This window comes from Prosopis cineraria, unplaced genomic scaffold (assembly GCF_029017545.1).
Source record: "Prosopis cineraria cultivar Desert tree isolate PC_DT_omini unplaced genomic scaffold, ASM2901754v1 PC15, whole genome shotgun sequence".
In the NCBI taxonomy this organism is placed as follows: Eukaryota; Viridiplantae; Streptophyta; class Magnoliopsida; order Fabales; family Fabaceae; genus Prosopis; species Prosopis cineraria.
The window spans coordinates 1,473,699-1,596,609 of record NW_026555346.1 but is presented as its reverse complement, the minus strand read 5'-3'; the positions used below and the strand labels follow the sequence as shown (position 1 = coordinate 1,596,609).

The 122,911-nt window shown below is 34.4% G+C and overlaps 13 protein-coding genes and 1 pseudogene across 25 annotated transcripts; 4 read left to right on the top strand and 10 right to left on the bottom strand.

Annotated features, from left to right (window-relative positions):
• The first annotated feature begins 4,607 nt into the window (after positions 1-4,607).
• LOC129294759 (probable RNA-binding protein ARP1) lies at positions 4,608-6,442 on the top strand. Of its 5 annotated transcripts, none has more exons than XM_054933242.1 (6): positions 4,608-5,260; positions 5,348-5,474; positions 5,574-5,688; positions 5,765-5,804; positions 5,972-6,173; positions 6,242-6,442. In XM_054933242.1, the coding sequence occupies exons 1-6, from the start codon at positions 5,078-5,080 to the stop codon at positions 6,280-6,282; spliced, it is 708 nt and encodes a 235-aa protein (XP_054789217.1). In that variant the 5' UTR covers positions 4,608-5,077; the 3' UTR covers positions 6,283-6,442. The 5 variants fall into 5 exon arrangements, with proteins under 5 accessions (XP_054789217.1, XP_054789216.1, XP_054789214.1 ...); XM_054933241.1 differs by having other exon boundaries at positions 5,568-5,688; XM_054933239.1 differs by having other exon boundaries at positions 4,608-5,474.
• Positions 6,443-8,994: 2,552 nt separating this feature from the next.
• On the bottom strand, positions 8,995-14,938 carry LOC129294396 (polyadenylate-binding protein-interacting protein 12-like). Of its 3 annotated transcripts, none has more exons than XR_008589380.1 (12): positions 14,616-14,938; positions 13,895-14,500; positions 13,558-13,668; positions 13,396-13,440; positions 13,238-13,310; positions 13,049-13,161; positions 12,845-12,904; positions 12,681-12,728; positions 11,512-12,579; positions 11,231-11,380; positions 9,763-9,824; positions 8,995-9,465 (listed from the first exon to the last, which is right to left on the bottom strand). XR_008589380.1 is itself a non-coding variant. In XM_054932733.1 (11 exons), exons 2-11 carry the CDS (start codon positions 14,447-14,449, stop codon positions 9,408-9,410), a joined length of 1,194 nt encoding a protein of 397 aa, XP_054788708.1. In that variant the 5' UTR covers positions 14,450-14,500; positions 14,616-14,938; the 3' UTR covers positions 8,995-9,407. The 3 variants fall into 3 exon arrangements, 1 of the variants encoding a protein (XP_054788708.1); XR_008589381.1 differs by having other exon boundaries at positions 12,511-12,579; XM_054932733.1 differs by lacking the exon at positions 11,231-11,380 and having other exon boundaries at positions 12,511-12,579.
• A 17,728-nt stretch (positions 14,939-32,666) lies between these two features.
• Positions 32,667-36,432, bottom strand: LOC129294181 (uncharacterized). The gene is made up of 5 exons (XM_054932368.1): positions 36,295-36,432; positions 35,418-35,498; positions 34,532-34,578; positions 33,691-34,407; positions 32,667-33,187 (listed from the first exon to the last, which is right to left on the bottom strand). The coding sequence occupies exons 3-5, from the start codon at positions 34,543-34,545 to the stop codon at positions 32,899-32,901; spliced, it is 1,020 nt and encodes a 339-aa protein (XP_054788343.1). The 5' UTR covers positions 34,546-34,578; positions 35,418-35,498; positions 36,295-36,432; the 3' UTR covers positions 32,667-32,898.
• A 2,750-nt stretch (positions 36,433-39,182) lies between these two features.
• Positions 39,183-43,268, bottom strand: LOC129294685 (uncharacterized). 2 transcript variants are annotated; one of them, XM_054933142.1, is made up of 7 exons: positions 43,130-43,268; positions 41,930-42,215; positions 41,250-41,412; positions 40,891-41,067; positions 40,712-40,795; positions 40,108-40,189; positions 39,183-39,941 (listed from the first exon to the last, which is right to left on the bottom strand). In XM_054933142.1, the coding sequence occupies exons 2-7, from the start codon at positions 42,211-42,213 to the stop codon at positions 39,496-39,498; spliced, it is 1,236 nt and encodes a 411-aa protein (XP_054789117.1). In that variant the 5' UTR covers positions 42,214-42,215; positions 43,130-43,268; the 3' UTR covers positions 39,183-39,495. The 2 variants fall into 2 exon arrangements, with proteins under 2 accessions (XP_054789117.1, XP_054789116.1); XM_054933141.1 differs by lacking the exon at positions 43,130-43,268 and having other exon boundaries at positions 41,930-43,079.
• Positions 43,269-50,098: 6,830 nt separating this feature from the next.
• Positions 50,099-52,595, bottom strand: LOC129294468 (ribosome-binding factor PSRP1, chloroplastic-like). Of its 3 annotated transcripts, XM_054932868.1 has the most exons (6): positions 51,963-52,595; positions 51,673-51,819; positions 51,245-51,502; positions 51,029-51,137; positions 50,791-50,930; positions 50,099-50,699 (listed from the first exon to the last, which is right to left on the bottom strand). In XM_054932868.1, exons 1-5 carry the CDS (start codon positions 52,578-52,580, stop codon positions 50,800-50,802), a joined length of 1,263 nt encoding a protein of 420 aa, XP_054788843.1. In that variant the 5' UTR covers positions 52,581-52,595; the 3' UTR covers positions 50,099-50,699; positions 50,791-50,799. The 3 variants fall into 3 exon arrangements, with proteins under 3 accessions (XP_054788843.1, XP_054788842.1, XP_054788844.1); XM_054932867.1 differs by having other exon boundaries at positions 50,099-50,930; XM_054932869.1 differs by lacking the exon at positions 51,673-51,819 and having other exon boundaries at positions 50,099-50,930.
• Positions 52,596-58,747: 6,152 nt separating this feature from the next.
• Positions 58,748-59,737, top strand: LOC129294730 (NDR1/HIN1-like protein 26). The gene has a single exon (XM_054933203.1). It carries the CDS (start codon positions 58,937-58,939, stop codon positions 59,576-59,578), a length of 642 nt encoding a protein of 213 aa, XP_054789178.1. The 5' UTR covers positions 58,748-58,936; the 3' UTR covers positions 59,579-59,737.
• A 2,668-nt stretch (positions 59,738-62,405) lies between these two features.
• LOC129294220 (uncharacterized) lies at positions 62,406-65,152 on the bottom strand. 2 transcript variants are annotated; one of them, XM_054932419.1, is made up of 2 exons: positions 64,017-65,152; positions 62,406-62,901 (listed from the first exon to the last, which is right to left on the bottom strand). In XM_054932419.1, the coding sequence occupies exon 1, from the start codon at positions 64,949-64,951 to the stop codon at positions 64,049-64,051; it is 903 nt and encodes a 300-aa protein (XP_054788394.1). In that variant the 5' UTR covers positions 64,952-65,152; the 3' UTR covers positions 62,406-62,901; positions 64,017-64,048. The 2 variants fall into 2 exon arrangements, with proteins under 2 accessions (XP_054788394.1, XP_054788393.1); XM_054932418.1 differs by lacking the exon at positions 62,406-62,901 and adding an exon at positions 63,680-63,925 and having other exon boundaries at positions 64,017-65,151.
• A 2,148-nt stretch (positions 65,153-67,300) lies between these two features.
• LOC129294495 (protein TRANSPARENT TESTA GLABRA 1) lies at positions 67,301-70,674 on the bottom strand. Of its 3 annotated transcripts, none has more exons than XM_054932925.1 (2): positions 69,414-70,674; positions 67,301-67,626 (listed from the first exon to the last, which is right to left on the bottom strand). In XM_054932925.1, exon 1 carries the CDS (start codon positions 70,444-70,446, stop codon positions 69,415-69,417), a length of 1,032 nt encoding a protein of 343 aa, XP_054788900.1. In that variant the 5' UTR covers positions 70,447-70,674; the 3' UTR covers positions 67,301-67,626; position 69,414. The 3 variants fall into 3 exon arrangements, with proteins under 3 accessions (XP_054788900.1, XP_054788899.1, XP_054788898.1); XM_054932924.1 differs by having other exon boundaries at positions 67,301-67,603; XM_054932923.1 differs by having other exon boundaries at positions 67,301-67,606; positions 69,414-70,673.
• Positions 70,675-82,010: 11,336 nt separating this feature from the next.
• Positions 82,011-85,827, top strand: LOC129294076 (protein DOWNY MILDEW RESISTANCE 6-like). Its single transcript, XM_054932187.1, has 4 exons — positions 82,011-82,296; positions 82,395-82,642; positions 84,855-85,179; positions 85,260-85,827. The coding sequence occupies exons 1-4, from the start codon at positions 82,099-82,101 to the stop codon at positions 85,503-85,505; spliced, it is 1,017 nt and encodes a 338-aa protein (XP_054788162.1). The 5' UTR covers positions 82,011-82,098; the 3' UTR covers positions 85,506-85,827.
• Positions 85,828-91,513: 5,686 nt separating this feature from the next.
• Positions 91,514-93,382, top strand: LOC129294731 (nascent polypeptide-associated complex subunit alpha-like protein 2; annotated as a pseudogene).
• Positions 93,383-95,926: 2,544 nt separating this feature from the next.
• On the bottom strand, positions 95,927-100,867 carry LOC129294688 (uncharacterized). Its single transcript, XM_054933149.1, has 7 exons — positions 100,829-100,867; positions 100,336-100,643; positions 100,086-100,211; positions 98,247-99,145; positions 97,124-97,273; positions 96,811-96,982; positions 95,927-96,678 (listed from the first exon to the last, which is right to left on the bottom strand). The coding sequence occupies exons 2-7, from the start codon at positions 100,628-100,630 to the stop codon at positions 96,050-96,052; spliced, it is 2,271 nt and encodes a 756-aa protein (XP_054789124.1). The 5' UTR covers positions 100,631-100,643; positions 100,829-100,867; the 3' UTR covers positions 95,927-96,049.
• Positions 100,868-106,935: 6,068 nt separating this feature from the next.
• LOC129294104 (heavy metal-associated isoprenylated plant protein 28) lies at positions 106,936-108,347 on the bottom strand. The gene is made up of 2 exons (XM_054932236.1): positions 107,786-108,347; positions 106,936-107,391 (listed from the first exon to the last, which is right to left on the bottom strand). The coding sequence occupies exons 1-2, from the start codon at positions 107,910-107,912 to the stop codon at positions 107,105-107,107; spliced, it is 414 nt and encodes a 137-aa protein (XP_054788211.1). The 5' UTR covers positions 107,913-108,347; the 3' UTR covers positions 106,936-107,104.
• Positions 108,348-110,686: 2,339 nt separating this feature from the next.
• LOC129294717 (heavy metal-associated isoprenylated plant protein 9-like) lies at positions 110,687-112,955 on the bottom strand. Its single transcript, XM_054933181.1, has 5 exons — positions 112,681-112,955; positions 112,362-112,548; positions 112,089-112,261; positions 111,886-111,976; positions 110,687-111,364 (listed from the first exon to the last, which is right to left on the bottom strand). The coding sequence occupies exons 1-5, from the start codon at positions 112,699-112,701 to the stop codon at positions 110,862-110,864; spliced, it is 975 nt and encodes a 324-aa protein (XP_054789156.1). The 5' UTR covers positions 112,702-112,955; the 3' UTR covers positions 110,687-110,861.
• A 5,885-nt stretch (positions 112,956-118,840) lies between these two features.
• Positions 118,841-121,926, bottom strand: LOC129294359 (IAA-amino acid hydrolase ILR1-like 5). Its single transcript, XM_054932660.1, has 5 exons — positions 121,513-121,926; positions 121,305-121,430; positions 120,390-120,704; positions 120,188-120,316; positions 118,841-119,464 (listed from the first exon to the last, which is right to left on the bottom strand). The coding sequence occupies exons 1-5, from the start codon at positions 121,864-121,866 to the stop codon at positions 119,084-119,086; spliced, it is 1,305 nt and encodes a 434-aa protein (XP_054788635.1). The 5' UTR covers positions 121,867-121,926; the 3' UTR covers positions 118,841-119,083.
• Positions 121,927-122,911: the final 985 nt, after the last annotated feature.

The window sequence follows — 122,911 nt, the reverse complement described above, 5'->3', positions numbered from 1 at the left end:
TCAAATCGAAGCATCTAATAACCTATTGTTAATTTCACTCGACGAACATTATGAGACTCACAACATTTAAATCTCTTTAATTTTATTGTTTTTATTCTTGTCTCAGCTCAAGAAAAAAAGCTCAAAGAATTATTATCTGAAGACATTTACAGTGGTGATGTCGATGAAGTGGAAATTTCATTTTACTATGTATGAGAAAAGCTTGATTCTAGTTTAATTTAGCCATAAATTATTTTTCTACTTTGTTGGCATCATCCTCGTAAATGTCTTCAAATAAAAACTTTTTGAACATCTTCTTCTCAAACTTAGATATAGGACAAAGACAAGAAGATTTAAGAGATTGCGTGTTGTGGGTCTCATAAGTTTTAAAATAAAGAGTATTTGGTTAAAATTAATAGAAAAGTGTTGTATGATCTTTTTTTTTTAATAATAGAAGCTACCCCAGTGCTTGTCGAAAAATAGTCTGTGGCTAAAATTGCATCTTTACATGCACTGAGGTGGAGTGTCACATGTCATTTTTGAGCCCCACAAAACATCTGTCAAGTGAAATTAACAGTGGGCTATTAAATGCTTTGTTTTTTAAAGTTTAGGATTTATTTCACACCGTCTGATAATATAAGCTATCCAATACTCTTGAAAAAATAGTTAGTGGCCAAATTAATATTTTTACCCTTGATAAGTTAAACTATTCTTTCACTTTTTATCTTACTATGTTTTTCAAGATAGTGATCCAAACAAGTTTTTTCCCCTAAAAATTGTCCTAAAGAACCTACTATTTTATAGAATTGTTTCAAGAACATAAAAAAAAAAACATAATCAAACAAACATTTGGTCTTGTTGGGCATATCTTACTGCATGGTTCCTCTCTCTATCTCCTCACTTTTATTTAGGACCTGTTTGGTTTAAGGAAAGAGTTTTAATGTTACCTTATTTAGTTTCAAAGAAGAGGAGAAAAAAGGTAATTATATATAGACAGTTTTATCCTCGTACTATTAAAATTATTTTTCTAATATAATATAGCACTAAATATTTTTTTACATGTAATTATAAATATATAGAGTAATTATCATTATTAAATATATTATTAAAAATATATCATTACTAAATTTATTTAAAAAGATAAAAAGTAACAATTAAAAGAAAAGATATATTAGTTATTGTGCAACAAGCCATACGCTTCCCTCCCAATCCCTTCAATTTGAGGACCCAGCTTCTCTTCATTTTTTTCTTTCTCCACTTCCTCTCCATTTTCCATCTCAATCGTTAGATTCATTTTTGAACGGTTGAGATTTGATGTTTCATAAAATTATTATTATATTCATTTTTTATAAAATTTTATATTTTAATAATAATTTTATGAAACATCAAATCTCAACCGTTCAAAAATAAATCTGACGGTTGAGATGAAAAGTGGAGAGAAAGTGAAGAGAATAAAAAATGAAAAGAAGCCAAGCCCTCAATTTGGAGGGATCCTCTCCTCCTCGACACTTTTCCAAACCAAATAATGGGAGGGTAGAACCCCTCCACTCCACCCAAACATTGCTTTAATCAATTTCATAATTCCATTTGATTAGTCTTATCCTTCTCGTTCTTCCCTCTCTGCTCTCAGCCGTGTCTTCATTTCTTTTAAGCAAACTCAATCTCAATTAACAAAATAATTTCCTAACTAAACTCAATAGTTCCTTTTTTTTTTTTTGCCCTTTGTACAATAAGCACAATAATATCAGGTAAAGAACAAGAGAAGCCCACGTTTCTCAGGTCCGAAAATAATGGGCCGGGCCCTGAAACTTACGTTATTAAATTTGTAAGGGCTTCAAGCAGGGACAGCCAAGGTCGGATTGCCCGATTGCTCGAAGTCGCAGTGAAGAATTGAAATGTTGTGGCCCAAATGAGAAGATAACGATAGGTTTTTTTTTTTTTTACAAAAAAAAGTACATAAACTCTTAAAAATAATGCACAAGTGTACATGCCAACTTTCGACTTTGCAAACAAGGAGAGGATATCTTGCCAGTTGCCACAGTTACTTCTTCTGGGGATCGAATGTTCATGTGCTTCAGTTTTCGACCAAAACTCACGTCTCAGACCTAGTGTACTGTTTTTTATGCATCTTTTTTAAAAAAATTAAAAAGGATATATAGAAGATAAAAATGCGTATAATATGCTCCTTGACAACAACATAAATTATATAAAAAATAAAAAACGTGAGATCTATTTCCATTCCCTTGTCTTCTTCCCACGTCCCTTCTCGTTTCAACTCTACCTCCCAACTCTTCACCAGCAAAACGAATCTGCACCCACAAATGCACTACATACATTATATTACTAATTAATATCTCTTCCCTTTTTCTTTTGTGCATAACAAAGTTCAATCCCTTCCAAAATGGGTTCATGTAAAATTGAAAACCACGAGTTAACTATTTATTGGAAGAAAAATATTAAAACAATAACAGCACTCAACCATTAAATTAATTTAAGAAAGCAAATCTCTTCGAATGTAAGTTTTCATGGATTTAGTGGAAACAGAAACATAGTTTTAGATTTCATGCGAGCTGAGGCAGAAGCCGACACATACCTCGCTGGGATGGGGAAGGTGTAAAACAATAAAGGCCAACGGACATTGATTTTGAGTGGAGGAATGTGGCTGGCAGTAATCCGTGACAATCATTTTCAAACTGGAAAAGGATCATAATTCGTTTTCACTGTTATTAAAATCAGACCAGACCAGCCAGTTCAACCGGTAACCAGTCCCCAGTCTGATTCGGTTATCACCAAAAATCAAAAATTTCAAAAACCGGTCGAAAATAGGCAGAATCAACCAAAAACCGGCCAAAACTGGGTAAGAATCGGTTGAACCGGTTATGTTATTTTTTTATTTTTTGTATTTTAAATTCATATTTTTAAATTATAATTTATACATATTTATACTTAATAAGCATTATGAAATAAAAAAATACAAAAAATATTTATGAATTATGCATGTGTGTATATATTTTAAAATTATAAATTATGAATTATGAAATACTTATATATATTTTGGATGAAAATTATGTAATATTAATGGATGTTATATTTTTTGTTGTATATTATTTTGTTTGAAATTTAGACATTCATTTTTGTTACTATATGTGATTATTCCTTTATATTTTAAATATATTAATTTATTTATGACCGGTTGAACCACGATTCAAACCGCAGTTCGACCATTGAATCGTGAATCATTACCTCGACCAGTTTAATGACCAGTCCGGTTCTCATAACATTGTTCATTTCTCCTATTTTGATTACAAGGTTACGGCAAAGCTATGCAAAGGAACTATATTTTAGTCATATCTAAAATTATGAGGTTGGTATAGTCAATCAAGGGAACATAAAAAATGATAACTTCAAAAGTGTTGTGTGTCGATCGGTGGGTTAAGAGATCCACACATCTACTAGCTTCTCTGTAAATGTGATCAGAAATAACAATCCAGTCTCTCATAGTGAGTTCCTTGATCTTTATGATAATATCAGATAATGGGTGACTTCTAAAGTATGTGCTGTTAATGATTGATAGAACTTCTATCAAATCCATGTGGATATTGACTTTGTCTAATTTCATATTCCAACAGATGTTGAGATCTTCAAGGATTCCCATAAGTTCAACTGAAGTGTTAGATTGATATCCAAGGAATTTAGAAAATTATTTGATCCAATTTCCTTTGTCACATATAATAATGTCTCCACAAGTTACAACTCTATTAATGTTAACTAAGCTGTTAGTATAGAGTCTAACCCAATCATGCTTCAGTGGGCTTCATTTGACTTAACTACTAGTATCACTTCTAATCAAGTAGAGGGTTTTGGACAGGAGCTTTAAGTCATTATTAATTTGTTGGATGTTGGAAAAGACAATGTCACTATCCGTAGTATCATCTTCAGAATATAACTTCTTACATTTATTTTTCTAAATATTTCAGCAAACTTGAGCAAAAAGTCTCTGTCACAACGTTCTTTTTATTTTTAAGTTATTTTGAATACCCACCTCAGATAAGAGTTTTGGGTACTTAGAATTCAATGAGAATAAGGATCAACACAAATAGATTAACACCTAAATAGATTCAAACCATGCCGAATCCCATGCCCCTCAATCTATTTGTCTCCACATCTATTTTATTCACTTGGATCACCTACACTTTTCATTGTACATAGCTAATGTTTTATTAAAGACAATTATATTCATATTCAAAGTCAAATCATGGGCCAACACTAAATGTATATGTATCAAAATTCAAAGTTTAGTTCATAACATTATCAAAAATTAGTGTCTCTCGCTGGACTTGATTTCTTGGCTGGTGTTTCTACACCACTAAGATGTCTTGTTGCTTCTTCAAGAATCAAACACCCAACAAAACTTGGGCGTAATTTCTCTGCGTGGTCCCGACGTTTCAAATGGCGTGAAGGCATTATTCCACACGTTGTTATAATTATAATATATCTGGTACTATGATAGTAATATAGTAAGCGAGTAAATATTTGATCAAATCAGTGATGGAGAAGGCGAGAGACGCCGCGAAGTTGAATCTAACGAGGCACGTATCTTCGGACCAGTGAGAGTTTGGGAAGTTTTGATATGGGCATATGGGCGAACTCCTAGAAGGAAATAATGATCAAAATTATCTACATATAATATTCATAAATTGTTACTCCGGTTGTCTTTTTGCCTGCCTGTAAAGTTGCCCTCTCTGCAACACGGGATGCGTAAATTCACTGCTTCTACACTTTCATTCTCGTGTTTCTCTTTCCCCTAACTTCCCAAACCTTTTATCACTGTCCATCCAAGTTTCTCGTCAAGGGAATTTTAGTTGTAGAATCCGAGGAAACGTCAGAAACAGTACAACATTTTTTCTGGGGTTGATTGGATGAATTGTTTCCTTCACCATACTTACAACCAACCAAACGGCTCCTTATGATTCCGTCTTCTGCCTCCTTCCACGATGCTTTCTTGATTTTATTTTGTTTCTAGGCTTATGTCGCAGTGATTTTAGTGGTTCAGGGCCGTGTGAATTGAATTGGTACGTCTCAGCAGAGCCAAAGTAATATGGCGAGTCCAAACAGAGCCAGACAAGTTGGTGACACGACCTATACCAAGATCTTCGTTGGGGGATTGGCTTGGGAGACCAAAAGAGACGCTCTGAAACACTATTTTGGGCAGTTCGGAGAGATATTAGAGGCTGTTGTTATAAACGACAGAAGCAGTGGAAAATCAAAAGGCTATGGCTTTGTAATCTGGCTCTTCTACCCTTTCTTGGCATATTGTCCAAGTCTTCTCTCCCTTGCTTCATTCACGCTCTTTTATTGTTTGTTTCAGGTGACATTCAAGAGCCCAGATTCTGCAACGAGAGCTTGTCAGAATCCCTATCCTACGATTGATGGGAGGAGAGCTAATTGTAATCTTGCAGCTCATGGTGCCCAAAGATTCAATCCATATGCAACAGGTTTGTTGCTTTGCTCTAATCCTAAAATTTCCTGATAATCCTATTGCCACACATTGTTTACATGCAAACATTCTTTACTCTAAAAAATTGCAGTTGCAGGAAGGGAGAAATTTAGTACAACTTATTGGCCTACTGTTTCAGTTCCATTTCAAGGAATCTCCTCTTATTACAATCAGCACATACCCCAGCATGCAATTCCTTATCCTCCGTTCAGGTAAACAATCGAGACTTTTTATTGTTTATCCACAAATCTGTTAGATTCTTATGAGCTTTCTCTTTTAATTATTCAGGTATCCAGGATACCCACCCACACAAGAAATTTACGCGATGGTTAGTTTGCTAACAAAGTAGCTGCTTCATACAAGTTTTGAATACCCAAATCTAAGGGGGCCCGTGCTTCATAGTTGCATTGCAACTAGTCAAATTTGCACAAACGCATCAAGAAAAGGAAACAAGTACAGTGTAGGTTTTGATTTGGATTATGTTGTTCTGTACAGAACTATTATAATCACTATGGAGGACAGCAGATTCCAATTCGTTGGCCTTCAGCGCATTACCAGCCGTTTTATGGCGTCGAACAGTTCGTTCCACCAACTTGTTTGAAAAAGGGGCAATACCCTGATCCTCCATCTCAGGAACTGTTCACAGCCGCGGGCTTATCACAGCCTATCTCAGCTTCTCCTTCAATACCCACCACAGGTTCGCCATCTAACTAATGCTAGAAGTACAAACACATCATCTTCTTCTTGCTCTCTCAATTGAAACAGGATTGGTCCCAGGAACGGGAGGAGCAGAAATCTTGTGCTGAAGCTCCGGAGGAGATCACGGCAATGGGGCTGAAAAGTTGGTGTTTTGAACAAGGTAGTATGGACGGCCCAGATTTTTCTTGTTAGTTCACCTGGGATATTCTTGAGCTTTGACTCAATTCACAATCTCAATTGTTTTAAAATAAAAATCATTATTTATAATTTTAGAATATCATTAAAACAAATCAAGCTAAGAAAATAATACTTGAAGTTTTTGGAATATTATTCTTAGCTTTTAACATATGAACCCTGCTAAAATATTTACAACAAAAATTGGAAGAATAAAAAAGTTCTAAGGACGGTAATGAAATATGTGTAGAAAATTTATAAGAATAAAAAATTTGCATAGAGCTTGAGAGAAAAAAAAAACATTGATTATAATTCATGAATATTGTGACTTCTTGTAAGTTTTATATAATATATTAACATTGATTACTAAGGAACATGAAAATAAAAGTCAGCTTTTGTTTAGAAAATATTAGTTCATAAAATATTTGGGTAAAAACAAAAGTTATATTAATATTTAAATTAATGCACAACACCTTGAATGCAAACGTTTTTAAAACTCCTTATAGAAATCTGGGCATGCTCCACGGACTATGTTATGTTATCTATAGCGTATAGATGAAGCACTTTTTATCCATGTATCAAACAAATTCACTACGGCTTAAAGCAACAAGACAATTTGTTTTGTGTTGTTTGATTCTTGCCTCCTTGGGAGCTTTTGTCTTGTGTGTTGGATATTTTTCAGTTAAACGAAGAATTTGATATTTGTTAGAAAAGGGGAAAGGAAAAAAGAAAATTCTGGTAAGTGATAGAAAACAAAAATAGAATGTGGTACTTGGTTATTATTAAGTGTGTGTTGGTTTTCAAATTATTAAAAGTTCATTTGATGAAAGTTTATTTAGTAAAAATCAGTTTAATAAAAGTCAGTTATTGTAACGAAATTTGTGTTTGAATATATTTTTTTAAAAATTAATTTAATAAATTAAAAATTGTTTGAATTAATGATGATTTATGCTTTTGAAATGCACTTTTGAATGTATAATGATAAAAAAGGATATTAATTTATGATAATTTATAATTTTTGTTATACAAATATAATATATAAAAAATGTAAAAAAATTTTAAAATAACATAAAATTTAATATGTTAAATAATAAGAATAAAAAATGTAAAGTTTAATGTTAAAAAAATAATAATAAATAATTTAATAGTCATTACTATTGAATGGCATACCCTATAAATAGGATTAAAAATATTTTTTTTTCTTTTCATATACAAAAGGTTTACAAAATTGCCTCCTTATATAATTTATTTGGCCTTGTGGCTATTACACTAAATTTAAATTTTAATAAAACAGAGCAAGCAATAAGTACAATAAGAGAATAAAGGCAAGCATAGTAAATTCAAAAACTCAACAATAGAAAGTCAGTTTGAAAAACTTCAAAAAGTTAAATTCTCAAATCCATTTTCAATAGTATTCTCAATGTACATTTAAAAAGTTAGTTTGCTCAATTATAAAATTCTCAAAGAACATCCTACATCTAAAAAATACAAAAATACATTCTAAAAGCTAAAAGTTATGTATCCAAATGAGTCTTAAGTTATATCACAAATTTACACTTACACAGTGAACTTCTCGACCCAAAAAAACTCACTCAACTTTAGCGATATTTTAAAAAAAACTTATTTAATATTTTTAAAAAGAAAAGAAAACTAAATAGGATAAAGTCATGTCTTTCAAAACCAAGCCTTTATTTATTACTCTATTTTTTATTGTTAAAAAAATTATCTTTTTGACATAAAATTAACCTTTTCAATAAAGCTTATTGCATATTTTTAAAATTACTCCTCATAATTTATATTAATAAAAAATAATTAATATATGTTTATATTAATTAATAAATGATATTTTAGTTCAATTTTTTTATTTTTAAATATAATTATTATAATTAACTAATTTTTTTAAATTATATAATATAATTATAGATATATATATATATATATAAATGAAAGGATTTTATAACTAATTATTAAAGCCGACAGCCGCCTTTGATCACTGCACTCCGTTGCATCTCTAACCAAAAGTGCAAAACGTTGGAAGTTCGAACAGGCAAGAAAGAGAGAAACCAATTATTAAAGCCTTTCCTTCTTTCTTTCTTTCTTTCTTTTTTTTTTTTTATATAATTATTAAAGCCTTTCTCGTGAAAAAGACATCGGAAGCCAGTAGTATGGGCCCGGCCCATTTCCTCGATCTATCTATAACAGCAGCCCTTTTTTTTTTTTTTAAGGAAACTGACTATCATGGAGTTAGATTTGTTAAAAAAAAAAAATCAAGAAGAAGAAGAAGAACCAACTGAAAGTCAGATTTGACCCAACTGGGCCCTAATATATTAAAAGTGGCAGAACCATGCACGATTCCCAGCTTATCTACACTGAATTTGTTGAACCCCATTTGGCGTCATACTGGAAGGGCAGGCCGGGAAAAAAAAAAGGCATGATTAATTATTCCAATAACAAAATGTGTTCCTAAGCCTCCCCCCCCCCCTTTGTGTTCAATGTTCCAGCGCCTCATTAACATTCATATTCAACTCAAGGTTAAGTACAAGGGAATGGGTATGCTGGAAAAGAAACGGCAGAACAAGATGCGGCGGCGGCAAGTGGTGGGCATGCAAAGATGACAAACAACAGAGAGAAAGGTTTCCTAGAAGTCATCAAGCAGTTTGTCTTGCAATGGTATTAGTGAGATTTCAGGGTTCAAAGATTCCAGAACAGCTAATAACATGAGAAACAATGAAGACTTTCTAACATGTTCTCTCCTAGGAAATTCCAGATATTAAGAGAAATCCAACCATGGAATCCTCTCGTCACAAGACGAATCCATCAAATTTAGCATCATAAGTTAAGCCATCAAAGATCCTCGAAGTGCCATCCCAGATTCAACTCTACAAGCTAAACAAGAAATCCATAACCCTTGGGGGAAACGGAGACCATACACCAAGACTCAAGGACAAAAGTATAGACTAACGGCCACAGATACCTTAGACAATATCTGTTTCTATCTATGTATGTAAGTAAACATATCTCCAAAATGCAACCAACGCAAGAAACATGGAAGCAAGACTCAGTGCATCGGCCCACGTGGTGCACGAGACCGGACAGGTGTCTTTGACGGACTTACCCTGCACAAAACATAAAAATGCTTGAAGAAAGATCAACAGAGATGCTGGAATCTTTGTCATTAACAAAAGGGAAAAACCACGTTCTGGTTTTTACCCCCATCAACTATAGCTCAATCAGAATATCAGTACATGAATTTTAAAAGGTAATGCAAGTATGAAACACCTCCCCTCACCCCCCCCCCCCCAAAAAAAAACAACTAGAAGTATGAAACTACTTTCATAGGTCTAATGCATGCCTCCCCCACTCCATCCAGCAAGAACATGAGAATTGAGAGAAAAAAAATCTATCGGCCTAACCTGATAGGCAGCGAACCCAAAATCACACCACTACAGTTCAGAGCTGCAATTGCACTTTCAGCCTGAAAGGTTGAACACGTGAAATCTTGAGACGGCCAGACAAATTAAGTACAAATGACAAACAAACAGTAATCCAAAAATAATGACAGGCTGAGAACCAAAACCAAAAGGCTTCATTTTTAAAAACATATTCAACAAACCATCTTAATCCTTCCACCACTCCAACATTTCATTAACGGAAATTCCAGGACTCAATCAACAGATGCACTTGTGTCAACATTTCATATGAGGAAACAGAATATAAAACCACTGCCAATACAAAAAAATCCAGAAACCCAAAAAAAAAAAAAACATTGAACAAAATAAAGAAAATTCAGCCCTACCTGTTTGGTATGTGGTCTTGATTTTCATGGGATTGGGAATGGAACTGGATATGGGATTGGGAGAGGGAATAAGTTTTAAAATTATGTTTGGTATCACATAGAGTTTAAAAAAAAAAAAAAGACTCAATTTAACCCAAAAAAAAAAGTAGCCAAAAGACAACATTGCCCTCCTCATCATCATCCTCTCGTGCTGCTACTTGAACCCAGATTCTTCATCATCATCATTCTTGTCGCTAACTAAAAGTGGGAATAATTTTGATGAACCCAGATACAATTGCTACTTGAACTTTTGCATAACCAAATCTGGCTTCCAGATTCATCCTCCTCAAGTACCTCTGCCATCATCGAGCTCGCCACATCTAGACCAAGGAGGGAGAGGGGTCACTGTAGAGCTCACCAGATCCGAACTTGCATAACCAAATCTGAAAAAATCCAGGGAAGTTGACGAGCTCACCATATCTGATCTTCCAGGGACGCCAACGACGAGCAAGGATGTGGAGTAGAGAGCATATGCCATTCACACTTCACTCAGACAGGGAGTTAGGGACGCTGATCCTTTAAGGAGTGACGGTGACGTGAGGATAACTGATGGTGAAAAGGGCAATTTGGTCTTAAATTATCTAGCCTTGGGACTGATTTTCCAATACTAGGGGGTGGTAGTATTGGGTAATCTCATGTAAATGGGATTGGGATTGGGAATAAATTTCCCATTACCTCCTACCAAACATGAAAAGTTAATACTAGCCAATCCCTGTCCCATTTCCACCTCACCAGTCCTGTGTACCAAACAGGGCATTGAGTCAAGTGCCTCTAGACAAATGCGAAGGGCTCCTAAAATATTTAGATTAAATTTCTATTTCGTCCCTTTCCCACTCCCAAAGCCTCGTGCCTCCTTTGTAACCAAAAATGAGAAGAAAAAGAGATGGAAGTAGAACAACATAAAAGTTTAACAAAGAAAGAAAAATTGGGCTAGCTACAAACTAGAACAGTTTGCAAGCATCTAGGTCAGTGCTAGCCCTGCTCTGCTGTATAAAACTCACTACAGCTCATTAAGTTATATGGGTGCACGTAAGAAAAGGCCCAACCTATGCAGCTGAACCAAGAATCATCACCATCCGATTCCTTTACACCAAAATGTTCCTCACCAATGGAACCTAAGAACCACTATTTCCTTCCATGACCCAAAGTAAACTTCAACCTCAAAATATTGCAAAAGGATAAGATTTTCCTGGCAACTGCATTAACAAAGCATCATACTGAAACACATTTCAAGCTAACAGAAGCAAGTAATTAAGCATAAACAACTGTATGACTCTTAAGAATTGGCGGATAATCATCAACCACCCTGTGTCACTTAGGACCTTACCCGCAGAATATTAATGTGACATTCATCCTTTCCTTCCTCCCTTAAGTTGCCCTAGTTACAGGCAACCTTACTGCACTAGTTATGTCTTCTATAACTCGTGGACTTGATTATTTTCAAAGGAGAGGCCAGCTAAAATTAGATCCACGTTACCATACAATAAACCAGATGAGAAACTAATTGAAAATAGAGATAATTGTTACCACCATATGTTTACATATTAGTTCCACTGCGACTAACAAACAATATTCCCTGTCCATAAAGCTTCACAATAAGTATAATTTAGAACCAATTAAACATGACTACATTGGGCTATGACACCCCTTATGCAAAAATTATCAAACATCTACAACGGTTGTCAAAAATAAAGTATCAACATTTGTGATACTACTGAACTACGTATGCATATATAGAGCCATGGCAGAAGAGGTCTGATGTGCTTGAATAATTCTGTATGATACATAAAACAGAGAGGGATTGGAAAGGTTGGAGAGAAGAACAGGAAGACTAGAGAAGTTGAGAAAAGAGACAGGAGAAATCAGAGGCAGAGAGGAACTGAGGGAATTAGAGAGAAAACAGAGGAATTGATGAACACAGATTCTGAATAATACTGTTCTGATCATTAAAAAGAAGATTACAAGTCTGGGTATTTATATATTACTACACTCACACTCCCCCAACGGCTAGATCCAAATATTTAAATCTAAAACGCAACTGACTAACAGAATTATTGTCATAATTACAAAACTATAACAAGGCCCTATAATCCAAATAATACACTATCACGTTTTATCTGTTTTTCTTGTTGATTCTTCTTCTTTAAAAAGGTAAGTATTGTTGCCTGCCACGGGGAGGATGGAAATGACATCAATCATACGAGCAACCACAGTAAGAAATTGAAAGCCTGTGGTAGCATCAAAATAACAATGTGGTAGACGGGTATACATATCATAGTACACCAAGCTGATTCAGGTGAAATGGTCCAAAAAAGTGGGCAGTTACCATGGTGAACTCAACAAATGCAATTCGAGTTGAGTGATGGTAATCTCCAAGAAGCCTCAAGCGCTGAACCTAGATAAATTCACCAAAATAATGGGAGGGAAATCTCATAAGATGCTTAAATTCAGCTTATAACTATCAGTATAAATTTGTTAACATTAGAAGCTACAAACCTCTCCACAAAGACATTCAAAGAAGAGTTTAACATCTGCCTGGGTAACCTGCAATGTTGACAAGAAAGAAGGTTTAAAATTTGAGCCACACGCTTGTTGGGAAACCAGAAGTGGACACAACTGAGTAGAGAAATATTCTCAAATAAAGTATACTTCAACGCTACCTTCTTGTCAATATTTGTGCAATAAATTGTTCTTGAGCACATCTCCCTTTCATCTTCAGACTGCAAAACATAACACCATTATAGAGCCAAGTCAGAGAAATGAGACATTTTAGCTCCATCTGATCAGTTAACCTCTTATTAATCTGAGCTTTAACTCCCAGATGAAGAAAACATGGAACAGGAGCAGCCAAAGCAAATCATTACCCGGGGCAAAAATGAGGGGTTAACTGGTGCGATGGCAGTTTTTGAAGGCAGCACTCTCACTGGGTAATATCCAAGCATAGTGCCAGACAGGTTAAGAGCAGCCCTCGCACCTTCTGCAGGCATATCACTATTAATAGAGAGAAAGGTACATTTTTATACTTTATAACAGAAATAAGTTGTTGAACTTGCCTTCATCTGTAAACTCAATGAAGGCAAAACGAAGTACAGAATTAGGATCTCCGCATACTCGGCAATCAACAACCTTGGGCCCAGAAAAAGGAGTGGTTTCAATAACGTGGTCCAGCATTATCAAGAGGAAAAAACAATGGAAGCAGGACCGTTTCTACCTGTCCACAGTTAAGAAAGAGAGCTGCCAGCTGCTCTTCAGTGACCTAGATGCCAACAGAAAACACAGTCTTTAAATGAAGCACAATAATTAAGAAAAACAAAACAAGAAACACTCGAGCCAGCTGAAATGAGAGAATTTACAAACTAGATATAAATTATACCTGTTGATCAATGTCAGACACGTAAACAGTCTTCTTAATCATCTCTTCTCTCTTCTCCACATCCATTTTATTATTAGCTCTTCGCTTCCCTTGATTATATCCATTCTTCCTCTGCAATTCATTGTCATAATAAGCAGAAGAAGATAGTCATATGCTGAGAACACGGTATTAGTTAAAACTAAGACCATACTACGAACTTACAGCAGCTCTTGGTAAATTGAGAGAATTATACCGACTGTAAATACAGAGGGGAAGCTAAAAAATGGATATAAAAATAAAATTTGCTCTCAATAGAAAGAAGAAATGTAACTTCGACCTTCGGAATATTTAATATTACCCTTCTGTTAGCATGTCCATTAGCATTGCCATAGTTAGTGAGGGCTAGAAAGTTGTTAGGGTAGCTAAACCCAGCTCCACCTAAGAATCCGTGATTATTGGTGAGCGATGGTGGTACGAATTCCTCGGCCATGGGATTCAACTTCGACAACAACTCTTCCAAATCCCTCATATCACGCTTGAAACTCTCACCACCATCTTCACCGTTCCTTACGCCGTTAGACATTTGCTGTATTCCGTATCCGCTATTATTTAGCACCATCTGCTGGTTCTGAACCCCATTTGCCTCGAACCCATTTCGCATCTGAGTGATTTGAGACCTGTAGTTGCCGTTAGGGCCCGACGGAGCTCTATCCTGATGGCCGAACACATCATTCAGGTTCTGATCGCCGTTAACAGGTTGAACATCTGTTTCTAAACCATTTACAATAGCCCCAGTCCTGGGTTTCGGTTTCTGCAGCTCATTTGTCACAGTTGAGTCCGATGATACTACACTGTTATCTAAATTCTGACTGGATGAGCCGATTATGGCTCCGGCATTCTCAGCCACCGCCATAATAACTACCAAACGGAAAAGAGCTGATCTTTTTGGTTTCTTAAAAATCCTCTGAATTTCATCGTATATAAAATTGATCAGGAGATAAGCGTCGAGAGATAGCAATAGCAGGGGAAATGAAAAACAGGAACAACCTAAGAGCCGTATTTGAACAAAGAAGGCATACCTGGCTTTGTATGACAAAATCCCATTAACACAAGATCAAACCGATCTCGAAGATCGTCTTGTTCCAGTAGTTTAAGAGCGCAGAAAGAAACGATTATTATGGATAAATAGTTGCAGAAATTATGAAGACACCGGTGAATATTAGAGAGCAAGCTTTGTCTCACTAATTTTACTGAAGAAGATAAAGATTATGGTATAAACCAGAAAGAGGCCTGGAGAGAGAGATAAACGGAAAAGGGCCCTCTTCGGATCGTCCGTTTTGGCAGCAGTGCCTTTTTGGACCTTCCTGAGAACGTCCCGAGCTGATGATGATGCACGTAGTAAGAAAAATGTGAATACCCTTTCACCTAAATATCAATAGTTTATTATTTATTGATTATTAATAATGCATTCCCCATGATGGATGAATGCCCACCATTTGCACATGTCATGATGCCTTAAATACATCATCCACGAGAAAAGTAATGCACGGTAAAAAGCTACTATTTAACCCAAGATTATAATCTTGGATTCAATTCAAGAATCGCATTCGCATGCTTTTTTTAAAATTTGAAAAAACATATAAAAAAAATTGTTATCGGTGCTTCGGTGCAGAAAAAGAAACGGGATAGTGCCACCTCTTGTATATTTAATCATATATTTAATAGTAGGGGAAAAATGTTAAAACTTGTATATTTAATCATATATAATTAATATATCTTTGCCTAATCAAATTAAAATAAGTAAATTTTAAAGAGCTACAAATATTAATAGAGTTTATTATAAAATAAATGATTACAAGAAATGAACATATCTTGATTTATTTATCTTGAACATACAAAGTTAACTATGTAATTCTCTTCTATAAATATATATATATATGGGATAATCTATATGCTGTGTAAAGTCCATCACAACGGTACTATTCATCTAGAGTTGGATGAATACTAAATTTTTCTTTTTTTTTTAAATTTAAACTGTATATATTAATAGTTCAAGTGAGACCCACAATAAAAATTAAAAAATAGGTGTGAGATCCATAAGTAAAAATACTTATAGACAATTAATTGTGGGAAATTTATTATGCTTGTATTTTGTATATGTATAAAATAGTTAATTATATAACACATACAAATCTAAATAATAAATTATAAAATATAATATTTTGTTATTTAAATCAATCAACTTATTACTGTTTGCTTTTATATATGAGCAAATTTTAATAAATTTATACATTTTAAAAAAAATTGTTAATCCCAATAATTATGTCTAAATTAAAAAGTTTGAATTAAGATGCACTTATGATTAACATTTTATTTTTTTTCCTAATTTAATGATACTATAATTTAATAAAGAATAATTAGAAAAGATGTCATAAATGCTTTTTGAAAATTATTGTTTTGCTTGTAAAAGAAAAACAACAAGCCATGTGAAAATTTTACTTATATCTAACAAGGGAAAACATATAGTAAAATTTATCAATGAATTATGATAGAACTATAATAATTTTATGAGATACATCGGGTTTAGATTTAATAATTAAACAAATCTTATCACTCAATAAGTGTCACATATGACACAATAACAATTATTTGATTTGATAAGATTATTATTAGATATTTCGTCATCAAATGCTAAAGATACAACCAAATTTTAAATCTTTAAAAAGGACAATAAATGTGAAGATTGAAGAGCCTTTCTATCATGAGAGTTATTTTAAATTTTATAAAAAAATATACCTTGATAATTTTCAAGTATTAATATTATTCAATAATATAATTGATATACTCATTGAATAAGTAGATTTAAGTTATTTAGTGAATTTAAATTTCAGATAAATCACTATAATTTTACAGTGATCCAACTATTTAAAAAATAAAATTTTATTTTAAAATATTGAAGTGTAGCATTGAATATTACAGATAATTATAATCAATCATAATTTTAAAATTATGTTTTAATCTATCTACTTTCTTATTATAAATGTCGGACTTGTAATAAAAATATAAATGTAGAATTTATAGTAAAATTTTAAATTTAATTTTCACAAATGATAAAAACTCAATTCTACAATTTAAAATTTGAAATAAATTACCCAATGGTTACTTTAAATAATGGATATTTAAATCACCATTTAAAAAAAAAAGTATTGAAACTATCAAGAAAAACATTTGACATGAGCTTAAAAAAAGAAACACTGGTTCTATGTGCAAGGAAATGATATAACTCATTTTTGAAATTAATGCCACACAATTAGCATATTATCTAGGTACATGTAAACCACTTATATATAAAAATAATCAAATCAATCAACCTAACATGAGACCATTTCAATCTGATATACGTTAACCTATCAACATTTTAATTCACCATCTTCTAAAATGATGCTATATGGTACATGAAATGCTCAAAATTCTTATTAATATCATTTTGCATAAACCTTCATTCAATCTAATCCAAAACATAAGAAAATTCAGCACCATGATGAATTAGAAAACCCAAGCAAACGTAGTGAATTTTACAAAGATAATTAAAAATTTAAGATACATAAACTTGAACTTCATCATAACCATAAGTGCAAATGCATGTGTGAAAACACAGAACCAAGGAACCAAAAAAATAAGCACAATTGTCTAATGAAAATGAAAAATACAATTGTGGGTAATAAAGGCAGGAGAGTTTTATGTGCAACAAATTTATAATACCTTTGGCTAAATAAAATTGGAATGAGTTATCTTTTGAATGAGAAATATAAATCATCAAGAAAAATAAATTTGAAGCAAGCTTAATTAATAAAATAAGAAACATTAGTCTTGTGTAAAAAAATTGATATATCTCATCTTTTTAATTGATAGTGCACAATTTGTAACACACCAAAATTTTTTTTTAAATAATTTAACTCAACCATAGTTGGGTTACAGCCACCCAACACATTTTTATATCAATAATTTTAATATAAAATATTTTATAATTGACTTCAACTCACACACTATAACATTTCAGATAAATTTTTACCTCCCACATGCCATTAGGCTAAATCACACTTGTCCATCCTTATACTCCCAACAAGTAAACTAAATCACATTTGTCCATCCTTATACTCCCAGCGAGTAAAATAAGCAATTTAATAAATTTTCAACACAAGCCAGTTATTTGGCCTTATAATCATGCCATTTTAACCAATTCAAAGTAAACCAAATATTAAAATTACAGTCATCCAAATTGTACCAAAAATAGAAATAGTTTGAAAGGCATGATTACATTTATATATTCATATAATTGACAATAAACAAAAAGCCTTAATATTGGCAATATAACACATTATAAATCATAAATTAAATACCCAAAAGAGACAGTGGATCTATACCACTAAGCCTCTGGGACTCCTCCACGTGTCACTCGTGGCTCTTCTCCTGAAAATTATTAATCACATAATGAGACTCAAAAGTCCCAGTAACCAAAGCCAATTTATGATAGTGTATACAAATAGTTAAGTGTGTGTTTACTAAGTGAGAATTAAAAATAATATAATTCCAACAAATATAAAAAATATTACAATATACACAAACAACCATCCTTATATCCCTCCATTAATCTCGAGCCGTAGCCCTCACTCGGTGCTAAATTACCCGACCAAAGGTAGATTAGCCCGAGCCCTTACAAGCCACCTATTGAGCTCCAATAGGGGCGTACCACGTGGCACATAAATACAATAACAATAGCAAGTCTCCCAACACCTCCCACAATAATCAAACAAATTCATAATAATATTGCACAATATACAATATAAAAAAATTCATAATTTTCTCAATAATCACCCAATTAACATGAAGTAACACTAATCATAAATTAAAAGCATGGTTACCTCGTGGCTTTTCAATAAATTATTCCTTAAAATTTCTCTCTCACCACAATCTTCACCAGTAATACAATCTACAAATAACATATTATTTATAAATATTAGTTTCAATTTTGGAAACTAATAAAATAATTCTAATAATAGATAAAAATATAACATAATTCCTAATCTCAATCTTAATACAAATCTAGAGTCAATACTATTAAGTAAAATTTTTAACTCCTCTTTTAATTATCAATAAACATTAATAATCTAAAAATCAACTTCTAAACTAATTTCTATTATCAAAATTTTCTTTTTATTTCATAAATTCGTACCTAAAATACCTAAAAATTAAAAATTGAGTCTCTAGCTTAGAATCATAATCCTATAACCATAATAATTCATTTCTCATCCCAAATAATAATCTAAACCTTAATAAATCAACATATATTTTCAGATCTAGTTTAGAATTTGATCCATAAGCCACAGATTCAAAGATCATCAATAAATTTATACTCTAGAACATTTATTATACTACTGACAACCTCAAAAATCATATTTATTCAACATAAATTCATCCCTCTTCCAGATCTTAAATTTTCTACCACTACAAGCTCAGAAACCAAAGAAGAAGGATGATTAAGAAAAATTTTTAGAACACTTACTTAGTTTTGAAAAGCTTAAAATCACACCCTAAATATCCTATTAAAAACTCTTACCTTAAAAATTTAGATATTTCGCACCGACGACTCGCTTCTCTCCGCCTCAGCTCGCGCGCAGGAAAAGAATTGAAGAAATGAAAGGAAACAGGTGAGTTTTATAAAATTCAGTGGGTCCCACATCTTTTTGTTTATATTATTTCTTCTTTCCTCTCTCTCCCCTTTTTTTTTATTATTTTATGTAATCATGCCGCCGCGCCGAAAGCGATTTGTTCTTCTTCTTCTTTCCCTTTTTTTTTAATACGTTTCCCCTTTTTTTTATTATAATAATAATTTAATAATATTTATTTATTTATTTTTTAATTATTTTTTTTAAATTTTTTTTAGAATTATATCCTAAGTTAGATTTAATAATCATCTCTTACTAATTTTCTTACCTCTAAATATTATTTTTTAAAATTTCTACTAACCCAAATTAACTATTAAAATTTAAATTGGGATGTTACACAATTAATATAATATTGAAGTACACAACATGTAAACTACTTATATATAAAAATAACTAAATTATTGAATCTAACTAATTTCATATGTATAATATAATTCATCACTATAAATATAATAAATATAGCATCCTAAAAATACCATATCCTATGCTGCACGGAAAAAAAGTGTAGTTTTATCCTATATAGGCTTAGGCTAGATAATATGAAGGTTGGACATAAATTCATCGCACACTAAATATTTATACAAAAAAATAACCTAACAGCAATATATTAAAAAAATAAATGTACATGAAAATTTACGCATCCACGAAAAATGATTGCAGTCGAGCAAGAAAGAATATACCTTATCTATTTCTATATATAAAGATATGTTTAAGTAAATTACATAAATTAATAAAATTAGTTATTTAATTAAAAGTACATTTTAATTTTATTTTTAATTATTTTAAATAAAAATAAAAAATTTAAAATAAATTAACGAGAGTACTTATATTTTTTTTTTCAATTTAATAAAAGTATGATTGTCCATTCATTAAAAATATACTAACAACCTCTTATATTCAAGAATAAAAAAATATTTTAAAAAACCTTGTATATATAAGGATGGAGGGAATAATCTTAAGTACGCCAACAATCATGTATGTATCCAGCTAGAGGCATTCAAGTCATTTAATTATTCGGGAAAAGAAAATACACATAATAATAACAATAGTAGTATCGTGTGATGAAATTATAGGTAAATCATTCATAGTTATTGCACAGATAATATTTTTAATCATTAATTTTAGCTCGTCAAAGCTAGATTTTTGGTTACAATGAATGCTCATGAGGAATTTGATACACTTAACATTGATGATTTAAAACTAGCCTGAATTGAATAGTCAAAATGTCAACTAGTTAAGTCAACAACTCAATCAAGCCAAAAAAATTATTTGAAGAGTTGGGCCGGATTAGATTGAGAATCGAGATCAAGCTGGGAACTAGACCTAATTGGATAGTTAAAAAATGACTATTTTTCTTTTTTATAAAAAAAGGCCCATTTTTTAATCATTTGACGTTATGTTTAGCATGTGGCTTGTTAAATCATGATGAATTTAAAATATTTAGTTTTATTTTAAAATTAAGTAATAATTTTATATTTATTTCTTATATTTATATTATTACATAGATAATTTTTTATTTAATTATTACGTTACAGGTTTGACCACTGGTCTAATGGAACCATGAATCATTGTCCTTTTTGATTCAATATCTGATCTAGTTCTAAAAACATTACTTAAGAGCCAAGTAAAATAAGTAACTAAAAATGCTGTGTTTGTAAGGGCAGATAAGGGTTGGCAAAAAAAAAAATACAAATGCAATGAGTATTTTAACTCATTTTGTTCTGTTTAAGAATCACTTTTAATATGTTTCATCAAAATCAAGAAAAAAATTAAATCTCGTTGACCCTATTTTAAAATTCAATAAATTTTTACCCCTACCATTTTATAAGGGTAAGGAAAATTATTTAAAACATTTTTTAGCATCTAACGAAAGCAAAAAAAGTAAAGATCAACATATAAAATAATAAAATGAACTATAAATAGATTGTGAAAGATACTTTGTCTACCAGAGGGGAATGGTTGGTGTGATTTGAAGGATCTAAAAGCTATGAATGACTCTTTATTGTGCAAGGTTGGTTGACAAATGATTTTTAAACTAGAGAAACTTGTATCTAAAGTTTTGAAGGCAAGGTATGAAAGGAAGGATATTTTGAAAGAGAGATTCACTATAAAAGATAAGGACTTTGTATTGGGTAGGAAGTTAATAATGGAAGGGAAGTGCATTTTTGGGATGACAAGTGGCTAAAGGATGAAAGACAACTTTGTGATAAGGCTATCTTTAATATTACAAGTAATATGCGACAAAATATAGTTGATGACTATGTGGGTGAGGATAGTGCGTGGAAGCTTGTTGAATTAAGAGATAGGCTTTCAACAGAAGTAATTTAGAAGATTAAGGCATGTATGCTGCCTTGTCTAGATGATAATGAAGATGAAATAAAATGGATAAGGTCCCCAAAAGGGAAATTTTTAGTATTTGATGCATATAAGATAATTAAAGGTTTTGATGGATTGAGGGAAGGTCGATTATGGAAGGAAATATGAGAGTTAAAGGGACATACAGGAATCCAAGTTTTTCTTTAGTTGGCAACAAGTGAGAGTTTACCTACTTTAGTAACAAGAAGCATGTGTCTGTGAACTTCTCTGCTGTGTTTAAGGTGTATGGATGCTGATGAAACTGTTTTGCACATGTTGAGAGACTGCAAGTTTGCAAAAGATGTGTGGTATTGTTTGTTGCAGGGAAAGAGATGGGATGATTTCTTTCACCTATCACTTTAAAAATGCATGCTGCAGAATTTAATGTATAAGAAAGGGGTGTGGTCAAGGTGGAATGTGGCATATGCTATAAGGATATGGTTTTTATGGTATTGGAGGATTTGTTATTTGTTTAAACCTGATTTTATGTGACCAAATAATCCTAAATATGCTATAAGGAAATACGTGTGGAAATACGCGATGTTTTTTTTAATGAGCAAGGCCATGAATGAAGGAATATTTGCATTGCTGTGAGTTGGGTTAGACTTGATATGGGTGGATAAAGTTGAACATAGATGGTGCAGTTAAGGGGATGGTGCAGTTAAATTAATGTATTGGACTACCACATTAATGATTTTAGAAATGATTAGTCCATGAGAGCATTTAATATTCAAAAATTGATATTTATGAGGTAATTGGGAGAGATTTATGTACATTAATGATGTTTTAAGGTGTTATTAATGATAAGATGCATTAATAAAATTTTATGAGCCTATTGGATATGAATAGGTAATGACTAAGAGTTGATAAAAATAGAGTGTGTGGAGTTATATGTTGATAAAGCGTTAGGAGTTAGATAATGATGAAATTCTTATGGTATAGATGTAGAGAGGTTTATTTTTTGCACCATTCGAGCCTTTGAGAAGTTGGTATAGTGAGGGACAAACCTTTAACCTCTCAAAGGTTTGAGGTAATCAGGAGAAACATAACTTTTATGGTTGAATATTAATTATTTGTGAAATATGATTAGTAATTTAAATGTACGATGTATGCTGGCAATGTTTGGCTTGTGAAATGATTTTTGAAAAGAAAAGATTCACTATACCATTTACTTGTGATTTAAAAATTTACTAGTAGCATGTTGTTACAAAAGTGGAGATTTATATATATATATATATATATATATATGTTAAACGTGTGGAATCATTTAAAATGAGTATGTGAGATTGGTTGTCATAAATTTATTGTCGAAATGCATATTATATGATAAATGTGCATAGCATGATCATTGTTAGAAGTTTGCCTAGAGAGAGGAGTAGATTGATTGAAATCCATATGGTATTGGTAGCGATTGTTGAAATTGGGAACCGACCGTTAGAATCGGAAGGTAGCCCTTGTCCTATAGTTGATTCGAGACTGTCCCACTTGTTCTATGAGGGACTCGAATCTAACTAGCCTTCACCGGTTCATGAGGAGGTTAGATTAAAGGTACGACACCTTATGGTTGTTAGCATTGGGAGAAATTAGATTATATAAGTGAGTGAGTTCATCCTGACCCGATAACTCCTCACAAGTGAAAGGTTGGATTAGTCCGTAAAGGATGAAGTCACGTGATAGCTACCGATTTTATGTCGGAGGTAACAGGAGGATATAAAGTTGGCATATAATCATGCATATAAGTCTAGTCACATGGTTGTTAGTTTTGTGGTTCAGCATGTGTTGAGGACATATGGTTGTAATTTTTACAACCCTGTATTATGTTTTTTCTAAATAATTTGATAAAGTGCTTTACGGCAAGTCGGGTCACATTATTGTTAGTTTTGTAAACTGTGACCGAGTGTGTTATATGCTAATTATGCTTATTTGCCTAATTGCATCTATTTATAATTATTATGCAACTGTATGAGTTAAGTGAAACTTGGTTATTGAGTGGTTGTATTCACCCCTCAATTCTTAATATTTTTAGGATCTAACTTATCGGATCTGAGTCAGAAAAAACATATAAGGGCCTAAGATTTGTGGAGTAATTCTCTATATGCCTTACTTTTTATTACTTTCATGTGTATTTATTAATGTAATTGCCAACTAAAATTAATTGACATGATTTATGTACTACTTGTATGATTTTGTATATAACTAGTGTATTTTGTACCCTGAGTTAGTGAGTTTTGGTTGTAACCCTATAGATAGGGTCAAAATACTTGTGCAAGTAGAGATATATATATTTTGAGAAGTTTGAAATGAAATTGTTAATTTTATACAATATTTCCTCCCCCTTTATGTTTTGTGAAAATCAGGGTTGAGTGGTGGTTTTATGAGATAAGTGTTTTTGATTGTATGTGGTACGTTGCATGAGTCTGCAAGAGTCCATTGAGTGTGTTCAAATGGTTGGTGTAAGTTATTGACACGTGTGGCTGATCTGGGACACGTTATTTGTGAGATTTTATGAAAAAGTGATTAAAATAGATTTTAGTATCTAATTTTTTTTATAAAAAATGAGTTTGAGTATGAAACTAGTGAGCTAGAGCTAAGAGAAAGCTTTATGTAAACACCGAAACCACCTCAATCAAATATCAGACGGAGATTTGGCACACATCAAAAGTTTACCTCGTGTACTGTCAAATTTTGTGCAATGCGTTGCGACGCAGGGTACAGAGAAGACATGCCGCGGCGCACGTTACACTTTCTGCATAAAATTTATTTTTGAGTTTTAAAACTCATAAATTTGGGTCTCAATTGATTTTCAAGCTTTCATTTTGCTTTCAAAACTCTGATTTAGATTTATTAAATCATGTTTGAGATTCGAATTGTTGAAATTGGAATTCTTTTGAAAGAATTTTGAGAATTTCTTTTATAACACATTACAATTTGATAATCCTTTTGTGGGTTAAACCTTAAATTGCCATGATTTAGAGTCAATTGCAGTTTAACCTCTAAGAGGTTACATTCTGCGACCACAAGGGACAAAAGTTAAGAGGTTTTTCATGAAATTTAGGATGTTGCAACGGTGATTAGGCTAAGTGGTGGGGCTTACTGATAGGCATGTCTCTATTACAACATTTTGAAGGAAGGAATTTTATTATTGAGACTGACTTGATTATTATGGAAAGAGGAATAAGGGAGTTTCTTTAAATTAGGGAAAGTACTAACAGACTTGGGAGATTGGCAGTAAATTTGATAACTGGAAGAAGTTTGAGTGTCATATGTTTAGAGAGGGGAATGTGTGTGCAAACTGGTTAGCAAAATGGAGTTTCCTTCAAACCAGGAATGTCTAAATGCTGAAGGATCCACCTAAGGGTCTTATTAGCTGGTTGCATAAGGATTCACTAGGTGATGCTAAGCTTAGAGTTTTAGCTATTTGATTTTGTTTTGTATGGACTTTGCCTCTTTTTTTCATAAAAAAAAAATATCGTATAAATAAAATCAGAATTAATATTCTCTCCATCATACAAACAGGACTTGAGAAATATATTATTATTTGATATCTAATACGTGATACTTAGAATTCAAATATTTTCAAGTCTAAATTAAGTGAGAGAAAGCCTTCCAGCAAGAAGGTTTAACTAATTAGTAATTAATTAACGTGATGATAAGGGGGGAATAAAGCAAGCTGAATATGCAAAGTAGTCGCCAAATGCCAAAGGTTACTGTACATAAAAGTAGAGCATGATATCAAATTTCAGAGGCCAACTTATTTAATGTGGAAAATCATGTCACCGATTATATAGACGGCGTTGTGCATTTTTATTAATGTAAAAAAATTAATTCTTCAACCCCTTTAATTTTAATTTAATTTTTAAATTTTAACTTATTGTAATTTAATTCTTATAATCTTAATTTGACTATAACTCAATTTTTAAACTTCAATTTAGTGCAATTCAGTTCTTATAATTTTAACCATTTAAATATAAATCTTTATATTCTTAAAGAAATATAAAATTTTAAATTATTTTAAAACTTACGATTTATTAAATTTTATTTCAAATTACTAAAACTTTTAATGTCTATAATTTCCCTAAATATTACAAACATTTGGATTTAAAAATGATTTTCTGTAAAAAAAGATGTTTGGCAAATTGAAAAATCAAACGACTCAAACGAGGGAAAGGAAAAAAATGAAATAAAATATTGACCAACATCATTTTTATTACGTAGGAGCCTTCACGTACTGTTAATTGCATTATAACTCAAGTATTAGCATTGGTTAATCATATAATTATAGTTACAACAAGTTAAAATTTAAATATTAAGGTATAATTGAGTTACAATTACAGAATAAAATGATAATTTATTTAATAAAAAAAATGCTGGGAGGGAATACATGGGTCAGCTTCTCACTGTGTTTTTTCCTCTACTGTAAATTCAAACTGAGGTTTGAATTTACATTTTTACAAATTATCAAATTTAATTTAACAGTTTGGATTTGCAATACAAAATCCAACTCGGGAATACATCCCCGCTGTTACCAAATGCCTTTTTTTTTTTTTTTTTAAAAAATACTGCATAAAATAAGTTGCTGAATATATGCCATGGAATATATTGATATGACAACCACAGCAACTTTTTTATTTTTTCGTTTGCTTTCTTAAATCCATCAGCGTCGTTGGACAAAAGAATCGTAACCTCTGAGCGTTAAATTCAGTGCTCTGCTAATAAATTAATAAAAAAAATTGTTACTTGCTAAGAGATCGAGGCAAGAACGGGGAAACGGAAAGTGGCAGAGAATTGATGACCAACGAAATGGAGATACGACTTATAATGTTGGCAATTTATTAATATGATGAAAAATGCAAATTTTATATATTTGTTTTTCACTTGAAAAAGATTTGTACATCTTTTATCTACACTTTTTAAAAAAAGTTAGCACTCAAATATAATACATTTTAATAAAAATATTTTTTAATATTATTCATTTTATATATCTTTTTTATTTAGTATTTTTTATTAATAGAGTATTAAATAAATAATATTTTTAAAAGTTTATATTTTTATTTTTAAAAAATTATAAAATATATTTAATAAATTTTATTAATATATATAATTTTATTTAAAAATGTTTTATAATTTAAAAGGTAGGAAGTACAATATTTTATGGTTGCCCGTTATGACTTTACGATGGTGATGGAATGAAATGGTTTTCCGTTCAGGGAGTAAATGGAGGGGGAATGGCCCAGGAAGGATAGCGGAGGCGAGCGCGAGGGTGAGCATCGTGCACGGATCTACTCCTGCCACGTGTCAGCGACGTTTGTCGTCATCCGCACACAATCGTCAAATATCAGAGCCAAAATTCATTAATCACGAATTCGGTGCTCAACCTCAACCTCAACCTGCCTGCCAATAAAATATTATTATAAATGCTCGCTTCCTAACAGATCCACGTGTCACCCTGTTGCATCGGGTAACGCGATGCTTCCGTCGTTAAACGGCATCGTACGACAGGCCAGCAGGACTGACTTGGTGCGAGCACTGAGTGGATAGCCCAAAATTAATTTGGATAAACATGAAGCCGCCTCCCTGCCCCCTTTCCAAGAACATCAATAAACTAATTTTAAAATAATTTAATATTCAATAAAATTTTGACAGATCAAATACTTATTAAAATTAAAATTAAAATTTTACTTATTTATTTGTTAAAAGTTCTTATTAGATATTATTTCATTTCAAAAAGTTTTTTATTAACATTCTCTTCTTCTTATTAGATATTATTTCATTCATTTCAAAAGTTGTTTATTAATATTCTCTTCTTCTTCTTTTATTTTGTTCAGGCAACAACGAATGTGGCCCATCCCATGGAATGCACAGTCAAACAAACAGTGCAGGAACTCTCGAATGTTGATCTAGCTTCATCCTTGCAGGCCATAATTGACATTTTGAATGAATCGCTCTTCTATTTTAATAAGTAATTTTTTACCGTCCTATTTTAATGAATAATTTAATCTTAGAAAATGTATCTACATTAATTTAATTTAAATTACTTATCGTTGTTCGTTTCCAATTTCCAAGTCATGGTCGCAGTTTAAACAAGCCATTTATGATGAAACGTACTGCGCTTGTCAAGAGGATTAGGAGAGGCTTACCAAACAGTTTATGCGACTTTTTTGGGGCAAATAGTTTACGTGAATTGTTTATATTTTGTAAATATGATTTAAAAATAATTTGGCAGAGTACGTTTTCAATAATCAATTATTACCATTATGGTGGATGTCACCATAATTATTTTTGAATCAATGATCATTTTTTTTTTAAACTATTCACTTATGGACACCTAATATTCTAGACTAGATGGTCATTTTTTCACCTTAAATGTCAAAAATGGTCATGTTTGACTCTATCATTAACTTTAATTAATTTTGACTGTTAAATGTTAACGTAGGCCAAGCCAATAGATTTTTTACACCACCTATCATGTCACCTCGCACGCTAAATTAATTTCTTTTATTAAAAACTAAACTTCATTTTTTCTTCACGTGTCTGCAAATGCTACATATTTTATTAAAATTGAACTAAAAAAGCCCAATGGTGAACATCAACGAGGGACGTACGTTGAGCATAGAGCGGGCAATTGCCCCCACTAAAAAAACAAAATTTTACATTTGATTTTTAGTTAAAATTATATTTGCTCTCCTTTAGAGTTATAATTAGCCCATTTTAAAAATCAATTACCCCAAACTCACTTTAAAATTATTAAGTATGCATACTTAAAATATTCTTTATTCTTATATTTATTATTAAAATAAATTTATGATTCAAATGAAAATAATATATATATTTAAACTTTTCATATAATTTATTTATGGATTACTTTAATTAATATTTATAATAACTATCAATATATTTAGCTTAAATATTGCTCCCTCTGATAAATTTTTTCGAGTTCGTCACTGACATCATCAAATCCAAATGCCAACCCAGAAATGCAAAAATCTCAATGAACATAGAAACATCGAATATAGAAGCATGACAGCCATATTAAGATCAAGATCAATCAGAAATTAGAAGCACCGAGATCAAGCAAAAAATCATTGGCATTTTGAAACCCAGAAATCAAACCAAAAACCTGTTTAATCAAAAATCAAAAAGGAACTATCAAACTAGAAATGAAAATTACAAGCCAATATCAAACCAGAAATTAGAAACCCAAAAATCAATCCTAGAATTAGAACAATTTTTTTTTTCCATCGCCAGAAATCAAAAAATAAAAAGGATTGAAAGAGGAAGAAGAAGAGAAAATCAGACTCTATACGCCATAGATTCTAATTTTGGGAGAAGACGGCCGATTGAAACTATTATTGAAATCAAATTAGATGTCTTTAAATCGACTGTCTTCTCCCCATGCATTACTTCAAAAATGCTTCTATCATGCCAAGCAAATCCCTCCCACATGACAGATCGAAGGAGGAGATGGTGAAGCAGAAGCTTCACATGTCGGATGGAGTTAAAAACGATTGGGTTACCGTCGAATCTACACACAGGTGCTAGACCCAGTTTCTCTTTCTCTGTTAGTGAACGATGGGTTTTAGGGAATTGTAATATGCTAGGATACTCTATTCGTAGGACAAGTTATCTTTCTCAAACCTGTTACCTCTAGCATGAACAATTGCTCTCTTTCGTTTGTGCTCTCAGACCTAATGCCCTACGATGCTGAAAGGGATGGCCAAGAAGAGAGAGGACAAGAGAAGATATACCATTGAAGGAAGCATCAAAGATTTGATGCTAGAGGATTTGCAGAAGGGGTGAGGATGGAGAGGATTTGTTCTGTGGTACCAAGGATTTGCTTGTTGAAGGGAGGATCACTCTTCCTGAAAGAATATCTGATGATATGATATGAGATGGAAGGTGGAGTGCTAGGTGTAATGTTTTGGCCAAAAAAAATAAAAAATAAATAAATAACGGTCAAAATTAACCGAGGTTGACAGTGGGGATAAAAATGACCCGGTTTTACACTATATGGGAAAAAAAGACCAATATTGAATATAAGAATATTAGGCGTCCTTAAGCGAATATTTTAAAAATAAAAATGAGCATTAACCCATTATTTTAATCATTTTTGAGCAAAGGATCTGATATGGAATAAAGGAAGGCACACGAGGAGGTAGTCGCGTGACATGTATTGGTTTTTTAGCATGGTAATCCTCTTTATGTACTACATGCGTCTTGTGTCATATTATCACGATCTTAAAAGTTTAATGCTGGACTTGTGACTTTTGAAGCATCAATTTCAGGGTTTAGTCTTTTCCAGCGGCTTGGATTTTATCATTGAAAGCTACTATGCCATGAATGCCATTAGACAATGACTAAGGATAGGTGTTTGTTGTCAAAGTGCGGCCCCCTTTGGCAAATATATTATGTTTTGATGATGTTTGGTTTTAAGTATCTGGAAATTTGAAGATTGTGTGTTGGGACGTGGAAGCTACCAGGCCATCAAGGACGTTGACTTTGGTTTTAAAAAAACTCTACTTTTATCTTATATAACTGACCATTATTTTTTCTGTCAAACATTAATATTAATTGCATATTTTATCAAAAAATTATTGCCTCCTTATACTCTGTATAATTTGTCATTATTTTTCTATCAAGTATTAATGTTAATTATATATTCTCTTTAAAAAATATATTACTACTGCTGAGAGAATTTTTTCACAATTAAAATTACTTAAATCTTATCTAAAATCAACTATACTATAAAATAGATTAAATAGATTAGTTATATTATCTATTAAAAATTAAACATTAGAATTACTTGATTAAAAAATTTTAATATATGATCTTGTTAATAATTTTTTTAAAAGTGATATAAAGATATATAAATGACAATATATTAGAGTTTTTAAATAATTTCGTCTTAAATCTCAAAAACTTCTTCATACTGTCTTCATTGTGTGGGAGCTTCATGATATGATTTGTCAAAATGACAGATTGTTTGTTGGTCAAATAATGGCATAAGGTTAACGAGGAATATTTAAAAGCCAGTTAATTTTGAAATTGCGTATGTTCTTTTCCAATTTTGCCGTCTCTCGGCAAAAATTTGTTGGCTTTTTTTCGGTGCAGCAATCGAGAAAAGATTCTCTCTTCTTCCTTTCCATCCTTTTCCGCTCCTCTTCCCACTTTCTAATCATTAGATTAAAATTTTAGATAATTTAAATTTGATATCCTTCAAAATATTTTATTTTATTTTACTTTTATTATATTTTTAATTTGTTCTTATTAAGTTTTAGTAGTTTAAATTTATTATCTATATTTTTTATAATTTAATATTTTAATAATAATTCTATTGGAGATCAAATTTAAATCATTTAAATATTGATCTAATGGTTAGAAAAGGAAAAGAATGGAAGAAGATGGGAAGGAAGGGGAGAAAATCTATGCCCATCAGGAGATGTAGATGTATGTGAACTTGAATGTCATGTTTTCTTAGCCTCATGTATGGACAGAATGATAGTTGGATTCTAAAAAAATAAATTAATAATACTTAATTCTTTGACAATTTTTTTTATAAAATAAATTATAAATATCAATTTAAATATTTATAAAAAAACTTTTTGTTATAATCTAAGAGTTACATTTAATATTAAAATATTTATTTACAATTGTAAATCCTAAATGTATAATAATCAGAATTGATATTTTTAACTTATTTTTTTAAAAAATTGTAGATTCAATTGTTATTAATTCAATGTCTTAAGAATTAACTGTCATTCTCTCCTCATACATGTTATTGAAAATCTTTTATATGTTGATAAACTTATGTAACACCACCTATTTAATTAAAAAAGATTTCTCTGGCCTACAAGATGAGTAAAAAGTAATTAAAATTCATTTTAACCACGTGCTTTTAATTCATGGAAATTAGTAAGACAATATGCTTCGAATCAACACAACGATTTTTTTTTATAGATAATATGTATATTTATCTTTTATCCAATAAATTAGAAGGCTAGGTTGGGGGTGGGGGGGTTGAGGTGGCTGGCTCTGTTCTTTCTACTCCCCCACCCCTCAATTTTGACAGTTGAATGTGGCCCTATAATGATTTTTTTTTTTTTGATTGTTGAACGAACATCTAAAGCAGCGCATAGCGCATAGGCCAATTAGATAATAGCTTACACGAAATATTTGTTAGCACTCCCTTGGATCTCATTTATAGAGCATGTTTTAGAAGGTTAATTTAATTTTATTTATAAATCATGATGTGCATTTTTAAGTGACATTTAAAAAATATTTTTAAGATTATTCTTCATAAAAGAAAATATAATATAATATTACTTTTTAAATTTATTATATGAAGTCATATTTAAAATTTTAAACACTTTTAAATTTTTTTATATTTTTTATGTTGGTAGTAATGGTATCAGTAAAAATGACTTACAAAGAATAATATTTATGACCACCATGATTGGAGAAAAGTCAAGGGAGGGGGCCGCAAGCCCAAACACCTAAAGCTTTGACAAAGAATGTTAGAGATTGACCGCCCCAACCCAATGCCTTCCACTAGCCGGTCAATTCAATCTAACTCATCAACATTATATATTTTGGCTTCCCCTTCCGCTTTTACCTCTGCACCACTTACTTGTACCGTTTCAAATCACGAGGCGTCTGAAATGGGGGATTTCTTTCATTCACAATTCCATGACATTCTGCAAATTCTACCACGTCCAAGTTTTTTTACTTGTTCTCTCACCCTACAGGTTTTCCCCGTGGCTCGGGGATTTTCAAATTATTTGTACACGCAGCTCAGGACATTGACTCACCCAACATAATTATCAGGTAATATTAACTCATAAAATGAAGACCAAAGGAATTAATCAATATTATTTCACTATACAGTTATCCACCAGGACCGATCAATTGACGGGAATTTCGGAACAATACAGAAAAGACCCAACGATATCTTATTATATACACCTTAAGCAAAGCCTGTGCAACATATGCATCCTATGGAAATGTTGCACCCCTTCATTTTCTTCATTCCCCCTTGCCAAAGTCAAAGTTGTGTGTGTGTGTGTGTGGGTTGTGAGATTGTGTATATTGGTAGTGCACAGTTCAATTCATCTTCAAAGCGCCAAGACGAGAGCAAGCATGATGGATGATAGCCACTAAAATACAACAAATTATATAGCCAATGCTGTTAATCATTGCGACACATTAGTCAGCGAAAGTAGAAAGTCAGGCTGTTGTCTCTGTAAAAGTATCCCACAAAAGGGACACAAGGGTTTTGCGGACACTGCTAGGGTAGAGGAGTTGGTGGAAGATTTAAAATTAAAGGATATGCAGACTTTCTAAAGAGTGCATCTGGCGCCAGTCTAAAACCTGACCTTCGGCAACAAATACAAAGCCATAGTGGAGCAACTGGGCAAACCTGCATACTGGTGCCACATCTCAATAACCTGTGACGCTGACCTTTGCCACCACTGTAATCCTCGCCTGAGCAAAAACCAACTTCAGGAGATTCATATGGAACAGATGCTGAGCAAAAACTGCAACGCTCCGCTGCCAAATGTTCATTGGACAGAAGCCTGTTAACAGACACAAAACTATAATTGGCATATTTAAAGTTTTAAAAATTTCTTCTTCAAAGAAAAACACCATCTGATTTTTACAAACTTAATAACAAGTTCGCAGCTAGAATTCACCATTGATCTGCCAATTAAAGTTCATGCATGAAAACCACCTTAAAATATGTTTGCGCTTCATTGATTCCAGAACTAGTTGGCTCGTCATGAATAGGGGAAGACAGAAATGCAGAATTCTGCAGGGTCAGTGGCCAAAAAGTCTCCCAAATAGAAAGAAAAGAAACTTCTGAAGCTCACCATGGATAAACAAGAAAAAATTGAGGTAATAATCCACTACATATGCTCACATTCTAAGGATCATTTTCCATCAATTTAAAGCTTTCAATAAAGTATAGTTTTCGTTAAGTTATTAGTCAAACTGAAGTCCAACAAGTCCACGAGTATAAACAAAGCATTCTAAGGATCTGTAATGTTTAAAACATAATGTTGGAACTAGCAATCTGCACCTTTTCTCATTTGTAACTTCTGATACAAGGACTTCCAATTGGTCACGCGCATTATCCTGATGTAATTCCGCCCATCGTTTCGTCAGTGCCATTCCAAAAAGATACCAATGGACGGGGTGGGAAGAAGTTGCTTCTGCATAGGACAGGTTGGTTAGGAAAGCAGAAAAACTAAAACCCACTAACCTTTCTCGGAGCTCCATTTCACTGCTAGGAAGAATCTCCACCCACTTAGTTATTTGCTTTTCCTTGGAAAAAGCTGGCCCTCCTGAGTTTAGAAGTTTGTTGTCTATTCTATTTATTTGATCAGCATCCAATTCTGCTAACATCACACGCCTACAGACTATGTTGAGCAGGTGAAGCGGGCGAGAAGAGATATCTGATAATTCTGAAGAGGCCTTTGACAAAACCTTTTCAGCAGGAAGGTCCATACGAGATCCCAGAAAGGACATTGAGAGCCACTTAATAAGTATCTGTTCTACATATATTGAATCGTTTCCCTTGAAAGCCAATAATGCTGCAATTATATCCCAAAGAAGCAGGGGCTTATCAAGGCAATGATATTGCCCAAGGAAGCAAATGATTTTGGATCCCCAGTTAGTTAATTCTTTCTTTGGCAAATTGAAATACTCTTCAGCCCCATATGAAAAGGGTAATCTCGACAGAACATCCACTTGCCGTCCACCAATCCGAAAGTATTCAATAGCTGCCCTCAAAATCCTGCCCATATTCAGAAGAAAATGTTAAATTTTATCAATAATATATTTTCACCAAGATTCTACTTAAATTTAGAAAAAGATAAGGCAAGACCCAAAAAACTTAAACCAGGAAAATATGACTTCACCTTGCTTCATGCATTCGGCTCAGTTTCTCAATATCAAAGCAACGAACCTGCAATGATCAAGCAAAATTAGTCAGCGAATCTTTGCATAATATGGCTATTGTGGGTAAGGTCAATTTTGAGAAAACAATGGATGTATACAAGTAACTAGTATAGCATGCATGATGTCATACTGTATAATTTACTCATAGAGCTTCGGGCAGTTGATGAACTGTTTGGGATCCAATCAAGAGGAGACAACACAGAATTCAAAGGATAGGAACATAAAATTTTTAGGCCTTAATGTAGCCTTGACGAGTTTTGAGCATTTGCAATGATAGAGGTAGCCAAAAGAAAGAGAGATGTGTGATGGTGTTCAAGGAAAGGCAAGGTCACTTATCAACTCATAGCTGATGCAAGTAAGCTACATAAACAAACGCAAAGGAAAACAACTTATTTATAGTTTGACATGCCAACTACGTAGCACAGACTTGGTCCGCTTGGATATGGACGCATTGGAAACTTTAAAACAAATGAACCAGCATTAGCTTTTATTCTAAGCATCTAACACTCTTATTCCTAATCAACTAGAAAACAACATTAAACTATATCATTCAGAGCATTCATATACCGCAAAAAAATATCGGGAGAAAAATTTAATTATCTCACCAAGACGGAGTTTATAGTCCTTCCTTCATCCTATTTTTAGGGCTATTTATGTCCAAGTAACTAAAAAAAATTACACCAGGACATAAATGTATGCATGTCGGTCAAGTGGAGAGAAAGTGTTATGGGGTGGCATGGGCGACCAAGATGCCTGAAAATTGGCGGTCCATGTTTTATATCACAGTTAAAATGAACGTACTAGATGCCAAAACCGTCATTTTATGAACAGGGGAAAAATTTATACCTCCTTCAATAGAGAAAATAGAGTGTGATTTGATTCTGATGATTTCAGTAACTTGCCATTGTAGCCCTGCAACCCTTCATACTGCCAAGCATGGGGTAAATGAAATGAGTGGAGAAACAACGTAAAATTGGATACAACTGCGCAAACTGACACAAATGCTAGAACGTCATGGAAGTTTTCAGACCAAAGCATCTTGACTTCTTAGCTAAGCTTTACCATCAGGAGTAAATGTAAAATTATATGGGTGGTACTAGAATTAACTTGTTGGGGGCAAAACAACTGTGATTAGTCAACAACACACGGTACTTTAGAAAGTCAATATTTTCAGTGATAGAACAAATTTAGTAATGTTTGCAGTACCAGGGTTATTAGCTGGATTTGGGTTTTGAGACAGTGGATTGCTATTAAGAGGCTTAAGCTGTTATGTAGAGGCCTAATAATGGTTTTAATATGTCAAGCCTGCTGATACAACGGGCTTTTCTGGCTTGAATCATTGACCAAAAACAAGCCTACTTGAACCATGAACTAAGAGGTTAATTCAATTAGGAGAACGAGGGCGGTGAGGATTGAACCCTTGATCACTTAGACAAGAACAAGAAAATGAAGATTTATAATCACAAGTTCCAAGGTAGGTTGTTAATAATTTCAGCAAACCTAGCAGTGATGATTAACTGAAAACAATGAGGAAAATGGATGTATTTTGTACAGATAGATTTATTTCAATAGCATTAAAAGCATTTCAATTTTCCTTAAGATGATGCAGTTAAAGCACAATCAACTAATCACAGTATGTGACTCCAGGAGTTCGTTTGTTTCTCACCAAGATCAGGTAACAAAGAACATAAATACGACATTTTACTGAGCATTGCTGACACACCTCCCATCAGAGCCTCCAATAGCGGATAAAACTTGAGGATTTGAAAAATCAGAAGCAAATAACACCCAACTTATTGAAGGAACCCGTGCATTATGTGCCTCTAAAAATCCAACGAACTTCACAGCAGTTTGAGTGATGCTTTCCTGTATAGTATAGCAATCTGGTGTGCAAAATCTCCAGAAAGAAATTTTACCACTCTTCCTCCAACAGCAAGTAGACTAACAGATGCATCAGTACTAGGAACTGGATGGAATTCAGATGTTTCATTCAGCAATGGAGACCAAGAAACAACTATTGCAAATAGCATTGTGCTACGAGAAGCATATTGATCAGCATCAATCAGTGGCAAAATGTGGTTCTCAGATATTTTTTCAAGGACCTCTCATTAGATTCAGACATGGATTCCATCTGATGTGATGCAGTTATCTGGATGTCTGACCCAGTAATTTCAGACAACTGAAATCAAGGAACCACAAACATGAGTGTTTCTGATGGAGCTTGACCATGAATTATAATAATTTAATGTAGTGAGGATGAAAGAACAATTATTTTCAAGCATATTTTGCACTTTATGTCATCCAGCAGAGGAGGAGTGATGAAATTTGGTCATCGTTCATACAACAGCAAAACACAAAGATTCATTCTAAACATAACTTTGGGTCCTTGGACTTTACTCGAGTTTTGTTATAGATCTTTACACTTTTTTTTGGGTATTCTAAGTCTCTATAATACCGCTCATGGAAGGATTTAGAACACTTAAAAATAAAAGTATAGGAACTTAGAATAAAAAAAAGTGTAAGAATTTATAACAAAACTTAAGCAAAGTGCAGGATCTAAAGTTATATTTTTTCTAATTTTTTATTAAAAAAGTCCCATGCAGCATTCAATCTCTGTCCTTCGATATCATTACAGGGGCTAGAACAAGAGTTTCCATCGTTACAAATTGTTGGCAAGAACAATTGATTCCCAGAATCAGTGGAGGAATAATTGCTGCCACAGAAATATTAAAATAGAGTTAAAAGTTAATTTTTGGATAATATGTTGCATAGCATAATAAACTAGACACTTTTTACTATGTATTATGTGAAGTTTGAGAAATAAGCACACTATTCGCGACTTTTAAATAATGTGATTTACTACAGTTTTTACTGTACATATATTAATAATATATTAATTATAATGCATTAATTCCATATGCTTTTCTTTTCTTACATTCCTTCCTTGAAACAGTGTCTACCATGTCACCAGCTGATTTTTGCTTCACGACCTGCATCTAACTGAGGATGTCACAAAGTTGATAAAGAAATAGATTATAATCATGTCAGCTAAGACTCCCCAAGAAACCAGTACAGCGCTTATTAATTTTTAGTAAGTTGATAAATATCACCCAGCAACTAAACTTTTTTTAGTACGTATTTGGATTGAAAAATCTGCAAGTGAGATTAGAATCAGTTGAGGTTAGAATATGAATAAAAATATATTTTTAATTATTTTAAGAAGTTATTTTGAGTAGCTTCTAAAAATAACTTAATATGATAGATGAGAAAAAATATTTAAAAAAAAACAGGATACACGAAAGTATCATAAAATTTTAATATAATATAATACTAAATCATTTTTTATAAAACAAAAATTAAAAAATATATCATAAAATCTAAAACTAACTAACTAATAATCACTTTTTATTATTTTAACTAAACATAAAATAATCTCTATATTTTATAAAATCTCTAAATTATTTAAAAATTATTTATTTTTTAATCTTAATGCCTATAGTTTCCTGGTAATTGGAATTTAATGACTAATGTAATATAGCGATAATAGTTGCTCGGTGATATTTTGCTTTCCCCTGACTGTTATATCATCGGGCAAATAAAAGTCTTTTAGTACATGTTTGAATTAAAAAATCCGCAATTAAAATTAGAATCCACAGAGATTAAGAAGAAAGTATGTAACTTAAATGGAATTTATATTTGAATATCTTTTTTTAGAAGTTGGTTGGATAAATTAAAATTTATTTAAATGACTTAACTTAAAAGTTAGTTGAGATGTATAACAGCAAAAATGAACATGAGTTTTCTTACTAATTTGATATTTTTACAAAAATATTAATCTTTAAAGTACAACTTTTTTAAAAAAATATTACAAAAATAAAATACATTGATAAATTATGAATATTAAATTACAATTTAAGTTAAGAAATGAGTTATTTGTTCATAATTTATAGGCATATATATATTGATACTAATAAAGTTAATTATTATTATTTCTAACTTTTTTCAATATTTTTAAGTGTTTTGTTTTGTTTTTATCAACTTCAATCTTTTTGGCAGAAGACCAAAAAGCCAAAAATAAAAAGAAAAAGAAAAAGAAAAATTAAACAGATATACTAAAAAATACAGGAGTAAGAAGGTTTCATCGAAAACTCATTGTCCTGAACGTTGCTCTCAAAACTCACCTTCCTGCCTTCAATTGAAGCGTGCGTTTATTCCTCAATGCTCTTCTAAAGACTTTTTTTATCCAAACAAAATTGTTAACATCCTAATAAACTTTGGGAGTTGAGATTTGGGCACCCAAACCTCAATTGGAATGATTATGCAAATATAGCCTTAATCTTCGACTATTGGAGTTCACATGTGAACTCATTGCTGCTGTTTGGTGCATGCAGAGTTGCCAAAGCAACAAATGATGCTGTTCGGTGCTTGCAGAGTTGCCAAAGCAACAAATGATTCCGTAACATGACAGCCAAATCATTTGCGACCCCATCGGCCCCTTCCACATGGGTTTGGACTGCTATGAGTAGAAACCATCCTATATACCAATATTCTCCACCAGTTCCACGGTACAATGCAAAAGTAGTGAAAATATCAACGAGACACGAAAACCCCTTAACAAAGTGAACATTACGGATTTGTTGCATTATTGCAGATTTATAAAAGTAAAACTATGGTATTGCAGAAGAAAATAATAAAAAAAATCGACTCTCATGTTGCTACCTACTACCGAGTATATACACCATATGTTGCCTTCATATCCTGGACCAATAAGTTTTTCACGGTCCAACTAGAAAAACAAGAGGTTCCATAATAGTTTTGACCCAATATAGAACCTCTCAATTTTCTAAGAATACCCTGATCAAGGGATAACTAGAGAGACTATCATTCGTCTCCAGAAACAGGATTCCAGAGACTAATTCTAGTGCTAGACTTTCGTTCTCCTTCCTAGATTACCAAATCTTCTTGCCACGCCAAATATAAGTGTCTTAGTCACCAGTCCCTTATCAAGACTACAAGCAAGGGCAATAGCTCCACCGATTATGAGCATCCTTGGTATGTTCATGCCTTGAGGTTTCTCCGACGCCGTCAAACTCTGGGTTTCAAATTGTTCATCTGAGGCTCCTAAGGATTGCAGGTATGATGGACTAATCTTAGTGTTGATCCGTGCCATAAAGGCTGACCGAGAAATTGGCTCCCCAGCAACTCTTGCTTGTTGGTAGGCACGCAAGCCGGGTTCAATCTTCTGGACTAATGTCCACATCCCTTTGCGTACTCCAAGCTTTGCAATTTCCCATGGGATGCCCATCTCTTCGTGATGGAAAAGCATAACTTCACAGGCAGTCAACTGGCCCTGGGCTCTTTGGGATTCCACTGTCAAGAAAAACATCATTAGCCCTGACTTGTCTGCCACAGTGAGACTACTGCCGGTTCCACGGCCAGAGATGGGAACACTGTTTTTATGATTTAACATGCAACTTCACATTCAAATTCAAAAGTTATCCTTGATTGACTAATTGACTACAAAGAAAGTATATACCTGCGCGAATGCACCAGCTTGAGTAATAGACATCAACACGTCTTGGTTTATCTCGTTTTGGGATAGAGGGACAATCTACTCCCTTAATCAATGGAAATAAATAAAGTGGTCAGTTACTCAACTTAGCATTTCTTCGATGAAATTAAAAAGAAATTAGGGAGCGATATAGAGCTCAAGAAGGTGCATAGAATCATGATTCTGCAACTTAAAGGAATCTTAATCATTGATGAATAATTAAAAAATATCTTAGAATTAGCTAGTTGGACACCAAAAGGGAAGATGCTGATTCCTTGCTGATATACTCATTTGTCCCAATTGTTGCCAGACCACCCAAATGTAAGAGCAAGACAATTTCTAAACCAACTCCAAAAGTTTTACTTAATCTTCAGTAATCTCTTATCGTCTACTCTATATCTAGCAATAATTTGCCCCAGGAAAATCAAAATGAACAATTTCAGCACAAAAGATGATATTTAAGTGCAGCATCAGTCAAAGCAGCCATCTTTTTTTGTAGCATGAAACACTTCAAAGTATTTTGTTAGTTCTAAATCTAACCTCAGCCAATACAACATACACGTTTACAGAGTAAACCTGTTTCTCATACCTTTGTCACACAATAGTATGATCTTCCTGATTCCCACACTCGTCGAGCAATTATGTATTCTCTGTCTTTACAGAAAAACGGAAACTGTGGCACAAAGAATTGAAAAGCATGAATATATGGAACCAATCTATAAAAGAATTAAACATAAGAAGAACAAAACGACAGTAAGAGTTAGTCACCTTCCGTATCCACTGAACTTTTGTGGTTCCTGTAGTGGGGCATTCTTCTAAGGTAGTTGCATTCGCAAGCATGTCATCCCACCTGGGACGAAACTCATCATCCAAGAAGAAGTCCCTCACTACCTCCGGGGTGGCATCTTCAAAGATAGTTCTGCTTCGATATTGAGGAGGGCCTTCCTACAAATGATCAAGACCAACCAAAGAATAAACTAGGTTAATTACAGAAAAATTGAAGGTTTTGCGGAAAATAAAGACCAATTTTATTGGGCAATCGCTTATTAATATCAGAAGACAATGGTCTGGTGTTGCTTTGGAAAAAGAAAATTTTCAAATCAACCCAATAAACCAGGAGATGTTACCTTGGGATCTCTTCGCCAGGCTTGGTAACTCATGTTAGGTGTGGAACGATCCATCATCTGTATCCAAGGAGGGCCTCCATCTTTTACCTCTACAAGCTGCCACAGATGCTGTAAATCCTCCAATATGATAGTATTAGATGCATCTTCATTGATGGTGGACGCACTGCAAAGCACAACAAAGTCAGCTATCTGCCCTTCACGAAGCCATTTAGAAACAAAGTGACACATAAAACACAAAAAGGCATAAGGTGTAACAGCTCGCACTGACAATATGCTGGATAGCATAAATGTTATGGTAACCCTTAAAGCCTAAAGAAATTAGCCATGACATTGTGCAAAACAGTCATTCATTTCATGCCAAAAGCTGAATCTTTGAAGTTCAAACAGATGACATCATCTGGATTTTGGTTTTTACTCGATCTTTCTTTCCAGGAAGATGATTGCTAGAACGACCACCACGGGGAGAGTTTATCAAGTGTGACCAAGGACTCAAAAAAAAAAAACAGAGTTTACTTTCAGCTATTATATTTGAAAGTGGGTTCAATATCATAATTCCAACCGAGCTAAAAATAAAAATGAGAAGCAGAAGAAAATGACAAAAATGCATCAACGAACTAAGTTGTAGTAACTTCATATTAATGACAAGAATAATCGATAAAAAAACACTAAGACACAGGTACCTGCTGCAGGTATCATATTCTGGAGGCGGCGAAGAGAATGGCAATTTACTCAAGCCTTTATCGACGACCATAGATTGTGGATTTGACGGCTGCAATTCAGAACCATTGAGAGACGAAAATACTTGCTTGGAGGGCGGCGGCGACAGGGAGCACCATTCCAAGGATTTGGCCAGAGAACAGCTTAATTCTTCTCTCCCCAGACTAGCCCATTTCGGTTTCCAAACCCATCCGACCACAACACCAGCCAAAAATGCGACCCAAATAGGACCCAGAAACAGAATCATCCCTGTACATACTCCCGATATTTTGGGGTTTTCCAAGATATCGTAAAAAGATAGAACCAAAAACATAACAACGGGAAAAGAGAATATTGAAAATCAAGCAGACGAAAAGGAATTTTAAAGAAGAAAGGAATACAAGAAAAACCAAAACCAAGCCCGCCCCTTCAACGAAAATTCACTCCCGTGATTTAATAATTCGGCGCAAATCGAGGAGGGGGGTTGAAGGGGTTTGCGATAAGGTACCTCAAGAGATTTCAAGGAAGGAAAGAAGCAGACAAATTTGGTGAAAAATCAGAGAGATAAGGGTATTGATGATTAAGACACAAGGGGTAGAGATAAGGGATGAGGAGGGGAATGAAACCAGGCTGGCTTCGTTATTATCTCTCTCACAATGACGCAGTGGTGTAGCGAAGCATCTCCATGAGCAATAGACGGTGGTTGTTGTAGCAATTGGATGGGTGACAAGTGCAAATTGCAGAGCCTCTGAGGAACCAATGTTTTTTTTTTTTTTAAATTCTTAGAGCATGAAGATGAACCAATGAAAGGGAAGAGGAATCGGAAGGTTGATAAAAAGATTGGCGGAGAAGCGAGTTAGAGATGCGTTGTGGTCTTGTGGAGATTGAAAGCGACGACAAGGGGGTAGACATGTGTCAATTGACGGTTCTGGATCGTTTCCGGGAAAGCGAATAGAGCCGAACAAAAGAATAGTGGGCAGAGCACCTAGGTTTCGTTGGGGTTCGCTCAGGCCTTGTGTTTCACGTTGTATTAAATATTCTGGGCTCACTTTCATTGCATTTGGTTTTGGTTTAGATTTATTCATGATTTTCCTCTAGTGGGAAACAAAACATTGTGCAAGCAACAAGGTATGTGGTCACTCTCAAACCACAAAAAAATGTTTCTATCGTCCTCACCACCATACCTGTTTGAGGCACCCTGCCAAATCCAACGGGCTCCGGCACCACTGCCGACCAGTTTTGCTTGGGCTTTCCAGTCAATTAGTATTCGGCTTGGCTACCGAACGCAACTTTGTGATGATACTCTCTACCTGAACTACCGAACTCCGAGAGATTATCGGTGTAGTTTAAGGGGAAGATTGATTTATATTAATTTGAGTCCTCAAGAGTGGTCGGTGTATGAGAAAACTTAACGTTTTAAATGAGAGGAGAAATATATATATATATATATATATATTAATTTGAGCAAGATAAGTCAGAAATTTAATATTAAGAAATAAGAAGTCATACACAACATTTTTACTCATTCCAAGTTTTACTTTCCATCGAATGCTAATGCTTCTCGTCCTCATTTTTTCACGGAAAAGATAATTTTTGCATAATATTAATACTATTAATATCAATATAAAATATAAAAAATATGGACAGCTGGAATATTTATCAACCATAAACAAGGCCAAGGCCGTTGGCCCAAAAAAAAAATCTTAAACAGTGCCACTTCTTTAAAGACTTCCACATTAGACTCGGTCTAATTTTAAATTAAAAAGGATAGGGCTTGGCCTTGTTTTGGATTTTAAAGTTTCGATTATTTTGTGAATGTTTATTATATTTTAATTTTTATTACCTTTAAATTATGGGGATAATTTACTTTTATTTTTTTGGGCAATATAACCTATAATCAATAAATGTTTTTTCAATAATTTAGTACTTAATTTGTTGAGTTCAGAGATTGAAAGAATTGAATTATATCGATACAAAAAAAAACAGATTTTTTCCAAAGTCAAAACATAAAAGAACTGAATTGTTCCAAGTTTCATAAACTAAATTGATAATTAAAAAAAATTACATTTTTATTTTTGTAATGTTTTATTTCCTTTTTCACTCGCTATTTGGGTGTAACATGATTCAATACGTTACGCAGAAGTTGATGTGTGGCAAGCAAGCATCCAAATAGAATGGGAATGATACGCACACGGAAGCGAAGAATGAGCGTATGAAAGGAGGAATCGGAGAGAAGGAAGAAGCAGTAAGAGTCAAGAATTGCACACTTAAAACGCGGCATTCAGCGGACTGCAAATTTGGAAATTGACGTGTTCTTTGTTGAACTGAAGAATCTACTTTAGACAGTTTAATTGTATGGTTAAACGGCTGACGGCTGGAATTCCCGCAGCAAGAATAACCCTTACTTGCATGTGCTGCGAGTGACAGCGGTGGATTTTCTCATATATTGACAACACAATTGGAGTTCAAACCCTGATATTTATTTACATGCACCAAACTCAGTTAAAGACGTTTATTTTTTTTATTTTTTATTTTATGGTCAGTGCCTTAGTTTAAACTAGTCATATTGTTGTTGCGTGGTCAAAACAATACAAGTCTTGTTATTGTTCATGGTTTATGATAATGCTATTTGTTAGACTATTTTTATATTCTGAATTGATAATCATACTTACAGGACTATTAAAATGAATATCAATGTATAATAATAAAATTTACGAAAAGGTATGTGACTTGTGATATACATATGAACGAAGAAGTGGGTGGAAGGCAGGTTCAATTTAATATGTACACTTGGATGAGAGGAGTTTAGAAGAGAGGTTTAAATAAGAATATGACGAGGGCTAAAATGCTGCTGATAAATGATAAGAATGGAGTTGGTGATTCGAGTCAAGCTTAACAAGTTAGCTAAAACTCGTTTAAAAATGTTAAGGTTGAGCTTAGTAATATAAGTTTTTTTAAAAGCGTAAGATACTTTAAATTTAATTTAAATAAACTCAATAACTGAATTTTTTTGAACTCTAAATATATAGAGTTGATAATTTTAATTAAATTTGATGAGGCCAGCCCAAATCAAGAAAAAAAAATGAGAGTTGGCCTTGATCATATAATTTTTTTAAAAATAATAGAGTATTTTAAATTTAATTTAAATTAAATTTAATTTAAATAAGGTTAGTCTCCTTAAAGTATTAGGTCTAGGTGACATATTATGTACTTGGACACAAGGGGACGCGTGAAAGGAGCGGGGTCCAAGAAAAAGAAAGCGATCGCTGCAAGACGCCGGAATTGATATGGGTGGAATGTGGAGGGTGTGAAGCATGTGGTGAGTGATTCATATCTCACTGTTAGGTGGTATTCTCACATTTCTACTTTCAACTTTATACACAGTATTGACGGTGTAGGGAGAAAGTCATAGTGCCTATTTGGATATGTGATGGAATTGATTATCTAAACGGAAATCATATTTTGATAAAAATTATTCAAATACTTCGTCAAACGCGGTTTTCAAAATTGATTAATAGATATGATACATCATTGTGTGCCTCCCTCTTTCCCCCATGCCAGATTGGAGAAACAGTGAAAAACTGGTGACGCTGGAGCTTCCCTTTTACCTACCCATGGCACGGCTTCATATTCTTACCATGGATTGCATCTATCTATATTTGTCCTTGAAACCTTTGGAACAATAATATGAATGCGTGCATGTATATATACATATACGCAGATGCTTCGTTCAAACGGTATCTATTTGATGCAAATTAGTTAAAATTTTACTCTTGTCATTATTAGTCCATTATTCACAGTCTTTACGGCATCTCTCGACAAGTGGCCTAAAGCATTAATTTCTTTTTCCTCTTAAATGCTCTTTGTTTCAATGCTTTTAAGTTATATTTATTAGTTTTTATGCAAAAATAGTAATAGTTATACTATTTTAACCATCCTCACGAGAAAGCTTCTTTGCATAGTGGGATCACATCTAACAAGCGCCCAATAGGAGATTTTTTGCCCATTTTATTCTAAGGAACGAGGAAAACAACTAGTGCTGTGAAGGTATTACTCAATACTCTCTTAATTAAAAAATATAATATATTTTTAATTAAATTTTACTTTTAATAAAATAATTACTTATCTTCAAGTTAATTTTATTTTTCTATATTTATCTTTATTTAATAAAGTGTTTTATCCTAAAATAATTATAAAATAATTTATTTAATAAAGATATTAAAAAAAAGACAACGGTTATATTTTAAAAAATAAAAAATATTTTATATTTTGTAACCTTTGATCCTTAAAAATTATTTTTACATTTTTTAATTAAAAGAGTGTAAATGTAGTCTCTCTCTCTCTCTCTTTTTAAAGGTCGCTTGTCCATTCGCAACAGAGTACAACCACTTGTGGCAGATGATGGGTGACATGGTATTGGAACTCGGACTGAACCGTTCGGTTCAACCCGAAAATTGGTGACCCGATCCCTTGTTTGGTCTGGGTTTACTCCTAAACTGGTGAGAGGATGAATCAATGTAACCCGATCAACCCGGGTTTAACCCAGTATAACCCGAATAACTTAGTGGGTTGACTGGGTTAACTAGGTTATTATTTTTTCAGACAAAACTCTTAAAACGACGTCATTTTGGGGGATTTTTTTTATTTTTGATTTTTTAGAGTACTAAGTTCAGAAATAAGACAAAAAAAGTGAAACTGAAGTCAAAAAATGAAAAATCAAAGGCAGAACATGCTAAGTCCAATCCAGATTTCTAGACAGCATTCAATTCGGCCTTTCATCTGTGTCTCTCCTTTCTTGCCCTAACTTAATCGGCATCTCTTCTATAACTTAGCCTCTGTCTCTTCTCCAGGCTTCAGCTCTATCTCCATCTCTACTGTCTCAGTCTCTTCTCTAGCTTAGTCTTTGACTCTCTATTTTTTCTCCAGCTCTATCTCCGTCTCTGCTATCTCCATATCTTCTCCAACTTAGTCTTTGACTCTCCGTCTCTTCTCCAGCTCAATCTCCGTCTCTTCTCTAGCTCTGTCTCCATCTCTTCTCTAGATTTTTGAGATTAAAGGGTTATAATTGTAAGGATAGATATTTAAAGTATTGTATTTTATTATTGTTAAATTTTTGAGTGGTTAAATTTGGTTGAATATTTTTATAATTAATATTTTTTTATTTAAATTATATTATTTTAATCATCATCGGTTTGTCACCAGTTTAACCCTTAATTTAACCCTGATTGAACCATTAACCCGTGACCTAATATTATAATCGATTTAATGACCGATCTGATTTTATGTATCTTGACTGAGTCAGAGAGCATGATTGATGAGAGCCTCCTTGATCCCTGAAAGAAGGACAATCGCTATAGACCGGGCTCTCTTATTCTGGTTTCGCGACTAAATAGCGCGTTCATCCTCGTTGATCCTAAAAACTCGAGTTGGTTTGTTACCAGCTGAGTGGATTGATGTCGCGTAACGCTTCGAGTGCCGAGCACTGCTAGTCCGTGATTGGTTCTCTTTTGTCGTGGGCCGGTTAATTTACATGCGCTGACCTTTGACTGAATGGAAAAAGCCATCACGTGGTTTCTGTGATTAATAATAATAATAATAATAATAATAATAATAATAATAATAAATTAATTAATAAATGTTACAAAATGATTTAAGGTAGCTAGCTGCGGCTGATGAAAGAAGCCGAAAGACAATTTCCGTGGGCGGGAGAGAATGGAGGGAATGAAGCTGAATTTTCCGGCGGCAATTAACGAGGGAGCATTATCTCACAACAGTGACAGCAGTTATCGATGACTCTTGTATCAGACACAGAGGCGCGTACATGACGATGATGCTAATTACTCATAAAGGGGTTTGCCTCTCTAAACACAACATCTCAATTCGCAATTAGCATTGCTGCTCCTAACTCAGTTTAATAATGGATAATAGCGTCATTCATTGCTTACATATCATCCCCTAAACTTCACCATCATACTCCAACTTCCGACAATTTTGAACCAAACATCCAACCTCAAATACTTACTCCCTAAATTTTGTGATATATATTTTTTTAAGTTACTGCACACACAATAAATATATAAAAGTACATTAGATTTTATTTTATTTATCTCTCATTTAATGTTTAATAACATATCTAAAAGTGCTGCTTTAAGAATAAAACTAAAAATTATTGTTAAATATTGTTTTAGAATTCTGAAAGAAAAACATTTCTTTACAAATATAATTAAAACTGACAAATACCACTGACCCAAAAAAACCAATTGCTTATTATTCATTCTGTTAAAAAATATAAAATATTTTTATAAGGGTGTATGTTAAAAAATATAAAATATTTTTGATGTTTCAATGTGTAACCATCGTGTTTTTCTTTTTAAAAGTATCTCTAATAGAAAAATTATTTTATATTTATTTAGAGTGAAAAATTTTATTAAATAAAAATAAATATAAAAAGATTATATTAATTTAAAGATAAAATTATTTTTTAATAGAGGCAGTAATATATTCTTTTCTTCTGATCCTATATATAAATTACTTTCGTGAAGTAATTGATAATTTTTTATGAGTCAATTTATATTAAAAAATGCATCATTAATTATTTTCTTTCAATTTTATCCTTTTATAATTTTTAATGAACAAGAAATTATAAAAGGGGTCCATTTCAAGAGGATGTAACGGATAAGGGTAAATTAAAAAAAATATTTCTAGGTAATACTAATAATTTAACTATTTGTCATTAATTTTGACGAAATAGATAAAAGTAAACTAGATGGAATATCGGCCGGTGCCAAATGCCAACTGTTCATTATTAGAAGTGGCGCAACCGCACAATGAGTGATCCAAGAGAGAGTCATTAAAAGACTTGGACACTGCAACAAATTATTCTATCACACTATTGTTTATTATTAAAGGGTAAAGAAGCATTTTTACTGTTGAAGTGATCTTCCAACAAATCTCAACACACAAAAGTATTGGCTAAAATGACTTTATTCTTAAAGTAATTACCGTTAAATTTCTTAGTTGTCAATATTAAATTTTCAACTAATATTTTTTAATGGTTAATGTTAAGAATTTAATGGTGTGAGAAAAAAATACTTTATTTTAACTATTTTAAGAGTAAAAAGTATTACGACCAATACTTTAATGTGTGCTGGACATTCCTAATATTTCAAATGTAAAAATGCACATTTATTTATTATTAGAATTAAAATAATGCTACCAAAAACCAATGACTTTAATGTTTCATGATATGACTCAAGTAAATCACATCTACCTCAAATGAAAAAGTTTTAAATTTTCAAACTTGAGGACCCTTGTGAATGTCGGCGTCAAGGTGCCTCCAGATTGAATTCATCAAAGAAAACCTGTTTTGGAAAAAGGAGAGTAAAAATGGCACAATTGCATCGTATTGTGTTTTTCGTGATCGCAAAGAACAGACAAAAGAAAAACCTTAAAAAGAAAAATTGAATAGAAAATCTCCTCAAATCCTTAGATAAGTCAATGCTACAGTTTGTTTGATAGAAATAGTGCTCATATAATAACAGCAAGAATGATAATGCATATCTGGTGCCCTGTTCATGGATCAAACACCATGGTCTAAGCAAGTATCGCCGGGGCAATGCAATGTGTTTTACATTCTTCCGTTGACTCCTTTTATCCCTCTGGCCCACTCCAGCTTTACAATGGCTGATTTAGATTTAGAAGATGACCCATACTACCAACGTTGCAGTGTTGCTCTGGTCCAATATCTAGGATAAAAGGCCCAAGAGATTGTGCAAGTTGTTCTTAGAAAGGTTTGCATGTTCAACTATTCACTCAAGTGTTTTTGTTGCGCTCTGATATACAATGCCATTTTGGTTATTATTACTGATGTTTTCCATAACAGAAATGTCAGCTCAATTTCATTCAACATTATTAACTAGCTGCTGCTAACATGGATAACAGTACCCATTACAACATTTTGGTGAAAATGCTTTCACGGTGAATTAGCACATCAAGCATATAGGCACAATTTTAATAACAATTTCTACAACTTGAACCACGGGATGTTGAATAAAAATTTGATGCTCGTTTCTCTTCTGCTTGCATATGGGGGAACAGAATACCCAGCAAGACGAGAAAAGTCTGCTAAGACACACAAGATGATCCAAGGCAAGTGCACTGGCAAGCTGCTAGTGGAGTTGTGTTTTATTTTACAAACAAAATAAAAGGGGCACATTCAGAGTTCTAGTTACTCTCTCGTGCAAACTGAGGGGCACATTCAGGAATAACAGAATCAAACAAAATAAAAGGGGCAGCAGCATTTTGTGCACTCTTAGCTATGAGATCTACGCAAATCAAGTGCTCCCTATATGCATGTTTAAGGGAAACTTCCATGGAGCCAGTCAGGAGGCACTTGATATCATGGACTATCTCCCAAAGAGGGTGGTCAGAATGACGATTGTGTAGTGTTTTACGATCCTTTTCTTTCGCTTTGATAATTCATAATACATTTGCTCAAACCCCAATTATCTTGGCATACCTGCCGGAAAACTATACTTTACGTGTTAATTAACTCATCAACTTTTATTATGTACTTTCTAATGTCTAACGAAGGGGAAGTGAACCCAATATTCTGCAGAATGCTTATAGCAGTGTCAAGTTCAATTCTCAACGTTACGGGATGAGAGATGGTGCCTCTATCATTTTGCAACACCAAGCTATTGAAGATCACACCATATATTTGGGAACTTGGTTTACCCTCGACAAAACTGAAACCTGAATCAAAGTTGGCTTTGCTCAGATCAGAGGCATAGCTGGTATCCGCAAATCATGTACAAGCTCTACAGTCGTTTCAAAAAGTTCTCACAAGTGCAATTCATTCTGAGAGGGAGGGTTCTCTGGCTGTTTCAACTACCATAGATTCCAGTTTCTCCGCCTTGCCGTCTGCTTTGGGGATGATGAGTCCATAACCTCCTTCTTTCCTTCTGTACACTATATTTATCTCCCCTGAAGCAGTTAGAACATCAAATTACTGATCATTGATACATGGGAACTTGCAAGCAATGAGGAGGGAAAATAAAATGAGCTTCACTGTAATTGCTCACCAGTGTCTTCATTTCGGAAGCCATAGAAGTCATGATCAACATTTTCCAGCTGCTCAATTGCTTCGCTCACAGTCAACGGCGGCATGTCAAAGTATTTTGTACGGACAACCTGCAAAAACCGTCCACGTTAAACAGTCGTCACTTATCTACCAAGGGGGGGGGGGAATCCAGATTATGAATGCATGGAAGTATTCCCTCTTCGCAGCCAGAACCAACCTCATCAATGAATTCTTCCTCCTGTCGGGGAGGCGTGTCTGTCTCTGCCTCTGTGTCATCGAGGGGCAAAGGAGTTACAGGCTCCCTGACTTTCAACCTGTTGAAGCCCTTCATGTGGCGACCATGATCTGACTCCTTTTCTTTTATCTTCCTCAGCTTTCTCTGAATGATTGAGGATACCAAATCTATACTCCCGTACATAGTCTCTGCTTCTTCCTCTGCCCGCACCACTCCATGCCGCTTCGTGAACAAAGTTACCTAATCAGGTGCAAAACCCTAATTTTGAATGATATATGAGGAAACAATTTCGAACCAATAAGATTGCATTTCTCAATTGCTTAGTTCTTGGATATTATCCCAGCACAATTGATAAATTGCAAGCTAAAATCTCTAATATCCGAGATTAGAGTGCCAGGAGCAAGTATAACCTCACATCTTGTGGTGAGGGGTCCTTTCCCAAATTCTCCTCCTCCTCGGATGGATAACCTTACATCCACCTCCCTCACCAAGTGACAATGGTTCTGAACCGCCTTCCCGACTTTCTCCTCCACGTGCTGCTTTACCGAATCCGCCAACTGTACACAATCCCACATTACTTTCCCCCAAGAACTATAACAGATCTATTTGTTCCCAAATGTCAAAACATCCAATGCCATATGTTTGATGAGTCTGGAAAATTCGAAGAAAAGGGATCGTAAAGAAGAGGGGACATATATACCTCAACATTTTTTGCCTGCGTGATCAATTTCACGGAAGAGAGGGGTCCATCCCAGGACATACGAACAAGGAGCCGACCTGCATGGTTTCTTCTGGTTCTGGGCGCAACAGCAGTGCATCTGAGTATCTGAGATGGACTGAAGAAAGCTAAGGACTTGCTGGATTGCCTCAGAAAATGAGTAGATGAAGAGGGAAGACAGAGAGTGGAGGAAGAAGCAGGAGTAGAAGAGGAGGGCGAGGGTGGCGGGAGATAAGAGGCGTGAAAGGCGAAAGAGAGCGAACTCGCCATTGAGGTAAACGTGAAGGAAGAAGAGAACGGCGAGAGGCAGAGGATAACGAAAGAAAGCGAGGGCGAGATTGTTTTGGATGATGAAGATGCGTCCAGTGGGACAGTGCCAGAGTGACGTGGCCATGCTTCCTCAGACTTCATCCAACACAAAACTCTGTGTGGTCCTTTTTTAACATTTTCACTTGTGACATCGGTTCCTTCGTGAACCTTTTCGGGTCCTGGTGCGCCGCATAGATATACAGTGCCAGATATTTCCAAAATATCTGCATGATAGGCAGATATCAAGCACTGCATCACCATCTCCTGCGTGCCTGCTCCCAGCTGTCCCATTTATTATATTTCACCAGAAAAGTAAAAATGATTTCATCCTGCACGTTTCTACCCCTTTGAATCATTGCAGATATTTGATAAAGGGAGGGGTAAATGAGAGCAATAGCCATCAAGTAATTCATATTTTTGTTTGGAGCAGAGGAAGGAAATCATACTTAAGACCTCCATTCCCATTTTAGATGTTTTAATTCCAGAATCTGTGACGTTCTTGCCAACCAAATTTGTTGCTTTCCCCGAGCAAGGAAAATAACTAAATAAATCGTAGGTGAACCAGATAAAATGCCTCTTCCTTGCACGCACAGGCACGTGCTTTTGATGGTTCCTTTTACCTGGCGCTCAGCTACATATTTTTTATGAGATTGATAACATGCTTGTATAGTTGTATTGTATTATTGAGCGCCTGTGGTAATTTTATCCAGTTCTCTCCTGTCTCGTGCAAATTAAAAGTCAGCCTTAATTTCATCAAAACTGGAGGGGCAAGGAAAGAGTCAAAGTTTTGTTGGTGGAGTAAATCTTCATGCGATCCATCGCCTAACATCATCCTGAATCACAAGCGTGGGATTCTGGCTATAACAGAACTCTTGCAACATCCTACAGTCTTGTTTGTCGCTCACTTTACACTTGTCTGATTGTTCTTTTTTCTGCCGAATGATTGAAGCCTTTGAAAATATCCTGCCATTTATTTTTCGCAAATGCGATTCCACCTCAAAGATGACGCATTACTTAATACGCCGCGAGTATTTCAGTCCAGACACAAAAATCATGTAATCCGAATGAAAGTGTCTTGGTGGTCATGGAGGTAGCTTAAAATTCAGCAGATGGATAGCCGCAAGCCTGCCAATACAGTTTGAGAAGTCCCTGGGGAAATTGGCTTATGCTGTGAATGACGTGGAAGAAGATTCGTGTGTGACCAAATTGTGGCTGGCTTTTGGGTGGAAGAGCAAGAGGTTTTGCCATATGGCACCACTCGTCCCATGCATGTAGTTGGGATACGCACAGGATCCAAATCCGGAAAAGAGAGGGAATGGAATTAGGATGATTAAGGAAGAGGGCATTTCAAATCGTGATTCCTTAATATCAAAGTAATCGTCAGAAGAGATTAAGGCCTAATATTAAACTAAACCAACTACCCAACATGAACACAACAGGGATGGATTATCCTGGCGCATGCGGTTCTAAATTTAAGTAAGGAACTTGTTTTTATATCATTCCAATTTTATATTTATCTTCTTCGTGTAATGTTTTTCCTTACATTATTCTTATTAATTGCATAGTTTTCTTCAATTCTTTTTGTCTCCCGCATCCCATGCCCTTCTTAAGACTTAAGGGAAGGGTATTTTGAGAAATTAAAAGTGAAACAAACTTTTATATAACAATAACAATAATGACGATGACAAATAACTAATTTAACCAAATTTCTTAATTTTTATTAAACTAGTAAACTAAATCTGCATTCAATATTGTTGAGAGAAATATTATATATATATATATATATATATATCTCACTTGTAATCAGTTTTTTTCCCTTGAATTTTTCAACTTCGCTCTCTATCGTTGTGGTGGGGGAACAGGAGACACAATAGACACGAGCCAATGAAGAGCGTGGACGGAGAGTAATGAATAGTAGCACATCAATCACAGAGTCTTCTGGATGTATTTTAATTTCCTGCTCCCCAAACTAACAAGATCAAACCATGTTGTCATAAAAAAGAAGCGATAAATCAATTTGAAGTTGTGTAGAGTTAACTAAATGGGTTAGCGTAAACTAAAGTGGAAGGTAAGAGTAACACTTAACTGTGGATTTAAGCCAAGGTTAGGAGAATCCTAAATATCATTGATGATTTGGATTTAGGAACAAAATAACATGATCACAAACATCAAGAAATCCCCGCCCAGACAGGGAACGAATGGAACGATGAAGAGTGCACCTCTCCTTTTCTTGTCAATGAATCTTGCGTTCCTCGTGCTCAATGCTCAGCACGCAATGATGTCAGGGACATTATCGTCATTTTGATGCCGAGGCATAACGGCACAACATAAACTCCTAATTTGCCGACCTGCCCAATGGTTGAGCGAGTAGAGCAAGAGTCCCTTCGGAGGCGAGTGACAGCATGGAACTCGAAACACTTTGCAGATGGCGTTTGACAGCTCTCAAAACCACAAACGTGACATCCTAAAGTAACAAAGCCACGTGTCGAAAAGTTCTCCGCAAGATTGATTGGAAAAGTCGAAAAACATCCTGGGAGGTGGGATATTAATCTCATTAATGTGCTCCCTCCTCCAGCCTCCATTCCCATATGTAAAGTGTGTTCTTGGAGGTAAAAGACTGGAAGTACCTGTAATATCCATCGCGTTTTGTTAAGCTATGAAATTTTGATAGCAGTCTTGTGATTTAAATTAAGATTATATGACAACTTTTTCATAAAAATAAAGATGAGTGAGAATATAATTAAAATACTTGATAGTTTTTAGATAAATAAATTTAAGAAATTTTTTTTACTTAATCTACTAAAAATGCTCGAATGTTTCATGACAAAAACCAGCAGCATTGTCTAGTAAACACCAAAATTTATTGTTGATGAATACAATCCATCATATCTGTTTTTTTTTAATTTGTTAAAACTCAAATGCATTATTGTTAATTTTAAAAAAATTATTGTTAAAACCTGAATAGCTCGTTATTTATACATTCGTTCTATTAGACTTGTGCTTTCAATAATTAATAACAAGTATACATTCAAGTTTTAATAGCAACTTATTCAAAATGAATAACAATTCATTCGTGTTTTAACAAATTAAAAAAATTAACAGAATGAATTTAATTATACAAATGTATATTTTTTATAAATAAGTATTTATTTAAATTTTAACAATAATGCATTTGTGATTAACAATAATACATTCACATTTTTACAAATAAAATATATGAAAGTTTAAAACTTTTAATTAAACTGGCTTGAACATTAAACTTTTTAGGTGGTTAAGCACCAAGTAATTTTTATTTATTATTTTAAACTTTATACAATCTAGTGGCCAGCACCAGTGATAGTGAGAGTGACTTTTTATTATTATTTTAAATTTTAGGGACAATTAAATCAATTGACGTAAAAAATAATCTTCAGCTAAGGATTGAAGGATGAAATTTCAATTTTTTACTGTTCTTGATTAATATAAATTAGGTACGACGGACCTTGAGTGATGTTTTCCTTTTATTCAATGCCATTATTTCTTTTTCATGGTTGACAGTTTCTCAAGCAACCTTTAGGAAAGAGTGCATTCGCAAGTGTTTCAAAATGATCACTCTCCCACCACCACATATTTGCCAGAAGGAGGAAAAGAAAAGTGAAAAATGAAGGTAAAGTAAGGAATATTTGACTTTTCCGGGTTAGCTGCACACAGTATGCCGCAGCAAATCAGGATGTTTCCAACTTGGCGATGAGGATGATAAATTGTGCGTTTCTAATTTATAGAGTGAAGAGAAGCAAATATGCGAGCATTAAAAGCAACTCCTTCTCAAAGTCATCACGACATCCAGGGTCCGTTTCGAGTTGTATCAGAGGGTTCAAAGAAAGGGTTTTGAGATGAATTATAGGCAAAGGCAGATAATTATATTGGACAAATGCAAGAAGCCACCATTTCGGAAGTAATTATTTTCCCCGAAAACATGTATGCAGTGTGCACTTCCTAGCTGCCACTTTTTAAGCTTGTTTACATATTTAGTGATACAATTATCTATTTGCCTACCTTCTCATCAGTTTTACCAAATGATTGCACGTTGCAGAGATCCTTGTCCCAGTACCCAGTAATTCAACGAACCGACATATTCAATCCAAGCTTCAAAGATAAATTGTATTTCTTAGGAAAACAAAGCAAAATATCTGCTCTTTTTATTGATCATGAAGAAATTGGGAGTCCTCATGGTCCCAAAGTAAAGAAATAAGCACTAAAGAACTGGCAAGAAAGAAAGTTGAGAAACCACTAAGCAAATGGGGTCATCAACTCTCTCTTGATTGATACGCCCCGACAATAACTGGAAGGGGAAAAAAGGAAGCTTCGAAAGCGACACCATTAACTTTAAATTTCAGATGTCTCTGCATGCCTTTTAAACCCCTTAGCAGTTGGGTGCTCCCCATATTGCCAAATTACCATGCATTGATTCAACCACTAAGAAATAGTTCTCTCACTGTTTATTCATTTGCATGATGTAAATTACATGATCAGATAAACAATTGAATTGCTAATTGACTAATTATCTCATACGTCAAAAACTGAGGTGGGGCCCTCAAATAATAGTAAAAAAAAAAGAAAAACAATCACTCAAGTAAGTCCCTCAAAAATTAATCAGAAGTTCACAAGTCTCGATATTTATGAATGAAAACTTCACTGAGATTTTTTTTTTTTTTTCCTTTTGGCTAACACGCTAAGAGGTTAACAATTACAGTAGACACATGGAAGAAGGAGATCTAACTATAAGCCACTTGCGCATTGACAAAGGCTATATGGCAAAAGTTGCTCTATCTATTTCACGGCTCTTCAAGCCATTGTCACTTTTCCTTCTAATCTCCTGTTATAACTTGAAAGGAAGGAGGCCACAAACTTGGGAAAATGGAAGGCAAAACTAACCAATCAAAATCCAATCATGTATACAAGTTCAAGGCGTGCCTGATACACTCACGTCCAATATACATAGCTGCACACATTTATAATTAGATCCCCCCAAAAATATAATGTTCACATGTTTAATATTTTATTTTTTAAAAAAATTACAGTCATCTTTTAAATATTTAAATCCTATTGAAAATGTGGAGAAATGTTAAGGGGGCAAAACAAAATTGCATAAGCTCCAGTAAAAGATACGAAAAATATATTAAAATAACTACTAAAAATAAAAATTAATTATGTACATTTAAAAAACAACTTATTTTTTACATTGTTGAAATACTCAATTATATAACTATATAAAAAAATACATTTTCTTTCAAATTTAATTTGAAAAAAGAGCATTATGTGGGACCCACGTGTACCCCTTCTGCGATGACAGCTGGTAATCATCACCAGCGACACGCATATCATGCGGCTAATTGACTGCATCCTTGCCCAGTACAATCATTGTCCCTTCATTTCTCTAAAACTCTGGTGTGTCTGAATAAAGTAATTCTGACGAACAGAGCTCCCTCCATAGTTTAACAAATCGGAGGAGCAAAATTTGTTCATCTTCCAGTGCTACTAATAACAGCTCTACTGAGTCTCTATGCGAATTATTATCGTATATATAGAGCTGAAAAGTGAAACACTTCCATTGCGAAAGCTCTTAACCAAGCATCAAGCCGATCATGTCCCTTGTGAGAAGTGCACGGTTTTGATTCAATTTTCAAGTAAAATGCTGGCAGAAGTTTTTGTCTGCAATGGACTTTTGGGTTTCAGCAAAGGCATGCGCACTAAATCTCACCAAGGAGGGCATGCTGGATTGCGGACAGTTGTAGCCACAAATTTGGATTGTAGCATTTCACGGTGGTCTCATTCATTTCATTATGAAAAAAGTAAGAAAGTGACAAAAAGCGTTTTGCGGTACAAAAGCACTTACCCTGTATATTTACCCGTTAAGTTACTTTTTAGCACCCTGCACAGACTTCAGGTGTGAAATTTGGCTGTTGTTGGTCTCTGTACTTCGTACGTCAATGTAGCTATATATGGGCAAAAGGCTTAGCTTGTTCCACCGAAATCTTGCTCCGTCATTGCTTGCAACAAGCAACAAGCAGTTGCTTTAGAAAATGGTGTACAATGATGCAATGATCAACAATTTCCGATGGATCAGATCACGCAAAAACCAGTTTTAACAGTATCAAATAGGTTTTTCTATGGTCCACATTCCACACTCCACAACGCTAAATTTCCCACGACTTGTTCCTGCAAGAACCTGTTAAACCACTTCTGCTGCTATATTTCAGCAAAGTCTACAGTTCTTTTTTGCTTTGAGGATGAATTTCCAAGTCTTTGTTATCAAATGATTCAATAAAAATATTACCCCAAAAAAATCTAGTACACCTATATACGTGTAATGTGACTTGGAAGAGAGTTTGCCTTATATTCATAAGAATACATAAATGTACGATTCATACACGCGCGTTTTGCCGGTTTGGTAAATAGCAAGCTAATGCCCGAAAAAGCATGGCATAGGACAGACTAATTGACGTTTATGCTATATTTATAACCCATCCAACCCCTCTAGTCATTTCTATACATCAGTGGATCATTTAGAATTTTGTTCTGTGCTGCTGTTTCTCTTCTCTTCCTCCTTCCTCTCATCTTCTTCACAGTAATACCTCCCTTCAAACCGTCCTCTTTGCTTCTAGTCAATGTCTGAAATCACAATAAAATCTCCAAAACACTGTGCCCAGTACAAGCAATGCTTCAAGATTGAAAGAAACTACAAGAAGTTCTCCTTGGCTCTCTCTATATTCATCACCGCAATTCTTCTACTGTCGCTTGCGATATGGGTCATCCTCCGCCCTGCCAAGCCTCAATTCTCTATCCAACAAGTTGATATCTATCAGCTCAGTCTCTCAGGATCCCGCATAAACTCTTCCATTCAGGTCACACTGCTCTCAAAGAACCCAAACCAGAAAGTCGCCATTTACTACGACGACTTCCAAGTATACGCCACCTACAAGGGCCAGCAGATAACTTCATATACCTCTCTGCCACCGCTCTACCAGGACCACGAAGAGAGCAATCTCTTAACAGCCCCTCTGGTAGGAAATGAAGTCCCTGTGGCTCCCTCTCTTGGCTATGAAATGGGTCGTGATCAAACTGTTGGAAGACTGGTTCTGAATCTAAGAGTGAGTGGAAGGCTCCGGTGGAAAGTGGCGACGTGGGTCACTGGGCATTATGGGTTCGATGTTAAATGTATTTCAGTTATGGCGTTCGAACCCTCCATGCCTTCTGCTCCTCTCACTTCAAACCAGGGTGCTCAATGTTCTACCACTGTTTTAAACTGAGTTCCTTTAGTGTAATCAATCTGCTACTATCATTTGTGAGAGATCCTTCTCAAGTTCTATGATTTCTGCCTCAGATTGGTGTTATTTACTTTTGCAGCCAAGAGATTTGCGAATAAATTATGTATATGCGTGTGAATGATAGGAGTGGAAGTTATTTAACGAGTGGGGTAAAAGAGCATGCTTGTTAAATCATTATCTGTGGTTCCCCCCCCCCCCCTCTTGTTATTTCCTCCAGAGACATTCTTAAGAATGTTATGGAAGAGAAATAGGACAAGTTAATCATCAAAAACATATGAACGTAACATATTAGAGGTAAGTCTTAATTCTAATCAAGGAGATGCATAATCTGTCCGCTCATCATGTACAGTGACTAATCGCGGACATTCATGAGTATTAGGATGTTTGGAAGACAAGGATTTAACTGAAGAATATGCTGTCGGGATTAGGAGACAAGCATGCAAGAGCGAAAATCGTGGCTCTCTGACCAAGATTCTGCACGTTTCATGTCAATTTCTTTACCTTCAAAAGTATCGCAGACAATACCCAGGGATGCTCAAGCAAATAAGCACAATTCAACACTTCATTTTAGAGCGATCCATTTGTTTTCAAATGCAACACACCATGCCACTTGAACTAATATAACAACATGCTATTCTATAATAGTTTCTCAAGGGCTTTCGATTGACTAATCCAGGTTTAATTGATTGTAGAAGCGGTACCACCTGCAAAAGTAAACGCACTTAAAGTTTGTTACCTAATTTCAGATCAGATTGTTTCTCTTTTTCTCCTGTTAAAATCATATAAAATTATGATGTGGACAAAAATAACTCCACCACCATTGCTTTTTTTTAAGAGAAACCCTGCACCGCAAAATTTTAAAGTTGCATAGCTTTTGGAGATAGAAAAAGCTACAAAAACACTCCACTCTATATATTGGTCCCCACTGCTACGGGGAGTTGGGGACTGAGACGTACATGAAAATGGAATCTCGGTTGATTAGAACGACTAATAATGGTCTGACGGATTCAAGTGATCTTATCTGATTTTTGCTATCGCCAAACATAATTTTATGTGGTCCATTGGAAGCGGTGGCCCTGGATGCAGAGGAAGGGCATATCTAACACACGTCTTACTTACAATTTTTGTTAAAATATTAAAATCACCAACCTTCCTTTAGAAATCCTTTTAATCTGTCCATCTTCTGACAAGTAAAAGTATCCTACTGATAGTTGTTAATCCAAGCTTTTTCTTTATTTTAATAACACAAACGAACGTGAAAACTTAAAAAGCTGTTTCTTTTCTGCTAAAAAGAAGAAAAAATGCAGTTACACCAAAAACAACAAATTTGCCTTTGGCGAGACATGGCTAAAAGTCCAGCAAATTTGATTCATTCTGACAGACCTATCAAATGGAAACCATGTTGAGCACTTGGCTGGAAACAATCAACATTAGCTTTTAACAAGGCGATTGACTTTAGGAAAGGCGTAAACAGAAATTGTCATTAATTTAGCACGTAGCGACCTTCTATCTTCTCCAACTCCAGCACTAAGGATGTATGAATTGAATGAAGAATATTGCACGGAGACATGTCCGATTCGTGGTAGATGAGCAAAATCTGTGCCCAGAATGAAATCTCTATACTGTGTTTGCTCTCACTAGTTAGATCACTCAGCACACAAAATAGTGTACTAATTCCAATATCAAATGCGCTTCTCCCTACTGAGCCATGACTACGTGGACTCATGCAGAATATATCCAACGAAAAAACCTGGACAGAGGAGAGATGAGATGACCTCCCTCATCCGCAACATCCTTCTTCATTGTTCCCTCAAATGATAGAGCTTTGAAAATGAAGCCCATACTGGATGTTAGCGGACCAATTATCACAAAATTCACATGCACAACAGGCTTAACTACTCAATTCGAGTTCCAATGTCAAGCCTTTAGTTTTAAAAGTTTACTATTGAGCGTCTATCGTTTCAATTTCCCTTTAATCAAGTCCTTGTTACATCCTGGTTTGTCATTGTCAACACTTCATAACAAGCAAAACAAGACCAACCCAAAAAATAATAATAATAATTGGCGTGGCAATTAGCGAAGGGTTGACATGAGAGGCATTAAATATTTGGCATATTAAAGCGAACACACATGTATGTGTACGCAGTGGATGCATGTGCATGTGGAAGACAAATGCTTCATTTTGGCTCTCAATGTGAGTAGTCTCCTCTATTTTGTCAACCACACAAGCAGTTGACAAAATTTACGTTGTCAAGGAGATCTATCCACCACAACATAGTGTCACAACTTTGAAACTCACTTGTTTTTGAACCTTGTCCATTTTAACCTGATCAACTTCTTAATCTTTGTTAAGTCAACTAAATTTTCAGAATGTATGCAAAAAAAACTAAACAGCTTAGCAAACCAAAAAAAAAAAAAAAGAACTTGATAGCTTTAGTAATTTGTTTGTTTTGCTTCTTGTTTGCTTGTTTACAAATGAAGAGTGAGAGGGCATTTATAAACTTCCCCCTTATTCTAGAGTTTTCCTACCTCCTTAATGGATAGTGAAAATTAATCCAATCCTATGGTATATATTTATTTTATAGAAATATCTACAAAAAATATCTAGATATTACAAAGATATTTTTAAACTAATATTCAAAATATGTGTAAAATATTTTAGAATATTTTAAAATATCCTAAAAATTTCAAAGTTCCTACATAAGTTTCTAGAAACTTTTAAATTTTTTCAAATATTTTTAGATTATTCTAAATGTTTCTAGAACATTGTAGAACATAAAAGGTCATCTCAAATGTCTCCAAAAAACCTCGAAGGTTTTCCTTTTTCTGGACACAGGTTGTGACAGTAGACTCCCATTTTAACCCCATCCATACTCTCACCTTGAAGAACGTGACAGGTGGTGAAAGCCTAATCTGCAGCAATGTGTAGCTGCGGCTACAGCTTTGAGAGGGGAATCAATCAGCTATCTAGGTCAAACCCCATTAGATTCTTCTCTATCAGGATAATAAATTCATACTATGACCCTATCTCGCCACCTCACTGTTTGTTTGCAACCAAGCATGCAGCTTTCACAGAATTTAAAACTTCTCTAGCAATAGATGGGTGTGAAAAACCCACATTGTAAATGCATTAGTAATCCCTGTCCCTGTGATGGTACCCTTTATCCGCTTCGACTATCTGCAGAATCGCCGCTCCCATAAGGGAATAAGATTCCAATCAGTAAACTTGAGTTGCAGGCTATATTAGTTATATATCTTGGACAGCTCTGAACTACCACACCACTGTACCATGAACTCTGCCTTCCCTGTTCCCATATGACACAAAAGTGTTGCAGGATTCGTATAATCAGTTTTCTTGTATAAATCCACTCTTCATACGAAGTACTCAAACATAATAATCACTAATCCCATACTTTAACTTCCCTTTAATCAAAGTTCCACTTGATCACAGAGCATGACAAGATAATATTATAATAAAACACATCAGAGTGTTCTCTACCCAGCCCACATGAAGACAGAAGCACAAGAAAATAGCCTCAAGCAGTATCGGGCTAACAGCATCCAATTAAGCCAAGTTCTGAGATACAAGAAATTACTTGGCTTTCTCCACTGCCATCCAAAACTACCATTAACAAATTAGATCTCTGACTCTACTTAATGCGCACTACCAACACATTCAACAAAGTAAAGCCCATACAGAGCTTTCAAACTAAAAATCAAAACTTAGCCTATGACTAAGTCAACCATATCACGCATCTAGAAATAAAGTCCCTGACGAGATCGTTGTCCGGGGGCCAAAAAAAAGTCCCTGGTGAATTCAGTGATAGAATCTAAAGTATGTCTTCAAGATTTTGGAAATGGATCTAACAAGTAATCACCCATTGATATACCAAAAGACTCCTAACAGAGTATATATGATCAATAGCCCTTCAGAACATTTTAAAACATCATAGATCATCGATACACTCACTGTACTGATCTAAAATGCCAATTAAGTGAAACAAGTTTTGAGCCATAATTTACTTATGTCACCACGTATGTTTTTTGCAGACAAGTGATGGAACGCATTCAAGAAAAGAAACATTCAATGTAAGCTGCCTTGATTTTATTCAATATTCATATTTCAGAAGTTATCCACCATATGACCTCAACATCACAAGCATCAAGCATGACATGGCATGATAGTAATATACTGATATGGAAAGACATTATCCAGTTTTACAACCAGCTAATGCCGCATAATTACACAGGGAAGAGCAAAAATCCTATGCATGTTGAGTACTGAGTTGGCCGCATTGATATCATCTTGCAATTGTAGTTTAACTCCATCTAAAACAATAATTGAGAATGATAATTATGGTTGAACTTATATACCAAAACCTCACATCACTTTACAAGATGAAAATTATTCCTTCCATACCGTATAAAAAACTCAAGATGAAAATGTTAATTTCAGCTCATAACTTCATATGAAGATTCCTTCGAATCAGCTCTAACCCATGTCCAGTAATGTTTCTTCACAGAGACCGCCTTGTCCGCAACATTATTTTCGTCAAGATTTCCATACTCGTCAACCTCAAACGTGCAAAAATCACCCTCCGGCAAACCGTCGACCGTCGCATTCAAGGTATGCAAAACGTAGCAACCAGGCAAACCCGGATACGAATCCGAATTCCGTTCCTCCACCTTCATCTCATACGAATTTGGATCAATCCTCACAATTTCACAGACGTCCAAATCGGCATCAGACCCACAAACCATAGAGCCAAGCTCTTCTTTGATCGCCCTCATGGCAGCCGATTCCGGGTCCTCACTGGGCTTCATCTTCTCCGACAAGGGTCGGCCTCGTTTTCTGACGTTACCGTCCGATAACTCCTGGTGAGACTCAACCAAAATTTTCCCCTCTTTGCCGAGGACTCGAACGGTGACAACCTGAACCGTACGAACCGGAGGAGTGGAATCAGCGAGAGAGGTTTCACCTTCTGAGAGTTCGAGCCAGAGGTTGTGAACGTTCTTGGTGCCGGGCTTCACACCCCAGGAGGCGAAGGAGTCAGAAGGCAAACGGGTCTTGAGCCAGTCGGAGAGAGACTGCGGAGAGGCGAAGTTGTGGCGACGAGAGAGAAGATTAATCTTAGGGTTCGACGCGGAGTGGGACATGACGGGGATTTTAAGAAAGCGACGAGGGTTCAGGGGGAACGAGAGAAAAGGACATCTGGGGGTGAGGGTGGACTTAGCGGAGGACGTGAAGAGAAAGCAAACAGAGAGGGCTGTGAGGAAGAGATCCGGTAAGGTGGGAAGTTTGTGAGGATGGGGGAGAAGGTTGTCGTGGATGTTGGCTAGTGGCGGCGGCGACATGTCAGCAACGGTGGTTTCCAGAGTGAAAGTTGCGATTTTGTGGCAGCAAAAGTGGATTGTCAATGGTGAGGTCCATAGCGGGTGAGAGGCAAGGAAGAGGAAGGAAGAAGGCGGGAGAGAGGCTATCGATTTGTGGGTGGGAAAAAAGAACGAGAGGTGGAAATGGACTTTGCTTGGAATCAGATATTCCCGTTTTCATTCCCATCCCGGCTCCTCAAGATTTAAATTCCTTCATTCAATTCAATTTCAATTAAATTAACCCCAAGGCAACGTAACTAATTATTTAGAATATTAATTTTGCATTTAATGAACATATATTGTTCAACTCAGTATTTCAGGAGCGAATTTTGCTGTGTTATAACATTTTATGATTTTTTTCCGAATAGAATATAGGTAGAATTAGAATGGGTTGACTCCAGTGCGGTTTATCATTTTTGATGAAATCAATCTATATTGCTATATATTTATATGTATACATTTATAAAAAATTTATTAAAAAAAACCACATTATTCATCACCAATAAGTCAGGAACAACACAGATCATTTCAATTTTCGTGCAAAACAGGGAGACAAAATTTAGTTGGTTTAATTTGCTTGTCGAGTAATTTCATCAGCTGGATTGAGGAATCCAAACAAAGCTAATGAAAATTCCTAAAATTTTAAGAGTTAAACTTTCTTATATGTTCACGCTTCGCCCACGGAGAAATATAAAGAATCTGTTGGGTCGGAGGCTTCGTTGCGCTTTCTGCTGGTGGAGCGGAATTAGTCGCCCCGGTCCACAGGTTGAGTAGTGGGTTCGACAAACCCCACACCCCAGGGAATTAGGAATTTGAACGCTCTCAATGTCAATTCAAACAAGGATATAATAATACTCCAAAAGGACATAATAAGATGACTTGTGAGTTCCCTAAGGCTCATACACCCCCCTGTTTTTTTTTTTTTTTTTTTAAAAATTCAGTCAGAAAAAAGGCCTGAAATAAAATAATTGAAAGAATCCAAATCTGCTCAGAAAACTCCGAGTCGTCCCCCCCCCCCCAAACCCAAAAAAAAAAAAAACCCGTTTTTCTTGCCAGCCGGAGTCATCTGCTCTTCGTACAGAGGAAAATTAACAGCGATTTTCCTTGTTTCCCTGAAGTATTAATGCCACGACAGCATCATTTTGGCAATCATCTGTTCACATGGACTTTTCTTTTGGAAAATTCAGAATCCATTCTGCTGCAGTTTAGCATGCATCGGAAATCCCTGAACATGAAGAATAGTCGTCGCAATCTTCTATCAACTTTTTACTCGCATAGAATACATAAATTTGGCATGAAAGCAATAGTATTTTGTGGAAGTGCTTGAACAACTACGAACATGACCGGCTAAACTTCCATGTAAATCCAGCCATCAGAGTGACCGGGCATCGCAGAAAATAATTCCTAAGACTTTTATATTGCCCATGCCTCGCGTCCTCGGAGCTGATTCATCTTCTTATATTTTATCAAACTTTAGATATCTCTTCTAAAACGGCTAAGCTAACATTTACCAGCAACTATTTCTGACTTCAGTAAATGGCCCTCTCATTATTTAGTCTATAAAATGGCCACCCACTCATTCACTGCAACTCAGCAGGTTATCGTTCATCTTCCGTCGTTTATTATATTTGTCACCGAACAAGTAAATCATCTCGTATCCATGGCTTGATTTTTAATAACTTGGACCCACAACGTGCATGTAAAATTTCGAGCAAATCAGTACACTCGACCACTTAACTTTTTCAAGTTCTTGATTTCCTAATCTGATTTTTAGTCTCCTCTTCTGAACCACTTGCCAAAGGCCTTAAAGCTAAAATTGAACGTATTTATCGTATATTTTTTTTAGATAAATGTAAATGCTATCTATCACCAGAGTCGCATAAAGTGAATATCGAGGAGAGAACTCAAGATTGTTTCGAGGGGCTCCATAAAAACTTCTAACAGGTAATTTAGTGGTAATTGTTAGGACGTGATTGGTATAGCAGGAACAAGATACATCTTCTCAGCTAACTTTTTGCTCGCACAACTCAAGCATGAGGCAGTCTGCGCATCAATCTCAAATCCTCAATTACTCCCCCCTTTTTTTGGCATTTCACTTTTCACTATACTAAACAAAATCCTTAACTGCTTCCATTCGAATCCACAAGAAAAACTGTTCTCTTCCACTAATGAAAGGTATTCTGGAATTCCCAACTGTTAACAGTGATACTGGATAGTTATTTAATAAAATACCTCGACACCTTCACTTCTAGCACCTAGATTACGTTATCTCACAAGAAACAAGCAAAACTGCAGGGATCCTAATATGCATTGATAATTATAGAATTGAAATTCCACTAAGTTGCATTGCTTGTATTACCTCAAGCATTTTTTAATGTCGAAGAAGCAGGAAGATAGATAACGAAATTGGAAGCAAGGGAACAACACAGCTGCTCTATGCTGTAACAGAATCTAAGAAAAATTCAATAGCCCAGAATCCTATTACGAGCCCAATAACCATATCTTAATACACAAAAATGCCATCGTTCTAGTCAGGATCAATTTCTATAAAGCAGGCTCCAATCTTTGAGTGAAACAGTGGGAAGCCCTGTGTCATGCAAGCAAGTCATATCTTCCAACTCATCATGAGGATATCTGCTGCAAAAGGAAACAATAAACTGCAGTAAATAGAGCAGAAATGAGAAGGGTTTTATAATTTTGAAAATGTAATAATAAACCTAACATAGATTTTTCAATAAAGACATGTGCAAAATGTAGCAAAAAGAAAATCATCAAAACATTCTAGGATGCTTTGAATCACAAGATGAATCAAGCTTTAACAGAATTTACTGGAATCATGTGACATGAGCCAGAAAACAAGAATCAAATGTCTTGGCAGTCCATCCGGTTTAGTTTCAATCAAGTTCCAATGTGTTTCATGTCAAGTCACAAAGTTGGAACGTTATTGAAGCAACTTTGATTTACTTTCAAACAAGTTCCCAGCTTTTTTTGTCAGCACAAAATAGGGAAATTTTTGGCCCAAGTGTGAAAAGCCAGGTTTTATGCCTTTTCCTGAGAAGCCCAAAACACATGCTGTGTTACAATCTCCATTAAACCTTGGCTTTCAATCCCTTGATCACATCCAAAAGTCGAACCTGCTGTGAATAGTGAGTGACATTTTGCATTGCTCCTCCATTCTCAAAACTTTTCCATCACGAAACTTCTCATTCTCACCTCCTTCTCTGATTCAGTTACTTGAGTTGTTTCTTTCTACTTTTTAGCATGAGCTTGTGAGGTGTGGTGTGCATTGTCATTGAAGTGTAGCTTTGCCACTGTTGTGGTTTAAGTATGGCCCCTCTTTATATGACTTGTGAGTGATTATGATTTGTGAGACTTATGGTTAAGTAGTTTTGTTATGTCTCGCATAAAATCTGCTTCTGTTTCACAAACAATGCATGCACTCGTGCACACATCATGTCTAAATCCTACAATTTTGACTTCATTTACAACTAAGATCAGAAATTACCCATCTGATTTCCGATTCTTGCCATGACTTGATAGTGATAACTATGAATAGCCTCATATAACAGAAAACAAAAGGCATAAACAGCTTCATACGCACAACTTACAGTTCGGATATGACAATGGCACATAAAAAGGAAATGGTAAACAGGAGGCATAAAACCACTTCAATCATCATGGATAAATACAAAGTTCACGAGGGCTAGTTTTAAGGTTATGCGACGAATAGTCATGTATTATAGTTAAAATTCCCTTAAACGTTCAGAGACGTTTAATAAATCGGGAGCTAAAAGTCCCCATTATGCCCAACCATCCTTTTCTAACATGCATGGTTTAAAGAAAAGAAAATGAAGAGCCAGTGTTAAAATGTTAAGTGAAAAGTGTTACCAAACATTGCCATGTATAAGGAGACAACAAGAGAAAATAGCATCAAAGTAGAAGAGAACAAGGAGAGTAACTTGAAGGCTCACGTAAAACATGAAAAGAAATCGGTGGTGGTAGAGATGGAAGATAGGAAAAAGCGCACGCAGTAGGAAGAAAATAAAGAAAACTGGTATCACTATGTAAAATAAAGAAAACTGGTATCCCTATGCATGATGATAAGTATATCCAAGAGAGAATTAACGTTGGGCGTGAAATAAATAACAAGAAAATAATAAGAACTCCAAGTTATATTTGAATTGCTTGGAACAAAATCTTCCGATCATTATTTTAGTGAACACCATATTTACTGGTAACCGGATATCTTCTCCATACAAAATTAAAGACAAAAAAAAAAAAATTCACCAAAATGGCCTGAGGAAGTGGCATGGTCAGGAAGCACTACGAATTATCTAAGAGCAGGAGAAGATGGTATTCTAAGTTGAACAAGTCCTTTATCTCTACAACTTCATGGTTCAGTACATTGTGAAAATACTTTTCTATTAGGAAGTTGTTCTCTCACCTCAAACCTTCAAAAGCTGCATCTTGTTCGCAAAAGCAATAGCAATCCAGTCAGGCTGAGCAGCAGACCATTGCAGTTGATTAATTTCAGAGCCAGCAGAATACATAGACATGGGATCAATTCCATTAGGTCCAGCCACAGTAGGCAATTCCCAAATAAGGGCCTGCGAATCATCCCCCGCCGAACAGATATGCCTGCCACTCTGGGGAGCCCAGGCAATGGCATTCACACAAGCACGATGCCTCTCCAACTCCGCCACCGGCATGGTCGGTGATCTAATATCCAATATCACAATCTTATTGCTATCCATCAGTATCGTGGCCATGTACCTCAGGTCCTGCTTATTCCAAGCCAGCCTGAGCAGAGGCGTATCTGGCTGCGGGCTCTCGTATATGATCGTGGAGTGCTCCTTGTCCCTTAGATCGAAGATTCTAACAGAACCATCGGCCGAAACAGACGCAAACACTCTAGCCTCGCCCCAAGCAATATCGTAAACCTCCTTATCGTGAGCAATTAGCTGCGTTTCGACAACGCCCTTTTCGATATCCCAAATCGTACAAGTCGTGTCGATGCTGGAAGTCCCGATTCTCTTGGGTTCGATATCGTTCCAATCGAAGGAGGTCAAAGGGGCGCAGAACTCGCTGGTCTTGCTATTGTTGAGGAGTGAAATTGTGTCGACGGAATTTTCCCGAACCTCCCAGAGGCGAAGATAGTCACCGGACGTGGCGAGGAGGTCGGAGGAGGACTTTCGAAGAGAAGAGTGGGCGTTCGGGTGGAACATAAGTTTAGTAGGCGGGTAGGGATGGTCGAAAGAGAGGGAAGGCTGGTGGCGAAGGGAAGGAGAATCAGCGTTGAAGGAGATAATATCGACGCGGTTATTGTAATCTTCAAGGAAGCTACCTACTGCGATTCGTTGGTGCGGAGAAGCAAGAGAAGGGGTGGAAGAGAAGGCCATGGCGTAGATAGGATAAGGGGAATCATAGGTTATGGAGTGTTCGGATCTGAGGCGGGATTCTTGAGTGGAGTTATCCATTTCCTTGCTCTCCCCGGGGAAGTGATGGAAAGTGGGGGATTATGATATAGGGAAGCGTCCACCAGGAAAGTTAGGTGGGGCTTCAAATTGCGATTCCCAGAGGCACCGGAGCAGGGGAGAGTCAGAGCACGAGGAAATTATAGAGCCTCCATGGCTTGAATTAATGCTGCACCACAATAGACAAGCCGGCGTTTGCCGTTCGCTGGAGCACGCACGGATTGACGACGGAACTTTCCCCCTTTATTTTGCCTTTTCTATTTAAAAAAAATTATAAAATCTCTTAAATTATATAAATAATAAATTAATCATTAAAATATTATAATTTTAATAAAATTTTTATAAATTTTTATGTCAAAAAATTTTAAAATAAAAAATAATTTTTTTTATTAAAAATAACAAATCTTAATCATAAATTTTATATAAAAAATAATTTTTATTTTATAAATAATAAGCATTAAATAAAAAATTATAAATTTTATTAAATATAATTTTTATTATTAAAAAAATAAGTCATAATCATAACTTTTATTTCATAAATATTAAAAATTATAACTTATTGATAATAGTAAAAAAATAATATTTTAATTTAAAATTTATTGATATAATATTTTTTTAAAATTTTAATAAAATTATAATATTTTTAAAAATTAAATTATCATTCATATGATATTAAAAGACTTTATTATCAACCTCCTTTCTCGATTGCCTTCTCTAGTTTACTGACAGCCACAGAGGGTCTTACAGTGCCACAAGCATGTGGTTGTGGGATAGGCGACGTTCTTTGGATCGTGGACCATCTCATTTCCGATGTTGAGAAATAACAATCCACGTCGACACTTCTTTTTTTTATCCTTTTTTTGAGCTCTATGGTTGTTGACTTCTTGTTGTAGTAATGCTGTGGTTGCAGGCTCTGAATCTATGAGAGGAATCGAAGGGATTCAAGGGATCTGGATTTAGTACGATACTCTGAAGCCCATTGCACCAAATTTAGGCTTCTGATAAAACAGGCTTAGGTAGGTTCATATTGGTCCAGTCTTGTCTTTCCGTCTAAACAAATGGCCCAATAATGGAGATGACTAGCTTCGTCAAAAAAAAAAAAAAATCAAGACATTATGTTTACGTGAGTTCTGGAGTTGCAGCGAAATCTACTATTTAACCATTGAATTTGTAAGTTTCTTGAGGAAACAACTATCAGAAACTTTGAATTTGGCCGAGAAAAATATGTTACAGATGTTTTATTTTAATTAAGATGAGATGTGGCACGAAACCTCACAACATATGTCCACTTGTCACAATGTTCACGAATAAATGATGTTTCCGATGCATAATAGCAAGTGATTAAGTGGGCAGGGATGACAGTTTAAAAAAGAAACAAACTATTCAGTACTCATTATTATTAGGTGTGATGTTGAATTTACTTGATTACGATATAATATATGAATTGTAAACAAACCTAACATTGGGTGCCAAGCGCAGATAACGATGAGAACCATGTGGCGGAGGGGCGAGGATGACATCACGCGTTTTATGTCAGAATTCATACATGAACGACTCTTAATTTTAGTTTAAGCTGAGTAAAGAGATCGATGAACGCCGTGATTGATTGGGGAAGTTGGTTGCTTAGGTCTCATACAGAACTTCTTGCTTGCACGATTCCTCTAGTGCTTACGGATGCTTCATGCTTTAAACAAGTGTATTTTTCTCACGGCGAGCATTTCGTTATATATATATATATATATATAATAGCTCAATGACCTCCTTCAAATATATGTTGCGTGAAATAATTATTGAATGAAGAGTGCAACAGTGCCATAGCCGAGCCTACTGTAGAAAGAAGATGTGATAGGAGATAGAGCAAGTAATTTGAATAGACGGTTTGTTCAAGTCGGCTAATTTAAATGGAGTTTAAAACATTCTAATATGTTAAAAAAATATTCTATGAAATCATACTTGGCTCTAACTTCTCAAGCTTTTTGGGCTTATTTGGCGTACCTGAATCGTTAAATCTTTTTTTTTTTTTTTTTTATTGTTACGCAATTTTAATTTTTATTTTTTAAAACTAATATTTTTAATTTTTATATTATTTTATAATAATAAAAAATAAATTTGGATATTCGGGTTAAACCCATTTGAATTTTGGCTTAGGTCAAATTTTTTCAAATTTATTTCATGCGGCCCTAATAAACATGAAGTAAAAAAAAAATTAAATTCTCAAACCCTATCCTAAGATTTTTTACACTCATGTGGACTAACCTGTTGAGTTTAGCATAAATTACTACCTCTAAAATGAGAGTAGGGTAAATTGAGGTGGATGCATTACCACTCACTAATGTGGTTTAGTCTCGTTTACTACTGCTATTCATTTAGGTTTATAACTTTATAGATTAATATGTAATTTGAACCTTAAGCTATATATCCAAGCGAAATTTGAAGCCTATACTCATAATTGATATATTTTAGGCCTTGAACAATTAATTTGAGGCATCCTCGCCCTTACCATTAATATAGGCTTGCCTTATCACCTAGATTTTATTAAGGGGTGAATGGAAATTTTAACCTTAAACCATAGGTCTAAGGGTAATTTGAATCTTAACTTGATACATTTTAAACACTGAACAATTAAACTTTAAGCAATTTGGTCATGACTATTAAAATGGTACAAATGTTTGTAACTTTAATTGTGGGCCTTGACAAGTGGTATTGGATCTATCTCTCTCTCTCTCCCCCCTCTCTCTCTCTGCATTCTGCCACTTTACATTCCCAAGTGACATCTCCCTTCTCTCCCTCTCTTTATGAGACCCTTTTTATGGAAATTCCTCCCCTACCCTTCTGCAGAAATTCCTCCCCTATAACAATCTCATTGACGAATCCTTTAAAAATATTCATGATTTATGCTCTTCCTAACACTTCTAAATGTATGAGTTCAAGGTCTACTAGTGTCGTCGTTATTGAAGAAGAAGCTCATACTTGTCTAGCACAAGCCAAACAGGATTTCTTTGATCACGATCAATCGACCTGGTTCTCTAAACTCATTGCCCAGGTTGTAGCATCTCAAATATTAATTTTCAAACTTAATTAATTAACCAAGAGTAATTAAGGTTATTAAACAAAGTAGGAATAGATTAAGAGTAATGTAGAGTAAAAATTAAGAGCTTAAGGGTGAATATGAGAGAGAATTTTAGTCTCTATACACGACTGCCCATGGCTACAACCCAATAGGTAACTACCATGCTCAAATGAGTATCTCCAAAAGATAAGTGTGCTCTTTGTTCACAACCATATGCAGTTGAGTATAGAGGGAGCAAATCTGGATTAGTAACCTCAATCATGATCAAACATGATTGTAACACGAATAACCATCTGTGATTGATGCATTAGAAACGTGTTTTAAGTAATAGAAAGCATAAAAAATGAAAAAGGGGTCAATGAGAAGTTGAAGCTATGTTAGGGCATGGGATTTTTAGCAAATGGAGGTGTGTTTAAGCTTAGATTCACTAGAAGTAAGTTCCCAAATCCTTTCTCCTCCCTTTTAGCTCCATTTTAAGGCTGGGGTTTTTAAGTTTCTCTGAAATATGGTCATTTAGTTTATTTTTAAGTTATAGGATGGTTATAGCTAAATTAATGGGCTTACATGAAGTTGTTAGAAGTTAGTTTTAGAGTCGGTAATTCATACATGGTGGGTTTATTCAGGCTGGGCTTGTTTAGATTGGGCTTAAAATATCCTACCCTCTTAACAAAGCCAATGTAACTAAGCTTGACCTTAATTTTTTTCAACCAAGTTCGAGTTGGCTCATTGAGTTTAGCCAAAATTACTGACTCTCTATATATATAGAGCTAGAAATTTGAGTGGTCGAGTTCAATTCAGGCTAAGCTTATTTAAATCAGATTTAAAGTATTCCACCCTTTTTAAAAAGCTCATATAGCCAAGTATAGGCATACCTTTTTTAGGATGGGTTTGGACTGGCCCATTGGGCTTGGCCTAAATTATCGGTTCTAGTTAGTTTATGCTCATAGAACAAAAGGTATCGATGATGTGGTCATTAGATATGAATTTCTATGATTTTGACAAACCATGGGCTCTTTGAGGAAGAAATTGGATTATAAGGTGTTATAATTATTGTCATTTAAGTTGTTAAGAGCTAAAGAAAGCTAATGGAAGCTAAGAAACTAATTGGAATTGATGTTGCACTTGTGATTAGGATTGTTGGTAGTTATAATATGAGTTTAGGAGTAGAAATTAGTGCTTATGTTGATTTAGTAATTACATTAGTTATTGTTAATTATAGATTAACTATCACACGATTGTTTAGCTTATGGTAAGCTCAGGAAGCAAGTATTAAGGGATAAGCTTTGAATTCTCAAAAGTTTAAAGCAAATGAAAGAACTTTTTATCTTGTTATTACCTGTTAGAATACATCAGGTATCTATGAACACGCTTCATATGTTATATATTCAAATAAACACTTATTGTTTTTTTTACAAAGGAAAGCATGAAAACACAGAACACTAACAAAAAGATGAAAAGAAAAGGGAAAAAAATAAAAAAAAGAGAATTGAGAAGGACGAAGGTACTCCAAAAAGTTTGGTACAGTCAGTATTAAATGATAGATTCCAGGAGCCCTATCAAGAGATCTTTTCGCAAGAGAATCAGCCACTTGGTTTTCCTCATGATTAATTTGATGAATATCCACAAGCCAACTCCAGCTGATCAGCCCACAAACCTTTATAATGATATTTCAGCATTTATGAAGCTTCACACCATTGCCTCTTATCAAATCCACAATAGTTACAGAATCACAATGAAGAATAATGGACCACCATCCACTCTGCCAAGCACTTTTTAAACCAATTAAGCAAGCCCACAATTCAGCAGTGAGACATCGCCACTCTATAGTCAAAGCATAAAGGCATTCAAGATAACTCCATTCTGATCCTTAAGAACTCCCCCACAACCTATAGCATCAATTGTTCATAATAAGCTTTATCAACGTATAGTCTTAGGCTGTTACTACTAGACATAGTAGAAGAATTCGTGCCTAGTTCCTCATTAAACTAGTATTATGAAGATCTTTTTGGCACTGACTCATGTACTTTAAAACTGCCAATGTATGACCAGAAATATAATTATTAGATTCCATAACATTCTAAAACACATGTGTATTCCTTCTCTTCCATAAAAGCCAATCGATAGTCGCAAACCAACAATTCCATTTAACCTTAGAAGACCTAACTTCAGTTGTAAAATTGAGCTAACACCAGTGCCATAACTGGGAATTAAAAATTGATTAACAAATTCATGTTTAACATACTTTCCCCATAAGCTCTAAATCTTCGAACAATCACACAAAACATTAAAATATCTTCATCATTAGACTTACACCACATACAGAGAGCATTATTACTCATATGCTTCTAAACTCTCATCTAGCCAGTCAAAAGTTAGTCATGCAAAATCATCTACATAAAGGATTTGCTCCGTTGTGGAATTCAAAGCTTATAAATTTTAGCCCAAAGGGGAGAGGAGGAAGGCTCTTCATCCTTTAATAAAGAATAAACAGATTTGATAGAAAAGTGACCATATTTCTCATGCCTCCATCTTAATGATTCTTTCCTATTTTGAATTGTACATCTTTTAATTTTGATCTAGAGAAGATCCTAAGTTTTTTTAATTTCACTCCACAAACACGAGCCTGATCATTTGTACTCAGTTATATGAAGTAAATCAACTCCACATTTATATTTACTCCTCACAACTCGGGTTTAGAGAGCTTCTCTATCATGGATAAACCCCCAACCTGCTTTTATTAAGAAAGCTTGATTTTGAGTATGCATCTTACAAATACCAAGGCCCCCTCTCTTCTTATCTCTATAAACCTTATCCTAAGAAATAGCATGAATCTTTTTCTTTTTAGTCATTGAACCCCATAGGAAATCCCTATACTTCTTTTCCACTTCCTTACAAATAGACACTAGGAGTAAAGCAGTTTGCACAAGATACATAGGAATAGATGACAAGACAAATGAAACTAAGGTGCTTCTACCTACAAGGGAAATATTATTTGCCTTCCCACTTAGCCGTGACTTCACCCTATCAACTACATAATTATAAGTGTTCCTAGTCACACGCCTATGATGTATGGGAATACTAAGGTATTTTCCCAGATCCAAAGTAAAAGAGACACCCAACAACTCACTCAATTGTTGCATTCTCGTGTGGTTAACATTAATGGAGAAGAAGACTCATGTCTTCTCCTTACTAACTTTTTGCCCTGAAGCTAGACATAATTTTTCTAAGCATTTATTAATGATCTCAACTTGGCCAAACACTTATTGCTTTATAACTCCTATGCAAGTGTCGCTTGTCTTGTATAAATGTGAAAGATTTCTTGTAGAAAAGCCATTATGTTATGATTGAATAAGAATTTGTGATGATATTTATCTTTAAAATGAGATATTTTAATGTATTGATATTAATTGAGAATGTAATAATATATGCATGCTTGTGTTAGTTTAACCATGCTATGGCATATGATTATGCTTAATGATGCCTTATGCATGATTGTATGATCATATTTTGGGTAGGAGGTTGCCCTAAGAGGAGTAGTAATATATTTTTCGCGTGGAATTATAGAACCAACATCAAGGATGGCATCAGTAATTTGATTCTCAAGTCGAGTCTTCCTGAATCTTAACACTGTTAAAAGTACAATCGCTGTTAAAAGTTCCATTTTTTTTTCCAAAAAATGCAAGCAATGGGCAACTTTTAACAACAAACTTATAACCATTGTTGAAATTTTATTTCCAGCCATTTAAAAGTCATATCCCCTGGAACAACAATGGTTCTGTAACCACCGTTAAAAGCATTTTTTATCCAATATTAAAAGCCTATCATGTAACCTATAGTGTGCCATCTACTCCTAGTTCATATAATCTTGCTAGTAGCAGTTGTTCCTCTTGGGACTCTGGAAATGGCTCCCTAAAAGGCAAATCCTCAAACCTTTCTCTAGTTAACACTGAATAGTAAACTGTTAACTAACTCTGAAAGGAATCGAAGAGGCACCGAATTCAGACTCTTGCGAGCGTATAGCTGGCATGAAGACATTAACCACGTGCTGAGACAATAATGTCCTATGGCCTTGTCCTTGTTGGTCCCTCCTCGGCAATTCAGACGGTGATCAAGATTTTTCTTTTCTTTTTTTTTTAACTATCCTATTCGTGACAAGCTGCTCAACAACCTCGACCCAAGACATGTAATGGGAAGCTAGCTAGAAATCCTCCTTTTTTTTTTTTTTTTGTGTTGCTCATGGTTTCACGAAGGAAACTCTAGCCAATGCCAATTCCACAACTCAAGTTCCTTGCTTTAAACCATGCTTTGAACACACTGAAACTTCCATGTAATGTTCGTTTGTGCTTTTTCTTCTTGATTATTTATTAATGGATGGCTTGATGCAGACTAGCATTTTTGGATGAACCAGTGCTACTCTCCGACTGTTTGTGGAGTAATAATTCCTATCCCTTCCCCCATAAATCAAAGCACTTTCCTTGTGCGGTGCATGTGCCGTCTAATAAATAGGAACCACAGCAAATTGAATGAAAATGGCCACATGATGTACAGGTATGGCTGATGGATCCCATTCGCACGGGGAAAGCCACTCATGTCGTCCTCCCATCTGATGATCTTATCCTTTCGATGTTTCCTCTGTTTCTTCTTTCTTCTCATTGCCGGAAAAGATATTTAAGTAATCTTTTACGTTTGGGAAATGACTTCTGTTTCCTTCTAAATTAAGATCCGTCAGAATCAGAAAATGACCTCGAATTAGATTGAACATCAATGGCGAGCTTGTATTTTAAAAATAAAAGTTTAGCATAAACAACTATCAGATAAAGTAAAAGGTAATATTTATTTACATTCTATCTCGACCGTTTCCATTCCATTAGCTATATTTCTGGATTTACATCCTCCGTTATGCCAAGTTGCGAACGCTAGAAGAAGATGGGAGATGAAACATCACCACACGCGCGCGTACAAACGTTGTTTTGTTATTGATTTGCCTATTAGTATTTTTTTATTTGCGGACAAAAATGAAGCATGTGACTTATCAGCAAATTATTTATACATGATGAACTTGTGTTTATGAAATCATGTATACATGTCTCAATATTTATAAAAATAAAACATTAAAATTAATATAAAATATAAAATTATAACTGAGCATTTATTATGTTATTCACGGAAAGTGATCCATGCCTATTATTCTCCAAACTCCTGCACTGCGCGGCGCGACGTCTAGTTGGTTATATATAATAATAATTAGAGTCACAGAGTTTCATTAATAAAAATAACAAATTACTTCGTTAGGGTCTCTTGCTCCATGTATATTTTAATCAGTAGTACGAACCCATTAATTAATTGGCTTTGCTCCTTGGATATCCGACGACGACGCTTAGGCCACGTATGACATGATTAAAGAGAAATAGTGCCTCTTAACTTCAGCGTTTTGGGTAAAAAGTAAAAGATGGTTAAGTAAACACAAAACGGCAGCTAAAGTCGCACTTAAATGACGGTCGGCCTGAATGGTCCAAGGCAATTAATTAACGGCGTTTCCTATTGGCAGTTTGTCTAGGTTACAAACATAACATATAACACAGTGTACGTGCCTGAGAATCACTGGTTACTGTCAATTAAGATAATCAATATATGACACATGAAAGCTGTAACACGTACTGCGTGTTAATTTATAAAAAAGCATTCTTATTTTGTACTCCCTTAATCACAGATTATAAAAATAAAATTATACTTTTTTTATTTTAAATTATAAAATAATTTTAAATAAAATTTTTTATATCAATAAATTTTATTAAATACACTCAATAATTTTATTTTTTTAAAAATAAAAATGTAAACTTTTAAAAATATCATTCATTTAATAACCTTAAATATACATCTAATTAATATTAAATAAAGAAAAAAAGATAATATTAAAATAAATTTATTTAATAAAATTTTAATCTTCTCAAAATTTTTTATATTTTGAGTTGGCAAATTTTTATCAAAAGTGTCTTATAATTTGGGATCAAAGGAGTACACACTAATAAAATATAATATTGATAATAATACTTTACAAATTTACTTTCCACTTAAAGATTAATATTTAAAAAATATTATTAATAATTTTTTTGAAATTATCTCTTATTTTAAATATTAATTTTTTTAAGTTATTTTATAATTTAGACGAAAAAAATATTAAAGATTTTTTTATTGAAGGTAACGGTGTTCCGCAGCCCATGTCATTTGCCTTTTTCCTTTTTATTTTGCGTGGTCCCATGGAAGATGCTAGCGGCTTACGTGTATGTTTTTATTATGATTTGGCCATAATTATTATTGCTATTATTTAATATTTCTAACAGGCGTGGCCGAGGCCGACTGGCGTTTTCTACTCTTAATTTCACAACGCTCTCGTCGATCAACAAAATTTATATAAACGGGCCAACGACTTGTTTGTATAGTCAACTTATTTCATTTTGGATGTCACAACTCTATTATTTGCCAGTGCATGTAAAATTCTGGGGAACCTTTCTTTTCTTTTCCTTTTGGCGAATGATAAATTTCGTAGTATATAAATTGAAGTACGATATCAAAAGGAAGGAATCTTGTTCAAGAAATAAGAGCTGAAGATGGGTCTTCTCTCCGTGAAAAGTGCAACGAATTAGACGATGATTTCACTTGGCAAGCATATTTTGCATTGTTATGCTATGAACCATGTTGTTTAGTTTTATATATATATATATATATATATAAAATTTATGATGAATTCTCTGCTTTATTAAAAACAAATCATTTGTGTCTGTCCTCTTAATCCGGTAGGCCCGCGATCCCCATGTGCGCTGCGGGAGAACATCAGTGGCCCGCTTATTTGTTAGTTTAGTGTTTAGATCACAATGCCAATTTATTATACCTTCTTCAGTCTTCACATACTTACTTTTGCTGGTAAAATAATTAAAATGCAAGTGAAGACTACTGATAAACCAATGGATGCCAAAAAACTGTAAAAGCTTCAATCCAATAATGCTGTAATGTTGTTAGAACGTTTTCCTTTCTAAACATTACTCTCATATGCCAGATTCTTTTAAGCCCAAAGAGGGCAATGATAACAAATATAAATCGTTTTTTCCCCCAAAATAAAATAAAATAAATAAGTAAAAGCAATAAACATCAGTTCCATTGACAATGTTATTGTCATTTAAAGTTTTAAACATGAAATTTCAGATTTACCATTTCATTACCCAAGTATTCATATTTATTTTTAATTTAATTTAATTCTTTATTACGACCATCACACGGTAGATAGGTACATGTGCTTGTATATACAACCCAAAAAAAAAAAAAATCAAACAGCTGTTAACATCAACAAAAAAAAACTCAACTATAGAGCACTAATGGAGGTATGTTTGTAGCATTAAATAAAAGGTTAATGGTCAATTTTATCCTTAAAATATCATAAATGATTATAAACTCAATTTAGAGTCAATTTTATCCTTCAAGCTAAGAAAATTAGCTGACCATGCCACCATGAACTCGCAAAAGAAAGAGAAGATGAAGAAGACAAGGAGCATGACATATTTGAGAGCCACCATGAACTTGCCATGAGCTCCATGCATAACATTGTTGAGCAGCTTCTTCATGTCATATGTGCTAACTCATAGATGTGGCTTCATCTTGAATAAAATTGCAAATAAAGGCAATGGCGTTATCATCATGCAGGTTTCACTAGGGATGCTTAAACTTTGTAACTAGATGCCCCCTCTTTGCTCTCCTTCTCTCTTTCTTCTCTCCCTCTTCTTGCATCTGTTTCTTCTTCTTCATCATCTTCTTTTCGTCTCTCTCTCATCATCCTCCTTGTCCTTCAATAGGTCCAAGCACAGGGATGCCCAAGAAGATCACAACTACACATCAAAAATTGTGTTGAGTTGACTCAGCTCTTTAACACCATCGCATTCATGTCGTAACTCAATTAGGCTAATCTTGAAGTGGCTATCATCCATAAGAAATACATGCATGCATGAAAGTGAGTTAGGTAGATATTGTGGTGGCTCATCCTAGAAAGTGAAGGGTAAAAAGGCAATCAAAATTGAAATTAAAGCTAAGTTAGAGCTCAAAGAGATAGAAGAATAGAAGAGGAAGTCTCAGACGATGGAGAGAAAGAAGAGGGGGATAGAGAAGGGAGGGAGGGAGTCAAAGAAAAAGTGTAAGAGAGAGAAGAATTTTTTACATTATTAAAAAATATTACTGGGACTCACAAAATAATATTTTATAATAAATAAATATTAAAAAATTTAAATGTACGTGGGCCTAAAAAAATTAATAGTAGAAACAATTGGATGATAGATTTAAAAATCTTAATAATTAAAAAAAATAAATAATTTATAATTAAGTTTAGAATTATTTATATATTTTTATTATTAGATTAAAGATAAAATTAGTCCTTAGCTTCTATATAAATGAATGCTATGAGCCCCTCTCTGCCCAAGCAGTGAATCAGCCGTCCCTCGTTACATACAACTTGTAAACAGTCACGCTTTTTGGTTTTTCCCTTCGCCTTTTTCCCAACCTGCCCCAAAAGTTTCAAATTTTATACTTCCCCACCTCTTCTAATGGAGACCAAGGTATTGTCCTCCGGAGTCCCCTTCTCCACCTTGCCGGCCAGTTACGTCCGACCGGAATCCGACCGGCCTCGTCTTTCCGATGTCCCCACCTGCGAAGATGTTCCCATCATCGACCTTGCTTCTCCCGACAGAGCCCATCTCCTTCTTCAAATTCGTGAGGCCTGCAAATCTTATGGCTTTTTCCAGGTCTTCAATCAGCACAATAGACACATCTTCGTCATGTTTCTCAGATCTTGCTGCAAAATTTGTAAAAGAAATTTGGGTGGTATATATATGTTATGCAGGTGATTAATCATGGGGTGCCTCGGGAAGTGGTGGAAAATATATTACAGGTGGCGGGTGAGTTCTTCAAGCTGCCGGTGGAGGAGAAGATGAAGCTGTACTCGGATGATCCATCAAAAACAACGAGATTGTCAACGAGTTTTAATGTGAAGAAGGAGACGGTGCATAACTGGAGAGACTACCTGAGGCTCCATTGCCATCCTCTGGACAAGTATTTGCCTGAGTGGCCTTCTAACCCTCCCTCCTTCAAGTAAGTCTCTTTTCTATACTCTCTCCTTCTCTAAACCAAGCACGCCTCACGGCCACACTTTTGACAAACCCCCTTTCAACCGACTCTCAAACCTTAAATTCTGTCTCTGCTCTCAACAATCACCATGTGTGGCATCTTTTCAGATCCCTCAAGCTTTGATCATGCAACATTTGATTCTGCTCTTTCATTAAAATATGTAACCTTTTGCATTAATGGATTGAATGAATAATTGTGTTCTAAATCTAATCATTGCTATGGTATTAACTGGGACCACTATGGGGATCTTGCATCTACTAATAAACTTGTCAACATGTCTGCTTGTTCTTATATTTTAATACATTCTCTGACACATTCTTAAAATCTCTGTTCAAATATAATATTTTTTTCAAAACAAAGTACACATGTCTTTTATACAAAACTTATTTTTCAAATTCTACATCATTATTTCATCATAGTCTATGCATTGCATGGAAATCTTCTATTATATTTTTGTGATTAATATTTAATATCTTTTCTTTCAATATCCATGAGAAAAGATACATAAAAGACATCTCTCAACTTCAACAGTTATACTTGGTGTTTAAATATTTGAGTATACTGTTACCAAAAAGATATTATTGAGCATACGCCCCCAATATGCAATTTGGTTTCTACTCATTGCAGTATAGCGCAGAAGAGAATTAGAGCCCAACGCCAAATCAATCTAATCACATGCTTCTCTTTATAAAGGGCAAACATGGGGTGAAGTTTCTCCAAGACTTTAACATACTTCTTGTAGTATCTGTTATAGAGTGTATGTTAGAAAGATTCTTTGGGCAGTTAATGAAGTATTAATTATTTTTAAATATTATTTCTATTTAAATTCATTAACTATAAGAAAATATAATATAATATTGAAATTTTTTGTTTAAATGGTAAGAGAATTGAAAAATTTATTATATTTTTAAATAAAATTAATAATTTATTTGTCTCCCCTCAATTCTATTAAAACGGTTAAAGGTGGACAGGGGGAGTATTCAATTTGGATGGATGCCTAAGTTAGGCAAGAAAAACAAAGTAGGGATAGGAATTATCAGATTAAGGGTCTCTCAATTTCTTTCTCTTCATTTACTTTTATTTTTTTCATCTCAACCATTCATATTATTTTATTAAATAAATTTTTTAAAATTAAAAATAATATGAATGATTAAGATGGGAGAAGTGAAGGAAAATAGAGGAAATAAAATATAGAGATTCTTCTTTCAAAATTTCCAGGAGGTGAGAAATAATTAGTGTTGGGCTCTGTCTTGAGGCTTGAAAGTAGTACTAAGGTGATAAGCAGGGCATTTTATTTTGCTTCGACAGTTCAGGTATTTGGATGGATGATACTTTATGAAAAGAAAATATGTTTGAATTGTTTAAAGTCGGTTGATTAATCAAGGACAACTATTTTGTTAATAATTTTATGGGAAATAGTGAAAGGTGAGTTCGAAATAATCCTCCCAAACGAAGGGTGGAGAAGGTGGGGGGAATGATTAGCGGAAGAGTGCAACGGGGGGAGCGGGGCAGGGAAATTGGGAAAGCTTACATCACCACTCCATTCCGCGTTGACGTCATCCCTTTGTTTCGGTAAGAAACGACACGCAAATCTAGGCCCACCAACGCATGTTCGGCAAGTTTGGTCCTCATCGCTATAATTAAATTTAATTTGAATAATTTAAATTTAACTCATTATTATATATTATATTTTTTAAAATAAAAATTTATAAATTTATAAAATAACTTTAATAATTTTTTATTTTTAATATGATTTAGATTTAATTTAAAGGGTTGAGTTTAATATTAAAATTTTTATAATTAATATATACTGATTATTTAAAAGTATTCTGCACAATTTAAATTAATATCAAATTAAATTTAAACTGCAGAGAGTATATTTGAATAATCAATATATAATAATTATAAAAATTTTAATATTAAATTAGATTATTTAAATTAAATTTAGATCATATTTAAAATAAAAATTTATTAAAATTATTTTATAATTTTTATAAATTTTAATTTTAAAAATATAATATATAATAATAAATTAAATTTAGACCGTTCAGAGATCACAATGATAAGCATCGTTGTAATTCGCGTGCTCCAAGCCAAACTAGACTGTAGCAGCATTTGAATATTAGTAAAAGTAATAAACGTAGGGGTTTGATAATGCACGACGTGGCATGAGCAGGGAAATAGTGAGAAAATACAGCGGGGAAGTGAGGGAGCTGGGAATGAGGATAGAAGAGTACATTGGGGAGAGCCTGGGACTGCACAGACACTACATCAAGGACGTCTGGGGAGATCAGGGGCAGCACATGGCCGTCAACTACTATCCCCCTTGCCCACAGCCTGAGCTCACCTACGGCTTGCCGGCTCACACCGACCCCAACGCCCTCACCATCCTCCTCCAGGACCTCCACGTCTCCGGCCTCCATGTCCTCCACCACCACCGCTGGCTCGCCGTTAATCCCCGCCCTCACGCTCTCGTCGTCAACATCGGCGACCAGCTCCAGGTATTTCTTTCTTCCTTTTCTGGTTGCCCTTTACTTCTCGGGATTCTCATTTTCTCTTGCTTCTCCATGAGCGGCTGCAGGCCCTCACTAATGGGGTTTACAAGAGCGTCTGGCATCGAGCTGTTGTGAATGCCGACAAGCCCAGGCTCTCGGTGGCTTCGTTTCTCTGCCCTTCTGATGATGCCTTGATCAGTCCCGCCGAGCAGCTCACCCAAAATGGATCGGAACCCGTGTACAGGGGCTTTACCTATGCCGAATATTATGGCAAGTTCTGGAGCAGGAACTTGGACCAAGAACACTGCTTGGAACTCTTCAAGAACCAGTGACTGTGTCCCCGCATTCCCTCGGTTCCCATCTCAAAATAAAACTATCAGGACCCGTCATGCGTCTATATATGTGTGGTTTATTTTTAATTGTAGGAGAAGGTGGAGTCATTGACGAGGAAGAATTCAAACAGACAGCGTGCTAGACATCTCTGTTCTCTATCCGAATGCGTTGTCGGGCCATTTTCTGTCTGCTTCGATCCCCCCATTTAGTTCTTACTCCTATCAGAAGCACAACTCTAGCTAGATGGCATCTCTCTGTTGCTTTTTGTATACCATTGTTATTTTTATCATTGAATCTGGTGGTGTATGTTAAGTGTTTTCATTCTCTGTTCAAGATAATTTAAAATCGGATCGCGCATGTTATAATAATACTTAATAATGATATCAAAAATACTTTTAATTTAATATCACTTTAAACTCACTCACTCAATTGTTACACTACAATCATTTTAATTTTTCCTCCACTTAAAAAGTAATATTAAAAAATATCATGAATAAAATATTATTTATTTTAAGATGTTTTAAATTTTAAAATAATAAAATACTTTTAAAATTGTCTTATAATCTAAGACAGTTTTTTAAAAGAAAATGATTATCAAATGATATGAATGTGTCACGAATTGGGCCCAATTTAATAGTAGAGGTAGCAAGTGGATTTGTGGGCTTTACAGTAATGTAATTGGATTGTCAGATGAGTTACTAGGCTTTGGAGTCATGAGAATATGTAAAGGGAGCAAGGCTATGGTGTAAAGGGCGTCATAAATTAAGACTTAATCATCATACTAACTATAGTTAATCAAGGATTAATCGAAATGGATTATCCAAATACGAGATTAACCCAAATAAATTCTTAATATGTATTTTTTAAAACTATTTAATATAAAAGAATCCCAAGTCTTTAAAATATTTTAAGAACTCATATCATTCAATTAAACCTATACGGAAGCATGATAATAACTATTTTTTTTACTTGCACAAATATTTTGGCCCGTAATTATAGCACAAGTATCTAACCACATTCCCCAGGGCCCAAAATACATTTCCATTCTACGCAAAACCCATAGTGCAAGTGGATCAAGAATATATTATCCTAATTGGCAATATCATAAACTAAATACACATATCAAATAAAAGGAGAGAGGCCTACAGAAGTGATTATTATCACTTGGCCTAATGCTCCTTTCCTCTGTTCTTCTCAGATGAGCTAGCTCTTGTAATATGTTAAAAGAGAGGGGTGAGTACAACCACTCAGTAACCAAGGTACATGTAAGTTATACAAATGCATGGTAATTAATCATGAATGCAAGTGGTTAATAAGTTTATCAAGGTGATCATTCAAACAATCATATTAATAACATGTTAATCACATTAACATTTAACTCATGTGAATAATTTCAAAAATAAAGTCAAGTATAAAATTTGTACAAATAACCATGTATACATTATTCACATGTGGTAAGACTACCCAAAGCCTTAATCATATCATGAGGAGCTATCGGGTCAGGATTACCTTACTCACTTATGAACATGGTTTCTCCCAAATCACACACTATGGGGTGTCATACCCAAAACTAGATCTACCCAAAACTCCAGGTAGGCAAATAGGGTCAAGTCCCTTAATATAAATAATGTTACAGTACCTTACAAGGTAAGTAGCGGCTATAATCCCTAGGATTATTGGTTAATAGCCAAGTACCATATGGATTTTGCATAACCGCTAACTCCTTCACTAAGGCGAACTCCCGCCATATGATCATGCTCATAAGAAAATACATTTCAAAAACTCATATATATATTTCAAAATTATCCCACATGCTCATCAACTTTCATCACTGTGCATAATCCACAACTTATAACCAAGAGTGTACACATAATCATCAACCATCAATCTCATTACTCACAAGTCATAAAGTCTCAACAAAGTCACATACCTTACAAACAACTATTTCAAATTTAGAGATATATATATATTATTCTTTTATTTTACTAACATAATTAATTAATTAATATACAAATGTATAAAATAAATTTCTCCCAATTACCTCAACCTTTGAGAGGTCAAAGATTACCCCCCAAGTTACAACACTTTCAAAGCTTTTTAAAGCTTGAATGGTGTCAAGAGAAAATTAATCTACAATTGATCATATTTCAATGTGTCAATAATATTATTAACATAATTTTCACTCATACTCTAACACCTAAATATTTATTTTATTTTATATTTTATATATATATATATATATATTTTTAAGAATTTAGTCTTAGTCTCTTGAATTCTAAAATTTAATTTCATGTATTTGAACCTGTCTATTTGGTTCAATAGTCTCCTTCACAATAATTTCATTCAAATAATTTTCTAATATCAAAATTTCTCTTTTTATTCCAAAAGTTCGCACATAAAAATACCCAGAAATTACAAATTTGATTTCAAGCCTAGAATTATTATTCTATAGCCATAATAATTTATTTTTTATCTCAAATAATCATTTAAATATCAATAAATTAATTTATATTTTTAAATTTAACCAAAAATTTACCCATAGGAATTTAGGGATAAACTCAAATGCGTCAAATTCTAATTCTATCAACAAAATAATACTCTAGAATATTTATTACACTACTAACAACTTCAAAAATTATATTTATTTAACATAAATTCATCCCTCTTTCAAACCCTAGTTTTTCTAAAATTTCAAAATTTGCAACTCAAAGGGAAAAACGATTAAGAAAAAAATATTTAGAACACTTACCTAGTTATAGAATACTTAAAATCTCATTTGAAATATCTTACTATGGAGCTTCACCTTCTAAATCAACTCCTCTAGCCGCAGCATCGCTCGCTCTCTACCTCAGCTCGCGCACAGGGAAGAAATGAAGAAGCGAAGGAAAGAGGGTGGTTTTATAAAAAAATATTGTGGGTCCCATAATTTTTTTTATTTTCCTCTTTCCTCTCTCTTCTCTTTTTTTTATTATTATATATATAATCATTGTAGCACGCGGACGCTGAAAGCTCTCTTCTTCCTCTCTGTTTTTCTTTTTTTTCTTTTTGCATTATTTACACCTCAACACCCAAAGCAAAAATTACTTCTCTCCCCTCTCTAATTTTCAATTTATTTTATGTTCCTTTTTCCTTCTTCTTCTTTTTTTTAATAATATTATCATTACTATTTTTATTTCCTATAAGATCATAACTTAGAATTTTAATCTAAATTAAATTCAATAATAATGTTCTAACTAAAATTATTTATATCTAAATATTTCTTCAAAATTATTCATTTTCTCTAAATTAACTTAATTAACCTTAGGTTAATTTTTTGGATGTTACACATGGTGAGGGATATCGAATACTTTTTGCAAAAGATGTCTCTCTCCTTGTAACCGTTTCCTTTCCCTCTGACTACTGCTCTGTTCTTCTCTGCTGAATATTCCATTGTCCTTAACTTGAGGTTGCTGGTGTACTATGATTATGATAGTGATTGTGACTCTTTGTAAATGATCACTTATAGTTTATGAATTTCACAGTCCAGTAGCTTCTTTTGTAGTCATCTATCTTAGTGTATTTTGTTGTTATCCGTAGTGACCATTGCACTGGTTCCTTCATTGGGAGATTTATTGGTGAAAATCAAGACACTGATGAGTAGATTGGAGAAGACTATGGCCGAGATGAACCAAGCCCTTTTGAAGGTTAAGGAGCTTTGTTGCACATGAGGTTCTACCACTGGGTCTTCAAGCTCAAGGCCGATCACCACTAGTGTGTTGCAGTTCCTCAAAGTTGGCCTATGGGTGCAACTACGACATTGGAATTGATTACCAAGGCAAGATGCGGGTATAAATATAGTCTCGCGGATCCTCTGCACTTGAATGGAAATATTGTTACTACACACAAAGTCTAACATGGGATTCATTTAATCCTTTTGTTTATTGATACGGTGTGGAACAGTCAAGGTATAACATGCTCATGCAACATGATTTACTACTGTTAGGGATGTCATATGACAATCCTTTGAAAAAGTCTTGATCCACCTTTAAGCACGACTTGGATGCTTTTCAAGTGCCTTTGCCACCCTTGGACCTTGAGGACAAGGTCTATTTTATCGTGAAAGGTTATATCATGAATTGGGCCCAATTTAATAGTGGAGGCAACAAATGGACTTGTTGGGCTTTAGAGTAATGCAACTAGGCTAATAATGAGTTACTTAGCTTAGGAGTTAAGAGAACATATAGAGGGAGTAAGGGTATGGTGAGGGATATCGAGGAATTTTTGCAGAAACTATTTCTCTCCCTGTAACCATTTCCCTTCCCTTTGACTACTGCTTTTTTCTTCTTTGTTGAATATACTGTTATCTTCACCTTGAGGTTGCTGATGCACTCTGATTATGGTAGTGATTTTGACTCTTTGCAAAGGATCACTTATAGTTTATGAATTTTACAGTTGAGTAGCTCCTTTTATAGTCATTTATCTTTTTGTTGTTATTTAAGGTGACTGTTACAGAATTAATGTTCTTAAGAGAAACGGCATTATAAAAAGGATGCTTATTTTTATAAGTTTCTAAAATTATTTTAAATCAAGATAAGACAAAATAGCCCAAAACTTTTGTAAATTAAGAGCAGAATTGGTAATACATTTTTGTTTTTGGTGGAAAGCATATCTTCTTAACTCGTGAAGAATATGCTTGTTTTTCTTGTATGAGGTACTTTCTTTGTGACCTAAAAGTTAAAACAATGTATATCAGATAAATTAAAATTCCTTTATTGAAATCATTTTTATCCGTATGAAACATAGGTTGAGAAGTTTCGTTCTATGTTTTCTAAATACTTTCTATGCGTGGAAAGAAATAACATATAACTTGTCGTTCGAGATGTAATACAGCAGAATGATTCAGTCATAGTTACACTTACACACAGTGAAACCCTATAATATCCAAAAGCAAGTCACGAAAAGTTCAAACTCATCAAGGAATTCTATTGTGTAACTGTTGAGAGTAGAGCATTCGACGAGGAAATGTTGGAATCCAGAGTAATATGGGAAGACCTCAAACTTGGAGAAGTCAAGGAATTGAGACATGTAACAGTAATTTTTGAACCATCGGGGGGCCATGCCTCCACCAACATGCTCCTCTCCTTATAGCTTAATAGTGTGATTATGACACCAATACTTATTTCGATCAAGTCAATTTATAGCTTATGAGGTTGTTTTGTTGGAATTACTTGCTTTCATTTACTGCATGTAACTAAACTAAATTCTATACCCAAGACCTTCAACTTTTTAGGCCTTGACCAGTAGAATGCAACTATTCTATTCTAGAAGCCTATAAAATATTTAAGATTGCTAGTCACTTAAGGCTGATGGAAAAAATAATATGAAGTATAAGTGAATTTAAATACACATGTTAAATACTTGTTGGAAAAACTTTTCCACCTGCATGGTCTTTCTTGGCTCAATCCAAGTTGGCTAACTTATAACATGTTTTTATTTTTTATTTTTGTTATTTATATTATCTTTTTATTAGAGGCAATCCTGTTCGAAGTATTATTGAGTATTAAATATGAACATTTTTTTCAATAAAAATTCAAATATTGGTTTATCAGCTATAAGAGATTAGCTTATTCTACTAAATCAATCCCCGTTGGCAACATCTCTCTCTCTCTCTCTCTCTCTCTCTCTCTCTCTCTCATCCACGTTTTATAGTGGGTGGTTGGAAACTAAAAAAAAAAAAGTAACCAAGGTTGTTGGGCCATGCCAAATCAGCCCCTTCAGGAACGGGAAACAAATCCATCTCTGTGAGTTTTTTTTCTTGGGTTGCAAGCATAAGTTTGGAGTAACAGTGAAGGTTGGGCTATTTGAAGCCCAAATAGTTAACAGTTATGATCGATTGGATTTAGGATAGACCCAAGTGTGCCTCGAGAAGCGAAAAAAAACCGTCAAGACACGGGTAAAGACAAAACCCAAAATCTCTGAGAGAAGTGAGAGCGTGCTGTCCCTATCGACCGCCGTTTCGAAAGACGTTATGTCACCAGTTCCCGTTGTTGAGGCCGCTGCCGATGAATAGCTGCCATCGGCCGAGGAGACCCAGAAGAAGAACCATGAACCGAAGGTCCTTTTCGGCTTCCTCTCTGTTTTTCATTATCCATTTTTTAGGTTCATTTCTTGTTGTAGTCTCTCATTTTCGGGCGTCATCTATTTCTCCAGGAGGACAATGCTCCTGTCTTCGAGGATGTGAAGGACGACAACAGAGACGAAGACGAGGATGACAAGGAAGATGGTGCTCAAGGTCTTCATTTGTTACTCTTCTTTCTTTCTTTGGTCCCCCCTCCCTTTAGAAGTGTTCTGGGTTTTTATATTGTCGGTGCTTAATGCCTGTTTGTCGCTGAAGTTTCATGAATACTTACTTTTAGTAAAAAGAAAAATAACACTGGAAGTTGGTTTGTGAGTGTTCTGTGAAACTTTGATCTCATATCGGAATTGTAATCAAGCTTTTTCTTCTTTGTGTTTAGATTGTGATGAGAATTGCAACTTCGTGCACATCTGCTGATAAACGTGCTCCTCAATATATCTAATAGTTAATTTTAGGTAACTTTTTATGACGAAACGTTTCTGTCATCAGTTCTTCACTCAGCCCCAGGGTTCATTTTTTAGTTTCTCATCAACTTCGGTTTCTTGTGCTGTTGGTATTAAAAGTTTTTCCTATACAGCCATACTTTTGAGCACGGGCAGTGTTTTCATTTCGGTCTTGGCATGCCTCTATTTGCTTTATTGATAATGATTGTGCACACACTTAAAATTCCATTGGTTTTCTGATTCTTGTAGGATTCAAGATAAAGGGTAGATGATTTTGATACAAATTTATAGTTTAAGGCTATGAGCTGATGATATTCATCCGCTACTTTCCTGCCCTCATAATTTTTATGCCATTCTAAATTAGTAACGGCGTTGATGAAAGTGATATGCTCTGTATTGGCACTGCGGATAAAAGATAGCTTTGATGGATGAAAGCGCTGCATCATTGTGTTTTGTTGTTGTGTTGTGAATTTGTCGATTGCATATACTTTTTTTTAAGCCTACAGGTCTACATGGGAATTTGTTCTCCAGCAACTATTTATTATAGTTAGGATCTGATGCACACGAATTTTTTAATACTTGTCTTTGCTCTTGTTGAATGTCTTGCTGGACTTCGAGATGCAGGTGCTACTGAGGGTTCAAAGCAAAGCAGAAGTGAGATGAAGAGTTGGAAAGCCATGTTGAAGCTGGGACTGAAACCTGTTAGTGGTGTTAGCAGGGTCACAATTAAGAGAACAAAAAATGTGAGCAATTAATTTATTTGGTGCGTCAGATTCTTTTTTCATCTCAAAGCCCGATGTGTTCAAGAGTCCAAACTCAGAGACCTATGTTATATCTGGGGAAGCCAAGATAGAGGATTTGGGTTCACAGTTGCAGGCACAAGCTGCTCAGCAGTTCAGGATGCCGGATATGGGATCAGTGGTGGCAAAACCAGACGCCACTATAGGAGTTGCTGAAGGAGCACCGCCTGATGAGGAAGAGGAAGAGGTCGATGAAACAGGAGTGGAGCCTCGTGACATTGACTTGGTGATGACACAGGCTGGAGTGTCGAGAAGCAAGGCCGTCAAGGCTCTCAAGACTCACAACGGTGATAATGTTGGGGCTATCATGGAACTCACTGCTTAAACGAGGGGCTTACGCTGTATTCGTTTCTTCGGACAATTTTGCTACCAATTTACCTGGGCGCCACCCATGGTAACCTTCGATATGGTTGGTTTTACAATTTATTGTATAATTTTGTTGCGCTCTCAAAAAATGTGCTGGAAAACTTTGCACTCTCTTCGGTTTCAGGGAACGGATGGGTGTGGTTATAAAATTCTAATCAAAATAACATATATAAGAAAATGACAAGAAAAATTAATTAAAATTCTTAAAATTGAATTTATTAAAATTTTTCAATCCTTTCGTTCCTCTTGAATTTTCAAAACCCTTGGAATCAATTCTAAGTGGTATGGATAGATCATTAATCATTATACCTTTTGTGATGTAGTTTAAAAAATTAAAATAAAACTAAATTATACATTTTAAAATGTAATCCTATCTCAATGACCGTTTAAAGATCGGGATAGCTGCAGCAATTATATACAAAGAAGTTATAGTTGCTTCAAACCTTCTTGCATTTTCTTAGGCAGTAGGGCTAACCTCACAAGAGTTTGACCTAATTCAAGTTTTGATTCTTTTCATAAAAAAAATTGAATTAAACAACTTGTAGTTTGTTTTGATCTAAATATATCTTGAAGTCGAATATGACTGAATTGCTTTAGTAGAATTAGGAGATTGGTCTTGGTTTTGTCTAGCATTTCACTTTATTTTTTTTTCTTTTTTTCCTTTTTTTATCTGTGAAAAATAGTAATTTATTTTAGCATAGTAAACTCAATTAATATAATAAAATTACTTATAATTATAAAAAATTTATTACAACAACAACAATTATAACTCTATAACAATTTCCAACAACAATAAAAGAGTATTTCGGTTACAATACAAATGATTCAAATTAAACAATTTTCAACAACATTATTAAACAACATTCAATATGTTTAAAGTCTATTACACCAAGTTAGTAACAAATTTTATCAATAAAAGGATAAGATTGAAGTTGGTCAAGGTTGAAATTTTGCTTAATGTTCATGATTTTATAAGTATAAAATACAAGAAATTACTAATTATTATTATAAATTAACTTATTATAATAATAATTAATCAATTAATTATAATTACATTAAATAAATTTCTAAGACCAGACTAGATGCTTAGTTTCTTATTAAGTTCAACCTGAAAAAAGAGTTTGATTTTTCTTGTCTAGAAAAACTAGTTTTTATCCAAAACTAATATGATGGGATTTGTTTTGGGTTGGACCTAATCAAACTAGATTGAAATACTTCTACACAGCCCTATTAGGCAAGACCCTTGGCATGTTATTGATTTTAAAGGTTAAAATGTATTTTTATCTAAACTTTTTTTTTAAGAGTACTAGACACCTTGTATTAATAAATGAGATAATTTTTTCTCTAAATTATTTTTTCAATGAGCAAACCCATTATGTTAGTCAACTATTAAATTTACTATTTTCTATTGACGTGGCACTTGTGTGAGGCCCATGCACAGTGAGAGGTGAAAATTTAACAATGTTTTTGTATGTTAATTTGTCATTAAATTCTTTTTAAGAGTGTTGGGCACCTTGAAATTTTATTAAAATAAAATTTAATAATTTAAATAATATTATTTATAAATATTCATCTAAAAATTTTAAATTATTTTTTAAATACTAACAACTCAAACTAGCTTTTTCATAATTTTATAAATGACTTATCATTTTTTATATATCAATTATATTTTTAATATAGATTGGGTTTTTTAAATTTTTTAAGTCATTCTCTATTTTTTTTATTAACTAACGATCTTCTTCTAAAATATTGCATCACATCATTTAATATTTGAATATTTTGATATTTACAATTTTGTATTAGAAATAAAGAGAATTAACTTTCAAATTAACAAAAAGATCCCCCCCCATATCTTCGTTATTTTCATGTTAAGTAGCTTTTTTAGTAACATATTAATGTGACAGGCCATATTTTCTAAATAAGTATTTTTTATTAGCATGTTAGTTATAATCTATCATGTTTTTCATTTTACCTCTAACACTATAACGTATAGAGAGTATTGAATTTAGGTGATGTAATATTTTAGAAGAAGATTGTTAGTTGACAAAAATTAATTATAGAGAATGACCTAAAATTTTAAAAAATTAATTAAGATTAAAAATATGATCAATATATAAAAAATTATAACTCATCTATAAATTTCTAAAAAAAGTTTAAGCTATTAATATTTTAAAAAATAATTTATAAATTTTTGATGAATATTTATAAATGATATTATTTAAATGATTAAATATAAAAATATTTAATATTTTAGCAATATTTATTGAGTTTTATTTTAACAAAACTTTAGAATATTCAACACTCTTAAAAAAAAAGTTTAATGAAAAATTAGCTTTAAAGGACATAATTAGAATTCTACTTGTCATTATGTGTAAACCCCACACACATGTCATATTAAAAAAAAAGGACAAAGTTAACAGCTGATTAAGAAGAGTTTTTTACTCATTATAAAAATAATTCAAGAAAAAAATTACCTCAATTATTAATATAGAGAACACAATGCTCCTAAAAAAAGTTGAGAGATAAAAATACATCTTCATCCTAATTTTAAATTAATTAACCACTCACATATGGTAATACCCTTGATATTATCCACTACCACCCACGTACAGGACCATACGTCAAAGAGTCACATAAGCTCCAAAGAGGGTTCTTGACCCAGAAAAAAAGAAAAGAAAAGAAAAGAAAGAGAGAGAGAAAGAAATCCAAATAATATTTATGTCCAAAGAAACACATTCACCAGAAGCGCAAATTCGGTCATATGTATGACCACTAGACGATAGTTAAATATCTAGACCCACGAGTATTTATCTAGTCATTCATTCCTCGTTCGAAACAAGTTCCCAATCTGATGACGAGTCATGAGAATATTCTGTAACAAGCTCATTGGCAGACCTGTGATAGCAACTGGGATGGATTTCTTGATTATCCTCCAAATCCAAATCAAACTCCTCCAGAATTGACTGATTGACATCAGCGTCGGGGCCGTTAAGTGTCTCTGGATTTGCACCGTCCTTCAAACTTGGACTCTCCGATGCAAAACCGGTTCCATTCCCTGCAAAACCGGCTCCATCATGGTTTTGAGTCTTTGGACTCCCTGTCCCATCAAATGCCAATATGGGTGCCACTTCACGAGCACGATAATCCACAGAATTTGATAGGTCCTCCTGATCGGCAGTATTCATGAAAGGCCGGTTAGCCTTGTTTGTGCCAAAAGCAGTAGAATCCTGAATGAAGCTATCCACGTTTTGACTACCGTCCACTTCATGTTGTGATGCAATGGGCTCGTTTGGACCAGGAGTCAACTTTAAGTCTGCTGGTTCCGTTGAATTGGTAACATCCAAGGCAGATATAAGCTCGGCAGAATCATAACTGTTTACATCGTTTGCAGAATTCTGATCTGGGCTTAACTTATAATCAGCTTCTGTTATTGACTCCTCTCCCTTGACTAAAGCATTATCCAAGGAAGAGAAAGCAGATGGATATTAGCTTTACAAAAGTTAAAGAACTGATTAAGTTTGAAGATAATTTATCAGAATATTTAACAAATGGAACCAAGGAGATAGAAGATATTGCCGACCTCCATGCTTAGATGAATATTTCTCCACTGCAATCATTCGATTAAAGCGAGCTCTATAAATGATGGAACATAATTCAGCTTCAGCCTCAAGCCATAAATTTTTGTACAGTAGAGAACGCGATACTGGTTCATCTTCGTCATGGAAATTCTCGCTAAGAATCGTCTTCATAGCCTGTAAGAGCATGCCAAAATAATTTTTTTAATTCGAAAATAATTATAATGAAATATAGAATATTTGTTAATGTTATTTATTAAAAAGAAGAAGAAGATTAGTTAATAGTACTGCAAAACACAAAATAATATATAAATGTACCTTGGTCATGTTATTATCTGCTCTCTTCATTTCTGTGCTATCACCACTGATGAGAGAGGAATCTGAAATCGACCCACGTTCTTTTCCTTGCTCAGCATTAGCGGGCTCTGGTCCTACCTTGCTTATGCAGGGCTCTTCGACAGGTGCATTCTGTGAAAATCCTCATCATGATGACATCAAGACATTGTAATGCAAGACAATTCAAATAACCAGCATAAGTATAATAAGCAAAGCATCTACTCCTTATATTACATACTATTAAACAATATAAACTAAAATCGCAAACGTCAATAAGCCTAGGTAATTATTTGAAGCAGCACTCATGTTATGTATTCACCTCTTTCAACTATTACATGCTATGGTATGTAGTTAACACTTAACATTTCCTGTTCTTTCATACTAATAGGTAGTGATTTCTGCAACTCATCATATGCAAAACAAGTTATCTGAAAATTATTATTAAATTTAAGTTATCCGAATAAATGTATTTGGAAAGATGTGAATGATGAGCGTTTTACTCTAAAATGTGTTCAAAATAATGTTATTGGAAGCCGAAATTCAAGTTGGTCGCCAACTGCTGATGATTATATGAGATTGGAAATTGACGGGTCAAAAATTGAAAGGGGTCAAGCTAGCTGCCCCCGGGAGGTAGTCAGGAATGCTCAAGGTTTGTGGATTTCTAGATTCTGCTGTAAAATTGATACTGTCCCTCCTGTTATTGCTGAACTTTTAGGAATTCTAAAGAGTTTAGAGCTATGCTGGTATTATGGACTGAAAAATATCGATCTTTATAGTAATTGTGTTGGGACTATTAATCTCATCTCACGTGCCCAGAGTCACCACCACCGTTTTGAAGACCTCATCCTGAGAATTATTGATATGTTAAATAGGGACTGGAATGTTTCGATAAATTCTATATATAGAGACTCAAATTACCTTGCTACTAGGTCAGCTAAGCATGGGTCATCTTAAGTGATTTTTGTGTCTTCGATCACAAACCATCTTTTATAGAAGATGGTGTATGATGAAAGACTCTCCTAGATATTTGCTTGTATTTGTTTTTCTTAGTATATAGCACTATCCAGTTTCCATAAAAAAAAAAATTTAAGAAATCACATCATACCTGTTGAAGCTGAGATGATTCTCCAGCAGGATTACCAGAGTCCAACTCAGGAAAAAGACGTCTTTGTTCAGGATTCTTTAGAGCGCAAGTCCGAAGATTACTAATCACAATGTCAAGTATACTGCGATCTCGTCCATTCAGTTGAAATTCACCAGTCAAACAATGACCAAGAAGCAACTCCGACATGTTATGCATCATTTTAACCAGCATTTGGATGTCTATTTTTGGAGCCGGAGCTGATGTTTTCTCAGGTTCACCAACTATAAAAGAAGGTGAAGGCGTGCCATTTTCTGCCTCCCGAGATGAACTGCATTTCAAACATTCACTCATATCAAAACCAACATCCGTGCAGCGACATAACGAATTCAGGTTTTGAGACATGAATTTCTTTTCTTCTATAAATTGATTCCCAGCATAAGAAGGTCCATCATTCCCTACATCTGAATTGAATTCTTGAGACGCAAAGTTTGATAATGAAAACTTCGTAACATGACCTCCCAAACCTTTTTCCCGGCTGCCAACTTCATTTTCCACTTGATTTTTGTTTGAAATTTCACAAGACACGTTCACATTGTTTGCTATTTCAACGTTGAAATCTTTAGGCCCCTCAAGAGCAGAAGCAAGACACTCATCAATTTTGTCCATAAGCTCTGGATGTAAAGCCCGAGAAAAATTGGCTGCTGGAGGATTCGGAATTCGGAATCTTGCTTTGAACATTGGAATATTACAATTGGAAAGCATTGCATTATTTGATGATTTAGGTTCAAGATCTAAATGCAGGAACCGGCCTGAATTAGAGAAAACTGGGCCTTCAGTAATGGGCATGGGAGAAGCCTCCTTTCTTTTAGAAAAACTGCCACAGCGAAGAGCACCACCATCATCCGAGCGTTTAACAGATCCTGCATGCAGACATCATTGACACAAACGTCAAATTTATATATCTATAGAATCATAAAACCATGGCTCAGCCACACAGTGACAGCTCAATATATTTTGAGATGGGCGTAATTGTTGCTAGCTTAAAAGATTGATAGTTGATATCTCACTAGCCATCATGTAATGCTAATTTATTTTTCTTTACTTCTTAAGATCTAGAAGTCCCCATTCTTTACTTTCCCTCGTATTTTCTCTCGGGGATCAAAACCCATAGACACGAGCGCAACAAATTGAATTATCAGGTTGAGGCCATGTTACGAGGTTGTCTTTGAGAGAATAAAAGAAAGAGGAAAATAACAGATCTTATCACTAAAAGAGAGACGCTCATAACAGAGGATTAAATTAAAGTAACTTTAAAAGTTCGTGGCAGTGCATATTTGAACATTACTTTTGCTTACTTATAATGATATATGCTCGTAGTAATAAATAGCAGTATAATTGAAAGCAGCAGCAGCAGTCATTAATGATTATAATCCACGATTGGCAAAAGGACAACCATTTGTTTTTACAGAGGGCACAGCCACACGGACTGTAATTACTATGTATCCAAGGTACTCCTCTGTTTATATATGTAAAAGGAAAAAAATTATATGACACAGTTTAAAAAAGATTGTTTAACTACATTAATTTTGTCTACAAATAAAAGAATTGACTGTAATGCCTTTTATTAATTGTGTTAATCAAGCCTTTATTAATTATTTTTTTATTACTATAAATTATCTATAAATAAAAAACGGAGGGAGTACAGAACAGCAGCACTAACAAAACAAGCATTTAAAAATAGAACAACCGGAGGCCTTGTTATTTTCAAAAAGGAAGAAAGAAAGAAAGGAAAAGCAAATAGAACCACCGGTAACTTAAACTACAGGCCAATAAAGATAGAGGTAAACACAGCTTGGTTACCTTTGTTGAAATCAAAAAACTGATTGCACGAGCTAGGACTCTGACACGGATGCTTTATCTCGCGTGACTTGGTAATGTAGTGATTGAGAGACGGCCCATCTAATGGAGGAAATCGTGACAAGAATACTGCTCATTAGTCGGACAAGAAACAGTCGGAGGATGATATGGTTGGGGTTCAAGATCACAACACAATTTAATATTAACGCGGCAGTAATTATGATAAGCAAGCGCATTCTTACAGAAGCCAAACCTGTAGAGCTAAGACGAGGCAATTGAGAGCTCGGAGGGTCCATAAATTGAAAGCCAGAGTATCCATTACTAGAAGGCTTGTTGAAAGGCGCTGAATCCAGTTTTCTGAGCAGCTTCGAAAAGGAATCATTGCCATATGGGGAGTAATTCGAGTCGCTAGCCTCTTCAAATTCGGCTGAGTCCGCAGACGAGACTGAAACACCGTCGGCAGAAAATGGCGGCGCGAAAGCGGATATCTTCGAGGAAGATGGTGAATAATATGGCCAGCCCTTACAAGACCAAATACCATCATCCATAGCCGACGTGATCCTGAGATGATCGATTGGACAAGCCAAGAGCAGTGAAATATTGAAATAAAATTTACGCCTTCAACAAAATCACCTCACTAGCTGGAATATGTAAGGCATCCATTCCAAAAAAATCTAAAATGAAAATGACATCAGAGAATGATTGTGGAGAAAAGTGCAAAAGGCAAAAACAACTTGAAAATTTACGTGAATTCAGAACTTTTGGAGAACAGTGTCGTGACGGTGATCTCGAGCTTAGCCTCAAAAGAAGATGAATAGCTGATGTTGAATCAGTTCCTATATCAAAATATTAGATTTGATCTTAACGGAAAAGATGCCAAAAAAAAAATATACAGTTTTGATCTCCTTGATATCCGGTTGCGAATATCACTCTCAATATTCTTCTTATAAAAATACACTTTTGAATATCAATAATATTACGAGAAATTTCGTAATTCAATGTATTCAAAGAGAGTATATTTTAAACTAATTATAATTTATATTTTTATGAAATAGGTACAAAATTACATATTCAAAATAAATATTTATTTTTATTATTGAAATCAATTTCGTATCTTTTATGTAAAAATTAAATTAAAAACCATAAGTCATAAAAAATAAAAAGCAATAGAAATAATTTTAATGCTTTTTTATTTTATTTATAGTTTACCGTATAATTTAAAGTTTATCCGTCTTATTCGAAAATAATAAAATAAAGATGATATCAGATTAGTTGGTTAATAAGTCTTTAAAACCAGATTAGTGATGGAAAAAAATCTTTGAAGCAGTAACATGCGATCGAATATTTACTGAAAAATGTCTAATAGGATATTCAATATCTTCGGCAAAAAAAATATATTTAATATGAACAAATCATATATTCCTAAAAATTACATGACATGATTTAAACGAGATTTACTACTTTATTCCTTTCTAAATATATCATCCTGCAATCCTATAGAAAATATTTAACTTGCTATATCCATTATATTATAATATTATAAAAATATAGGCAAGGGTAAAGTTCTAATGCATTTATTGCAACTCTACATCTTGTGGTAACCACGCAATTCTTTTTTTTTTTTTTTTAATCCTAACGGAGAACCCGAATATTGGATCCTGGTCAGCATATCAATTGGGCAGAGGGGCCCTTCTTACCAAGCCATTCAGTTTTCTTTTCTTGGATAAGACCCAACGCATCGGTAGCACTGGAATCTGACTCTATAAATGACCTTCCTGTCACCATCATCCCACGCCATCTTCAAGTCACGTAAACACGCCGCATTACTTATGAATCCTTGCCTCTGCCGAGAGACAATCACCTTCCTCCTTTTCGTACGTGAAACCCACGACAAACTTCCCAGTTGGCTTCGAATTAGACTGCCTGCTGCTGCACTATTCCCAATCCAAGTATAAGTCCCGTCCACATTCAACTTAACCCAATCATCCTCACGCGGCATCCAACAGATAAATTCTTAGACCAGGCTATTAATTCGACTAAAAAAATAAAGATAATTAATTTGAAAGGTTGTAAATGTCTAATTCATTCTAAATAGTTCAATTTATCACAATATCAATTTTTTGTAATCTTGGGAGTGCACCTATTTTAAATCAAAATTACATAGTTAGAAGGAATATTGGGATATAACCAATAAATATCAGTTTATTTGGTAAGAAATTAATTTATAATTCACAAAGTTTTAAGATTAAATTCTATTGTTGATATGAAAATTTTGTTAGTATGCAATCTATAAATATCTTTGTGGACACTCTTTGAATATAAAGCATGCTTGACTTTGGCGAGCCCTATGATCCCTTGGATTAGAACTTTAGGCATCACGTATCTTTTTTTTCTGTTAGGTTCAATAGTATTAAATTAAACTAAATTTTCTATCAAGTTTGTTATCTATTCATGTTTTTATTGACTAAATAATTCAGTAAAGTTTGTCATCGAAGATTTAGTTCTTGAAAGTCTGTAAATTTTTCCTTTTTAAACGGAGGAAACTTACATTCTTGATTTTTTAGGCATAGCATATTGTTGTCCAATCAAGTGAGAACAAGTAAATTTTTTAGAGTATTAGCAATATTAATAATAAAAATATGTTATTAATATATAAAAAAATTACCATATATTATTTTGATTGGAAATAAGTAAAATTATATAACACTACATGCAACTCATATATTCAGTTTTATATATTCCCTCCGTTAAAAAATATAAAATATTTTTTAAAAAGTTTGATGTTAAAAAATATAAGGTATTTTTTATCTTTCAAAATATAATCATTATCTTTTTTTTTTAAGTGCCATTATTGACAGTGACTTTATATTTAGTATAAAATGTTTAATAGGAATAAATATGGAAAGATAGGATTAGTTTAAAAGTAAAAAATTACTTTATTAGACGATAAGATTCAGTTAAAAATACCTTACATTTTTGAATGGAGAAAGTATTTGATATAATCTTTTTCAATCAAATTAAAACAAGCGGATGTCAAAATATTAAAAATATCAACAAGAGAAGAGTATATCTTTGGTGGTTTAATTTCATATAAAATTTTATTTTAGCCTTTTAGTTTTATAAGATATTTTATTATTACACCATTAATTTTAGTAACAAAGGAATTTTGTGAAAAAATAAATTTCTTTTAGTGGCATGCGAATTTTAAAATCTCAAAATTAGAAAAACTTGAGACAATTACGAAAATGATATAACAAAATTCTTATAAACACACGAAGGCCCCGCATTCTGTTTTTTGGGCCTAAAAGGCTGCAAAAATTTCACGGCCTTTGCACATTTTTTGGACTCGGACGCACTTCCTATATCTTCATGATAAAAAAAAAAAAAACAAGCAAAAGAAAGAGGGAACTTCAGGTACCAGGTCTCAAAAGGCAGGAGACTGGAGTACCTGAACAAAGAACTTTAATAAAAAACCGTTTTCGGTAGAAATGAATTCTTTGTTTGTCAAATGGAGTTCGCGAAATAAATTTTTCTATTTATTTAGATTACATTGGAACTTAGAGGTTGAGGGAATTTGTTTACGTTGCCGTTTTGCCGTAGCCGACATAGAGCCCAAACAGCTAGCTAATAGATTGCCACTCCTCCCCATTTTAAATGTAGGGTTAAAGAGGGTTTTATTTCATAAACTATTGAATAAATAATATTTTAAATATAGTTGTTAAACTTTTCGGGTTGACTCTATAAATTTAATATTTTTATATTTTTAGTTTATAAAATTGTATCAATTTATTTATAAATTTAGAATTTTAGAATTAGATACAAACTTGACTAAATTCATAAGTTTAGCATTTTTATATTTTTAACTTTTAAAATCATGTCAACTAATTTATAAATTCGAATTAAATACAAATTTAATTAAACTTGTTAAACTCATTATTTTTTTTGAGTTGAGTGAGTTATGTATATACTATAAAAAATTTAGTTTATAAAAGTTATAAGATCTAATTCAAAGAAAAAAAACTTGAAATGGAAAAACTAATATTAATAAAAAAATAAAAATACTAAAAATAAGTTTTCCTATTTTAAATTTCTTATATCTTGTATATGATAATTTATTATTATAGATGGGTTTAATTTCAATTATTTATATTTTTTAATACATTTAAATTAAATTATATTATATTTTAATGGCTATTTGTTAATGGAGATAAATTTTTACAAGTTTACAGAGTTTACGATATAAGTTCATATTTCTGTCACGAGTTTACTTAAACTCTTGAGTTTAACAATCTTAATCTTGAATCTTGAATTTTTAAAATATGTAAATATTTTTTCATTTTTTAAATTTCAAGCACCTTAAACTTGTCGTTAAGTTGAAAAAAATAACCGTTATTTTTAAAATTAAGATGTATGTTATATCAACATGTAATTGATCTCACAACTATAAAAGTAATGACTAGCAAGATATCAGATGTTTTGAATTTAGAAGTTAATAAATTTTTTTATTCATTTTAAAAGTTCAAGATTCAGAATGCTATTTGTATAATAATTTAGTATTTAGAATATTCAATAACTCTTAAATATATGAGCTAGTTTGATGATTTATTTCATCTTAAATATAAGATTTTAATTCTGACAAAAAATATAAGATTTTAATTTTCTTTATCTCTTATATTTATTATTATTTTTCAAGCTACCTTTATTATATACATAAATAACAGTAACTTCCAATATAAATAATGAAAAGAATGAATATTAAAAAAATACATGTTTTCTATAAATAATTAATTTAACTATTTTTTTAACCCAAGTAAATTCTTTTTTTATCAAATCTAAGTAAATTCTAACTCCTATATTTATGAGAGAAAGGAGTAAATACTTTTTGTAGCTCTGGTCAAGTATCCGTCTATCACCTGCTGGTAAAAAAAATTTATAGACACTTCCATACGGAGGAAATAATTTTTTCCCACTAAAACGTATTTCAATAAATTCTATTGTCTTGACAGGTTTCAAAAAGCCTACTTCAGCGATTCCTCTACAGTAGACTATCCTGATTTGGGTGGTATAAATCTTATCACAGTGACCAGCACCGAAATCACACTGATCAACACTGAAACCTGGTCCGTTGAAGAGACAATGGAGATTGCACTGTTTTAAAAACTAAACCGGCTGAATGGTTCGATAATTTTCAGTCTGATTTAAAAAAAAATTATTTTAAAAGTTGAGCCGGTTTGAACCGTTTTGAATTGAGAATCGGATCGGAAACTGGAATTAAGCAGGAAACTTTATCCGGTTTTTAAAAACTGGACTGTTCAAATTTTTTTTATTTTTTATCAATTTTTTCTAAAAAATAACTATTTTTTTAATTATTTATATTATGTTGTATTATATGGCTTGTTAAATCATGATAAATTTAAGATATTTAATTTTTTTAAGTTAAATAATAATTTCATATATATTTCTTATATTTAAATTATTATATATATATATATTTTTTTTAATTTAATTATTATATTATCTGTTAGACCATTGGTTGAACATGCGAACCATGAATAGTTGATTTTTTCGATTTAATGTCTGATTGATTTTAAAAATATTGGGAGATTGAGGCACCGTATTTAATGCAAATCAGTGAGTGGTAAAAAGCAGATGCAATGTAGATTTTCTGAGATGCGTCTGTCGTGACGTACAGATTGAATGCAATTTCCCACGTTCAGAGCTTGCCGTTCTCATTCAAGACTCATATTGCAATAATTTACTTTAATCTTGAATGATAATCTTGCCTAAATATCTATTCTGAGTTTCGATGATTACTAGAATTCTAGAAATACACCATAAAGGAAGCAGAATCGGATGATGTGGATGTTAAAGCAGTGCGAAGGTTCCCGAGACCGCTAAGACTTGTTCTCCGCCGCTCCAAAAGCCGGTCCGTCACCCTTGCCACCGCCGACGTTAGTTCCCCTAGCATCTCCGTCATTTTCACCACCATTATCATCTTTCCTGCTTCGTTTCTCTTCAAATTTTAGAATTTCTCCTTCCGACTGTGTCTCCGAGTCTTATATAAGATACTTTCCGTATCTGGGTATAGTAGTCGTATTGTGTGGATTTCTGCCTGTGGATTTTGAATTTCGGGATTGCGCAATGTGTATGGATCACGAGAGGTTAGGCAAAATGGATTTGGTTGACCCCTGACACTTTCCCTATCGGCTGGTTTTTTATGCGGTATAATTGCAGCAAATATGACGAACTTTGTAGTCACGCCCTGTTTATTTGGATGAGCTTAGTTAGGGTTGAATTGTAAATTTGTAGTAAGATATATATGAATCAATTCAATCACTATCTTGTAAGGCTCTGGTGGGGTCTCATCATAACTTTTTCCAGAGCTGATCTGGCATGATCCTCCATATTGAAGATTACGGAGCAGGAGTAGCTTGGAAGTTTTGAACACAGGAGTTGCTAGATTTATGCTCTGGCTTTACCGGGCGAGGCTCTGGGTGTCTGCTTTCTAGAGAATGCCATGTGAATATGTGATGACCTCGAGTTTCCCTGCATATGCACGGAACTCAATTGCCAGCTTCATTTTGCGTTAATTGACTCTCATCCTGGTAATGCTGTTTAGATCTTAACTAGTTTAATTTCTACAGAGATAAGAGAATGTGGTTTGAAAATGAAGGTAATACATAGTCGTTTAGAAAATAACAGGGGTATTGTAGTTAGTATTTAGTTGCTGAGGGGTCAAGTCTCTTCCAAAGACTCAAAGCTGAACAAGAGAATGATAAGGATCAGCACAGTTTAATTGATGAGAGCACATTGCTTTCCTTGTAAATGAAACATCCAACATCGCACGACGAAGGAACCACCAAAGTTGCAGTAAATTATAAGGGGAAAAAGCCAGGACAAGCTAGCTCAAATGCTTAAACATCAATTATATACAAGGGGAAGAAGGAACACACTTATTCCCAGATTTACACTCATTCTAACACAAGGAACTGATCCTTCGCTCCCATTGAACATTTTTTTCTCTAGAAAGAATATGATCTAGTGAAGACCTTCTTCCAGGCTTTCAAACTCAGAGACCTAACTTTATTTAAAGCTAAAGATGACCTGAAGTCCCTGTGAGGAAGTGTTGGTGGTGGAGGTGGAGAGGATGATGGTGACAGTGAGACCTCTGACACGGCATTGTCTTCTGGGTTCCAAAAACGAGCTTCTCTTCTCTTGCTTCTCACAGTTGCTAGCACATCATATTTGTTGCAAATCCCCCATACAGTCACCTTCTGTTGACTGTAATCCACGTTTACCGAGTATATACCTAATCATCACATGAAATCGGACCGATTCGTAAGTTTTCCGTACACACACACACAATTGTAGTTTGCAAGCCAGAATTCATCATAAGATTCATGGATGCTTTATTGTAGTTTTGTGATTGAATAATCTGCTTAATAGTTAGAACTATAATGTTTTAACAAACCAGTATGATTAGTTGTTCATATGTGACAATCTCTAAGCTCGCACGAGTTTTGAAAGATGCGAGCTCGGAAAGCCCATCCAAGCCTAGACATTCGTATGGATACCCCGACCATGCATGTATAAATTGACGGTACACGACCAGAACCAGAGAAACCTATGAGTTTGTCGCATTTGTATGGAAATTAGATTCAGATAATTGTCACATTCAATGAGATTGATTGTTTAATTTTTACCTTTGAGACCGGATAAGGCCTTCTTTACTTTCTTCTCGCATCCATAAGAATAGAGAGGAACCATCATGTCAACGTACTGTACCTCCACATCATTCCTGTAAGCTGGCACAATTTGCAAGTTCGCCATTCTTACGGTTATCTAACTCTTACCATACAATTGATATACCAACAAATCAACGTTTTCAGTTGGTTCTTATGGATGAAGTGCGGACCTTATATACCAATCTCATTGTTGACGAGTCAAGACATTAGACATGGATCATGTCAAGTTCATAATCCATTAGATTATTGCAAAAAGAAACCTTACTCATCAGCAGTCTCTTTTCCTTTCATTTCCTTTACATTTTTGTTCATCGTATGCTTCATGCTTTCCCGTCCATAGCAACTATAGGTAGATTAAAGGGGATAATCACACTTCAAAAATTAAAGAAGCTGCCTTTGATTAAGGAATCTCAATGCGTGAGTCATCTATTCATTTTTTTCCACAATGGGATACGGGTGGTGACATGGATGAGTGGAAGCTGTGTCAGCAAGTCTCTGTTGGTTAACCAAAAGGAGGTACAGTGTATTCTACTTTTCATTGGGAATGGGATAGTTTTGGAGTTTGGCTCCCATGTGGCTTGTTTTCCTTATCAAAGAAGACAGCTGAATAAAAGTGTGTTTGGAACTTGAGCAATTTAATTAAATTGAGACTTGTATTACAGTCGTAGCTCTGTACAAGAACACGATCATCTATTGCTTTCAATAATGGCGTACTAGAAAAGTTTTATTATGCAGAAAGGACACTTTACACTCTAATCATCGATGCTAACGCCATGCACATGGATGTGTCCTTTCCTCTGCTTCCTGATGGAATCCACGAACAAACACAGATGAAGAACCCTATGCTTCAAACGTATAAACACGAGCAACTTTGAAACAAGTATCACACGTTAAATTGCACCCATGTTTATAATATGCAGATTCCAGACCTAACCCGGTTTCCTAAAACTTGATTCTGACCTGTGAATTTTTTAGAACTGCTCTACAACTTGATTCAGATCATCAAAAAAAAGCTTTAATGATATAAGAATTTAAACAAAACGAGTGATTTAATTTATTGTTCGGTCGAAATGACATTTTCTCACCATCAAAACTAGAGCTTTAAGTGAAGAATTATTATCATACGATGACCGATCAACCTTCGTAGAATTCTATGTAGGAATATTTTTAATCCACATTAATGAAAAAATAATCAATTTCTGCTTAAATATTAGTTAAATAGTTAATATTTGAGGTATTTAACAGATTAATCACTTTGCACTACTAAAGTAACGTTATAAATATTATTGTCTTCTTTCTCATTGTAAGCTTTTGGAGGTATTTTTGCCTTTGTTTTAGTCCATGTCAGTGAACAAAAATGATCAACGACTATTTAAATGTCAATTAAACGGTCAATATTTAAGGAATTTAATAGATTAGTTATTTTTACAAAAATTTAAATAACGTTATGAATATTTTTATCTTTTTATTTCTTTTTTAAGTCCTTGTGAGTTCAAGCTTTTTGTAAAAGAAAAAAAAAATTGTTTTATCCGAGTGCAGCACTCTGGTTTTCAGTGAAACGGTGTCTCCTCGAGATACATGAAACTTTATATATAACTGCAGTCTGGTGAAATCACTTGTATATTTAGTGTATAGTCATATGCCTTTTCGATCTAACTGTGATTGCATTTCGGTTAGTCTTGCATTCTCTGTTCGTAGCGCAGTTGTAAAATATATAACCATTTCCAACATCTATTCTAGCAGCATTTTTTTTTTAAATAAAAAAAGGCTGAAGCTAACGCTTTAACTATATATCAACAGTCAAGAAAAGGAGCTAGCTTTTGAAGTCAAGAAAGTTGTGCGATAAATCTACACCCTCCTAACATGTTCTTATCCTCGTGAATAAAGACCGATGACTCCATTTGATCATTTTCTGGGATTGGTGATTTTGGCCTGTTGCCTGCTTCGACTGTACGTGGCACCGATGCACAGTTGATGAGACAGACGTGGAGGTGGGTTAGAGGGGAGACGAACTGAGGCATGGCCGACCACTGCCATGTAAGAGAATGGGTCCCAGTGAATATGAATATTCGTGAGGTGGGATTCAGTGTCTCATCGTGACAATGGAGTCAGGTTCAGGTGTCCAGTGGCCCGTGGGACCCCATCCTGCATGTGAAGGCCACGCCTCTGATTTGTGTGAAGGAATCTCTTCATATTTCTTTTCGTGTAAAAGTGGAACGCAATGAAAAACAAATATACAGAATCAGAACAGATGAGGTACGATTGCCAATCTTATACTCACTTGTTATCCTCTTCCTTTCTCGCGTGCTGTCCATATCATGCAACTTAACTTTGCCTCATACTCCTCTGCTTCTTTTCCTTTCTCATACCAAATTGCAAATAATATATTTCTATGCGAGCTGAAATACAACAACGATAATTATAAAAAATATAAATTCGGGTATTTGAAACTCTGGAATGATTCATGATAGCATAAAATATAATCCACATAACATGCACCGAACAATCCCCAGGAGTCTTGTAATAAATGATCAATAGTAACAAATAAAAATACGTGTCAATGAATTTAAGTAAATGCTCTATGCATGCCTTGGGGACCATGAACTTGGATTCAGCCATCATATTTTTTGGCTTTGCACGTCTCTCTCTCTCTCTCTCTCTCTCTCTCTGGGATACTTCATCTTAGAATTTCATAAAACGTACCCTGTTGGTAAATTTCCCTTTTTCTTATACCTCCCGCTGGCCATCGCAGCAAGCATCCAACAGGATTAATACTAATAATATATAATTGATTTACATAATCACGCATTAATCATATCCATACATAGTAATAATAATATTTCATAAACGTATACAAGATTGATTTTCAGCATCATTACTTTAATAATATATCGTACATACATAAAAAAGAGTGACACGATATATTATATGAACTTATTGAATATGTAATTCCATTTGAGACCGTCCCCGATCAGTAACACAGCTCTAAACTTAGTTACATGCAGATTTTGAACCTTCTTCTTTGGTAACGGCTTCATGAAATGCAGCATGCATTTGGGTTTTCATCGCTGAAGAGCTGAGGAGGTGGGATTCGTTCAATCACACAGAGTGGCTGCTGGTAATAGTACATCATCCTCTTGATCCCTTCATCGTCAATCACAACCACCCCACTGTGATCTCCTCCTTCATTGTTAGCCTCTTCCTTGCTTTCTTCACCACCTTTTTCTTCTTTATTCTCACTCTTGTCTTCACCTCCTTCCTTGTTTCCCTCTTCTTCCTTATTGGGCTCCTCTGCAGGTTTCTCCTCTTCTTTCTTCTCTGTGCTCTCTTCCTTTTTCTCCTCAGGCTTTGCCTCTTCTGCTGGTTTCTCAGCTTCTTTAGGTTCTTCCTTCTTCTCTGGTTCAGGCTCTGGTTGTGGAACTATTTTGGCTTGCTTTTTGGTGCGTCTATACACATATTCCACCAGCTTGTTCGCGTCCATGGTCCCTGTCACAGTAACCTTCCCCGTGCTTGATTCTGTCGCTGCTGTTTGCACTCCTTCATTCATCAGCACACATATTTTCACTTTCATTAGAAATATAATAATGATAATATTAGACGCTCAATGATTCATATGCACTGCTTTAATTGTCTGATTCATTTAGCTCAAGCCAAATAGAATCACCGCCGCCCCTTTTTCTCTCCTTTTGGCGGTGACATTTCATGGAGGACCAAATCAAATCATGACCGACTAAATTTAATAATTACATGCCACGTCAGAGGGTGCACAGTCAGGTGCTGATCTGGCAATCTGGGTGGGTGCAGATTAAAAAGGATGGGCATGACTAAATTGAATAGTGATGATTCGTCCTTTATGAGATTCTTTTCTTTTTTTTTTTAACTGCTTTTTCAATGATCTCATCAAGTTGATCAGTCACGGTCACAAAACTGACAGTTGCCAGACCACAGCAATGCCTTGGCACCATTATCGTCTCCATTTTTAATATTTTATATTCTTCCATAAGAGGCTAAAACCAAGGACGCAGGCAAGACATTGAAATGAAGACATAAAATGGCACCTCTCATTTTGAGAATTTTCTTCTTGAGTTGCTCGGCACAGGCCTCACAGTGCATGTTTACATTAAGTTCCACGGTCACTGGTCCACTAACCTGAACAGCGACGAATTACCAGTTTTTGATTAAAATGTCTAGATATAAAAGAACTTTGATTCGAAGAACGAAAAAGAAAAATAAAATTTTAAACTTGATCAGATTCAGATACCTGAGAAGTAACGACTCGTGGTACAGGTACTCCTTCTGCTGCGGGCAATGGAGAAATAACTTTGGCTCTTCTCCTTGTTCTCTTGGTAATTTTATCACAGATTGCTTGGGGTTCCACTATCCCCTTTATGGTTACTTCATTTTTAGCCATATCAATGACCACCCCCTCAACTCCTGTTGAGCAAGATTATTAAAAGGAATAAGAATGGCTGCAAATGCACGCATCATTTCTGCAACCAAAGGGAAACAAGAGAAGGAAGACACGGTTTTGAACCTCGCATTTTCATAATAGATCTCTCAATTTTCTTGGCACATCCCACGCAATGTAAGTCCACAGACAGCACGCATGGCGATGGCGGTTTAGGCTCTTCCTTCTTCTCCTCCGCTTTCTCTTCTTTCTTCTCCTCCGCTGGCTTTTCCTCTGCTTTCTCTTCTTTCTTCTCCTCTGCCTTCGGTTGTTCCTGTCCCCCAAAAAAAGAATATATAAATGTGTGTGTGTGTGTGTGAAAAAATACACAAGTACTCAAGGCTGAAGCTAATGTGGTGGGGATATCTAGTTAGCCATTGAAACAGAATGCCAACAGAAGGCTCACCTGTTTAGCTTCCTCACCCATTGAAGTGTTCTGTTCGGGACGAGACGAGAAGATTTAGAGATACAGTCGTTGTATGGAGAGGCAGAGATATAATAAAGAAGGAGTTTGGAGGAGAATAGGTGGCCGGTGGGCGATTACTGATTAGTATATAAAGCTAATCAGAGGGATTCCTGAGCACATGCAGTGCCACCAGCTTTGCAAAGAACCTCTTGTTTTATTATTTCTTTTTGGGAATTCTTTTCATTTCTCAAGGATGAAGGTAGCGAGGGTTAGCAAATTTATAGACAGAAGAGAGATCATGGTAAGGCCAGATAGCGGGTGAGAGAGAGAAGCAGCCAACCTTTGAAAATGATAACACTTCCATCATCAACCGACTCAGAGATTTGTGTGGCAAGATGGTGAAGTGTCAATTTGTCAGGCATGCATGGCATATCGTATGTGTAAGTGTACCTGCCTACGTGGCAGCCTCCATCGTGGCCATGTATTCTGACCAGGTAATTCTAACCTTTTCTCCGGATCACTAATTGCTGTGTTATTAAGAAAATCAAAATGCACCTCCTAAGCTAAAATGACCGTCCGTAAGATTATCTATGTTAAGCGAATTAAGTGAGTCAAACATGCTTAGTGAAAACATTCAAGGAGTTGTGGATTGCTTGAAGATGAGACCAAGCGTGGATCAGATCATAAACATGGAAGTACAAGAATGTAATTTGACTGGTTACATAAAATTTTTCACTTTATGCATAAATAAGATATACCGCAGAAATGAGATATGTTCATGAACGAGAAGGTTGCCAATTAAATAAGCCAGATGTCGCGATTTTGACCGCTGATATATTGTAATTTCTTAAAACTAGATCAACCAAGTAAGCATTTTCGCATTTTCATGACCTACAATTGGGATGGATGAAACGTGAGGATCAGAGAAATCTCTTAATTCTCTCAAAAGTTGATATCCACGTGGGCTCTTGATTGCCCTTCCATCATAAAAGCTTATCTCTCTACCTGTCTTTCCCTTCCTTATGAAAATCACCCTGCCATTTCTGTCTGTCAACAAAGAAGAACACTTCAAAATAAATGCAGCAAACTTGAAGCTCTTCTCGTATTTTGTCGTGTTGTATTTGTATATCTAGCATAGTACTTCTTAACTATATTATAACTTGCCCAAAAGAAAACTTAGAATGCGTCGATACCAATCAATTCCCTATTAATTGGATACAGCGACTAAATCCTAAAAACGAAAATGTGACGATGACAAAACTCAAATAAAACACTGAACGCCATCATATCACCGAACCAAGTTACTAAACTTTGACATTCTATGGGTTGTTAAGTTTCTCCTTCAATCATAATATCAAACCAACACAGGCCCTTATGATGGAAACTTGAACCCGATTTATAGCTCATGAGAAAAACTTTTTTGACTTGATAGCTGCACATTTTTGGAACAATGCAGAAAGCAGAGCTCGAGCTTACGATGTTTATGCAGTAACACGTGGACATGACTCATCACAGTGCCCCTTCATACCCTATTTGGCTATCTAATATGTGGTTGACGATAGATCTCAACCACGAAATTTCCACAGATTAATAAATTTCCCCATCCAAACACATCTTCCACCTGATGCAAAGTCCACCCTAGAAGAAAATAGGTTGACCCCCAATAGGCTTGTCTTTTACTCTATATGTAATATTGAAAGTGTAAGAGGAGATTTTGGTCATTTGGGTGGAATTGCCTAAACATTCAAAGGAAGGCTGATGAAGGGATTCTAATCAAGGTGTGACTGGGGCCCATTCCTTTGTTAGCTAGGGCGGTTAATGAGAATCTCCATATTTGTTCAGCTTCACTTGTAAAGCAATCATATTAATTCAACTACCCCTGCCCGCTTCTTCTTCTTATTAAAAAAATAGTTTTCTTTTCTGTCCATTCACAAGATTTTGATTAGATATCTATTAATGGTATTTTGTCAATAACTATTTGCAAAGTATAACATAATGCATCTCGACATTTAGTTAATAGTAATTATAATATTCTTCCTCCGTTATGGAATGATAATTGGGACAGTTGGCTTCCTTCCATTTTGCTGAACGGTGCAATTAATTTTACGGGGTCTAAGTCATGTTCGTCAACTACTATAACAGGAAATTTCCACTTGTCCACTGGTGTGTTATTTTCCGTTGAAAAAAGAAAAAGAAAATGATTAAATATTTTTTTTTAAAAAAAGTGAGATGTAATTGACAGATAATGGACATAGTTGATTTGTAGTCATTATACTTAAATAAAAGAATAAAAATAACCATTAAGTGATCAGTTAAAAGTATCCAATAATAAAGTGGGGAAAAAAAAATCTGTATTATTACTTAAATATTAAATTGGTGCAAAAATGATCACACTATCAAATGCTTCAAACGTGCATTAATTTTAAGTGTTAAGGCTGAATGTGCTTCGAAGTTTGTGAAGATTGACCACTCTGACCATGCCATGTAAGCTGGAAAAATTTTGACCATTGCCATGTCGGAATCTTCTTCCCACAATCAATTCTTCTTCGCCTTCCTCAGCGTCCAAATCCTCCACTCTTGTCGCCGTGAAGTAGGTTCCACACCACTCCCACTCCTCTCGGCTTCATCACCCTCACCACCTCCTCCGCCGCCTTCACACTCCAGTGACCGTACTCCTTGCCGACTCTGTGTACGAACACCCCAGACACCACGACGTCCAGTAGTCATTGGGAAATAGACTCCTGTCTCCTTCCCTGCACGTCATGTACTCTCCCACTCCTTCCATTTTCGCGTTTCGTAAGGTTGATAGTGTGGTATGTTTTGATCGTTCAGGTCCCACGACCCCACCCGAACTCCTTTCTTGAGCTGTGTTACAACGGTGTTGTGGAGGATACCACGGCTGTGATTTTCAGAACTCGCCTATGAATGAAGACCGGGATGAGGGGAGTTTGAATCAAATGAAGAAGGTTTCTAAGGATCAAAGAGAGCTGGATTATGAAAAGTTGGATTTTCAGAACTCGCCTAAAAAATCCCATCTCGTTTTATCCAAGTCTTTTTCCCCTGATATTATGTATTATCTTTTCCTAATTCATCGTAGCTTTTCAAGCCTTTGTGTTCCTTTCTGGGTTTTCAATCCAACCCGGTTTATTTGGATTTACACCATGGGTTGTCGATTGTATGTTTGTTTATTGCAGATAGTGAGAGGAAGAGAAAGATGAAGAAGATGCTGGGAGACAGGTACTCCGCATTAGGAGTGTTTACGAGACGGGATGGAACGGGATCGAGACATTCCCGTCCCGTGTCCCATTCTAAAAAAAAAAAATTGAGATTGAATTTTGATCTCATATTTCGTCTCATACCGTTAAGAGTCAAGATAGGATTGGGACAAAATCGGGACGTCTTACCATCTCAATAAATGGAATAATATTGAAAAAAATCTAGATAATAATGTTCATTAAAATTTTAAATTATATAATTTATTAAGTTTAAAATCAAAACAACACAAGTATATAAATAACAATAATTTAAAATTAATTATTGAATTATATTAATCATAATTACAATAATAAATACAAGTGATCTTTATGCTATAAGATTAGTAACAACAGGTAAGTCAAACGCAACATCAAATCATTGTTCTTCTACTTTAGTGAAGATGTACTAAGTTAATTACTTTTTTAAAAATAAAGCAAGAAGTATGTTATAAATAAAAGTTATTAAATAGATAGATATAAGAATAATTAATATATTATAAAGAAAGATATCATCATGTTTACTCTATGCCATTAAAGTTATCAATATAAAAAAACTTTAATTTTAAATAAGAATTGCAAGTATTAAAACTATAATTGATATAAGTATAAATTATATTAACATAATTAATATATTTAAAATAAAAATAATATATATAATATTCGGGACGGGACGGGACGTCCCGATAGTAATTCTGTGTTCCGTCTCGTCTCAAACTCCTTTCCTGTCTCGTCCCGATTTTTTTTGGACCGGGACAACGCCTGTCCTGATATGATCGAGATGATATCAAATTAATCGGGATGAGTCCAGACTTAACACTCCAACTCCGCATAGACAGGTGGCAAGTCAAAATAGTGAAGATTGTCATGTGACAAATACGATTAACATTCACCACCAAAAAATAACAGACGTTTAAAACATTTGACGGAGTGATAACTCTTACGTCAACTTAGAGAATGTTGCGAATATTTTTATATTTTTTTTCATTTTAGCCTATTAGATGTTTCTACGTGGATATTTTTGCCCAATTACCCATTATATTTTGTTCAGTAATTTGTGCAATATTCTTGTTACATAACCGTAGGATGTGTCCTACATGTGCGTCTCAAATCAAGATAAGTAAAACTTCCGCCCTGCATAATTGAAAAGAACGTAGCGCATGGAATATTAGAGAGATTCATTGGCCCCACTATTCATGCAGAACTGCTGGTTCGCTGCTTCTGACTATGATTTTTTTATTCCGTCTATATTATTTTGCAGGAAACTTTGAATTGCTTTTGAGGCGAAGATCTTTCATATCATATGATTGTATGTCGGACTCAACCACTTAAAGCATAGAGGAAAATTCTAAATCATTGAGCAATATTTTATTTATATGTTGATCGATGTAGTTTCAAAGAATTCCGGGGACCATGAATTCATTATTGAAAGATCAAAGTTTCATCAGATCAATATTAGGAATTGGCCACCTCTGTCTACTACAATCCCAATAACAAGAAAAGGAATGATGGGGCAAACGATCTACTGATATGTTAAAAAGCATATCTGCTGTAGTTCACCATTAATGAGTGTTAATAGTATACAACCAAGATGAAATTTATTATGGGATGATTCTCAACAATCAATATAGCATCTGTTAAATTAAGAACTGAGTTAAGGAGAAGTAAACTTTATGGGGAGTTAAGATCCTTTTGCATTACTGCATGGGATGTGAGTCCTGCCAATTATTGTACACAAAACAGTCATTTGAGAGGATTAACTTGGTTCATTGGATGCTTTGACAACACTCCAACAAATAAGGTAGCTTTCAAAATACCAGCCCTTGAAAAAGAACAAAAAAGGTTCCAATTGTAGAGACACTGAAAACAGAAGGAAATAGAATTTAGGAACAAAGGAAGAGGAGAGAGTAAATGGAGAATTTAGACAGTATGTGATCGTCAAAGGGAGCATTCCAGTTGTCTCAGTTCCGTATGGTCTATTTCTGAAGCATGTCTGGCCTTGATCAATCAGAAAATGAAGGTGGCACTTGGGTCAAAATGAGACATTCCTAAGTGGTATTATGTAGTTACTGAATCAATGATATGTGAATGAAGTGAACATCTGGGGAGAAGGGCACATGGACTCTGGGTTTCTTTCTTCCTTTGTCCCTTTGCCCTCTGATATATTTATATATATATATATATATTGCTGCATATTGTAAGTTCTTTGCATTCATTGCTAAGACATTAATTGCAAACTTTATTATTCTGATTAAAGACATATCAACGTAGCTGGTAGGTTTTATTCCTCCTAAGTCAAGTAGATTCTAGCGTAAAACTCCACAATAAATATAAAGCTTTCAGATATTAATTATCATCCTCTATTAGGAGCTATATGAATGTGCATCAAGATCCACCTCCGTACAGGAAGAGAAATGGAAAAGAGAAAAAAGAGACTAAAGTAATTTTTTCCTCTCTCTTACTATTTTCCATTAGGAAAATTACATCTACGTCCCACAAAACAGAATTCATTATCAAAAGATTTTATGAAATCTATAAAATACTCCCAAATCTTAAATTCTACGTATTTACAACTTGCAAAAGAAAATGACAACTTGTAATGGAAAGTTATAAATACCCGTTGCCCAATTATAAATGCCCTTACCAAGTTGTAAATGTGCAGAATTCAAAAGTTAAGAGTATTTTGTAAATTTCATAAAATTTCTTGATAATAAATTCTCTTTTATAAAACCTAGGTGTAATTTTCCTTTTTCCATTTTCCTTCTATAAATTCTCTTCTATACACACACACACACATAAAAATCTATAGCCCCCATTAAGGCATCAACTTCTGTTGTGCTCCCAAGCAAGTAGCAGTTCATGGTATTTTCAACAGAAAGAAAGTAGGTAAGTAATTCACACCAGGCCCATTCATTGAACTAAGTTGGTCGGGAATTTGGTATTTAGGAAAAAGTCAAGCCTCTCTTAAACCACTCAAAAGAAAAGCTCAACAGAAGAAAAAAAAAAGTGAGAGTTTTATGAGCATATATTTACACATTCTTAATTATGCCGCCCATTACAGTCAAGACAAGAAGTCAATGAGCATTCATGAACGTGGGTGTTTAAGTGATCGAGGTGTATCAATATATGAAGCACCAAAAATAAGAAAAATCTTACTGCACAAAAGAATGTTGGTTATCCTCTAAGTATAGCTCAGCAATGGCAGTGTGAAGTGCAGCCCCTATTGGAAGGACTCCCTCATCAAGAAAGAAGAAAGGAGAGTGTGGAGAGTGAACTGATCCCACTTCCTCATTGCCAATCCCAATGCCAAACATTGCTCCTGGAATCACTTGTTGATAAAACGCAAAGTCTTCACCTGCCATCACCCTCTTGGCCTCCCTTACGTTTTCAGGACCAAGCAGAAGCTGACCAACCCTCTTCACATGCAGGTGTAACTTATTGTCGTTCACAACAGCAGGATATGGGGCGAAGGTTTCTTCTTTCATATCTACATGTGCACTGCATCTGTGCGCAGCTGCCTGTGCTTCAATAACCTGCAAGTAATCCCTCGTTGCATATGCTAAATTAATTTTACGAAACAAAATCATTCACCCCACTATTACTTCTTTTAACAACAAAATACAGGTAACAGAGGGAAGTACTCCCAGCCCAAATCAACCATGAAAATCAAAACAGGAAAATGTAGTATTTAGTGAAAATTTTTTGTCACAATTGAACATGCAAACCAGATTCATTCATGGCCCAAAAAGATGTTCCATTCACAATGCCTATCTCCTCTATGGTGTGACCTCAAACTGTGATTCAGTTTTTTTTTTTTTTAAAATATTTGCCCCAAGAACAATGAATGAATGAAATATTCCTTCCTTGCATATAATGAAAAAAATTGCAACTTCACAAGGATAAAAGAAAGTGATTAAACAGCTAAACCAAAATTGACTTTTAAAAAAGAAAAAACATAACTTTAAATCCCTGGACTTTGCTCGCATTTTGCTATAGGTCCTTATATTTTTTTTGGCGTTCTAGTTCGATGTTACTGGAAAACAAAAGTGTGGGGACCTAGAAGGCTAGAACATTGAGAAAAAAAAAAGGGCAAGGACCTATAATAAAACAAGAACAAAATATCTTTAAAAAATCAGAGATATGATAAAAACAATAAATCAACAAGAATTACCCAGAGTCTGGATCATTAAGTATAGCTGAGTCACTAAAGTTTCTCATTGAAGCTAATATTTTTGTCTACAAAGTTTAGAGTGTACCTCCTTTATTCGCTGTCTGAAATGATACATGCCTTCAGTCGTCTGACTCCTTAGAGTGCCACCAAATTCAACATATGATGGAATCACATTTAACGCAACACTGGCTTTGACATAAGTAATTGATAGTACCTGTGGCAAATAAATGTTGCCAGCGTTACATCTAATTTCCAGCAAATAGATGGATTGAGAATAGGAGACATACTATACTATATAGTGGATCGGATTCTCTTGAGACAAGTTGTTGCAGTGCCAATATTGCAAACGATGTAGCCAGCACTGGATCCACATTTCTGTTGGGTTCTGCAGCATGCCCACCTTTTCCTATCATTTTTGCCACAAAGATACACCCAGCAGCTGAGAAAGGTCCAGATATAGATGCTATGGCTCCTGTAGGAGTTTTATAATCAACATGCACTGCGAAAATTGCTTCTGCATCTTTAAGTGCTCCATCTTTGATCATCTGAAGGGCACCAGCAGTTCCCTCCTCAGCAGGTTGGAAAAGAAGTCGTACAGTTCCCTTCAATGCCAAAAGAAAAGGAGGAAATTCATCAGATAACAGATTTTGAGGAATCACGTGTGATTCAGAACCTCAAACACACAAATAGAACCGAGCAAGTGAGCATTTACTTATATCTCTGTCGGCCTATGCTTCAATACCACGAGTAAAACCATGTTCACAGGCACATTACACGAAACTGAATCGATCATTAGACTAACTTCTTGCGGTCTAAAGCATGTATATCTATCCCTAAATCTACTTGAACGAGTTAACAAGTAACAATTTGGAACCAGATTTCATCAAGGCAAACCCCACCCCAAAAAAAAAAAAAAAGACAAAACAAAACCTCCATGTTCATGCATATGCACTTCTGGAGTTGACTTTCGGGTTTTATGAACCAATGGACCTAATATATTGGACCGCTAAAATTCCTAAGGCTGCTGGATGAAATCAAATTCTAATTTCAATTGTAAATCAAATTTTGGCATTCAGCCCCAAAACAAGTGTGATTAAACTTTTCCCGTTGAGTGTCATACATCGCTGGAAAACAGCATAAACAAAAGTGCTGAGGTTGAAAAGTAAACCAAGTCATCGGCCAATTGAGGGTTCGATAATCACCTGAAGTCTATGTTTCCGTTGATTAAGCAATTTCGCGGCACCAAGTAGCATGGTCGTGTGAGCATCGTGCCCGCACGCGTGCATTCTGCCCTCAATTTTGCTCTTGTGGCTCCATTCAACCAGCTCCTAATCACACACCGCCAAATTCAAAGATATACCTCATAGCTATTCTTAAAAGAATCGACCCAGAAAACGAAAGCTAAGTTACCTGCAAAGGAAGGGCATCCATGTCAGCACGAAGAGCGACGATAGGGCGAGAGCCAGAACCAATTTGCGCGACAATGCCGGTTCTGGCAAGTGGGTATGTATAAGGGATACCAAGTTTGTCAAGTTCCGTGCGGATCAGAGCACTGGTGTTGTGCTCTTGGAAAGCGAGTTCAGGGTACTCATGAATTCGCCGTCTCACTGATATTAACCAATCTTTGTCTTGATGGGCTGCACTCAGTATCTCTTCCGCATAGGAATCATGAATAAGGTAGCCGGAGCTTAACACAGCGCAAAATGAAGCGAGGGAGAGAAACAAAAGAAGCTGATGAACGTGGGCAACCGAACATGAATCCATCGGAAATTGAGCTCGAACAACAAAAGGAGTAGTAGATAGGAGCAGCCAAGCAGCGTATCATTCAAAGTGCGTTCAACTTGGGTGAATCGTCTATTTTATATTTATTTTAATTTTATATTTATTAAAATAAAAAAAATACAAATATATTCTCCATCGATTTAAACATATTTAATTTACATATTCTATTTTAATATTAAAAATTTTGATAATTTTTATAAATTAATTATCTGAATAATTAAAAATTTTATTAATATTAAAAATTTTGATAATTTTATAAATTAATTATCTGATAATTAAAATAAATTTTCATTTACAATCTATAAAAAATATTTTTAAAAAAGTGCCCATTAAAATATTATCATTATTTTTAATATTTCATTTATCAGGATAACAATTATAAAAAAATCATTATTAAATTAAAACTATTTAAAATATATTCAAATAGTCAATTTATAAAAATTACAAAAAATTAATATCAAATTGGCTCACTTAAATTAAATTAGTATGATAAATATATTTATTAAAAAATTATAAAAAAATTATTTTTAATAAATATAAAGTAAAAATATGAATATAAAATTAAAATAATCTGAACATTAAAATTAAATTTGAATAAAAACCAAATCGCCGATAACCAAGACGGCCCCAAATCGCCAACCATTTCTAGCTCATAACTAGAATGTTGACCAAACACAAAAACAAGCATTATGGTTCACACGTGGCCCACCAAGTAACGTGTGCGCGGGTTTTCCCTCGGTCGCGTTGCACTTCTTTACGGTTACAACTTGCAGGCAGAAGAAATGGGCATTGAATGCATTTTGATTGTTTCATATGAAAAGCTTGAATCCAATTTGATTCAGGTAAAAAAAAAAATCCAAAATGATTAAATTCTTAATATTTTAATATTTTTATTTCAATAAGAGTATAATATAATAATAAAAATTATAATTAAAAGCTGAATTGAAAAACCGATAATAATATTTTATAAAATAATGATGATTTTAAATTTATAATTTATGTTAGCATGTATAGAAGTGTTTGAATA

Bases quoted from the DNA above. Each gene is read 5' to 3' on its own strand.
- LOC129294076 (XM_054932187.1), top strand. From the start codon at position 82,099: ATGGAGACCAAGGTATTGTCCTCCGGAGTCCCCTTCTCCACCTTGCCG. The intron at 82,643-84,854 runs GTAAGTCTCTTT...TGGCATGAGCAG, and splicing joins TCTAACCCTCCCTCCTTCAA to GGAAATAGTGAGAAAATACA. The intron at 85,180-85,259 runs GTATTTCTTTCT...GAGCGGCTGCAG, and splicing joins ACATCGGCGACCAGCTCCAG to GCCCTCACTAATGGGGTTTA.
- LOC129294181 (XM_054932368.1), bottom strand. The intron at 33,188-33,690 runs GTGCAGATTGCT...GTCTGTTAACAG, and splicing joins GAAGTTACAAATGAGAAAAG to GCTTCTGTCCAATGAACATT.
- LOC129294730 (XM_054933203.1), top strand. From the start codon at position 58,937: ATGTCTGAAATCACAATAAAATCTCCAAAACACTGTGCCCAGTACAAG.
- LOC129294495 (XM_054932925.1), bottom strand. From the start codon at position 70,446: ATGGATAACTCCACTCAAGAATCCCGCCTCAGATCCGAACACTCCATA.
- LOC129294685 (XM_054933141.1), bottom strand. From the start codon at position 42,279: ATGTTTTTGGTTCTATCTTTTTACGATATCTTGGAAAACCCCAAAATA. The intron at 41,413-41,929 runs GTACCTGTGTCT...TGTGCTTTGCAG, and splicing joins GAATATGATACCTGCAGCAG to TGCGTCCACCATCAATGAAG. The intron at 41,068-41,249 runs GTAACATCTCCT...GATCATTTGTAG, and splicing joins CCTGGCGAAGAGATCCCAAG to GAAGGCCCTCCTCAATATCG.
- LOC129294468 (XM_054932867.1), bottom strand. From the start codon at position 52,580: ATGGGACAGCTGGGAGCAGGCACGCAGGAGATGGTGATGCAGTGCTTG. The intron at 51,503-51,672 runs GTTATACTTGCT...GCACCTGATTAG, and splicing joins CCCTCACCACAAGATGTGAG to GTAACTTTGTTCACGAAGCG. The intron at 50,931-51,028 runs GTGAGCAATTAC...TAACTGCTTCAG, and splicing joins CTTCCGAAATGAAGACACTG to GGGAGATAAATATAGTGTAC.
- LOC129294688 (XM_054933149.1), bottom strand. From the start codon at position 100,630: ATGGATGATGGTATTTGGTCTTGTAAGGGCTGGCCATATTATTCACCA. The intron at 99,146-100,085 runs GTAACCAAGCTG...GTCTGCATGCAG, and splicing joins GTTTTTTGATTTCAACAAAG to GATCTGTTAAACGCTCGGAT. The intron at 96,679-96,810 runs GTCGGCAATATC...ATAATGCTTTAG, and splicing joins ATATTCATCTAAGCATGGAG to TCAAGGGAGAGGAGTCAATA.
- LOC129294359 (XM_054932660.1), bottom strand. From the start codon at position 121,866: ATGGATTCATGTTCGGTTGCCCACGTTCATCAGCTTCTTTTGTTTCTC. The intron at 121,431-121,512 runs GTAACTTAGCTT...GTGTGTGATTAG, and splicing joins TGGATGCCCTTCCTTTGCAG to GAGCTGGTTGAATGGAGCCA. The intron at 119,465-120,187 runs GTACACTCTAAA...GATTACTTGCAG, and splicing joins TCAGACAGCGAATAAAGGAG to GTTATTGAAGCACAGGCAGC.
- LOC129294220 (XM_054932419.1), bottom strand. From the start codon at position 64,951: ATGTCGCCGCCGCCACTAGCCAACATCCACGACAACCTTCTCCCCCAT.
- LOC129294396 (XM_054932733.1), bottom strand. From the start codon at position 14,449: ATGGCGGTGGCTGAGAATGCCGGAGCCATAATCGGCTCATCCAGTCAG. The intron at 12,729-12,844 runs GTAGCGTTGAAG...TCAACATTGCAG, and splicing joins GCACAAATATTGACAAGAAG to GTTACCCAGGCAGATGTTAA. The intron at 9,466-9,762 runs GTTAGGCCGATA...TGTTTTGTGCAG, and splicing joins TTGGGTTCGCTGCCTATCAG to GGTAAGTCCGTCAAAGACAC.
- LOC129294759 (XM_054933238.1), top strand. From the start codon at position 5,078: ATGGCGAGTCCAAACAGAGCCAGACAAGTTGGTGACACGACCTATACC. The intron at 5,475-5,567 runs GTTTGTTGCTTT...AAAAAATTGCAG, and splicing joins ATTCAATCCATATGCAACAG to TTGCAGGAAGGGAGAAATTT. The intron at 5,689-5,764 runs GTAAACAATCGA...TTAATTATTCAG, and splicing joins ATTCCTTATCCTCCGTTCAG to GTATCCAGGATACCCACCCA.
- LOC129294104 (XM_054932236.1), bottom strand. From the start codon at position 107,912: ATGGCGAACTTGCAAATTGTGCCAGCTTACAGGAATGATGTGGAGGTA. The intron at 107,392-107,785 runs GTAAAAATTAAA...TGTGATGATTAG, and splicing joins GGCCTTATCCGGTCTCAAAG to GTATATACTCGGTAAACGTG.
- LOC129294717 (XM_054933181.1), bottom strand. From the start codon at position 112,701: ATGGGTGAGGAAGCTAAACAG. The intron at 112,549-112,680 runs GTGAGCCTTCTG...TTTGGGGGACAG, and splicing joins TGGGTGAGGAAGCTAAACAG to GAACAACCGAAGGCAGAGGA. The intron at 112,262-112,361 runs GTTCAAAACCGT...CTTGCTCAACAG, and splicing joins ATCTATTATGAAAATGCGAG to GAGTTGAGGGGGTGGTCATT.